At 43.6% G+C, this 112482-nt stretch overlaps 1 protein-coding gene across 1 annotated transcript; it reads left to right on the top strand.

Moving 5' to 3' along the window:
* Positions 1-12969: 12969 nt before the first annotated feature.
* Adtrp (androgen dependent TFPI regulating protein) lies at positions 12970-72908 on the top strand. The gene is made up of 6 exons (XM_055595198.1): positions 12970-13386; positions 27895-28029; positions 29752-29853; positions 58864-58979; positions 67657-67808; positions 72306-72908. Exons 1-6 carry the CDS (start codon positions 13231-13233, stop codon positions 72338-72340), a joined length of 696 nt encoding a protein of 231 aa, XP_055451173.1. The 5' UTR covers positions 12970-13230; the 3' UTR covers positions 72341-72908.
* The last annotated feature ends 39574 nt before the right edge of the window (positions 72909-112482 follow it).

Below are 112482 nucleotides of genomic sequence, written 5' to 3'. Positions count from 1 at the left end.
AAGAAGAAGAAGAAGAAGAAGAAGAAGAAGAAGAAGAAGAAGAAGAAAGAAAGAAAGAAAGGAAAAAGGACAAAATAAAGGCTGAAAGCTTCCCAAATTAAATGAAAAATGTAAACCTGTAGATTTAAGAAAAACAAAACAAATATGACTAGACCAGACAAATTCGTATCTTGGCATACCATCATTAAGTTTCTGAATGTTTATGACAATGTCTTTAAAAGCAGCCAAAGATAAAAGATAGACGAACCACAGGAGGATGCAAATTAAGTAAATGCGCATTTCTACCGGGAGCCACAGGTACCAAAAGGAAAGGGCACACGACCTTTCACATGTGGCCAAGGACGCCAACCTCAGACATGAACTATTCAGAAATAGTTCTGAGAACCCACTCCCGTGAGTTGACCTCTGACCTCTCCACATACCAAAAGGACACACACACACACACACACATGTAGTAAAGACTGTATTAAAAATGAAGTAACTCACGCTGAAAATGATAAAATAAGGGAATTTAAGGTATCAGGGGAGACAACAAATGAGATGTGTGAAAATCAGAAATAAGTGATAGGAGTACGAGGGGTGCTTGAGAATCCCATTCCGCTGAGGTTCCCGCTCACTGCCAGCTCCCTGGTGGGTGGAAAACTCAAGTCCTGAGGACAAGGAGCAGACTGCTTACAGCGTTTATTCAGCAGCAGCATCCAGAAAAAGGTTGAAGTTGGGATGGAGGCAGGAAGTTAGGGGATAACATGGGGGGTGACTAGGTTAACTGAAAGGACGGGTATACGAAACCTTTCAGCAATTACTAGTTTGCAAGCTAAACACTATAATATAGAATATAGAATATTGAGCAGAAGTACCCTCCAAGGGTAGACAGTGTTGCTCCCAGAGACTGAATGAAAATCTCCATGCCAGACACAGGGTGCCTCCTTAGGAGATATTGATCAGGGAGCCCCAGAGGAACCCCAAACAACACAGGCTGTCGCTCTTGATTCTTGGTTGCCCAACTTAACTAGACAGTGAGACCCTATTGCTGAAGATGTCACTAACCTTGGACGCAGGACATTGAGATTAACCTTGACTGATCAAGAAACCCTCCCTTGCTGGCTAGCTTACATGGTGCCAAAAGTTGCCACGCAGGACTTTGGGGCAGAAAATAGACAAATGACCTCGCTCAGCCCTGGACCCTGCAGGATACAAATACCAACTTGCTTCTCAAGACATGTTCACTGTTGCAATAGCGGCATAGAGGTTACAGGATTAACCAAGCGCTTTCTGATTGGAGATGAGGCCTGCTCCACAAGATGGATTTCAAACCTGGCTAAAAGCTCGTTACTGGGAAGGTCATAGACATCCAAGAACAGCCTACTGTTGTTATGTTAAAATGGGCATGCTGTCAGACTGCATTCCAAATATTTAAGCTGACACCCACGGGGTTGTGTAGCCCTCAACTTTGGTTAGAGAAACTTTTTTTTTTTTTTTGCAATGGGTAACAGTTAATGCAGAGGCACATTGATGGTCAAAATGCCAAGTATGTGTAAGTATAGCACTCCCATGTTGTTGAAATATTTGTATTAACCTCCCCCGCATCCAAGGCCTAGGAAACACTCCAGAAGAGTGGGCAGAAAGGGTGAGGAGAGCTGTGAAATGAAGATTTCTTGACATGACACAGCTGACGAACTTACCAATTCACAGTGTCCGTGAATTGACAGTTATTTGCACAGGAAGTAAACAAGACCAAACCAGTCAAGATTCTAACACATGTGGGGAGTGACCCCCGAGGTTCCACCCTTGGGGAACTGTTACCTCTGGACGATTCAGTGTCATGGTAGGTCGCCCAAGTCCCAGAGGTTAGCCCCATTCCCGTGTGCATGTGGACAGCACCAACTGATTTCAGGGGGTTATAATTAAAAAAAAAAAAAAAAAAAAAAAAGACATAAAGTTGAAACAGAGATAGTATGGTGGACATAGGGGAGGTGGATAGACATGATCAAAATACATTGTACAATGTATGAAAATTCTAAACAATAAGTGAGTGAAAAATACTACAGGGGTGGAGAGGCCATATTTCAACTGAAATTTAAGATTATCACAACAACCAGAAACTTCATCTGACAGTCTCATGGGCTTTCTCTAGTTGGCCACAGGTCTCACCTTATTTTTATGCCCACATTGGGCCAGGCATGACCCAGCGGGGTTATTTTTAGTAACTTTGGGCTGCCTAAGGCTTCAATACCAACCGCTCCTCCACTATTGGACTCAACAGAGGAGGATGATACAAAGACTGAGCCACCCCAGTGGTTGGTGACAAAAGTCAGTCCCTAGCCAACAGCCACTTCACTTATGCATTGGATAAGAGTAATTCTTCTCTTGTAAATCCTGCTTAGTAGTTAAAAGATGTAGCACCAAGTAATACAGGACAACAGTATTTAAAAATAGGAAAGATAAAGGAGTCAAAATGGAAGGATGGAAGGAGGCCATATTTCAACTAAGGTAAACACGTATGTTACAAGTAGAAAAGAATAGACTGTGTATATTGTCATGTCCAGACATTCAAATGGATACAATCAAAATACTATAAATAAATCAAGATAGAACCTTAAAACATATTCAAGTAAAGCCATGGAAGAAGGATCAGAGGAATAAGACATAGTAGAAACAGACTGAAACAAATAATTAAACCAGAGATTTGAATCCTGACAGGTAACAGCTACCTGAAAACCATTTACCAAATGGATAAATATTCCAACTATAAGGCATATCCTGGCATAACACTCAAAAAACAAGCTAAGAGCCAGCCTTGGTAGAGCTAATTTATACTTCTAGCATTTAGGAAGCTGAGACAGGAGGATCATGATTTGGAAGCCAGACTGGGCTACAGACCTTGTTTCCAACAAAGAAATAAACAAACCAAAATGTTGCCCAGCCATGCACTATCTACAAGAAAGTTACCTTAATTTCTGCAAGTAGGTAGATTGACAATACTAGGAATAAAAACCATATAAAATGTCTTGCCATTGTCCCTGAATTAATAGCTGTGTGGTGCTGGGCAAGCTTGGTCCCTCTCAGCTTTAATGTTCTTATCTGAAAGATAAAGCAGTTGGACCAGCTGATTGCAAAGGCTTTATTTCCTGCTCTGACACTTGTAATCAAGATAATGTCTTTGGATCTTCAGCTACAGAGTAACAGAGAGACCCTGGACAGAAATTCTATCTCTTCTCAGGGACTCTAGGAGCATGCAGAGCCCTGTATTTCATCCCAAAGCAAAGCTCATCTGAACCAGTGTCCTCAGGCTAGCAGGCAGAGGGGGAGTTGAAGAAAGTTGTTAACTTTAAAATAGAGAAGCAAACAAACGAACAGAAACAAACAAACAAACAAGAAACAAGCTCCTGCCTTTTAACACCAGCTTAATTTGGTGAGGAGAAACATACACATGTTCTCTTCAAAACAGTCTTTAGACGGTTATCAGAAGCCATAGATTTTTCAGAAATGGCCTTTACATTGACCACCCAGAGAAACAAGTACTCAGCTGTGGTAAAAACCCAGCTCAGTGGGCTAGCATACCATTCTAACTAATTTCTTAGCCACTGGAGAGAAAGCACTTAGAGTTGTGAAATTCCCCCTCCCTGGGAGATACTGGTCGCCTTTTGACTTCACCTACACACCACACCACACACACACACATACAGAGAGAGAGAGAGAGAGAGAGAGAGAGAGAGAGAGAGTTATTCTAGAATCCTCCCCCTTTTTCAAAGAGAGAGTTAACACAGAAGACTGACAAGGTCATAAGGTCATACAGGTCCAGAGACACCAGTGGACTGGGAGAGTATGTGAGACACTGAGTGATGACAGCGCACATAGCCGTCAGAAGCCCAGGGCCCCTTGGTGATTATCAGTAACACAGGATGCCTACCTTCACAGGAAACCCTTAGGGCCACTTAGAATTCGCCTGACACCTGCATAGACTAGGGGTGAAGGGGTGTGTCAGACACCACTAGACAATGCAGAAGTTCACTGTCTGTCTCAGGATGTTCCATCTTCCTTGGGGAGGCCACAGTCGCCCTGGGTGGACAGAGTTAATCTGCTCTTAAGGCCCTAGATCAACTTTCAAGGGAACCCTCCCTCTTAAAAGGGCTCTTGAAGCCAAGGCAACTGGCTAGTGAGTTAACTGAGTTAGGTAGCCAAGCTCCCACTGAAGTCTGGGATCCCTCCCTCCTTCCTCCTCCTTTTTCCCAGGGTGACTGGCCATGGGTCTTGTATTTGTTAGGAAGAACTGTTGCTCTTACTGTCATCTGTAACTTACCTGTTGCCTTGGGTCCTGCTGAGGATACCAGATGACTCAGGCCTCACCGCAGGAGCTCGCCATCCCATTGGCTGTACCAGTTGTGTCCCAGAGGCAGCCCCCGCCATGGGAAGGTTGAATGATGAGACTGATGAAGCTAGGGCAGAGAATGTTCTCATGTGGGTGGCCTTGAGGTGACTTTAATCTTTTTCGTCTCCTGTATAGTGACTGAGTTTCTGATGATTTCCTCAATGCGCTTAACCCTAGTTCAATCTTCGGCATATTTAAAATGACAGAATAATATGCAGGATAATTTAAACTCCATTACTATTTTATGTATATCCCCATTATAGCACTTATCACATCTTGCTGTAATTTTTTTGTTTACATATCTGTCTCCTCCATTTGGCTTTGAGCTCCTTCAGGACTTAGCCTACAATTTAGCTCATCTTAGACTCTGTCTCCTCTCTGTACACAGCAGCTTAAGGTTCTGAACATAGTAGGGTTATAATAAATGAGTCACCTTTGAGAGGCTCAATAACCAAATACTCCTGCTATTCATATTTACATTTATGTGAAAGCAACTTTTATTATCCTGATGTAATTGTCATCTTGGAGGTTTATTGTCTCCATCTGCTAACTTAGACCTGGTCCTCGAAGCTTCTAGCTTATATACAATCTATTCTAGTCCTAGAATGTTTTCAGCCTCTGAGACTTACTGCTTAATAAGTTTACCCTTTCTAGTTCTTTCTGAACTATGGTTGGCTAGTTTAACTCAGCTGTTCTGGCTCAAACTCCTCTCCAAGATTACTGATTCAATCTAGCTTCTCTCAGCTTCTGACTTTTTGCCCAGCTTTGCCTCAAACTAACTCTCAATCTGTTCTCATCTTTTGGCTCCTTCTTATTCTCTGGCTCATCTGTCTTTACCTGTGTCTAGCTAGGTTGAACTCTCTTCAACCTGTCTCTGTAAAACTCTCCCAGTGAAATCTGCCACTGAACAGCACTGACTAGAACTCAGAGATCTGCTTTGCCTCTGTCTCCTGAGTTGCTGGATACCACCACACCTGGACCTAAGCCTTTTTTTTTTTTTTTCTTTTTTTAACATGAAACTTATTCTATATCAGGCTGGCTTTGAACTCAGAGATCTGCTTGCCTCAGTCTTTTGGGATTAAAGGCATGTCTGTATTCCAGCTGGATCACATAGACCTAGAAGGTCTTTGGATGTAATCTCTTGCCAGAACAGCCATGTTCTGAATTAAAATTCCCCCACATTATACATAGACATTTTTTGAGAAAAAAAAAAAAAAACCTTGTAAACACTTATTGTACAAAGCATGAAGTTCTAAACTATGCAAATGTTTAGATAGTTAAATCAAGCTAATTAACATATGCATTATCTTATATAGCTTTTGTGGTGAGAACGCTTAAAATCTTTGGGAAATTTTCTTTTTATTGATTATATTTGTTCTTTGACAATATCACACACAAGTACATAATGCATTCTGTTTTACTCTTAACCCCCTCCCTCTCCTGTCTCCTTCTGACCATTGTCATCTACCCCCTCCTTCCTACCCATTCCTTTCCCACATTTATAACTCTTCGTTTTGATTTTAATTAGGACCATCTGTGTGGCCAAGTCTGGAACTATACATGAGAATATATATATTTATATAAATATATATATTCTCATGTTTATTATTTTCCCTATAATTATTATGACAGTATTATCTAACCCACTATCATTTTCAATAAAACACAGCTACCTGTTAGATTTTAGATTTGCCTTATTTCACCTTGGGCTGGGCAGATAATTCACGTTCCCTATTTCATATCTCCCATCCCTCATCTCATGCAATCAGCCTTAACCATTCCTACTTGGGCTACCTCCAACCCATAATCCAAATATTTGCTAATATTTGTTCTTCATCTGGGCCGACTATTTCTACAACATTCTTGGAGTCCTTTCTCCTGGCCCACTTTGTTCCTTTTCCATGCTAACCCATCATGGCTTCCTCCTTTCTTCTCTGTTCCAGTCTATCTCCTTCCCAAGACCCTCTCTACCCCAAGCCCTGGAACCTTAGCTCTCTGCCCACTTCACCTTTGCGCTGCCCAGGTCAGCTTTTTTTTAAAATTAAGCCATCAGAAATAATGTCTTAGGCAGGTTTACACAACAAGGATAGCTGTATCTGGGCAGTTATCAGATCTTGAGGGCCAGTAATTTAGCAGCATCAAAATACAAGCATCAGACCAACCCCCAAAGTATATATTCTTTGGTATATAGCTGAAGGCAATGACTGCCCATCCACCCAAATCCACCAAAAGCCAATAGTTCAGAGCATAGGTGTGAGGCCACATGAGCTCCTCCTCAATCCACAAGTGGCTGTTGACAGACCCTGCCTTGTGCAGGCAGCTGCAGTTACTGTGAGATCATGCTGGCAATGGCTGCCATTCACTGCAGACAGCACCTCTCATCTCTTCCTATCTTCAGTCCTTACAGTCTTTCCAATCTCTCTCTCCTGCCAGGCTTCCTCTTGAAAATCTCCAAGTATACAACACTGTTATTAACTGTAGTCACCACGATACGCAAGTAATTTCTTGAACTTATTTCCTTTGGAACTGAAATTTTATCTAGTAACAAACTATTTTCTACTCCCATCCTTGCTTCAATCCCTCCATAACCATCAATGCTCCTATAAACTTAATTATTTTTCATGTAAGTGAGATAAACTTAGAGACTGTTCATATAAGTGAGACCTTGCAGTATTTGTCTTTATGGACCTGTATCACCTTGTTTACCATAATATTACTAGGTTGAGCCATGATGCTAATGACAAGATCTTCTCTATGCAAAGGCTATAGCACAGAGTGTCCCTTAGATGCCACATGTTACGCATGCATGCCTTCATTTACTGCTGGACATTTAGAATGACCTCCCACCACAAGGGCTGACGGTAGTGCTGTAGTAACACATAAGTGTACATCTGTGGGCAGATGTATATTTGGCATCCTGACTTTATCTCCTGAAGGATGTACACCCAGTTTTGAGATTGTAGGATCATATGGTGCATACGGTGAAACCATTTTGATTTTTTATGGAATCTTCATAGTTCAGTAGTGGCTGGATCAATTTATAGCTCCATTCAGGGTCTACTAGGGTTCTGTTTTCTCTACAATCTCACCAATACTTTAACCATTGTGTGACAGAAGTAAGTTGATATCTCAGTTTTGCTTTTAATTTGCATTTACTGATTTGTACTAGTCAATATTTTGTTCATGTGTTTGCTATCTGTGTGTATACTTTGTTTTGAGGAATATTTCTTCAGGTCTTTTCCTTATCTTATTTTATAGATTTTATCTTATTGAAGCAAGTTCTCACTATGTAGTCTGGGCGGGCCTGAAACTCACTGTGTAGACTTAGATAGCCTTGAACTCTCTGAGGTTCCCCTGCCTCCACCCACCATACTCAGCTTCTTTATGTAAGTTAAGAGGGTTGTTCATTGTCTTATTGGACAACGATTTGTAAAGCACTTACTATGTGCTCAGCCCTCTGATAAGCTCTAGGAATGACAACAGCATCTCTGAATCGGAAGAAATCACAGCATATCTTTAACAAGTTGAGTTCCTGGTCATTATGTGAGTTTCAGAGATATATGGGGTATCAGGGAAGCTGTGCATGCCTGTTATGGAAAAGATTCCTATTAAAGAAGAGATGCCTGTTAAGGAAGAGGTGGAGACTCTTTTTCATTAATTTATTTTTTTATTAATTCAATTTATTCACTTTGTATCTCAGCTGTAGCCCCTCTCTCATCCTCCCAATAATGCCCTCCCTCCCTCTTTTCTTCCCCTGCCCCTCCCCCAGTCCACTGAGAGGGGAGATCTTCCTCCCCTTCCCTCTGACCCTAGCCTATATGTTTAATATCCACTTATAAGTGTATAAGTATGAGTGTATACCATGTGTCTCTTTCTGCCTCTGGGATACCCCACTCAAGATGATCTTTTCTATTTCCCACCATTTGCCTGCAAATTTCATGGTTTCCTTGTTTTTAATTGCTGAGTAATATTCCATTGTGTAAATGTACCACAATTTCTGTATCCATTCCTCAACTGAGGGACCTCTGGGTTGTTTCCAGCTTCTGAATATTACAAATAAAGTGGCCAAGAACATGGTTGAATATGCCTTGTTGTATACTTGGCCATATTTTGGATATATGGTTAAGAGTGGTATAGCTGGATCTTGAGGAAGCGCTATTCCTAATTGTCTGAGAAAGAGCCAGATTGATTTCCAAAGTGGCTGTACAAGTTTACATTCCCACCAGCAATGGAGGAGAGTTTCCCTTTCTCCACATCCTCTCCAGCATGTGTCGTCACTTGAGTTTTTGATCATAACCATTCTAACGAGTGTAAGGTGAAATCTCAGGGTTGTTTTGATTTGCATTTCCCTGATGACTAAGGATGTTGAGCCTTTCTTTAAGTGTTTCTCTGCCATTTAATATTCCTCTATTGAGAATTCTCTGTTTAGCTCTGTACCCCATTTTTTAATTGGATTACTTGATTTGTTGCTGTTTAATGTCTTGAGTTCTTTATATATTCTGGATATCAGCCCTCTGTTAGATATAGGGTTGGTGAAGATCCTTTCCCACTCTGTAGGCTGTCGTTTTGTTTTGATAACAGTGTCCTTTGCTTTACAGAAGCTTTTCAGTTTCATGAGGTTCCATTTATTGATTGTTGACCTTAGATCCTGTGTCATTGGTGTTCTGTTCAGGAAGTTGTCTCCTGTGCCAATGAGTTCAAGGCTCTTCCCCACTTTTTCTTCTAACAGACACATTAAATCTGTTAGAAAAAGTGGGGTGGCAGGGACTCTTTAATGTGCCTAGTTCAGGAGGAGGTCCGGGGGAATTTCAGAGCAGGCTAGGCTTCCTCTCAGAGGTTGATTTTGAGATAGCAAGTGAGACTTCAGGGAAAGGTTTTAAAGGGACGAGGGCACTTGTAACCAGGTGGATATAGGTGTGAAGTTCTATACGTGTTCTCACAGGAGGCTGCAGGAAAGAACCAAAGCCAGGTGATAGTGGGCAGGTCACCGAAGCTTGTAAAAGCAGATATCAAGTCATAAGTGAGGTTCACACAACAAAACAACTGTGGATGACTGTGGAAGCCGGGTGTGGTGACGCATGCCTGTGAACCTATGCATATCACCAAGTTTGAGAGAGGATTGAGTTCCAGGACAGCTAGGACTACACAGAGGAACCCTGTCTCAAGAGGGATGGGGGTGGGGTGGGGTAGGGTGAGAAAGGAATGAAATCAATGAAGAGACAGTTGTTGTCACCAGCAAGAAATGAAGACCTGAACTAGGTAGGGCAAAGTAGCATGGGAAGGGAGGGACTGCTTTAGAGGCCTGATTTAGGAGGTATTGGCTAGCTTTGTTCCTGTTTCATCTGTCTCTGCTTTTGAGAGTATATACTTCTTGAGATCAGGGATTGGATCTTATTTCTAAAGAAACCCTTGGATGAACAGCTTCAGGGGGTCAAGGTCTGCAAACAGGTGGAGAATCGGTCCCCTCCAGGGACTCACCCCCACATAGATTGGCCAATCTCAATGGGTCATCCCTGGAGACATGTGCAAACAAGCAAAGCTAAATGGACCCTCTAGGTCATACTTGTAACAACCATATATATATATTTTTAAAGATGATAAATTTGGGAAGGGGGACGCTAGGGGAGCTGGAAGGGTGAGGGGTGTGTAGATGCAGTGCTTATGTAAGAAGTGTTAGAAAAATTGTAAAACAAACAAACAAACAAAAAAGAAAGAAAGAAAGAAAGAACATCCATGGCCTAATCAGTTCCTAGCAAATAGTCATTGTTTGTTGTGCAAGTTGTTCAATGCCAGTATGAATTTAAGCAATTAAAAACTTACACCCCTGTCTCCTGAGAGCACAGGGCTATGAGACACTCTGTTGTGAATCACATTGTCTGTGCAATGTTTGAAGTATGAAACGTGTGTGTATAGTTATTAAAAATTAAAATTAAATTCTTAAAAATTAAATTCCCTCCAGTTTTTAAAAATAAGTTTGAATTCTTTCTCTTCTGTATAAAATGTAGCTTCTAATTCTCGAAGAAAGGGGTACTACAGGCAAAGAGCAGCTTAGGCCTGTGTTTGTTCAGAATCCATAGCTAAGTGGTGATATTTATTGCTTGTTAAAGTACTCCTGGATGCTGGGGATGTGGACTGGTTGTCAGAGTTCTTGCCTAGCCTGCATGAGGTCCTGATCCTTAATTTTGAAATGAAGCCTAGCACTTGGAAGGTAGAGAGAAAAGTCCAGATGTTCAAGGTCAGCCTGGGAGATGGCTCAGTTGGTAAAGTGCTTGCTCAAAAAGCACAAGGACCCGAGCTCAATCCCTAGCACCCACATACAGATGTTGAGAATGGTAGGACATGCCTGTGATCCTAGAACTGGAGATATGGATGTTAGCTCTCAAACCCGGGTGGACAGCTAAAGGAGATGCCTATTAACATATCTGATGCTGGCTGCCAGGTTCTCCCAGCATCCCTCAGTCCCTATCTGCTACAGGGTCTTCCTGGATGGCATGCCCCACACCCTACCCTTCCCCCAGCTACTCTTTCCTATATAACATCAGCCATTTTGGCCACCAGCCCTGTTTGGCCTCTTGGTGGTCGCCCTTGGTTCCTGCTCTTCTGGCCTTTTGGCTCCTGGCTCTGTCTTCTTTTCTCCCTCATCTTTTGATGGTCATGTTCACTCTGGACTCTCCCAAATGCCTCTTCCTTATATCCATAATAAAAACCTCAACCCCTCAGGAGCAGTCCTGTCCTCCTTTTATTTTTATTTTTTATTTTTTTCTCATTCAATGGAGACAAGAGGACTCTGGAGGTTCACTGACCACCCAGCCTCACAGATGAGTTCCAGGCCAACTGAGAAACCTTGACTCAAATCAGGTAGATATGTTTCTAAAGCAGTGTTTCCCAACCCTTCTAATGCCATGACTCTATGATACAGTTCCTCATGTTGTGCTGACCTCCAACCATAAAATTACTTTCATCGCTACTTCATAACTCTAATTTTGCTACTGTTATGAATCAGCATGTAAGCATCTGATATGTGATCCCTGAGGACCACTGTTGTAAAGGACGGCATTTAAGATTGTCCTCTGGTCTCCAACACACACGTGTACACAGTGGACCCCCCCAAACACACATTTTAAAAGTTCACCATCATCGTTAGTTACAGATAGTGCTCCTATATGTAGGCCAACCTGGGATCTGTCTTAGAAACAAGAACAAAAATCAGTTACCAGTGTGGGTCCACTCTACCTCCTCCTGCTTTCGGAGCACATCGTTTTAGTGCCAACATCATTATGGGTTTTAAAGCGCTCAGAGCCAGGCTTAGCCATCGGTGCTATAGAAGCAAGAGACACCAAAGTTATTTGCAGTTTTAGCCTTGGCCAGGGAGTTTGCAAAGCATTGTCCCGTGTCCTGGACTGCCCGTTCCGTGGTGAATGGTTTTTGGTTTTAAACATTTATGCCTTCGTCAAATTCATAGCGTGAGATCCTAACTCTCAGAGTTGATGGTATTAGTCACAGGCATGGTCATAGACAAGTCCTGAGGAGGTGAGGACAGAGTCTTCTCAGATAGGATTCCAGCCCCAATGATGCCCGAGGGAGATGTTTTGCCTTTTGTCCATGAGAAGTGAGAGTATTAAATATGTTGAGCAGAAAATGAACCCTTGCTACATACTAAACCTGCCAGCAGGTTCTTATCATTCTAGCCTCTAAAAATGGGATAAATAAATTTCTTGTTTATAAGCTGCAGCTTTGTGATGTTTTGTTATAGCATTTCCAACAGTCTAGGAAGGGGCTATCCTGCAGAGCTGCTGGCTCGGGGCCACTGTCCTCCTGCATATGAGTCTGAATGTTTGGTCTAGACTTTTTGTACATAGGCCTGTTAGGGATGTATTTGGGTTCCCATAGCCACTTGTGGTTCTTTTTCTCAGTTCTTATTAACCGTGGCGAGGTCATCAAAACATCAACTGTACACGTCCCTAGTGGCTCCAGGGCCATTTCTCAAGGAACTTGCTCAACCTCCAAGTGAGTTGCCCAGGGAAACAGACCAGTGATGTCACAAGGCATGACACTTGCAGTTCTCCTTAAGTCCCCTTCTGCACAGGCAGAGGTAGGGTCCTGTCTTTTGCTCTCCCAATCCAATTATGTCTTGTACTCCCCATGGAACTACGGAGGCTCTTGCTTCCACCACTCCCCCCAGCCATATCTACACTCAGGTATGCTGGTTTTCTGGCTACGGTTGTCTCACTATGCTCCTTCCTTCTGGGCACAGAAATGCTGTGGTAATGGAATGTCTGGACATCTTTAGTTTTCTAGTGTAAAGGCGGGGCAGTAGAGACTCCCTTGGGTCTGTTCCTAGAGGATCAAAGACTTTTTCAAACTTGATAATGCCTCAGACATTTCACAAGTAGAATGACTACACCCAGTTTCCTTATCTTTCTTGGGGCTATAAACACATCCAAGTCTTTACTTCCTGGTTTAAGAAGAACTTCTCATTCTTTGAAAATGGCACCATTGCTACCCGTGACCTTTGTGACCAGAAGAAAAGGAGGAACATTGGCATGACCTTTTACCAAGATGTCATTTGTAACAGGTCACTCAGCGGGCTTACGCCCTGTTTGAAGTACAGCTCCTGTTTGTTGCTCTCCTCAAAACCCTGTTTTGAAATGGGCACAAGCTGTCCAGTTATCTAAACGTAGCTATCTGAAAGCTTATAAGGAAAGGTACCTAAGGGAGAAGCAAACTCCCAGCCTGTGCTGAAGCTCATTCCCAGAGGGCTTTGTTTCCACAGCTCCGAAGCCTGGACAGAGTGCAGCAGCGGCTCCCAGGACTCCTCGGGAAAGCAGAGGACAGGCAGACTGCTCCAACCCTTGGCAGCCATGACCAAGACAACCACTTGTATATATCACTTCCTTGTTTTGAACTGGTACATCTTCCTCAATTATTACGTCCCAAACATTGGGAAGGATGATGAGAAGTTAAAGGAATTCCACGACGGTGGTGTACATTCAAAGTACTTGACAATCCTTAATCTGGTAAGTCTGGGTCTGGAACCAAGTTATCAGCAGTGACGTGAGTGCTTTTCCCTATGTCACTTTACTAAGCACGAGTCCCCTGTATGTCTTCCTTCTTCACGCTTGGTGAGTTTGGGGCTTCCCCTGTTATTTAGCAATTTGCTCTAAGGAACTCAGTTTGGAAACTGTAGCTACTGGGGTGTCTAATTGTTAAACACTCTTTCATAAAGATTCTTGGAGCCTAACTGAGGGACCACAGGCTTGTTGAGTACAAAACACAAGAGAGATTTTGAACCTTGCTTGGGAAAGTCTGTGAAAAGAAGGCAGAGTGTCGAATGTTGTGTAGGAAGTGTGACTTCCATGGAGGAATAATGTCATTTGACAGCACACACCGACTTACAGATTTATCCAAGAAAAGCAAACACTTTCTGGCACCTTCTCTCCCACTACAATTTTTTATAGGCTCAAGTTCCATCTGAAAGAAGAGATCACCGGAGCCAACAGCCAGTACACAGTTTTGACTATTTTAAAACCAAACTTTAACTTAATCACCTCCTGTCTTCCTAACCTGTGCTAGTGAACACAGTCTTAATGAATGGAAGAAAAAAAAAAAGTTAAAATGTAACTTCAGACATGGACTGACACTTGAGGATTTTGTTGTTGCTAAAATGCACAGTTCAGCTGGGTGGCGGTGGTCCCTGCCTTTAATCCCAGCACTTGGAAGGCAGAGGCAGGCGGATCTCTGAGTTTGGTGCCAGCCTCATCTACAGAGAAACAAGAGGACAGCCTCATCCAGGACAGACAAAGCAAACAAAACAACAACAGTAAAAACACATAATTCCATAAAAGTACCTGGTTTCAGGAAGCTGAAAAAAAATCGTATTTTCAGGATTAATTTTTATGTAATGGGTATGACAGTTCTCCTGCATGCCCACAAGTATGCACATGTGCCACGTATATGTCTGGTGCCTGTGGAAGCCAGACAGGGGCATCAGATCTCCTGAAAGTAGAGTTAGAGATGCTCGTGAGCTGCTGTGTGGGTACTGGAACTGACCCTGGGTTCTAGGAAGGGACAGCCAGTATCTTTACGAGCCGAGCTATCTCTCTGGCCCTGTGTTCAGAGTATGCTAATCAGAATATGCTAATCAGAATATGCTAATCTCTCAGAATCGTCAGAGTAATTTTCCTCATTTGCAACCAGAGCAGAAGCAGGGTCAGAAAGAATGGTGCGATGCGGAGTGGGCAGAAGTGTTGAGCTCAGGTTCAAGAGGCCCTTTTAGCACTGTCCCCTTCCCTCTTGGTCCTGGCCTGAAATATTTTGAGTTCTGGACACAGCTCTCTTGTGTCAGAAAGTGTCAAGTTGGCTGTTTCAGTCTTGAGATGTTATGAGGAAGAAAGTCAAATAATGAGGAAAGAAAGCAAAGACTGATTTTTGTGGCGCTCTAAGAACGTTGTAAGTATAAAACAATGAGATTTTTATCTGTGTTGGATAAACTGGGGGTTGGAATGGGGCAGGGGCATATGTCTATCCAGGTTTGATCTACTAATCAAACTCAGGCTCAGGTTTGAGCATTCTGTCACACGTTAACTGCAGAGCAGGACAGACTTACGCAGCTCCATGACCTTCTTCTGGCTTTCAATGCCATTTCCTCTCCTCATTTTCTGTCTACTGGCATATCATAGTTTGGGGTTTTCGCAAAAACAATTATAACACTTTTATTACATGTACATGTATGTACGAGTATGTGTGTTGGGGTCATATGTACCATGATGCGTGGGTAAGAGGTCAAAGGACAGCTTTGGGGAGTCACTTCTCTCCTCCCACCATTTGGGTCCTGGGGATTGAACTCAGGTAGTCAGGCTGAGCACTGAGCATCTCCTGTGAGTGTCTCACAGCCCAGATCACATTCTAGTTTAACTCCATTTCCTGCCTTTCCGGAGAATTAGCCACCAAACCAAATCCCGCTTGTTTTACTTTTCGCTGGGCCTACCTCCCCCTTCCCAAACTTCCTGCCTCCCTCATCCCATCGCATCAGAGGACCACATTAGCTCTGCTTTCCTAGACAAAGTGCCCGCCCCTACAACACTCAGACTCCAGGTTAATCTTCTACAGCTCTTTTTTATTTTTCTCGAATTCTTTTAAACATCATAGCATTTGTTTTAGGAAAAACAAAGGGAATAAAACAAAACAAACAAACAAAAAAATCCCCTTACCCTTCAGATCCCCTTCTTCCCGGGAAAGCTAGTATCCCTTAGAGAAAGGTTTTTCTCTCACTAGTTTAATCTTCAGGCTTCCTTCCTCATTTCTCTGCCCATATCCCCCAAAGAAAGGCCTGTTCTCCTCTAGTCACCATTTTGCTTCCTGCATAGGCTTCCATAGACCACTCGAAATCCCGTGAACAGAACTGCTTTCTAGACCTTTCCCTCACCTTTACGTGAATGTAAAAAACATTTGAACCAGAGTTCCAAACCATTTCTGCCTCATAGGCCCTTGTCATCCGAGTCACTTACAATTCTCCATTATGTCTGCCGTGAGAGCAGGGCACAGGACACTCACATGCTGGAACTCTGCTCACTCTGTAGTCGTGGCTAAGTTTCTACTTTCCTGAATGATAGTTTCTAAAGGCCGCTTCTGGCCCCAGCATGTAGCAAGGGAGTGCTTGCTACTCTCTGCTCTGAAGGCATGGCTTTACAGAATGTTCCCCAGCTGCAGACATGGGTTGAGGATATTTTAGGGAACCCATCCAAGGATAGTTTTCAAGTAGCTTGATAAATGGTTGAGCCTCAAAATCAATACCTCTTGAGGTCTTATGTGTTCATTTATGCCTATTAGTTTTTTAACTGTTTTATATTTTAATGGAATAGACTGATCAGATCATAGAGGCCTCCCAATATATCCTAACACTCATGTTTATTTTGCTTCAATGTGGTCCAACCTAACTTAGCAGGAATTGTAAATTTTAATATCTTTTATTTTACATGTATGAGGTTTTATTTTGCCTACATGTATGTATACGTACTGTGGGTACTGTGTATACTGTGCCTGCGGAGACTAGAAAGGGTATCAGATCTTCTAGAACTGGAATTATAGGCAATTTTGAACCATCATGTAGGTACTGGGAACAGAACCCGAGTCCTCTATAAGAGCAGCAAATGCTCTTCAACCACTAAGCCATGTCTGCAGCCCATCAATGTAGCAGGGATTGCATCTCTCTCTCTCTCTCTCTCTCTCTATATATATATATATATATATTAACCAAACATAGCTATTTTAATGCTTTGTTTTATATATATAGTTACATAGTTTATATATATATATGTATATATATATAATGCTTTGTAATATGCCTTGTTAGTCATGTTAATCTTCTATGTGGTTTTTTTTTTCATGTTTTAATACAAACAGAAATGGGTGTCATAGAAGTTTCATACAGATCTTGTGTTTGATGATTCCCACCTATACTTTCTTCGTCTGTCCTCCTATCCCTCACCCTGTTTGTTCTAGTAGCCCCATCCTCTCTTCAGGTCACAGGCACCATTTTACTTTCTTTTTTTCTTCTTCCTCCCAGGAGCTCTTTTTCCTCATTTCATAGTCCCCTTTCTAGTTTTGTGGCCTAGAGGCGCCAGCCCACACATAGAAACGGTAACATCTATCTAGAACCTATATGTGAAAGAAAATTCGTGTCATTTCCGAGTCTGGCACACCTTTCCTCCCAAATATCTCTAACTTCTTATTGGCTGAGTTCACTTCTGTGTCCATGTTGAATAACAAAAGCCTGTCTTATTACAAGTCAGCTTTCAGAGAATTGTGCCATTTTCCTCCTGAAACTGCCCCCAGGGAGTCCCAGAGGAATTCATGGAAGCTTCCGGAGGGTGGGTAGAGGGATGCTAGGTAAGAAAAGAAAGGTGAAAGGGGTGAGAGCAGGCTGACAGGACAGAGAGCTGGCCCAGGGAGAAGGAGTGTTTGTGTCTGTGGGATGGTTCCTCAGTCCTACTGCTCACCGCCTGTGACCCAGGGCTAAAGACTCTTATGTCGCTCATTCCCACATTTGTGAAGTAGACACAAAAATAAAAGCTAACAGCATGGCCATACTCTTAGAAGGCCATCAACACGGTGGAAGCAGAAAAGGAGAGAAGATGGAAGGGAGGTGTGGAGCTTGGAGTTATCCTGTGTTTGACAGAGATGGATAGTGTGGGACACTGGTCTCCTCAACAAGTTCCTGGTGGGTGATGGATCTGGATGAAAGTCAGCCACTACACACTACATGCATACTACATCCACAGTCCCTGCCTCTCCACACTACACTCTCTGTCATTCAGCTAGAAGAGGATGTCTGTTGAGACACTGGGGATTTGAGGGAGGTACAGCTTCAAATTCAAGCAGAGAATGGTGAGTCCTATATAAAAGGAACTTTTATTCACCTAACTGTCATCTGGAGGGTTATCGCCTCTATCTACTAACCGAGGCCTAGTCCTGGAAGCTTCTAGCCTCCGTATAATCTAACCTAGGCCTAGAATGTTTTCAGCCTGAGATTTACTGCTTAATAAGCTCACCCTTTATTGTTCTTACTGAGCTCTGGGCTGGCTGGTTCAACTCAGCTGTTCTGGCTCAAACTCCTTTCCCAGCTGACTGATTCAATCCGGCCTTTCTCTCGGCCCCTGAACTGCTCTGTTTGGCCTCAAACTAACTCCAGAAATCTTTTCTAATCTTCTGGCTCATTCTGTCTTCACCTCTGTCTAGCTTATTCTCTCTCTACAATTTGTCTCTCTATACAATTCTCCTAGTAAAACTGCCTCCTCCCTCTATTACTGCATTGCCCCTTAAGTAGCTTCCCTTTCCTCTCCTCATGAGAGTTGGGCATATCCTACTCTGTCAATTTTTTCTCTGATTCATCACCTTTTCTGCCACTCAATTAGGCATCACTTTCAAATAAGGGTGCTTCCTTCTACAAACTAACTTTACTTTCATTGTTTGAGATTAAAGGCATGTAACACTGTCCCTGGACCTAAGTTTGTCTTTATCTGAAACTTGGTCCAGACCAGGCTGGCCTTGAACTCAGATCTGCTTGCCTCTGTCTCCTGGATTAAAGGTGTGTTTGTATTCCAGTCGAATCACACAGATCTACAAGGATGTGATCTCTTGCCAGAACAGCCATGTTCTGAATTAAAATTCCTCTACAATCCTACCACATGAGGAAGCCCCCACAGCTGAGCATGGAGACTAAGCTATGCACAATTTTAATTTGCTTGTGCTAGCTCAGCCCACGAAGTACCCAAGTCCTCCACAAATGTGCTTCCTTGTCTCCATCACTCCCTTTTTATCCAAGAACTGTCCCTGGTTCTAAGGGACACTTACTGGTAAAGGCAGGGAGCTTCTTGTTGTGCAGGATCATTCTCCCACTTTTGGGAGCCACCAGCTGAGATTCTGAGTCTGCCCCGATCTTGCCCACATCTCCTTCCCTAACAGACACGTGCCTTTCCTCCCCTCCCATCTTGTAAAGCTGCCCAAACCTCATGATCCTTAAGCTCTCGGGATGACAGCAATGTGATGTCATTGCAAATGTCCTCAGAGAGGATGAGTCAGGGCTAGAGAAAAAGAAGTCCCTCTCCCTGCTGGCACAAAGTCCAAGGCAGCCTATAAACAGTAGAAAGGTGGTGTTCTATTTATATTACAGTACCCATTTTGATACCTGGAGGGAAACCCTTGATTTCCATCACTGAATTTAGATCTTAGTCTGTGAAGCTCTTTAGCTTTCCGGGATCCAAAAGACACAAGGCTTGATGTTGTTTGCAAGGACGATGAACATCTGCTGACACAGCTCTTGGACAGCTGAAGGGATTAGAGCTGATAGCACAGAGGGAATGGACATCACCAGCACCCAAACAAAGTACCTAGAATTTATTGAATAGCCAGCATTTTGATAAGTTCTTTAAACCCAGTGGAGAGATCTGCGGTGAGAAGCCTGGCTTCTGGGGCGAGAGCAATGGCTGTGTACTTACTGTGTGATTTCTGAGTGACCCAACTTTTCCACATCTCGGTTTGTTCCTGTGTGGTGCCGAGGAAAGCACGTCCTCCCACCTCCCCAGAGCTGAGAGATTCATTCCACAGCTCCCAGATGGTGTGTGGGCTTCTGATGGGTCACAGGTGATCTCTCCTTCCAGAAGCACCCTCAGCAGAAGGAGGCTGCCAACACTGGGCTTTAGCTCCTTCCCTGGGGCTGCCAAAGGACCCATCCAGGGAAGCTCTGCAGGGCTGCTCAGGAAAGCTCCTTAGCATCTGCTCTGCCCCCAGCCCTTCCCCCTCCCTGTCACAGATACTTCAAGAGTGTTATCCCAAAGAGTTCCCTCCAGGCACATCTCAGAGCTACACAGTCTCCCACTCATCCTGGCCTCCAATCCGCAAACACCAGTTTACAGAAAGGGTTCCTTCCTTCCTCCTCCCCCTCCTCCTCCTCTTCCTCTTTTTCTCTTTCCTCTTTCCTTATTCCCAGTTAAGGCAAACTGACATAGAGCCAGTCCTGGTCTGTATTATCTCTAACACAGTTCTGGGTCCCTAAGTGGCACTCCAGGAATGTTGGCTGAATGAATTGGTAACCAGAACATAGCTGTGAACCCGTCCACCTGCAGGCTGCTCTATCCCAGGAAATCCTACTGCTATACGAAAGCCATTGTCATCAGCTACACAGCCTTGGCCAAGGCTTCTTACACTTCTAACTGAACGTATCCTACAATACTCTTGGTTTCTCTGTTTTTCTCCTCATTATTCCAAATTGTCTTCTTTACATTATTTGCGCACCTGGTTTTGACTGTTAAACTCTCTTGTTTATCTCAAGGAAGTTTTGTTGTTGTTTTAAGTTGATCTTTTTTTCATTTAATTTTTTTAGGTTTTTTTGTTGTTTTGTTTTGGTTTTTTGTTTTGTTTTTTGTTTGTTTGTTTTCCAGACAGGGTTTCTCTGTGTAACAGAAGCCTGGCTGTCCTGGACTCACTTTGTAAATCCAGCTGGTTTTGTTTTGTTTTTTTATTTTTTTTTAACTTTTTAAAATTTTTTTATTAATTACACTTTATTCATTTTGTATCCCCCCATAAGGCCCTCCCTCCTCCCCTCCTGACCCCATCCTCCCTCCCTTTTCTGCATGCATGCCCCTCCCCAAGTCCACTGATAGGGGAGGTTCTCCTCTCCTTCTTTCTGATCTTAGTCTATCAGTTCTCATCAAAAGTGGCTGCATTGTCCTCTTCTGTGGCCTGGTAAGGCTGCTCTCCCCTCAGGGGGAGGTGATCAAAGAGTAGGCCAATCAGATTATGTCAGAGGCAGTCCCTCTTCCCATTACTATGTAACCCACTTGGACACTGAACTGCCATGGGCTACATCTGTGCAGGGGTTCTAGGTGATCTCCATGAATAGTCCTTGGTTGGAGTATGAGTCTCTCGGAAGTTCCCTGTGTTCAAATTTTCTTGTTCTGTTGTTCTCCTTGTGGAGTTCCTGTCCTCTCCAGCTCTTACTATTTCCCACTTCTTACTTAAATTCCATTCACTCTGCTGGACAGTTGGCCATCAGGCTCAGTATCTGTTTTGATAGTCTGCAGGGCAGAGGCTTTCAGAGGCCCTCTGTGGGAGGTTCCTAGTTTGTTTCCTGTTTTCTTCTTCTGGCTTTCAGAGGCCCTCTGTAGCAGGTTCCTAGGTTGTTTCCTGTTTTCTTCTTTTTCTGATGTCCATCCTTTTAGGATGGGGATTGAGCATTTTAGTTAGGGTCTTCTCTCTTGCTTAGTTTCTTTAGATGCACAGATTTTAGTGGGTTTGTCCTATGTTGTATGTCTATATGAGTGAGTATATACCGTGTTGTGTGTCTTTTTGCTTCTGGGACAACTCACTCAGGATGATCCTTTGCAGGTCCCACCATTTACCTGCAAATTTCATGATTTCCTTATTTTTCATTGCTGAGTAATACTCCATTGTATAGATGTACCACAATTTCTGCATCCATTCTTAAGTTGAGGGGCATCTGGGTTGTTTCCAGGTTCTGGCTATTACAAATAAAGCTGCTACAAACATGGTTGAACAGATGTCCTTTTTGTGTACTTGAGCCTCTTTTGGATATATGCCTAGGAGTGGTATGGCTGGATCTTGAGGAAGCACTATTCCTAGTTGTCTGAGAAAGTGCCAGATTGATTTCCAGAGTGGTTGTACAAGTTTACATTCCCACCAGCAGTGGAGAAGGGTTCCCCTTTCTCCACAACCTCTCCAGCATGTGTTGTCACTTGAGTTTTTCATCTTGGCCATTCTGATGGGTGTAAGGTGAAATCTCAGGGTTGTTTTTATTTGCATTTCCCTAATGGCTAATGAGTTTGAGCATTTCTTTAAGTGCTTCTCTACCATTTATTATTCCTCTATTGAGAATTCTCTGTTTAGCTCTGTTCCCCATTTTTTAATTGGCTTACTTGGTTTGCTGCTTTTCAGCTTGTTTAGTTCTTTATATATACTGGATATGAGTCCTCTGTCAGATAAAGGGTTGGTGAAGATTCTTTCCCAATCTGTAGGCAATCGCTTTGTTTTGATGACGGTGTCCTTTGCTTTACAGAAGCTTTTCAGTTTCTATGCCAGTACCATGCAGTTTTTAAAACTGTTGCTCTATAGTACAGCTTGAGATCAGGGATGGAGATACCTCCAGAAGATCTTTTATTGTAGAGGATTGTTTTAGCAATTCTGGGTTTCTTGTTATTCCATATGAAGTTGAGAATTTTTCTTTCCAGGTCTGTAAAGAATTGTGTTGGTAATTTGATGGAAATTGCATTGAATCTGTAGATTGCTTTTGGTAAGATGGCCATTTTTACTATGTTAATCCTGCCAAGCCATGAGCATGGGAGATCTTTCCATCTTCTCATATCTTCTTCTAATTCTTTCTTCAGAGTCTTGAAATTTTTTTCATACAAGTCTTTGACTTTCTTGGTTAGGGTTACTCCAAGGTACGTTATGTCATTTGTGGCTATTGTGAAGGGTGTTGTTTCCCTAATTTCTTTCTCAGCCCTTTTGTCTTTTGTATACAGGAGTGCTACTGATTTTTTTTGAGTTAATTTTGTATCCGGCCACTTTGCTGAAGGTGTCTATCAGCTGTAGGAGTTCCCTGGTAGAGTTTTTGGGGTCACTCACATATACTATCATATCATCTGCAAATAGTGATAATTTGACTTCTTCCTTTCCAATTTGGATCCCCTTGATCTCCTTCAACTGTCTTATTGCTCTAGCAAGGACTTGTTGAAAAGATATGGAGAGAGTGGGCAGCCTTGTCTTGTCCCTGATTTCAGTGGGATTGCTTTAAGTTTCTCTCCATTCTTTTTGATGTTGGCTATAGGCTTGCTGTATATCGCCTTTACTATGTTTAGATATGTGCCTTGCATCCCTGATCTCTCCAATACTTTAAACATGAATGGATGTTGGATTTTGTCAAATGCTTTTTCAGCATCTAGGGAGATTATCATGTGGTTTTTTTCTTTCAGTTTGTTAATATGGTGGATCACATTGATGGATTTCCGTATATTGAACCACCCCTGCATACCTGGGATGAAGTTGGTCATGATGGATGATATCTTTGATGTGTTCTTGTATTCAGTTTGCGAGTGTTTTGTTGAGTATTTTTGCGTCAATGTTCATAAGGGAGATTGGCCTGAAGTTCTCTTTTTTTTGTTGGGTTTTTGTGAGGTTTAGGTACCAAGGTGACTGTGGCTTCATAGAATGAGTTTGGTAATGTTCCTTCTGTTTCTATTTTGTGGAATAGTTTGAAGAGAACTGGAGAATCCAGCTGGTTTTGAACTCACAAAGATCCGCCTGCCTCTGCCTCCCGAGTGCTGGGATTAAAGGCATGTAATGCCACAGCCGGCTTTTTTTTGTGAGACTTTTAGATATGAGCACTGTATTGACATAAATTTACCACTCCTGCTCCCCTTCCCCCTCTCCCATGCCCACGGCCACTGCCTTTCAAATGCATGACATCTTCACTTATGACTGTTTTACAGCCACCGTCTACCAAGTCGGTAAATTCACGTGATCATCTGTTTACGGCTGACCACCTGGAATTGGATAACCAATCGGGGAGCTCATCCCTAGAGAAAACTGTTGTCCCCTCCCTCAACAGCCGGCCCCAGATAAAATGTCTGCCCCAGCTAGCCCCTGCGTTCTCTTTCACTTTGGAACTGTCTTTCTCTTTGAGGGTTGCATCAGGTTGATGGAAGGAAAGGAAAGTCCCAGTGTGGTGGGAGCCTTGAGCTTGGCGCTGGGTTGCTTGACTCATCCGGCAGGAGTCTTAATGTCTTGTTCGGGGAACTTGTGGAATCTCCCTCTCTGGAATTATTATTTTTTTTTTTAATGGAAGAAATTTTCATTTCCTGGGGTTGTTTAAAAGGGTTTTGGCTTTAGGGCAAGGAAAAAAACTTGATGACTTAGAGAGGGTAAGTTTCCATGACTTTAAGATCCTTGTGGATTTGTGAAGACTTGGAATGTATAAACTAAATATCCTTCAGTGACAGTTTTTTTTTCTTTTAAATCACTTTAGTTATTTAAAAAAAATGTAAATTCAGCTCTGTCACTGGTCATAAGTTTGTTAGCTAGCAACACAAACAAAAGACAGCTAACAAATTTAGAGCAGCAGAATTTCGTGGAAAGGCCCAGAACATTCCATTGCAGTAGAATCAGGGAAGAGCAATGAATCAGAAAGCATCGGCTATGAATAGATTTTGATCAACAGGACACCATAAAGCCTGCTTTCCTGGGAGCCAGGGTCCCAGGATACTCGGTGAATGGGTCATTACCCATCTGGATGATCGTTTGAGGTGATCCAGACGTGCCTTTGACAGCCCTCAATACGTGTGTGTGTGTGTGTGTGTGTGTGTGTGTGTGTGTGTGAACACTGTCTTATTTTTTTCCCTTGGTGGATGAGCAGATTACTCTCCATGACCTGAGTTGACTCAAGTGTGTCCTTGACAGCCCTCAAGACTCCCTAGAACTCCTGGCTTCTCACACTCTTTATCCTCCAGCTCTGATCCGCGTGGCCCCATTCCACCCTGCTCTAACCTGTGTCTCTGCCTTGCCAGCACCCTAGTGCCTTCCTCTTCTGGCACCACGTGTGGCCTCCCTCTGATGTGTCATGTCAGCAGTCAGATCAATGGCACCACTAAGTTGGAGCCTGGAGATGCCAGTGTGGCATATGCCTGCAAGATGATGTGTGAGCTGGGGGTGGAAGGGGAGAGGTGGCTGGCTCATTTACAGGAGCCAATTTGTTTTGATGAACTCGGAGGGGCTGAGTAATATGTTTTCCTCCTTAATCTGATTCCCACAATCCGTGGCTGAAAGCAGCAAGGAAAAGGGTGGGCTGGACTCCCTGTGACTTGAAGAAACTTTGACCAGAGGACGTTGGGTAGTACGGATTTCACTCTGTGGGTGGAGGCAACCTCTCAAAGAAGAGTGCCTCTGGGTGGAGGCAACCTCTCAAAGAAGTGGAACTGGGGCTGAGGGCTATGTGGGTGGGGGAAGGAGGAGGAGGAAGACATAACTTCTGATGCAAACAACTGCACACTCAAGAATTCTACAGCTCTTGGGCTCAGTGCCAAGGGCACTGCCAGTAGGGATAAACATTCTGGAAGGGACCTCTGCGTGGCATTTAGAACTGAGACCGACTCCCTCCTCCTCCCCTCCCCCACACCCTCTGCCTCTGGGAAGCCTTCTCTTCCTCAAGGAGCCCTGTGACTGACTCAGCCTGTGTTTTCTCCTGAATCTGCATCTGCTACCTTGCTTTAGAAGGCGGAAACTTCCTAGCATTTGCCCCCGACTCACGCCTCCCTTAGCAATTTCGTTCCGCCTCCCAGGACTGACTACCTGGGTTTTCTCCTCCCAGCCCTGTCTCTCTGAAACCACCTGCTCTGTATTTCCAAGAGGAGGGTTTCCTAGACAGGTGGGCTGCAGTCTCAGCTACATAGGGTAAGGATAACCCAGGAATTCGGCTAGGGAGAAGGTTTGGCTGGACCTTCTGAGGTGCCTAAGCATAAACATAAGGACCTAACTTTCTTTCCCAGCAAGTACACATGCCCTCCCCCTCTCTCCCCACCACCCACCACCACTCACCCCCGAAAAGAAAATAAAACAATCCTCAGAAGATTTATAACCTCCGATACTTGGGCTGCACCCCCAGGCCCGTTAACTGGGCATTGGTTTTAGTGTGTTTTCTCTTTGTTCGTTTTTCTGTTGTATTTTACTCTCTCAGTCATGTAGAATTGTTTCTCCTCTGACCTCTGACAGAATTTTGTCAAACCTGCTCAAGAAAGAAATCCGATGTTTCTCAAATCTGGCTCAAGAACCAGCCTTTAAAGCCTCGGGACTTGGAACAAGCTTGTTAATCTCTCTTTACCCCCTTTTCCTTTAAGATGGGGCTGAGAGGTTAATACTAGCACATCAGGAGGACTTTGGAGAATTAAAAGCGAGCCTCGAGTCTGACAAGTAACAGGCCATGACCAACAAAAGTCAGCTGTTGGAGTTCTGAGGCCTCAGAAAGATACATGGAGGAAGGATGTCTAATCCAGAGAGCTCTACACACATAAGGATCCCTTAGAATGCTTCTTTAACTTTTGTTTTGTCTTGTTTTTCAAGACAGGGTTTGTCTGTGTAGCCCTGGCTGTCCTAGACTCACTTTGTAGACCAGGCTGTTCTCGAACTCAGAGATCCAATTTCCTCTGCCTCCCTGAGTGCTGGGATTAAAGTCGTGTGACACCACACTTAGCAGATGCTTCTTGAAAAATCCCCACTTGTGCCATCTTTCAGGGCCTGTGATCCCAAAGTCTGAGCATGGCTTTCTGAGAAGCTCCAGGCAGTCCACTTGCCGGGAGTCTAAGGACACAGCTTCTACTCTCCTTTCCTCTCACTTCAGGCCTCAGCCCAGGGAGTGTCCTGAAGCCAACTTTAGATCTTTGACCAAGTCTAGACTTCAGACACGGTTTCCCAACAGCCAGTTTGGATCAATTATTAACCCAGCTCTCTCGGCTCCATAAATTTCCCATCTCATACTCTAGACTAGAATCCAACTGCCCTTCACATGCCAAAGCAGAATGTCTAAGAACTGAGATGACTCCTAAGGCAAATGTACTTCAAATTCAACCCCATCTCTGTATCATCAGCAACCCATCAGGCCTTAAATTAGCAGCCATGACATTGTACAAAACACACAAGGCCTGAATCTAAAGACCTGACACTTGGAAGGCTCTAAAATCCAAGCTTCTCAGTCATAAGTATGACATCGCAGATATAAAATTTCACACCATATAACCTGATTTCATGCACAAAATTACTGAATAGAGTATAAAGTCACCTTCAAGGTCTTTTAAAGAGGTGAACCTACCAATTAAGTGCATTTTTTGTGTGTGCCTGAGTCTTGTTTCTATTATGTGTCCATATTCTAAAATCTGGATAAGAAATCCTCCATCCAAAACACTTCTAGCACCAAGCATTTGGGAGAAGGTAAGAGGCCTTCAGTCTTGAGTGGAAAAGGCTCTGCTTCTCTCTTGCCTTGCCTTGGGGACCTCACAGAGCTCAGTGGTTGCCAGAACTCCAGGCCTTGCTTCCTGTATCCCATGATTTGAATCCCTCCAATTGTCAGATTGCCTCCCTAATAAGGCCTCCAGGCAGCCCCTTTAGGTAAGGCGACTGTACTGGCTTCTCACTCTGAGGAGTGTGGCATCATGACCTGCACTTTCCTGGAGCAGGACAGAGCTCTCTATCCCAGTGTCCATGACCTTCATTATGGCTTTCTTAGTGAGAGTTCAGTGTCTGAGTTTGTGTGTGTGTGCATGCATGCAATGTTTGTCTTTCTGATCTGCTCATTAGAGGTATGTCAACCTACACACACACACACACACACACACACACACACACACGCTCATATATGTATGTGAATGTGTATGTGCATGTTTATATGCGTGGAGGCCAGAGGTCAACTTCATTTTGGTTCCTCACTAAACCCAGAGCTCCCCACCGACTGGGCTAACCGGCAAGTGATTTCAGGGGTTCACGTGTATCTGCCCCACCCCACAGAGCTGGGGTTACAGAGCGTGCTGCTCCACTCCCTGCTTTCACATGAATGCTGATGATCTGCACACGTTTGAGGTAGCCATTCCATGACTGATCGTGCCCTCACTGCGCCTTGCCCTTCACCCTGAGCTGTAGATGTGGCCCTTACCTCTGCGCGGCCACGCTATACACCTCATTACACTCTCCCTTTAAACTCTATTTTGCTTCCATTTTAGCCGAAGACCATTAGACTAAGTACTGTACACATTATTATCTCCTGAATGAATTTCCCCAATCGTTTTTAGTGTGCAAGGTCAAAGCCCAATGAGCTGGAATCCCAGCCCTTGAATTGGCTCTCCACCCGAACAACCCTACCTCCCATCCTTCTCCAATCAGCATCGCTCCCTGGGGGCTGCAGTTTTACATCAGTGAAGGGCGTATTAATTAAAGCCAATGAAAATGCTCATTTGTTGTAATGAATTTAGCTCTTGCAGACCATTTTCTTTGGGGTCGCCTGCCTGGATGATGTGCTGAAAAGAGTCAAAGGAAGAAAAGACATCAAGTTCATCACGTCCTTCAGAGATCTCCTCTTTACCACGTTGGCTTTTCCTATCTCCACAGTAAGTGCCCAGATGGGTATCCAACATCATCATCGTCAGGTACAATGGTGGATCCTTCTCCTGGAACAGCAAGGTTGTCTGGGGACTAGGGACTGTAACCAGAGCATCTACATTTCCATATACTTCCTGTCTGGGACTGACCACACTGATCAGTATCACCAGGTCTAGGGTACACAGCGGAGAAGCCCATCATTAACTTTCTATCTGTATGAAGGTTTTGAGCCTGGTCCTTGTTGCTGCCTGGTGGGAAAGTTTAATCAAAATACAATCAGATCTCTATGTTTGTGGGTTTGGCACCCACAATTTCAACTAAATATGAATCAAAAATATTTGACAAATGATTAAAAAAATCAAGTTCAAATACTTAAAACAATGATGTAACATTTACATCATACTGGACATTATAAGCAGTCTCTAGCTAATTTAGTCCACACAGGGGAAGCAAATGTGTCTTGTGAAAATATGATTCCATTTCATATAGAAAACTTGAGCATCTGTGGGTTGTGGTATCCTTGGGAAGGCTGAGGGATGACCGTATGACTGGGACAGCCTGGCTTCCATCATGATGACGGGAAGGAGAGCCCTTGGTGGGAAAAATGATCTACTTCCCTTTTTATAAATCTGGAAAGCTATCAAATACAAAATTTGTTAAAAAAAAAAAATAAAAGACATAAGACCTCAAAGTTGGGCCACAGAAAACACAAATCAGGAGAGAATGGCAGCCCAGTGCCGAGCAGGGGGCAGGGGTTACACTCAGTGTGTCCCGGGTACAGAAGTCAGGCAAAGCAAGCAGTGTCTCAGCAGAGGCTTGTTTTCCAGTGCTGTCCACACTGCTATTCCATCGTTCATGCTTCCAGTCACTTAGCTCAGATTGACACAGACTGAGACCACACCTGCTGGCTGTGCAGCGGGGCTCGGGATTCCTCTTGTCAGTGTTTCTTATGGCTCTGAGACTTCAAAACTAAAGGCAGAGTGAAACTCTCCATCTCTGGTGAGAGCTCAGAGGAAGCAAGAGCTTAGCATCCCAGGTTTCTTTGTGGACACCTCCACCTCCACGCTCTGGAAATCTTCTAAAGTCCAAGGGTCTAAAAGGAACAATGGAGTCTGTCCATTTTTCTTGCTTATAAATAATCCAGTGCTTAGCTACACTGCAAACCTTCCTGTTGTTCTTTACCATGACTTCTTAAAGGCAGGAGGGGGTCAAGTATATATATGTAAACGTACATAATCACATACACACACACACTCAGTTGATAAAGAGATAGAGCATTGATAACAAGGAAGGACTTGTAGTCTAGGCATCTTTATTTGTGTCTTCTCTGCCTGCCATGATGGCCATCGTTGCTTCTCTTGGGGGGGGAGGGTTTCTAGACAGGGTTTCTCTGTGTAGTCTTGGCGGTTCTGGACTCACTCTGTAGACCAAGCTGGCCTCAAACTCACAGAGATCTACCTGCCTTTGCCTCCCAAGTGCTGGGATTAACAGTGTGAGCCATCACGCCCTGCTCCATCTTTGCTTTCTAACACATTGCACTCATTGAAGAATCCCCAGAGAACCAGGATACAGCTGTGTTACAGTGTTTCCTCCTTCATTTTATGTCTATGAAATATATATACGATATCCTTCAAACCACCATCATTTTTTATGTTCCCGTTTCCTTTGTTAGCCTAGAAACCTGTGATGAAAACAAACCCAATAATGGTATCTTTGTGTTTCCTTTCCAGTTTGTGTTTTTGGTATTCTGGGCCCTCTTTTTCTACGATCGGAATCTGGTTTATCCCAAAGGCCTTGATGAATTCTTTCCAGCATGGACTAATCACGCAATGGTGAGTGGAAGGAAGTGACTGAACACAGAAGTCAGTGGCTTCCATACTGAACACGAAAGGGTCCCGTCTGTGTGTGCTTCTAAACTGTCCTTCATCGCCCTCCTCCTCACTCCTGTCTCTCCATCGGGCCACTATTTAAAAAGGATCCTGAGGAGTGATAGAGAGATGGGTGGCCCTGTGGTTAAAAGCACTTGTTGATCTTCCAGAAGCCTGGGGTTCAATTCCCAGAACCCACACGGCGGCTTCCAGCTGCCTATATCTACCATTCCAGGGGGCTTGCTGCCATCATCTGACCCCCGTGGGCTCCAGGCCTGAGTGTGGTGCCCTTGCCTAAGGCAGGCAAATATTCATATACACAAAATAAAAATAAACAAATCCTTCCTTAAAAGCATACTGAGGATGCAAATGAACAAAATCTAGTATTTTTGGCTGGGGGGGTGTGTGTCTACTGACAACAGAGATGAAGAATGAAATGGTCATTACGTTGCTTAGGAAAACCAGTAAAAAGCCAGGCTGCCAGGAAAGGCAACCTTTGGCAGTTCTGAAAAAGAAGTGACTTTTGCCCATGACTAATAATGAAATTGATTTCCAGGAATGGAATAAAGAAGATTTAAACAAAATCTATCCCCGTGTCCAAATAATATGTTAACTCTAAAGGGCAAAGCAGTGACTACTCATCAAAACATTTTCTGGGACTGAGTATTACTAACAAGACTAGCATTTGAATGTTTCGGTGTGTTTTATCCAGTCATGTATTTTTTCGTTGGCACCGATGTTTTTGAGGAGTTAAGCGGCAAGCAGAACCTGTTCTGAGATGTTCAGGTCACTGGTGTCTGAAGAGTCAACTGTGACCTAGACAAGCAGGGCTCACAAGCTGTCCCGGTCTCCAGAACCGAGCCTGCGTCAATGGAGCCATGTGTATAAAGTCTCCCTCAGTACTTACAGATGTATTTCCACATTGCTGCTGGGCAGTTTAAATGGGAAGATCTCAGATTCCAGGAAACAAGACATGTAAAAATCAGGAGAACCCATTCGGGCTTAAAATTCCCAAGTTCACCCAAAGATTTTTTTCTGCCCTTGAAAGCTTCTGTTGTCTGACAAATCTATGACAATCAACTACCCCATGTACCACCCACACCCAGAAAAAAGAAATGATTATTTTGCTGAGAGAGACAACTGACTGTTGCCCGAGTATTGTTTTCTGGCTTCTGATCTAATTTGGTGTATAAGAGCCAAACATGCGAGTTAAGTTATTCCCTCCCTAGAGCAACTTGGCTTCGATAGTTTTCATTAGTATTCATCTGGGATGCCTTCACAGTGAATATTTCCAATATTGGTAGGTGGGTGGGGTGGGGTATGTGATCCTGTCTACATACGTGCATGTGTGAGCGTGTGCGCGTGCATGCGTGCATGCCTGTGTTCCTTATTTTTTTTTTTTTTTGAGACAGGGTCTCTGACAAAACCTGGAGCTCACTGATTTGGTTGGGCTGACTGGCCAATGAGTTTCCAGAGATGTCCCCCCAAAACACACACACACACACACACACACACACACACACACACACACACAGTCTCTCAGCACCCAGTGCTGAGGTTACAGACACAAGCCACTGTGTCCGGCCCTTATGTGGGTGCCTCGGAGCTGTGCTTAGATCAGCTTAGAGCAGCTCTTCACCAACTTAAGCCATCCCAGGCTTCTTTTTTTTTCCACTGTCACTTTTCACTATGTAAAACATGTTCCTTGAATATGAACTGATTTCATTCACACACCCTTCTTTAGATAAGTACCACCACTTTGGGTTTTACAAAGGAAAGAATGAAAAGAGATGAGAGGCTATGATGTCACCTGCCTGGGGCCAGCAAGCTGTTATCCACGGCTCCTCTAGGGTGGTAATCCCTTAATATAAGACTGACTAACTTTCACCAGTTAAATCTAGAACTTGTGCTCCTTGAGTGAGCTTTTCATTTCATCAGAAAAAAAAATCAAAAGGATTAATTAATGTGGCAAAGTGAGAATTTTCCACTTAGAAAAAAAATCCAGACTCTCTATCTGTATGCCAGTAAGCCAAAACTTGGAGCAAAGTGAGGGGTCAGGGAGCATGTGCCCATTGCAGGAATATGCTACTCCCACAGTTTAAAAAGCAGAGTCTTGAAAGTTCTTTTTATCCGGAGCCAAACGCACTTACCAAGCGCGCTCCCCAGGCTACGGGAGCCCAGCTGGTTTTCCTTCCTTGACTACCAGCTCCCTCCCTCTGTGAGTCCCACTTTCTGCTTGGAGTCCTTCCAGTTAGTTGAGATGGTGATGCCCCATCCTAGTGACCTTGATAAGTAAACAGCCATATGGATGGTTGATCATTTGGGAAGGGAAGATCTGGATAATACTGTACGTCGTGTCCACGAGCCAATTATTAATAGCAAGACAGATACTGTACTGTAGAGATGCTTAAGTATTTCTCTGCCTGCGCCACCTGGGAGGGGAATGTTAGAGATTCTGCCCCTTGTCCTTTCATTGTCCTTTCATCTCCGTTCCTTAGGGAGACCTGGCAAGAGTCAAAAGAGATGGACAGTTTGGATTAGGGAAGAAGAGGAGGAAGTAGCCTGCCCTGAGTTAGATACCAATGTTTCCATGTTTCTCTTCATTTAATTTGAAAAAAATCCCTGCAGAGTCATCTCATAAAAAAAAAAAAATCAGCGAACCTACTTGGAATTTCCTAATGGAACCATTTCCAAACATCCTGCTTCTCTTTGGTATTGGCTCCAAACTTAGTTGTCTGGTGGCTGCATCTTCATTCCTGTACTCAGACTGTTGTCTTCTCCGGTTATTTTCTGTGCTTACTATTAAATCTTTCTAATCTGATGCTTCAAGGATGCTCTTTGTCAAATTCTCACACAACGGTGGTTGGTTAAGGGCTATGGAGATATCTCAGTTGGTAAAGTTCTTGCTGGACAAGAATGAGGACCCGAGTTTCATTCCTCGCACTCACACAAAAGCTGGGCACAGCGGGTGTTCCTGTAATGCTAGCATTGGAGAGATAGAGTCAGGTAGGTTCTTGGAGCTCCTTGGCCAACCAGCCTAGCTGACCAGATGAGTTCCAGGTTCTGTGAGAGTTTGTATCTCAAAAAAAGTGAAGTAGTATGCTGGCTAGTTTTATATCAACTGAGCACAAGCTATAGACAGACACCTGAGAGGAGGGAACCTTGATTGAGAAAGCACTTCCACAGGCAAGCCTGCAGGTCATTTTCTTGATTAGTGATTGGGGTTGGTGGTCTTAGGTTTTATAAGAAAGTAAGCTGAGCAAGCCATGAGGAGCAAGTCAATAAGCAGCATCCCCCCATGGCTTCAGCATCAGCTCCCGCCTCCACGTTCCTGCTCTACCTGAGTTCCTGCCCTGCTTTCCTCCAATGATGAGCAATGGTGTAGGAGTATAAGCCAAGTAAGTTATTTCCTCCCCGGGTTGCTTTTGGTCATGGCGTTTCATCAGAGCAATGGTAACTCTAAGACAGATAGAGTACAAATGAGAAAGACACCTAACGTGGACCTCTGGCTTCCATGGGCATATGCACATGTGTGTGCTCGCATGTACACACCTGTAGGAACATGTACAGATACACTCTCCAGTCAAAACTTTCAAAAGTATCACATAGGGATGGAGAAAGAGCTTAGTGAGTAAAGCATTTGTCATACAAGCCTGAGGATCCAGTTGGAGCCCCAGACCCATGCAATGGAACATGGAAGCTGCAGCTGGGGAGATTCCTGGGGCCAGTCTAGCCAATCAATGAGCATTGGATTCACGGAGAGACCCTACCACAAAAAATAAAGTGGGGAAGAATTGAAAAAGGCAATCCTATAGTGACCTCCATGCACAAACACACAAAAGCTGGCACACACTCAGACATGCACACAGTTCATATATAGACTGGTCTTGAAAGACCTGAGTGTTAAAGCCTGGGTCTCTAGGGCCTTTCTGTTGGCAAAGGGTGGAACATAGAAGCAATCCAGGCTTCTGTCCTTTCTTGCAGACATGAAATAGCCAGAGATTTTTGTTTAGTTTAGTTTAGTTTTGTTTTGGTTTGGTTTGGTTTCCACTCTCCACATGCTCTCCAGCATGGTATGTGCTATGCTACTTTTCCACAGTGAAGAAAACCTCCAAAGCTGTGAGCCCGCAATAAGCCTTTCTCTCTTCCCAAGCTGCCGTCTCAGGCCTTTGTCGTCTCAGTGGGAAGCTGAGTAGATTCTGGGTCGGTTTATTATCACTTCCCTTCGGACCAGTGCTCTTCTAAGACAACCCAAAGAAGAAGATTCAGTACTGGGAAACTGGGACCAGAGGGATGACAGGTGGTCTCCTGGACATTTGGCCTAGGTGTTTCAGTGGGGGACCAAACTGCTCCCTGGAATGATTCCTTCCCTGTACTGTTCCACCTTTCTGCCTGCCATTTAACAACTGCGGTGTCACCAGCATTTCGTGGTCCTGAGAGATTCTTTTACTTTACAGTATCCATGTGCTGACTCAATTCTAGCTTTCTTTCTACAATGGTTTTCTTGTCCTTGTCTATGGTGTTGTCCCCAGTTTTGTGGCACTCCCCTCTGACCCTGTATATTCTAGGAACTTGTTAGCCTTGGAACTCATTGAGTTTTTGGTATCTTCCTGCCCAATGCCTCTGACTTACTGGAAATGTGTGGTTCATGTAGGACCATTTAGAGCTTACTGTTAGTGTTGTGTTCAAAAGACATTTTCCTGTCCCTGTTAACATTTTCAGTCCAAATAGTAATCCCAGAAGGATGTTTGCATCTACCGTGGACAGACCGCCTGAGCTGGTGATGGCCAGGTTGCCTCAGGTAAAGTATATCAACCAGACTGTGTTATTGCTGAGAAGTTCTCTGGCCTTCGTAAGAGAAGGAGAACAGCAAAGTCTTCCTTCAGGATTTGCCAGGAAAGCATTAATGCCTCAGTTCTTACCTAAATGCCTACTGAAGTTAGAACCAGAGCAGACAGATTTAAACAGCAGGAAGAAGATTCAGTAACTGAGAAATAATGACCCTATCCTGCATAGGAGGTGAGCTGGAGAAAATATTTCTCTGGAAATCAACCTGAATTTTTCAAGCTGGAAAGAGGAGTGGAATAGATCAGAGTTCCTCCTAAGCCCCGCTGCATTTGAAAACCATGCATAATTATCCAGACTGTGCCCAAGTACTTTAAAAACAGCCAAAGACAGCATAAATGGAAGTCATTATCATGCAAAATATGAGAATCCTAGCCAAGACCCATCACACTAATCTTTATCCACACCCACAGTCTGAGACCCAGAAGGCTCAGTAGGTATGAATGGGACTTTAGAAACAACCTTTCATTAAGAGAAAGCTGGTTCTTGGAATTAGAGAAAGGACAAAAAAAATGGCTTCTTAGTTACTGGCTATGTTGTCCTTTGTTCATCTGAAAATAATTACTAAGCACTGCTTTGTGTGTGGTGTTCATGAGGTTAAACTATCAAGTGTCCCTCTAGAGGACACATGTGCTGATGGACTAATGGACTGGCCTTCTGTTATACGCTGCTGAGGGGTGACTGAATCAAGAGATTCCCGAGGTCATGGCGATGGGCTGACTTAGAGAAAGTGGACCAGTGCAGAGAACATCTCTTGTCATGGATACCACTTTGGGTTTCCCTGCTCCCTGGCTGCTATGAGGAAAGCAGCTTTGTTCTGCTCCCCAGCTTTCTGCCATGATGTTCTGCTTCATCACTATGGACTAAAAACAGAAGCCCAAATCAATCTTCCATCCGCTATTGTTTATCTTCTCATATTTAGTGAAAGAAGTTGAGTATCACAGATGATGTGAGAAACATTTGACAAGAATTTTGGCATCGAGTGATTCTGAATCCTGATTGAGCCTACTACACACACACACACACACACACACACACACACAGAGAGAGAGAGAGAGAAAATAGCAGTGAACATTGTTAGTATACATTTAAAACTTATGCCATGCACACAACAGATATTAAATGAAAGAGATTTGTTGGATGGAGGTGGAGAGATAAAGAGGGAAAGGAGAGAGAGACATGGTGGGGCCCTCAGGAAAGAAAGTGAGACAGAGAGAAAAAGAGAGGAAACGAGAGAGACAAAGTGGTGGGTTGGTCCTTTTATAGCTTGCGCGTGTGCAGCTGAACTGCGTCTGCCACACACCTGGCAGGGGACACATGATGACATCATAGGTTACTAGGCAATGCAGAAGCAGGCTGCCTATACGCTAACAAACACTAACACAAAATACTGGTTTAGATGGTGACATAGTGTGTAATTCTTGACTGACGAGTGTGTCCTGGGCACCGGAAACACAGCAGGATAACCTAGAGACCTTTGTCTCATATTTCTCTCTTCTTCCCATAAGCTCTATAGGAGATGTTTGGGCTCCTAAATTACCAGTAAGTGAATCCTAAGAAGGAAAGGAGATCCATCATGAACAGGTGATGGCTGACCGTGGTTTCCAGGTTTTTTAAATTCCTCTCTCTCTCTTCTTGATTCCTCATTCACCCTCTTTGGATACAGGTCACCCACAGCCTAGACATTTCTTGATGTCTTATTTTTGAACTTTCAGGGACACCCCCTGTAAATCTGACTAAGTCTTCAAGCCATTTCTCAGGGATGCTGTAGATAGCTATTACATTAATGCATATATTTAAGAAGGCCTCAGACCTTCAACACTCCAGTGAGCCTTCATCTCAAAATAAGAATATCCAATGTAACCGAACATATGCTAGAAACGGAGGCTCGTGCGATATCCAACATATAGCTCAAAACACAAAGACAAAAATCAAGAGACATTCATTTTAAAAATATCAAAATTGTGTCTTTCTGAGATGGTGTGAGAAGTGTGAGGTAAAGTTGACAAATTTAAAATATAGACATTGCATTAAGCAACTCCATACCTTCTAGATCATAAATATAATGGGAGGCAAGACATTTTATTTTAATGTAAGGAGAGACTGGAACATGTCTGAGACGGGATGCTTTATAAGAAGGGGTTTGTTTAGCACACAGTTCGGGAGGCTGGAAGTCCCCACAGCATAGCAGAGAATCTGGGTGAAGGCTTCATGGAAAAGGATGGTGGTGTGTGGAGAAGCAGATTACATCACCTACCCGGAAGCCACAGAGAGTCAGCAGTCAGCTGAGGCTTTTATAGCCAGTTGCTCTGGAGAGATCTATCTTAATTTCTCCCCAAAGCAGAACCTTCAATAACAGGAACCCCTGCCTTCTATGCCCTACCTCTTAAAAGCCCGCCCATTTTCCACATCGCCATACATGGGACCAAACTTCCAACCTATGAAACTTCGAGGGACACATTCAAATAATACCCAACCCATAAAACTATCAGCGAAGCCCTTTGACCATGTAAAGTAACACCCCAGGGGTTCCAGGAAATAGGGTATAGACATCTTTGGAGACCATCATTCAGTTACTACTCTTCATGATCGTAACACACTTGCTGCAAATACTCTGTCCAGTCTGCAAAGCTTCTTCAAACACTGAAGAGGATGAGGGATTCTGTTCATTCAGCTGTGCAAAAGTATTGAAGCTTGCAGTTAGTGAGCTGTAGTCAAGTACTGTCTTTTCTAAAACACACACACTGCCCATATAGAGAAGATAAGCTACCATGTAATTCAACAATGATGCTATGGTACAGGTGAGAAAGCAGTGATAGAAGAAAAGGAAACTGGCCCGGGAAAGGAGAAAACTGAATCTTGAGGGATATTGATAAGGGTGAGGCGATATCTCACATGTTGATAATGTCAGTTCCTAGTTGGTTTGTTTTCCGGAAGCTTCTACTCTCCTTCAGCTTCCCAGCCAACCCCTGTTCACTAAAGGGAACTGTCATCAGTCTTCCAGAGGCCTAACAGAAACCTTTCATGTTAACCCCTGAAGTGACCTCCTGAAAGCTGCTCCTGAAGAAGCAGCCTTTGGTAAATGCTGAAGAGCTTTGATGCTAAGAACTTGTTTTTATTCTTTGGTTGGTTGGTTATCCTGTAGCCAAAGGAGATTGATAGCAGGTTTTGAGCTTGGAATTGTCCATGTCAATGAAGGAGGGAGTATTTAGGTGGTGTTGTCAACATATATGGTGAGCTGTGATAGTCACCTGAGCAGCTAGAAAACTCAGAAGCTCCCCACAAATCTCAGATTCCACATTTGTTTTCCTAGTGGGAATTCTGGGAAGAGACACTCCATTATTTTTGTCCCATTTTAGATCTTGTTAAATTCAGAGAAAAGAACAAGAGATTAAAAATCTATTTGTATGACGTTCTTAAAATAGCAAACTTGATTCTATTCTTAAACGAACACGGCGCTTGTGAACATTTGCTTATATTCTGCCGGTGACCTCACAGCAAGAGCTGCTACCACATAGTGATGACTCATCATACCTTGTGTTGCTTTCCGGAGATATAAATGTGGGTGTAGAATCAGAACTGAAATGCCTCCAACTCTCCTGGCTGACCACCTTTCGAAGGGGGAACAGAAGAGGAAGCTGAAGCTGAACTGTGACAGGCTAGGTCCAGCTCATGACCCTGAAGCATAAACATAAGTTTTCTCTGACACTTTTCTATTTAGAACATCTTTTCCACAAGGCACATCAATCCCTAGAAAGAGTTGTTTCCTTGTCCTGCACAATCTTTTATGGGCAAACATGCGACATCTACTCTATGCACATTTTTCATTTAGTTCTTGACTTGTTCTTAATTAAACTATTTTCAGATAGTTATAGATTGGCATACAAATGGAAGAAAATGCTACAAATCTTCAGTGCCCTTTGCCCAGTCCCACTGAGGGTACTGTTGCCTCTCTCTCTCTTTCTCTCTCTCGGTGTGTGTTTCTGTGAGACCCTGTGGACATGTGTGCTATGATGTGTGTGTGAAGGTCAGAGAACCACCTCTGGTGTCTACCTTGCTTGAGGTAGGCTCTTGTTGTTTAGCCCTACATGTCCAAGCTAGTCGTTTCTGAAGAGAGGGTTTTTTTTTTTTTATCTCTGTCTTCTATCTTCTCTGGGAAATGCTAGGATTACAGATGCCAAGTTTGAACGAGTCTTCTGGAGATGTAAACATTAGGTCCTCACCCCTGAGCAGTAGGCACTTACCATCTCTCCAGTCACCCCCTGCCCTCCCATGCATCTTTAACATGTTACCTATCAAAGGATGTAAAATATCTTTGAGTCATGAACTCAGAGGCAGCCATGTGACGTTGCCTGTGATCTCAATCTCTTGTATCTATTGTATCGTTACACTCTAAAATGTTTTCTGGACGTTTTCTACTACAATCAGTGTTTAAGTCCATTTTCCCTTGTTATAACAGAGTACTTGAGACTAAGCAATTTATAGAGAAAAGGGGTTTATTCAGCTCATGGTCTTAGAGACTGGGAAGTTCAAGATTAGGTGGCTGTTGCTGGCAAAGGTTTCAGGCTGTAATATGTAGATGGCATCAAGTGATGGACCTGCATGAGGAATTGGCAACCTCCAAATATGAAGGGGTATGTGGGATGGGGGTGGGGACCAGATGTTTTGTATGAATGTATGATGAATCCACTTGTTAAAAAGAGTGGACTCATCCACTCTTGAAAAAGCCAGCCAATCCTGTCACTTGAGAAAGACTGCTCTCAAAGGCCCCCAACACTGCTAGGTTGGCAACCAGGTTTCAGCAGGAATTTTGGCAAGAAGGAGGCATACTCAAAGCATAGTGACTGTGTATACATTGGGAAAAGAAATGTGACTTAAACTATGAGTAGAAGACAGTGCTAGGAAACAACCTCTTTTGTGGCTCCGTGGAGAATGGCCACTGGCGGAGGCTGTGAATGGACACTCCCGTGGCTACCCCATGGCGAAGAGCCTGAAACTGAGTGTTTAGGAAGCCCCAGCTCAGAGAAGTACAGCTGTTAACCATGCCCCAACAATTATTTGGATAGGATGTCAGGCCTAATCACAGGGGTGTGGTTATGGGTTGAACGTTGCTTAGAAACACTTTCCTTCATTTCATTTCTCTGACTTCCTAACCTTAAGGTGGGTTACTTGGTCCTCTGGCATTCACCCCAAAGACCTCAAGAAGGCAGATGAGCACTTAAAAACTGGCCAGTGGAACCAGAAACTAAATTTGGCTATGGCAATGGTTGCTTGCATGACATGAACCACGCCATACTTGCAAACTGAAGGGCATCTAACAATGACCCTCCTCAGGATTACTGTCCACTGCAGGCTTTTGTAACTAGAATTAACCAGGCATTCACTGGGCCTGTTTTCTTCATCACTGGAGAACAGAAACCAGGGTGGCATCAGTTTGTCTGGTTTTTTGTTTGTTTGTTTGTTTGTTTTTGTTTTTTGTTTTGTCTTTGTTCGTTTGTTTTCTTTTAATCGCAATTCAGAGATTGTCCAATTTGTGCCAGAGTGGCCTGCTTTCAAAGTCCCATTGATTGTCCACTGTTTATCAACAAGTCACAGGTTTTTAAGACTGCATCTCAATTTCTAAATCAAGGTCAGAGGTTTTCAAAAGTCATCAAAAGCATGTAGATGTCTTCTGAGAGGCTGCAGGAATCTAAGTAATTGAAATCATTCAGCTGCTTGAGGGCTTGCTGGTGGGCCCCCCTCCTGTGAGAATCAACCAGTCCTCACTTCCATGGCAACCATGTATAATACCCCAAAAGGAAGACTGACTTTGCTGCAGTCTACCAGGAGGCAGACACTTGAAACAGCAGATCCTGGACCTCTCTGAAATACCAAGAGACAAAAATAAAAAGCTAAGTAGGTAGGAGAGACCCAGAGTCCCATAATCTGAAAACAAGTGAAAATGCCCAAGAGCGGCAGCTTGGTGTGTGGGCTGGGTAGACTGCCCAGCCAGACTTGAATGGATGCCCAGCCCCCTTCCTGATAAGCAGCCAGTTCACTCTCAATGCTTAATAACCCCACAGGCAGCCACTCGGGGGTGGGGGTTGGGGGGCTGCTGCAGAGGCCCCGCCCTGAACGTAGTTGCTGTGCTGCTGCGGGTCCCTCACCCATCCCCCACAGCTCTCATCCCTTGCCTTGCTTCTGCCCTTGCCTCTCCTCTCCTTTGCCCAACCTCATACCACTTGTGTCTAATTGGGAATTCTACCTCCTCTCTTCCTACGGGTGGATTGCCAGCCAGTAGACTAATCCTGCTGGGTATTACCCAGTAGCCCTCTGGATGGTCTAATAAGATTGCCAGAGGATTCCAGCGCCTGTGCGGGTTCTCAGTTCTCCATGCTTTGTGACCCGGGTTTCTCAACTCCAATCTCATCCTTTATATCGGTTCTCCCAATCCATGACTCATACATCTCACATTTGCACAAAAGGCCTTAATTTGCCATCTCCTGCCCAAAACACATCAACGACTCAGTTGAAATCACTGCTGGCCCTCCCTCCACTGGTACTGTGGTTTGGATGTTCTCTCTAAGTCCCTAGTTGGAAACAATCCCCAGTGGGAAAGTATTGAGAGGTAGGATCTTAAGCGGTGAGTAGGTCACGAGAGTGCCATGCTTCATAAATACATCAGTTGGATTTATTAAGAGCACAGTTAAGTGAACTGTGAGGAGGGGTCCCTGATAAGATGGGTTTGACTGCCTCTGCCCTTATCGTGTTCCTTCACCCCCACTTCCATCTACTTTCCATAGCATGATATAACAAGAAGACCTTCAGCAGATGCAGAGCCTTCGATGCTGGACTCTCTCGACTCCAGCAACTATAAGAAATAAGCTTCTTTATCAGTTACGCAGACTCTGGCATTCTGTTACAAAGAATGCTACACAGGCTAAGCTATCTGGCTTCTTCCCTCACCCACTATCTTCACTGATTTGCTGGCTCCATCCACTTGTAACGCATTTTGTCCAAGCAAAGCTAAAGAGGACTAAAGAGAGGGTGTGGGCAAGAAGGTTCCCCAGGAAGCTTAAGCATGCTAAGCCATGGGAAAGACAGGAGCACGTGCCAGAGCTCAGGAGTGTGAAGAAGATCTGCTCCAGTTTGGGGTTGTCTTCTTGAGCTCAGGGACTCTATAGAGTGCCCTGTGTACAGCTGTAATCGTTTAACTGCCGAGGGCAGCAAGGAGGACTGTACGTAACATTAGCAAGTACCTCCATCAGTGCAAAACCCTCAGGTATGTGGTGAACCCTCCCCTCAATGGATCAGTTACCCGATTGTGGAGGTCTTAACACAAAGGAAATAGTAATGCTAACGGCCCCACCAGGTAATGTAGACAGGGACTTCTGATTGCAAATACCATAATTGCTTGTCATTCCCCCCCCTCCAGGTCACGTGCCTCTAGCAGCTGATCATATCCTGAGATTTTCCTTTTTTTTTTTTTTTTTAACCTATTTCATGCTCAACAATGAATATTCTTTGGTAGGAATGATTGGCAGAGATATTAAAACACTTAGCCTGTCAAACAGCATTTAATAAAGGCCTTTTGTCTCCAATCAGCACAGGGAGTCGAGTTCAAAGCTTATATGTGGGAACATTTTAATTAATATGCATAGTTATACTGACATATTTTAAAATAATACTTCATAATCTAGTGTCAGAGATGGTAGCATTAAATTGTCATTGTGAGCACAGAAGGTGTAAGCTTGGCAAGAAAAACTGCTTGAGAAATATTTGATGCCTGTAATACGGGGCTCTATGTCCGACTGAAGGTGGCTGGTGGTTTTAGGAACTTTTTTCTTTTTGAATCAGGGTGTTTGTTGGCTTCTAGAACATGAGGTAAATATAAGGGTCTCATTATACACAAGGTGCTAGGAATTGGGCTCCGTAGTAAATTGATTTCCATCTTCACAAATGTCCCTCCACCTGTTAAAGATGTGTTTGGGCTAAGAGATTGAAAAGGATAAATTACTAGGAATGAAAATATTGTAGCTCAGCCACCCCCTAAACCTTACGTCCAGGCCAATGACAGCAATCCTCCTATGTGTAAGCCAAAGAGAAATAAGCTGTCTCAAGCATGTACAAGTTTTTCTTTGTTTTCATGAGAAAATAAATTTGATAAGTGCTAGGAAACCTTGATTTTGATTTGTTTTAGTCATTTTCTCATGGCTGTAACCAAATACCTACCTGGAACCTATTTAAGGGAAGAAGTGTGTATTAGGGCATCATTGTGGGGAAGGCACAGTGGCCGAGCAGGAGGACAGCTGGTTACCTTGGACTGGCTGTCGGGAAGCAAAGAGTGAACAGGAAGTGGAGCTTCAGTATACAACCCCTAGGTTTGTCTTCTGTGGATCTTAAGCAAGGCTGCACCTCCTAAATGTTCCAGAACCTTTCCAAATAAGGTCACCACCTAAGGACCAAGTGTTCAAACACATGAGCCTTTGGGGGATAGATGACAGATAGATAGATAGATAGATAGATAGATAGATAGATAGATAGATAGATAAAGATGGAGAGTGATAGGGCAAGATGGCTGTTGTTGAGCCCTGAACCTCCAGGCCTATTTATAGACTTGGACTCCTTGAGTAGACTTTCATTTTTCTCAGTAAATGCTGATGCCACATTTCCTTCTAAATCATGTTCATGACGTTTTAAATTTTTTTTTACACTTTTCAAAAATCTGTATGTTTGTGCGTGCGCCACAACATGAGTATGGTTATATGTATGCCATGCTGTGTATGTTCATTTAATTGTAGGAGTGCAGGGACTGCAGACACTTGCTGCCATGTATCCCTTTGTGTGGGTCCTGGGGATAGACTCAGCTCTAAGCCAGGCACTTCTCTGCCAAACCACCTCTCCCTGCGATTAACGTGTTACATTTTTAAAGTTAACCTACGGAAAAATGGAGAAAGGTATCCACCGTCAAGGGACTCAGAACCCAAAGTGACTTTCATCTCTGCTGTATCACAGGTATAGAAAAGCAGCCCGGACAAGAAAAAACTCTCATTAAGAAAAAGATACCTCAAATGTTGAATAAAACACGAAAAAAAAAAAAAACTTTTTAAATGCTTGGCTTACATACAAGAAAGTAATGGAAATTTCCCAAAGAAAAGATAACAAAAAAAAGTAAGATAAAGGTAATATTTGAAGAGAAAATTACTGTTTTTTTGGAGTTTAAGAGCAATGAGTCATCAGGTTCAAGAAGTATGGGGCCGGGGAGTTCCACACAGGACTGAGAGACAGGCTAGAAACACCCCTCTCAGCCACCGGAGTGACAGGTGAAAGAAGATCCGGGCAGGCATTAGCAGGACACATTTTCAGCTGTAGTCCAGTTTTGGAATCTACAGATTCAACTAATGAATATTAGAAATAACTGGGAAAAGTTGCTTCCGGACCAAATATGTTCAGACTTTTTTTTTTTTTTTTCCCACTATTCTCCCCTACACAACCAGGATAGCAGCCACTTACATGGGCTTCACGCTGTGTTGGCTAGTGTGAATTCTGTAAGGGTGGCTTAAAGTGGGGAGGGTGGGTGTGTACAGGAACTAAGCAAATGTCGTGGGTTTTGAGCCAGCCAGATGGCTCTGAAGGAGGCCTGGTGACTGCCACCAGGCTGTATAACCTGAGTTCGGTCCTGGGTGCCACCTGCTAAAGGAGAGAACTGACCTCCACATGCACACCACGGCCTGTGTGCACACGCACGCCTCCTCCACACACAATAAGTAAACTGCAAGAAGAAAAGAAAAGGTTGCCATGGTTCAGGCTAGTGGTTCTCAACCTGTGGGTCCCAACCTCTTTGTGGGCCACCTGTAAGATATCCTACAGATCAGGTATTTACCTTACTATCCATAACAGTAGCCAAATTAGGGTTGTGAAGTGGTAAATAAAATAATTTCATGGTTGGGGGGAGGTCACTGCACTATGAGGGACGCTATTAAAGGGTTGCAGCATTAGGAAGGTTGAGAACCACAGTTTTAGGCAAAGGACCTCTATATCCAAATATTTTGGTATTCAGAGGGGTCCTGTAGCTAGGTTCTTTTTGGACACTGAGGGGCCAGCATACTGTCAGATTTGGGCATGGGTTTCAGCATCAAAGATGGAATACTAGCTTGCTGATCCTGAGAAGGGAAAGAAAGAAAAGAAAACAGAAGATTTGATTTAAGACAATGTGGTGCTGAGACGTTTGAGTTACCTGTTGTGGGCTCTTATATGACGCCAGTCTGTGCTTTTACATCAAGTAGAGTTTTCTGGGTAAAAAACCGTTGCATTATCGTTGCATGTATGCATGTTTTAGATTATAAAGCCTCTTGATAGATTGTTCCTATCATCAATATGAGGCAATTCTCTCATTTTGGTTTGAAATCTCTTTTGTTGCTGTGCTATTTACTTGCTTTCTATGGCATTTTCTTGGAGTACATTTTCCCAGCCTCCTCTTACTCTTGGGTTGTGTTTGTCTTTAAAATGGAGGATGTTTCTTGGAGGCAACAAATGGAGGCACCTATTTTTAAAACCAACCTGCTAGTCTGTGTCTTTCGATGGGAGAATTGAGATCATTAACTTTGGAGTTATTATTATACCCATCCATTCATTCCTGTCATTTGTTCTTTTTGTAATATTTAGGCGTTCCTGAGTCTCACTGTTGTGCTTACTGTTCTGGGCAGGTTTGGCTTTTCTGTGTCCTTACGGATGTTCATCTCTTTCTTCATTCTGTAGGGATCTTTGGGTGTCTTCTTCAATGCTGCCTTAATAGTCATGAGTCCCTTTCCTTTTCCCTTCAACATGTCCAGAACTGGTCATTTTATTTTCATAGCCAAGCCTATTTTGGGCCTTTCCAACTCAGGAATTGGAGCAATATTCTCCTAATTGCGTAGGACAGAATCCAGACTTGGAATTGTGGTTTCAAGGCTGTGTGGAGCTACCTTGTGAGACTGTCTTATAAAAACAAAACTAGGCTGGGTATTGAGGCTCATACCTGTAATCCCAGCACTCAGAAGGCTGAAGGGGCAGGGGTTATGAGTTCAAGACCAGTCTCAGCTATATATAGTGAGTTCCATGCAAACCAAGGCCATAGAATGGGATTCTATCTGGAGAATGGATTTGAATGGATCATCAAATGGCATCAGGTTTTGTGAAATAAGCCAGACTCAGAAAAACAGGTGTTGCACTTTTTTCCTTCATGGGTGGATTCTAGATTCTATATAAATAAAAGCTGTATACATACATGACATGAAAGCAGAAGGGGAGACTAGGGGAAGGAAGAAGACACATTGTGATGGGGGAGGGGAAGTACAGGGTGTAGGAGGAATGAGTGTGTTCAAAGCATGTGACATATTTAAAAGAAATTGTCTTTATAAAAGCCATACTAATGCTCAGTTAATAAAAACCAATAAAAATATCAAACAAAGCCAGATGTGGTGGCGCACACCTTTGATCTCAGCACTCAGGGAGGCAGAGGCAGGCAGATCGCTGTGAGTTCAAGGCCAGCCTGGTCTGCAAAGCAAGTTCAAGATAGCCAAGACTACACAGAAAAACCCTGCCTCACAAAAACATATATATGTGTGTATGATATATATATACATATTTTATATATCAATACATATATATATATATATATAACAAAAAAATCCAGTATTGACCTTGCCAATTCCTTAGATACATTATCTAGTCTACCCAAGTAGGTAGCATTTCTGATCACCTTCTAGAGCCACTGCTGATGTTCTAGGGGCTACAACCATATCCTATATGACCCATACCAGAGTTCTAAACTGCTCATAATTGTTGCCATTCTCAGCTTTTTCCTCATGACAGTAAAATAGATTAGAAAACAGCACCTCTCCTGGTCCTCCTCAATAGCTTCCTAGTCCATCTGAACTACGTTCATCAGGCTTACTGCTGCCAGCTCAGATGTGACCTCTTTTGTCTGGATATGCTGAGATCTATCTATCTATCTATCTATCTATCTATCTATCTATCTATCTATTTATCTATCTATCTATGTTAAGACAGGGTTTTACTATATAGCCCAGGCTGACCTAGAACTTCCCCTGTAGGTCATGCTGGCCTCAAACGCACAAAAACCTGCCTGCCTCTCCTCTAAGTGCTGGTGTGCATTACCAGTGTCTGGTGAGTTTTAGGTGTCCTTGCCATTTCTCTTTTCCTTTTGATCTTGAAGTCGTTCTTCCAACAGGACCTTTCCCCATGCAGTTCTCCTCACCTAGAATCATCCTCATCCACTTTTGCATGGATCTCTTCATGTTTCAAAACATTATTAAAGCTGACCTCTGAATGACCTGATTCTGTCTGTATGGCACCCTCCTGCCAGTGTTCCCAGGCATAGTTTCTCAGTCTTCCTTCACAACACACAGTATGTTGACATCTGCGTTTTCTTGATTATAGAAAATTTTGCCCATCAGTGAGGTCTGCAAGAGTAGAGACGTTTGCCTTTTTATCTTAAGCACCACACAGATCCTGTAGTATATAATAAGGTTAACCAATGAAGGTTATCACATGAAAGAATGACAGTGTCGCTGTTTAGTTTCATTGCTTCCTTGTAATCTTGACTGTCCCCAAGATTCTTCCTCTTTGGGGACTCGGTAGGATGTGATGAGGTCAAGAGGCACTGGAGGCAGAAAAGAAGTTGTACTGTGGAAGCAACTTTTGAAATTTGGGAGAGAGGTTGTTCTTTTCATACAGAAAGTTGTAATAAAATTCTACCAAATTCCCTAGTACCTTGGAATAGGTATGGGAGCTTTGATTCTACCTGAGTGACACCTGGTACATTTGAGGCTGGTTCATGTTGAAAATAAGCACAATGCCATGGTTACAGCATTCGTTTTGTTGAAGGAAGACTAACATCATGGTTTGGGTCATGCCTCAAAGGTAGATAGATCATTGAGTGGAGACTTTTGCTGACCTCCAATTTCCTTGCTTATCACCATTGCCAGGTATACATTAGGCACCAACATTCATGTAGCCTAGGAGAGTTCAAAGAGCCACTGAAGCAGGGAAATAGTGTGGCTGAGGATGAAAGTAAGAGGAGAAACAAATACACAATCATGGAGGTCACCAGATTAATGAGATGTGGTCAAAGGAAAGGAAAGAGACACAGTGAAAAATAGAAACATCCTTTCTCTGTGAGTGAACACGTGTGAAGGGCCTATTTCACTCCCTTGGGTCAGAACTGACATTAAGATGTATGCTCCATACATAAGCAATTGTTCTTACAGATGGATAACTCGTAGGAACATTTTATTGTATGGAGGAAGTGAACCCTTGAAATATGAAGCTTCACCAGGAAGAACCCGTTCTTTAGTGGCCTCCATGAAACATTCCTACTGCTGCCCTGGCACTCAAGGACTTCTTATTTTAAGAACAATTTAAGAAAAGCCTCAAAGGACTTTAGCCTTTCACTTCTCTTACAAGGAACAGATGCTAGAACTCGGACTTGAAAGCTAAACCACTGTGTGAACATGCAGCGGGCTGCAGGGGAGTTTTTGTTGTATTGTGTTTCCTGCAGATGGGAACCAAAAAGTGCAGAATCATTTCAGAGGGACATTCCAGACACCTTTATCAAATGTGTTTTGGGTATATCACCTCCAGCTACATAATCAGGCTCCTAAAAGCCCCATTTTACTGTTCTTTGTTGAGAAGATGTTTCATGACCTTTAGAGTATTTGGATTTTGTTTTCTCTAAGAAAACCAGGAGAAGGAAGTAAATCAACTTCCTGGTATCGGTGTCCCAGTCCTGCTATCTCAGGAATGTGGAAGCTTCTGAAAGAGAGATTGTCACCAATTTAACCTGCACATAGGTCCCTAGATTTTATACGGACAAGTGAGGAGGTGAAAGTCAGTCTCAGGGTTTGTGGGACAGCTGGACATGAGAGTGTGGCAGTGGTTAGGCCTAAGAATACCACAAACAGGAGGTTGACACCCAGTGGTTCTCTGGGTGAGGAGCGCAGGGCTCACCATGAAAGAATGATTAGTGTGGGAATGCAGGGAGGAACTTAGAAGAGTCTTCTTGCTTTTGTACCCATTCATTTTGGTGTTGTGTCTTTGCAGTGTGTGTGTGTGTGTGTGTGTGTGTGTTTATGTGCTCTTGTATGCGCACACTCAAGAGCACATAGGCATTTGAGTATACATATACAAATGTGTGCACGTGTGTGGAGACCACAGAGGTTTGTTTTGTTTTGTTTTTTAACTCAATCACTCTTCACATTATCTTTTGACATATGGTCTTGACTGAACCTACAGCTTTCTCATTTGGTTAGGCTGACTAGCTGGGAAGCTCCAGGGTTCCTCCTGTCTCAGCCCAGCCCTGGGATCAGGAACATACACTGCTGTACCCCACCTTTTGCCTGGAGGCTAAGTAAGGGTCTAAACCCAGGTCCTAACACTCCATCCAACCCTCATCTCCACAGAACTCTCAACTCGCAGGTTGTTTTGACTGTTGTCCAAGGAGGAGGGACTGTGCTGCTGACAGTCTGATGTTTTCCAACCAAGGATGGTACCTGACCTCCTGTGATGCACAGGACAGCCCCCGACACAAGGATGATCTTTCCTAAAATGTCAAAAGTGTGGAGCTTAAGAGCTGTTGACTCACCGTGGCTGTTCCCCATTCGAGACAGTTACTCATCTCTTCTCCATCTACTGTAGCTTTAAAGGATTTTCTTTTTTTATATTCTGACGACTCCCAGGTCTTTGTTCTTATCTAAGTATTCCTTGAGTACCCAACATCAGACTGGATAGCTTCGGTTTGATATTCTATACAAGGCCATTTTGTTTTGTTTTGAGCTATTTTTTTTTTTCAGAGAGAAAGGAGTTTATAATTTCAAAAGTAGTGTTAAGATAGGTAATTATCTAAAATAACCATTTCAAAACAAACAAACACCCCCCCCCCCCAATTTGGTAACCATTATGAATGGTTTCTGAAGATCTGGCTAGGAGGCCAAAGCTATTCAAGAAAGATCCCCAACCTTTTTAAGACAGAAACATTTTACCCCAGTGAGCCTCAAACAAGGAGCGTATGTGTTTGAATTAAACAGAGACATGTTCATTTGCTGTGGTCTCCAAGGACTCACACCCACGTTACCCACAACTGTCTAAAGTTTTCAGAGCTTCCACTACCTAATAGTTTAAAAGCAGCCTGGCCCTAGGGTAACAGGGCAGGTTTGAAAAAAAAAATACAAGTTTAAATCCATTAATATTATTTTTCAAGTTGCTTAAAGTGTGGACTCGGAACTGTGTCTTTTGAGGTAATAGGTGGATAGTGAATGAGGGCTTTCCTCAGCCCCCACTCCCAACCATCCCCTTCTCCACTGGCAAGACCTCAGTAGAGTGTGCATTGACAGGGACTAACCCTAAATCAACCGATTGTGTGCATTTAGGGAAATCACCAATGAGAACCAGCCATCCATGCAGAGCAGCTACTGAACTCTATCAGGATAGAATGATGGGTCAGCATAAGAAAGGGAGGAGAAAGAGAGAGAGTTGATCCCACATGGGATCGGCCCCGAGGAGGACTCAAAGCTGTGCTCCAAATACTGTGCTTACAGGGTGCTTTCTTGAATCACGGTTGTCTCCCAAGGAAGCCAGCTGTCTTCATGTCCTGAGTTCTTTGCTGATGTAGTAATGGGATACTGGAGAGGAAATGATGTCTCCTGGGGGACACAGTGCCTACAAAGCAAGCCAGACCCCGGTGCTTACTAAATCCCCCTCTGTGTTAAGAACGACCTCTTATCAAATTAGGGCAGCTGTCTAGAGAATTTCCCGCCTGTCTCTTTCTGTATCTGTGTGCCCTGTGGAGCCAGGCAAGTGATCATGGGGGAAGACCGACAAAGAGAAGGGGCAGGGAAAAACTATTCATCAATGCCAAAGGAGAGAGGCCTCCACCTGGCCCAGCCTCAGGGAGGAGATAGCCCAGGTAGTGCTAGGATGCTGTGGACACTGGCTTTGAGTCTTGCAACTTCCTGCGAGGATGTTGGTTCTAAATTCTAGGACAATTGGTGGAGCTTCTAGTGTAGTTGTCATGGGGGTGGGCACCTGTTGGTTGTTCCCAGGAGTCTCAATTGCTCACAGCCTTTCCTGCAATACCTGAGACCTAATTTTAAGACCTAGCATGCCATCGCCTCCAGCCAGGATGAACTTGTCACTTTCTGGTCGTGAGGTTGACTGTGCCACTCTTCGCTTGCACACACATCCTGACATGCCGGAGCTTTTGCCCGTGGATGCCACTCTGGGTTCCTTTCCAGGCTCTGCAGAAGAACTCTCCATCTGTCCCTTCACGGTTTCTTGGCCCCGCTCATTAATGCCATGGATATTAAGTGGCCTAAGCCTGCGTTGCTTCAGTCTCAGGGAGATGCTCTCCCCTTGTAGGATGGCTGTGATGGGAATGAGCACAGAGGCCTCCAGGTGGGCCATGAAGAATATCAACTGGAATGCTGGGATTCACACAGGAGTCACTGAGGCCCCCTATAATGGGAAGGAGATGAAAGGGTGAGGAAGTGGAGGGACAAATAGATGATGTATCAGTGCTAAAAAAAAAAAAAAAAAAAAAAAAAAGGGTTCCATGTAAAGACATGAGGACGCAGAGTAACCAAGAGAAGGTGGTGGGGAACTTGGCCATAGAAGGTAAGAAAAGATAGGTCACCAAGGTCACACTGAGAACTCTACTTTCCTCTGTAGCAAGATCAGTCAAATATTTATTTATCCAACTGGAGGGGAGTGCAGAAAAAAAGTTAATTAGACCTTTGCCCTCAAAGCACGTGTAATCTCATTGAGAATAAGAGTAGGAAAGACACCAGCACAACAAACTCTCAGTCTAGTGTTGAGGGGGGCTGGGGAAGCAAGCATTTCAGAAAGGGGTGTTTCCTGGGCAGGGGACACAGGGAAGGACAGAGGAGAAGCTCTTGGACACACTGTAACAGAGAAAGAAGGAGATTTATTTGTCTGGAAGATGTATTTGCAGTTCTAAGATATCCATATTATAACAGCTGAAAAAAAAAAATCCCTCCAAGTCTTTACATCTGAATCACCAACAGTAGATAATTCTTGTGCTTGTGCTTTATACAAAGAAGTTGACTGACACGTCCAATGTGAAGTTAAAATGAAATCATCCACGAGGAAAATGATACTTAGGGTCTGCTGCTCAGTCCAGAGATGCTGAAAATGATCTGCAGGGCAGAGTCTCCCTATACGTGCTTTGTTATGATGCTTTCCAATGATCTCGGTTCAGAGATTCAGGATCCCTGAACCATTTGCTATGGGGATGCTGTCAAATCCACTATATCACTTACGGCCCCCTAAATAAAGCGCAATGACAAAAAGTTCAGTGGTCTTACAAGAGGAGAACCTTTATTTTCTCCAAAAGAATCCCAAACAAGCCATGTCAATCCCTTCTCCTTCATATCAGCTGTTTGGAAACACACAGCTGAGTAACACGAGTCTTGGCAGTGAGTAGTGCAGTAAGCTTTCTGGCTGGCTTATTGTGTCTATTCTCCTGAGTTCTATCTTTCCTTGTGTCTTCCAATGCTCATCAGTGGAGTTGAGATGAAAGGTATCTCACGGGTGCATGGGGCTAGTTAAGAGAAGGAGAAAATTAAGAACAAATTTAAAACAAAAGGAAGTGAAGAATCGTAGGAAGGGAAATAGGAAGAAGCAAAATTACAGTGAGAAGCTGATTTGAGCATAAAGACAGCCAGCCAACACGCCTTGAAGAATAAGGGATGGGATATGAGTAGGGGGATACAGAGGGGAGAACCACAGAAGGTTGAAGGGCTTTGAGCAGGAAGTAGTCAGAGGAGACTTGATTCAGAAGTTCAGCCCCATTACAAGGCAGCAAAATATGCTCCTGATGGGAACGTTCCTTCCTTTTTGTTGCTATGATAAAATGCCATGACCAAAAGCAACTTAGATGAGAAAAAGGTTTGATTTAGTTTAGCTTACAGTTCCAGATGGCATAAAGTTCATCATCGTTGGATGGCATGTGAGCTCCATGCTTCCTAGCTGTTAGGCCAGTCTCCTTGCTCCTACTGTCTGTCATGCCATCCACACACTGGAAGCAGAGAGAGTGAGAGAGAATGAAAAAGCAAGGGTGGGACGAAGCAGGAAGCGAGGGCAGGCTGTAAAACCTCAAATCTCATGGGTAGTGACATACTTCCTCAGCAAGATTCTGCCTCCCAATGTTCCCCAACCTCTCTAGGAAGAACCACCAACTGGGGACCACATATTCAAATACATGAGTCTATGGGGAGCATTTCCTATTTGAACCACTGCAATAGGGAAAAAGCCAGCAAGTTGAAGCTTGGGATTTAAAAACTAAGCAGCTATGGGAAATAAAAAGTTTGGAATAAGGTCTAAAGAAATGAGTCAATGGTTACAAGAACCAGTGTTGCAGGCAGCCTAGAGGCCAGGACAGGAAAAGGAAGAATGCTCTGAGAATATAACACTAAGAGCTCACATGTCTGTTTTGTCTGACCCTAACCAGATAGACTCCATATCATCACTACTTTGCCTGGCCCAACTCTTCTAAAACCAACTAGCTTCCAGGTAGAAGAATGTTTGGGTTAACTATAGGTTAACCCAAAGGATAACAGTCCTGTGAGTGGAAGATGAAGTTGTCATTCAACTACCTGTGTAGTTAATGTAAGAACACATTCATAACAGACACTTGTACACTTCCTCCCTTGTCCCCTAGGACCATTTATTTCCAGATCAGTGAAGGCTGTTCAGTCCCCCTTAGTGTCTTACTATGAAAAATTTCCAGCATAACAATGAAGGGATTTCAGGGTGAACTGATGGTTCTGTACTTGTTGCTTCACTGGTTTGGTTTTAGCATCCGTCTGTCCATCTCTCCATGCATCAATTCATTGGTTCAGGTGTATTTCAGAGTAAAATGGAGTAACGGTGATGATCTTTTCCCATAAATGAGACTGTTAGCTTTTAACTTCTCTCTGCAGGTGAGGAACCTGTGTCAGCCTACCTAGGTAGATGGCAGAGATAAAACCAAAGCTTGTGGCTCTGTCTGTGGGTGGTCTATGTCCCTGTATCCTCCACCCCTTGCCCAAGGCAACTTCACATTTACTCTGTAATTACAGGGGAGTCTTGCCAGTGAGTTCCTAGAAAGTAAAAGAGAATTTTGGTTTACCAGTACAGTCTTCTTTTAAAACTGGAGAATAGTCTTACAGAGACACAAGAGTTAAAACCAAAAATCCTCTAGATGAAGAAAATGAAATGACCCGTGTGTACACTTCTGAATTACTCTATTATTAATTAGATTTTCTTCAAACAAAACTGCATCTTTTTTAACAACAGATGGGAGTCTACAGTGCAGATGGTTTCAGTTTGGGAATATAAAATACTTCTGGCTGCATGTCCAAGCCCTCCACCAGTATCTTGTGGGAGTTGAGGCAGAAAGTCAGCTGGGAAAGTTAGTTCAGGAAGGGCATCAAAGCTGTTAGCTGGGGAATGCATGGTGTTGACAAAAATGCACTAATAGAATTAACCAAAGAGCTCTCAGTGCTTGGAAAAGGACACGAGAGCAATCATGAGCCATGTGTAGAGCCTGGGAGAAACAATACTTCAGTAAGGTTTGCTTGGCCTTCATTCTTCCACTTCTTGCATTTATATTTAAAAGTATGGTTGGCATTTTTTGTCATGTTTGTCCCCAAGGAGCTTTTGTGCAGATTCCTTTTATTTGTTATGGCATATCTGGTTTATCCTGCTTCATCTTTATGTGTCCAGAACTGAGCCCTTATTAGCACACTAAAACTTATTTTAAAATATCCACCCATTAGGTCCATGAAAAAGTTATATTAGTCACTTTTCTCACTGTTACAACCAAATACCTGACAAAAACAATTTATGAAGGAAGGGTTGATTTGGCTCACAATTGAGGGGACAGCCACAGTTGCCAGGAAGCCATGGTGGCAAGGGCTTGAGTCATACTGTGTTCATAGTCAGGAAGCAGAGAGTGATAGTGTGAGCATTCAGCCCCACTTTCATTTTGAGTTCCTGTCCTGTGAGACCCCCGCCCATGGGATGGTGCCACCCACATTTAGAGGAGTCTTCCCCCTCCATCCTAATCCAGAAGCTCCCTCCCTCACTTAATGCTTCAATTTTGTTTGGGAAAAGTCAACACTAGGAGTCGATTGTTAGATACAAGCACTGTCTTGACAGAGGACATGGTAACAGTGCCAGGGCCCGATGAACCAGCAGTATGCCATCAGCTTGGGGTAGGAAAGGGCATCTAAAGGAGAAACTGCCTGATGGCTGCCCTAAGAGGCTAGAGGTTGGCTTGTTAATCTTGAGCGAGTCATTTCAACATAAGATTCTGGCAAGGAAACGAAATAGAGGAAAGAAGAAAAGACCAAACATTTTAAAGTTAGCACTGATTTGTAAACTATGTAGTCTCCGTATTATTTTTTTTTCCATTGGAGAAAATTAAGTGTTCTCTCCCACCCCACCCCACCCCCAGAGTCTTAGGTGACTGGTTGTCCTGTAGATATAGTCTTTGGAACCTCCATGACCATGAGCAGGCTACACTCCTGGACTGCAGGGTAAGACCAAAAACAAAAACAAAACAACCAGAAACCAAGAAGCCTGTGGACACTACTGGCTGCTTCACTGGCTAAGGATTGCTTCATGAAAGTCAAGCAGAGAAGGTATCCATTGTAGGCTTAGCTCCTGCACAGGGCCATTGCGACAGCTGCTGTTCTTCAAGTAGGAGGTGAATAGGAACACATGTGAAAATCATCATCATTATTCTTCCCGTCGCCACTCCTACACTCTTGTAAGAATGTTCTATGGGCCAGGACATTCTGGTCATTATTTACAACCCCAGAGAATCTAAGGTGCAATTATTGTACTAATACTTAAATTAATATTTCACAAGTATCATTCGTTCTCAAGGTATCCTGATGGAAGTTGGCATTATAGAAAGAAGAGGGAGAGGGAATAAGCAGGAGGGAATAGTAACTGGAAGACTGCAGCATTCTCCTTGCATTTGGAAAGACACATTGAAAGGAGAATCCACCTGAATGACAACCTCATTGACTAGGAGAGATAAGTTTGCTCCACCCACTCTGTTTACATATGCCATTGTTTCAGCCTGTGATGTTTTGTTTACTTCCGAAGGAAATATTTTACCCCCTCTGAGATAATTAATTTTTGTCAGCTTCGCTGTTTATAAGGGAAACTGAGAAACTGTTAATTGAAATACAGAATGAGTCACTGTTTTCGGTAATTTTTGGCAGCGTTCTAATTTGTGTCAATCCCAGCCTAATTATTAGATATTGTTGGAAGCAGAAAGCATATTTGATTTTTTTCTCTTATTGAATTCTTTTTCTTCCCCATTAAAAAAACAAAAACAAACAAACAAACAAAAAACACCCCCCCCCAAAAAAAAAACCTGTGAGCCCTGGGGTAAAAGTTATATAATTCATGTCAGTGTGAGGTGAAACATAGACACATCTGAAACAGTGAGAGGTCTACTGTGTCATGCTTGCTTGGCTCTACTCAGTGGCTCAGTATTTACAAAGTCTGTGGATTACAGTCTTTCTGCCTCACTCCTCCTTATCCGAAGTCCCTGTGAAAAAAGTGTGGTTCTTTTAAAGACCTTTTCACTGGTATGGAGCCGCCAGCTCTGGACCATCACTAATGGTATCAGAGAAGTGAATTTCCCAGAAGCCATCAGGGAGAGTTCATTTGGAAATCCAATTGAATGTCACTTGCAAAGGGCAGGAACATCGTAGAGGTGGCCAGCCATGCATCCCTGAGTTGTTGGTTATAAAAGCATTAATCACCATGAACTCATTTACTCCTAATGCAAACACACTGCATTATTCCACAGGAATTCTGTTTCCAATGATCATTAGTGCAGACAACAGGGAGCTCCTGGTTGTGGGCGAGGTTAATAAAATCTGTCAGCTCAATGGCGGGCATAATGGACCTGTTAATGATTCCTGATAGAAGCTGGATCCTCCCTGCTGCTGCAGAGCAAAGGCAGCAAGAGAGGCAGGTGTCGACTGTGCAGAGCAGACAGCCCTGTCCCTCAGCTTCCCATGGTGGCTTCTAGATGGAGACAGTACCTAGATCAGTCACTGAGTATGATCAGGAATCAGAGCCTGCTGTATCTGGGAGCTTTGGCACCTGTGGTGGACCAGGCCGGGAGTCCCCAGCATGACCCATGATGGCTCTGCTCCCATACTCTGGAATGCAAGCTGTAGCTGCTTGCAAAGCACAGGCCAGGACCATCCAAGCACCCCGAACCTCTTCTCAACCCTGAGCCCACCCATAAGTAAAATGGAATTCATAACAGTAATAGCCACAACCATGGCACATGGTCACCAGATGCAGTCAATGATCTAGGACTAAGAGACTCACATGCACTTACCAAAAGTGTTTGTGTGTCATCCCCATTTGACAAGAAAGCTCAAGGCCCGAGGTCCTCAGCTACTTCCCCAAGATGGAATCCAGATGGTGGTGCCTGTAAACACCATGGTTCTTCGCTGGAGGAACACACAAAAGCACCAAACTGTAATCAGACCCATAAAAAGTACAAGGCATGAGAGAGAACACAGAACTTTCTCCATGTGCATTTCCATCTAGCCAATCAGTACCTTCAGGACCAGGCACAAGCAAAGTGCCTAAAAGCTATGCTGTCTGCCTCCATGCCTTGTTAGGACAACACAGGATCCCAGGCCCTTAGGATACTGAGCTGTTCAGCGTCACCCAGTTGTGACCCCAGCTGGGACACATCAGCCAATGATGCCCCCACACCTATCCTCAATATTTGCTCCTTGTTACGACAGCCCCGCTTGTCACTAAACCTGTCATAATTTGTGTCATCTGAAGCTCATCCTGATCTCCTGCCTGGGCTCTAGCTACAAGGGACAAAAGAAGTTCCTACCTTCTGGGGACTCCTCCTGAGTACAAGCCTTGTGGGACTGACAGCCAGGAGTGCCCCTAGCCAGAGACCTGAGCTCCAGCTCCATAGACTGGGTAGGAGCACGCAGATGCTCTCAAACCCTGGGGATACTGACAGCCACCGGGACTCAGAATCAGGAGGCTTTGGAAGAAAGGAGCTGCAAAGAACTGTGTAAAGAAGAGTGCACAGTGACAGAAGGGCTTTGTAGTGCCTTCAGCAAATGAAGGGAGCACTGTGTGTGGACTGCCAGGGACCTATCCTACAGCAGTTTCCGAAATCCAGAAAGGAGCAGCCCCAGCACCCTTCACCAACAACCCCATCCCTTAAAGTTGGGCTTCCTGGTTTGCATTGTTTTGTTTTGTTGTTGTTGTTATTGTTTGTTTGCTTTTTGATGGAATTTTAAGTATTTGAAAGATATGACAAAGCAGATGGTTGTAAAGAGGGAACATGAGGGGAAGATGCGGGTTAAGAGAGTCTCGGAGGGAGCCTTATGATTACTCCACAGCCATCTACCATCGGGGTAGCACGGAGCTCAGTGCTGAGAGTAGTACAGCGGAGTGCAGAGAATGTGGGGTGTGTTTTCTGTCCCAGCCCCTGCTTAGGGATGCACTCTACAAGCGTGAGTCTACATGGTGCCAGATATAATGGCTGAAAACTGAGAGAAATAAGCAGAAGGGAAATTTTACAGATAGCACCACAGAAGGTTGCATCAGTTCTAAAGAGCATGGAGGATCTGCACACATGCAAAAGACACAGTCTAGGGATGGAGAGGAAACACCATGAGGCATCTGAATTGAGAACAGCAAAGCACACAGGAGAATGAGGGACACTGCCCTGTCCAAGTGTAAAAGAAGGTATTTGTAAGAGTGTACTCAGAGAAGAGTGTGTGTGTGTGTGTGTGCATGTGTGTTAAAAAGGCACAGCAGGCAGCAGGCAGAGCCAGAGAGGATGGCAGAACATTTCAAAGAGCCTTAGAACCCAGGCAGAGGAGTTTAGACCAACATAGCAGGTATGAGGAAGTCACAGGAGGACCTTGGGCATCCAAGGAGAATGATCTAACTCAAGTTGTAGAAGGATTAACCTGACAGCGTACAAGTGGATAGAGCGGAAGGGGACAAGGGGACTGTGGGCACTGTGAGCATCTGGGAGCCCTGCCTCACAGCTTGTCATATTTTCTCCTACAGCATACCACCATATTGCCCTTATTACTGGTTGAAACCATTCTCAGACCACACCACTACCCGTCGAAGAAGCTAGGACTTTCCTTGCTGTCTGCTTGTAATTTTGCCTACATTATCAGGTAAGAGCTGACAATGACCCAAATGAACAGTTCCTGCAAGTATACCATTGAATCAATCCTTTTGTTGGTTTAACTGGTGATCTAACCCATCTTTAGAGTTCCAGGGGAAAGGGGTTCTTATCGTTTTATTTTTAACCGTCATGATTTATGAGAGGCTCACATTCGGAAGACACATGAGCATGCCTGAATATACACACACACATACACGCAGCAAGCCACGACTTCCTTGCTACCCCTTTATGAAAAGCAGTTATTGCTAAGTAGCACTCAAGTATGTGTTCCCAAGAATATGTTGATTTCAGTGTCATTTGCAATTATATTTGAATGAATGAATGAATGAATGAATGAGTGGCTGAATGAATGATCTGAGGCATCCATCTGTACTCCATCTAAAAAGGCAGTTGGCAGGTGGAGCCAGATACTACTGTCCTGTATCAGCTTAGGCCTCAGGGGAGTTGCCAGAGACCTGCAGAACATGGGAAATGAATCAAGTAAATGGCCTTGATTTTGTCATTTAGTCATCTGATGACACTCACTCTTGGTAATGCTGCCCAGTGGTCTGCAATCAAGCACATGACCTTCTGCCTGGTGCTAATGATGACTGGTTCCCTTCTTTTCTTCTTTTCTTTCCTGGCTTGTTTGTTTTTTTCTGAGACAACATCTTATGTAGTTCATGATGGCCTAAACCTCTCTTGTGGCTGAGAATAACCCAACCATCTTCAGTTTTGATCCTCCTGTCTCCACTTCCCAAGTGATAGAATTACAGAGGCATGTTACTGTCTTAGGCTCTCTATTACTGTAAAGAGACACTATGACCACGGCAACTCTTGTAAAGAGAACATTTAATTGGGGCTGGCTTAGTCCATTATCATCATGGTGAAAAGCATGGTGGCACACGGGCAGAGATGGGGCTGGAGAAGGAACCTAGAGTTGTACCCTTCCTATTGTCAGGCAGCAAGAAGAGAGTGCCGTTGGGCCTGGCTCAAGCATCTGAAATCTCAAAGTCCACCCCCAGTGACACACTTACTCCAACAAGGCCACACCTCTCAATAGCACCACTCCCTAGGAGCCTGTGGTGGCCAATTTCATTCAAACCATCACAGTCACTTTGTTCAGTTTCATGGTGCTGGGATTGAAAGGAGGGCCTCATACACGGTAGGCAAGCGCTCTACCAAAGAGCTATATCCCCAGCCCTACCTTCCACAGCCTCTCCTATGACACCATTTCATGCCTTAAAGGGCCAATCCATCCAGCACAGGAATTGAACACTGAACACAGATGGCAACAATCACCCCAGTGTCTGTGTGGGAAGCCATTTGGTACTCAGTTAATGATAAGAAGTCATTTCAAAGGATGTGGGGAGGGAACACCCTAGGCTCTTGGCAACACATTTTTCACCAGCTTGGTACCCAGAACCCCATGAGACCTTTCTTTCCTTCCCATAATCTTCCTCTTCTCCCTAATCTTCCTCACTTCCCCCTAAGTGCTAAATAAGGTCTTTCTTGCTTTTTTTTCTTGAAGAATGCCCTTGTATAATATAATTTCCATGAGAATAAAGTGTTCTGCACTGCCCTCCACCCCTCGGGATCTTTGACTTTTAACAAAGGGACACTTTAAGACAACAAAGCTCTAGTGGGGACAACTTGTAGGATGATTGTTTTAAGAACCATCCTGAAGCCATCTTGTACGATTTAGACACTGAGGACCCAGGGTGGTACAGGAAGCCTGTGGCACTTACGGACTTCCTGAGAATGAGAAGGGACACAGGACAAGGAAGACACAGTAATGAAAACTGGTGATTTGGAGAGCAGGGTGCTGTGGGGTGATAGTCAGGGCTAGCTTTCTAAGGGGAGGAATCACGTTAAGTTGTGATCCAGAGAAAAAGCAGGATGAACTCAGAAGAAATAAGAGGCAAGAAAGATACCTCAGGCAGAAGGAACAAGAGCACTAAAGAACTAATAGAAGCAGAAGCTCAGAAGAACTGGAGGACAGGGAAAAGTTGGACCATGAATACATCTCAGCAAACTTGCACTTTCAGACTGAGTGCTTTTCTGCCTTAAAAAAGTTTCAGAGCCAAAGAGTCAGTAAGTTCTGTGAGTTAACCACAAAGGAAAGTATGGCGACCATGGCTGAAGTATGGACATTTGGATTGAGGAAGCAGAGAAGTGGAGACTCAGGGGAGTTGATGTCAGACAAATTCTCAAAAACTACAATTAATCTCAGAGCACGAATGGAGGACGGTGACTTAAATTTAAGCTGGCCTCTAAACACCGGGGTCATGAGGTCATCAGGCAGAGCGACCCAGTAGGAGAAGGAACAAAGTATAAGTACCGAGTTAGAAACAAAACCTAAAGAAAGATTTTAAGTGATGAGCAAGCTTTATTTATGCCCGCCTGCTCACTCACCCAGCCTCCAGCATGGTGGTTTTGTACACACTGGGAACTGAGCAGACTCTTGGCCATGTGTGCACAGTGGAGGAAGAACTAGGTTCGGAAACAGGAGACCCCCATCTACGGTGGCTTTAGACCTGGCTTTGTACTGGAATAAAGGGAATGTAAGTATACCTGAGGGCATTTTGTTACTGTCCCGGGGTGGACACTTCCATAGTTCAGTCCAGTCCAGATTAAGAGGGCATGCTAGCCCTCTTGGCTGCCTGCTAGCCCTGCCCAGTTAACCAAAGCACACCTCCAGACTCTCATGAGCACACAGGGCTAGAAGTTCCGCAGTGGCCGACACCCACGAAGAAGTGCGATAGGTCAGTTCTTGGGGTGTGCCAATTGAGATGGTCGAATGGGGAGGTAGCATAGCAAGAATGAGGTTCTGAACATGGGCTGGGCCATGGCAGGCATGAGAAACAGACTCGAGTCTGTGAGTTGCTGCTAGCTCAGCACCAGAGAGACATCATTCTAATAAAACCATACTACAGTGGTCTAAAAATACCCACACGGACCCCTGGGTGCTGTCTCCCCCGTGCTGTTCGCTTTCTGACACTTTTCAGATTGCAAAATTGGAGGTCTGTCTCTGCAGAGGAATGATGACTAAAAATCTTTCTTTTCTTTTTTTTTCTTTTTCTTTCTCTCTCTCTCTCTCTTTCTTTCTTTTTTTTTTTTTTTTTTGGAAAGCTTTAGTCACCTATAAACCTGGAGGCTTGCTCATTCCTTCCTGCTCTCTCACTGCCGAAACACCTTACCTTACTCTGTCTAAAGCGATGGTGAGGGGCAGGGGAAGGCATGTTCCTCATGCTAGTCTTATCAAGAGGGATTCAAACACACAGTTGTCCTGATAGAGAGCTGGTCCTGCTAGGAAAAACAAAGTCATATAAGGCCAGGCTCCAGCCGACAGGGGATTGATTCTAAGTGAAAATGAGCCACGTGAACAAACTACAGGAGTCTGGGCTGGAAAGTGATAAAATGTAAAAGAAAAAAAAAAGCGCAACAAGCTCCAAGAACACAGAGAAGGAAGGAGTGCTGTGGGAAGGCATCATGGAGCAAAGACAAAGCAGGTTTGGAATGCAGAGGGCATGCGCAGCCAGCAAGGGGAGGAACAATAAATGCTTCTGAGTCAGCCAACCGTCTCCTCTCTGTACAGTCTAGCATCCCAGACTAGTGAATGGTACTACTCACTGTTAGGGTAGGCTTTCCCACCTCAGTTAACCTAATCAAGAGAATCCCTCACAGGATGTGCTAACTGTGGTGATGTGACAGAAAATGGCCCCTAGGCTCACAGGGAGTGGCACTGTTAGGAGGTGTGGCCCACCCTGTTGGAGGAAATGTGTCACTGGAGGCAGGCTTTGAGGTCTCAGGTACTCAAGCCAGGCCCAGTGGCACTCTCCTCTCCTGCTGCCCGTGGATCTGGATGTAGAACCCTCAGCTACCTCTCCAGTACTATGTCTGCCTACATGCTGCCATGCTTCCGCCATGATGACAATGGGCTAAGCCTCTGAACTGTAAGCCAGCCTCAATTAAATGTTTTCCTTTACAAGAGGTTCTGTAGTCATGGCTTCTGTTCACAGCAATAAAATCTCAACTAAGGCACTAACCAAGTCAGAATAACCCACCACAGGTGTGTTCAAAGATTCCAGATCCTATAAGTTAATAGTCAACATTAACCATCACACCCCTCAAGAATAACAGTATTCCAACCATTCCTCACACAGGCACGCAACTATAAATCATACCCCAAGAATATATTACATGTTGCTAAGGGCTGAACTAAGCTGAGTTTAGACCAGTCGGCCATTCCTGCATTTACAGTCCTCTCCTTCTCCCATGTAAGATGTAACCTTCATCTAGAACCATCATGATCAAGAATGGTTTTTACACTTAAATCTTAGCAAGGATTAGAATCCCTGACCCACTTCCCATAGCCACACTCACCAGCCTTCATGCTGATGTGTGAAAATAGCTACCAAGATGCCACACAATGCACTAATATCAGCATTTAGGGGTGGGCCTCTGTGGGGGGCAAATTGAAAAGCAATTTCAATGCTTATAATAGAAACTGGAAAGAATCTACCAGAAATATATTGCTGAAAGAATCAGATATGTTTGTGACTTGATTGGCATGTAATGGGTAAATGTAACAGACACACGAAGGATACTTTTAAGAATTGCCACATAGGGGCTGGAGAGATGGCTCAGTGGTAAAGAGCACTGTCTGCCCTTTCAAAGGACCCGGGTTCAATTCCCAGCACCCACATGGCGGCTCACAACTGTCTGTAAGGCCAATTCCAAGGGATCTGACACCTTCGCACTAATGCACATAAAAGTTAAATAAATTATTTAAAATAGAAATATCATTAAAAAAAAAAAAAGAACTGTCACATAGTGGCCAGAAAAGACAGTGGTTTTAATAGCCAGTTTAAAAGCCCTTATTTAGGTTCTATTAGAATCTACTGCTGGCTCAGTTTCTTTGGGATCCATCCGGGCCTTAGGAAAGTAAAGCCCATCCCGCCCCAACACCCTACACACCGCACACAGCAGTTGCTCTCTACACCCAAAGGGACACCAACCCCCAAAGAAGAATCTCACTGGATACATGCTGAACGGACAGGCGCAGGTGGTTGGTCTTTCAGGATGAGATCTCTGGAGTCAGGGGGGAAGATAAGGAAAAGAACTGAGAAACAAATGCCGGGAAAATTCTCTTGTTTTAGTGATCAGATGAGGCAGGAGAGCAGCTGAGGGAGCAGACAGCTGAGGTCAGGCAGATGAGATTCCCCATGGTCTTTAAACAAGGACAATACGCCCAAAGAAGGTGTATCGGGACGACATGAGATGAGTACATTTCAAAATTCAGTCCACGCAGGAGACAGAGGTGAGGTGCAAGCAAAGTGTGCAATCACCCCCCCCCCCCACACACACACACACTTTCCATCTCTGTCTTTGTCTCTGTCTCTGACTCCTCTTCCCTATTTCCTTCCATTTCTCACTATATTTAAGCAAGCCACGGGAAAACGATTCCAGCTGCCACAGCGCCCCCACCCCCCACTCCCTGTTGAATGCCCTTTACCCGTCTACCTCAAGCTTGCCTTTGACTCCCCTTGGCTAACAGCTAACAGCTATCACTTCTTTGGCAACCTTCTCTGTGAAAACGCACAGTGGATTTACTAACCCTGGGATCAGTCCTTCATAAGCCTTATGCTGGAAAGAAACAAAAGCGAAACAAAGGAAACAAAACCTTTTCAGGTCCCTAGGGGAACATCCTTGTTAGTGGACCACCTTAGATGGGACATGGGAGTTAGGAAGCCCTAATTTCATGTATTTAAAGTAAACACTGTGAACAAATTAATACGAGTGTGATCATAGATCCATTTCTGCTTTGGGCTTATTTGATTTCTGCTCTCTGTTCCTACTCTGGTCTGTACTCAAGAAACAGCCACGCAGGCAAGAAGCACTTTACCAAAGCCTTCTGCATCTCTGCCACGTACAGTTCACTCTAGTATTTATTATAATGATGGTATTATTTTGTTACAGTCCATCACATTGTCCATGAGGCAGTGGGAGCAGCTGGACGGTGTAACAGAGTAATGATTCTAGCAGGGCAGAAGTAGGAACCCAGCATCCAAGCGATACTTGCATGACCCTAAGACTGATGCTGTCTATCTCAACTCTGACGTCACAATCTCACCGAGGAAAGTCAGGACAGGAAGTCAAACAGGGCAGGAACTTGATGGTAGGAAGTGAAGCAGAAGCTACTGGGGAATGCTGCTCACCAACTTGCTGGCCCGTGGTTTTCTCAGGCTGCTCCTTGTAGAATCAGGACCACCTGTGTAGGAGTAGCCCCGCCCACGATGGGCTGGGCTTGACCACATCAATCATCAATTAAGAAAACACACCACAGGCTTAACCATAGACTGTTTCAGTGAGGGCATTTTCTCTACTGAGGTTTCCTCTTCAAAAATGACTCTAGCTTGTGTCAAGCTGACATAAAACTATCACAGTGCCCTAACTTGATTTTAATTGTGAAAAAATAAACATAGCAGGAAATGGACCACTTTATTCGATTGAAGTGTGTATTTCAGCGGCATTAAGTATATTCACAGCCATCGGCAGTGTCTGCTCCCCCACCCCCAGAACTCTGAACCCAGTAGACTCCATCTCCCCATCCCTTCTCTACCAGCCCTCATACTTATCATCGACCTTTTCTCTTATGAATCTGACACCACGGCCTCATCCTACAAATGGGATTATATGTGTCTTTCTCTTACCGTAGCACCTTCAAAGTTCACACCTATGTAGTAGCCTACATTCAAATGCTCTTCTTAAAGTCATGTTTTGCTCCTCCATTCAGCCATCAAATGGACTCTTGGGCTCTTTCCACCTTTGGGCTATAACTCCTAATGGACAGAGATCTTTGGGTCCCTGATTTCAAGTCTGTGAGTGTATTACCAAGCGGTAGAGTTTGGGGGGTAGGTGGTAACCTGCCTTAACTCTCTGAAGAACTTCATAACAGTTTTCCTCTGCAGCGGTACAGAAGAGATTCAATTTCTCCATCTCCTCACAAACATGTGTGTTGTGTGGTTTGATTTGTTTGGGGTTTTGTTTTAATAGTAGCCATTCTGTGTAATGATGTGATAGCTCATGATTTTGATCTGCGTTCTCCAGATATTAGTGACACCTGACATCTCTTGATATGATCCTGTTACTTTTTTGTGTTTCTTTTTTTTTTTTTTCTGTGTGTGTGGGGGGGGGGGGGGGGGGGGAAGGATGTCTACCTGAGTCATTTGTCTGTTTCAAATTAGGTTGTTTGGGAGTATTTTTGATTTTGGCAAATTATGTATTCTAAATGTTAGCCTGTTAATATACATATGATTTGCACATATTTCCCGGCATAATGTAGACAGCGCCTCTGCACCGCTGACAGTATCCTTTGATGCATAGAGGAGAGCCTGTGAACTCCATACTCCAGAGCCCCCTTTGCCTCATCCTAGTCCTGGCCCCAAATATCAGCCGTTGTCCACAAAACACCAAACCAAATGTTTTTGAAACACAGGTTTCTGAAAGTTTAAATAAGCACAAAGCCTCATTTTTTCTGTCTGAATTCCTTCGACAGACAGCCACACTGGAATTCCATTTCTCAGGCCTGGCCTATCTTCCCTCCTACAAGAGAGCTCTGCTGTGCTGTCCCTCTGTGAACATGGCCACTTAGGAACTCCTGCCAAAGCCCCCCATGCCAGGCACTGTCTTATATATCTTCCACATGACGTTCGCGAGTAACGAACACACGTTTCACTCCAGTAGCTCTTACAGTACCCAGATGAGGTGGATGTGTTTGGATCCCCCCCTCTACACAGAGTTAATAAACAGCTGGACATAACGCAGCTTATAGGTGGCAGACTGAGCCTTTCGGTCCCAGAATCTTCTTCCAGATTCTACACATTTAACAATTGTAAGCTGCAGCTGAGGCAACATCATCCCTTCACACATATTCTGTGTCTCAAGTTATTCCAGACTTTGGCATCTTCGGCACAGTTGGCTCCCAGCAAACTGCATTTTTAAGGCTTCACTTAGACATCATGGCTTCTCTCCCAGCATTTCCTGTCTTTCCTTTGGCTCACAGAGACAACTTACATTCTATCCTCGTGTGAGTAAGTTCTGAGCCTCCCTACTAACTCTTCCTACCTAGTGCTCGGTCCCTAAGCATTCCTGTGAGCTGAAGTCCAGGGACAATACAGGCATCCTGGCTTCCACTGATGGTGTGCCCCCTCCCCCCTCCTGTGTCAACACGACTTGGAGAGCTGAGAAAAGCTGCACTGTCTGCTTAGGTACCAAAACCAACATCAACACACATTACTCCTTCCACTGCAGGCAGCAAGGTGGATCTCATCTTCCCAGGTCCAGTGTCTCAGCCAGCTGTTAATCTCAAAGAAAGCAGTAATTCGGTCATGTACTCATATGACGATGTGTTGTTGGTCTCTCCTATCCTTTCACCAAGATGGATCAGAAATAGGGAGAAGGCCCACTCAGTCCACGCAAACAAGATGTCTTATTACAAACAAGCAACAATGCCAAGAGATGACTGACTCTCTTATGTGAATCCTTGGGAACAGTTCAGGTGTTGACAAACGTTCTTCGCGGCTGCTTTTCACCTGCTGTCTTCCAGTGTCCCGCTGAGCCTGAGGTGAAAATAGCTTGCTGGCCTCTGTGATTTTAATCTTCTTGGCTTCTTATCCATGCAGGATCCTGTGGCGCTACGCTCAAACTGGAAACTGGGTGTACCCAGTGTTTGCTTTCCTCAGTCCACTGGGTATCATCATCTTCTTCTCTGCCAGTGCCATCCTGAGCGTCAGCATCTACCTGCTTGGAGAAAAGATCAACCAGTGGACATGGGGTCAGTGATTCCCTCTCATTCATAGTACATGGGGACACTTTTTCCTTACCTGTCCTCCACTCTTCCTCAAAAACAAAGGAAAACTTAGTCTGAACCAGAAGACCACACTGCTGGATGCTTTTATTCATAGGGCTCAAGTGGCTCCTAAAAAGCTGGCAGGACAAATGCAAGCTGGCATCCTCTCAGAGAACCCCAAATAACATCTCATTTAACCCAAAGAACAATGTGCTAGGCCCCCTCCCTCCAGCATGAGAAAGAAAATCCTATAAGGGTCTTCTCTCACCTCAGTGAGGCCTTGAGGGACATGAACTGTTAAAATGTGGTTCTCATCCTCAAGTATAAGACAGACTTTATTCTGTGTCAAATATAAATGAACCTGATCTCAGAAACATGGATTCAGGTTGCCCCGAATGAAAAAGTTACATGAAGCCTGGCATGGTGGTGCACACCTGTAATCTCAGCACTCTGGGAGGCAGAGGCAGGTGGTTCTCTGTGAATTCAAGGCCAGCCTGGTTTACAAAGTGAGTCCAGGACAGCCAAGGTTACACTCTGTGTCAAAAAACCAAACCAAACCAACCAAACAACCAACCAACCAACCAACCAAACAAACAAACAAAAATTACATGAGCTTACATAGTCACAGAACAAAGGACAGTCACACATCAATGCATTTAACCAAATACTGATGGACTGACTGATGGGGACAGCAGGTAGGGGAGTCCATGTAGGGGTGCTACAGCAGAATGGGGAAACTCTGCTATAGGTTTCAGATATTATCTGATGACACTTAGCTTTGGGGACAGTGAAAATCAATTGTCTGCCAAGTTAATCCATTTCAAAGGACAGTCAAAAGAGACAGTGATAGGCCAGATACAGAGGTAGGCAACAAACAGCTATCAAAGGGAGTGAAGATGTCCAGAATCATTTTGGTGCAACATTTCTGAAATTTGCGGGTGATGTTTTATGTTTTAATTCTGCAAGGAGACACAGAGAAACTCCGCCCTGGTTGGTTTACAAACACCTCCTTCCCATTCAGCCACTTTTCCATTAAACAAAAATAGCATTTCCTGGCCATTCTCTGAGTTCTTAAGAAGTATAAATTTGTGGGTACAAAGAGCAGGCAGTCCCCATGGGCCCGGAGTGAGTTACTTCTGAGGAGAGGCTGAGACCTCAGAGAAAGATGTTCAACTTGGATTTGTCACACTTAGTTCTCTTGGAAGATTTAGTTCATGAAAATCTTATGGGAGTGTTTCTGGGAAATTAAACGTTTAAATGAGATGCTATGCAAAGTAACTCAAATGCAAAACCAAAAAAATGAAAAACCAACCTCTTAAAACCAATATTTCAATCCAGGATTCCAATCCACAGGGAATTATGGGGGAGGGAGGGATTGGGATTTCAAATGTATAGCATCTAATTCTAATAAATTGGGGGCACTTGAATTTCTGAGTAAGGATTTTCTTTCTTTTTTTCTTTCTTTCTATCTATCTATGGTCTATCTATTTATTGGTTTTTCAAGACAGGGTTTCTTTGTGTAGCCCTGGTTATCCTGAAACTCTCTCTGTAGACCAGGCTGGCCTCAAATTTTCAGAGATCCACCTGCCTCTGCCTCCCCAGTACTGGGATTAAAGGCATGCTCTACCACACTAGATTAAGATTTCTGACTTTCAAAAAAATCTGTATTTTAAAAAAGAAAACAGGAGGGAGAAAGGGAAGGAAAGAGGGGCACTAATCTATTTGAAACAGGATGGGTAGAAGTGCAGATAAAGAAAACTAAATTACTAGGAGGTTATCAAGAACAGTGGATTTTTTAAATCTGTTGTATTGAGTTTGACAATGATTGATGTTTTAAATTGTTTCTTTACAAGACTGAATGTTAAAGATCTTGAATTAAAACATAAAGCATTACTCCCAAATTCTAGGGAATCCAACACCCTCTTGCCTCTGAGATCATCCACACACATGGTACGCATGGAGTCACAGGGATACACTGCGCATAAATACAAATAACAAATATATACAACAAATAAACTAAAATCTTGCTGTACTCATTATCTTCAAATCCCCACAGCAGCAAGCTCCCAGTATGCCCCACTGCTGCCCATTGTGTCCAGTTGTGTTCAAGTTGGGTCTCCGTGAGTAGGCAAGCTAACAAAGATACATGCTCTTGTTTGCCAAGAGTGTACACAGGATGAGCAGGATGGAGATTGGTACAGACATTGATGTGTCTCTCCTCCAGCTCTGCATCCGTAAGGAAAAAACCCAGATGAAAAGTCTCCCATACATCAGACTAGAAAAAGAGTTACATCCTGAACAAATTACCATTTGTTGCAAAGAACCAAATGATTAAGGGAGAAAATGCAGTGAGGACTGGCTGCAGTTGAAGCTCCTTCCTGCTTGAAAGGCTGAGGCAGGAAAATGAATCACAGGTTCAAGGGCCAACCCAGGCTACTTTCTCAAAGGAGGTGGAAAGTATTAGAAGAGAAACTAGATCCCTCAGAATTTCATTGGCACCTAATGCTTTTAAAAGACTAAAGCACAACAGAATCATCCGTGTGAACTCAGACCCTTCCTCTCCACTTATACTTTAAGGCCTCCCTAAGCTTACAGAAGATAGCCCCACCCATCAAAACACACAGAACCTTTCTGACTCAGTTCCTACCTTGGTGTTTTTTTTTTTGTTTTTTTGTTTTTTTGTTTTTTCATCTTCTTCTAAGCTTCCTTTTCCTCCCTCTGCATTAACATGGCTCCTAGCCTCCATGGCTTTATGCCCTCACCCTACTCCCAGCCTTTGTCTACCTCACATTTACTCATTTATTTCAACTTATCTCATCCAAGATGGCTGCCTTGAGCTGCCCACAGTGGGCTCAATGGGCTTTCCAAATGTTCCATGGCCTTCCTCTATCTTTTAACCACCAGACCTATCATTTTAGCATTACTGCTTTTGCTATAGTTTTAGGGAGTTGTCCTTGCAGCAGGCTTTGAGCTTCTTAAGGGTTAGGATGCCTACGCCATCTTTGCATTCTCATTCTGCTAGCTCTCCCAGTGACTATCAGAGAAGATGGTTTATTAAAAGGAGTAGGGTGGGGAGAGTTCTCTCTCTAGGTAGGAAGGGAGAGTTCTTACGAAGTGTTCTGAAAATAGCAATCAAGAAAGTAGCTCTCACGGTTGTAGATTATGACGCTGAACCAGGGACCAGAAGTTTGGTGTATAGGCAGGGTGGGGATATGGCATACCTGCTGAAGAACTGTGGAAGAAAGGGGTGCATGTTGGGACAAGCAACACATAAGGCAGTGAAGAACACTGAAATAGCCATCTGCCTTGTGCTTTTCCAAGGTGATCCATTGAAACTCAGGAAATATTCTTCACATTCCCAATTGAACATCTCAGATGAATGTAGTTGTAGATACACAACTGTCAGTATTTGGGAACACATTTTTAGTACTTTGTCTCCCGTTCTGACTCTGGGAGTCATAAAGATATGCATAGTATCTGCAGTCATACAGGTTAAAGCACTTTCCTCGCCACACCAGCCGATGAGCCGCATGTTGGTCTTAAACTCTCTCTAGCCTTTTACAGATATGAAAGAGGATGAAGAAGAGCCTAGAGTAAACCAGTGGTGGATCTATCCCTCTGGCTGCCAACCAGCCGACTTTCCACATTCCCTCCAACCAGAAAGTAGACATTGTTTCCCAGTTAGAGTTCGAAGCGACGTCATCTACATAAGATAGATGACCTATTAATAAATTGGCAGTTTCCATGAAGTAGAGCAACATGGTCAGAGAGAAATATTGAATACACAAGGGAGCCTGAAAATTGCTCAGCTCTGTAAGAATGCAATACTAAAGAGCTATCCCATGCCTCCATGTGCTAGAAGCAAAAAGAAAAACGCTATTTCTGAGCTATTCACAGCATCTAATTTTCTACAGAATAAAATCACTCTTGAATCTCCACACACAGAATTGTGTGGGAAGGTGCCTTCCCCATGTTGCTGAGGATTTTAGGTAGCTCTTCATTGCTGTCAGGAAACACCTAAGACAGTAAATGTTAAGAAGCAGAAAATTTTATATGTACCTCACAGATTTTGGAGGGGGGACTCTATTGATTTGGCTTCAGGTGAAGGTAGCATACAGTTACAGAGCCACAGACGGTGCTTTTTAAAGATCAAACAAATTAATACATCTCACACCATAGAGTAATTTATGGGAACAAAAGCCAAGGCAGCTACCAGCCGTACAAGAATTTCTCCATAACAACAATAATCTAAAAATCTCCCATGATGCTCCACCTCCCAAAAGTTTCTTAGCCTCCCAACATCATCACCTTGAGGCCAAGACTTTAATCATAGTGGATGACTGGAACTAACTCTGTAACAGTAGTGGTTGTTTAGCAGAGTTCTCTCCTTGAGAAACAGTGTTTTTTACTTCCCATTGCTCCAACAATCTCTACTCGCTAAAGAAAAACCTGTCTGAGGCATCTCTGTGTCTGTTTGTACAGGTGCCACAGTGAAGCCAGGGATGAAGAAGGAGTGATTACACACCATTTTCCAAGAGCCATGGAAGAAGGAGCATAGACCTGGTTATCTTTCTATTATTCTCATTATTATTTCTTTGTTTCAGTGGTGGGATAGCATGGGGGGACAGAAAGGGCAGAGATGATGCATAATTTTAATAAAGGAAACAAAGGGAGATTTGCTTGGGATCTCTTGGTTTTCTGAAAGGCTGACATATAATTCCTGGTATCTCAGAATCTGTTGCTTTTGTCTGACTCCGTGGAGGACTTTGTTTCTGACCAAAAGGGCTAAAGAAGCTTGTGTAAACCTGCTGCTGGACCATTTAGAGAATGGGTGTGGGGTCAGGAACTTAGAAACATGCAATCACTTAACCTTCAGGTGGCATGTTGCATACATCACAATAATTGTCGAGCTGGAGTAGCAGAGCAAGTGGGCATCCCAGCATGCTGGAGGCTAAATCAGGAAGGTCATGAATTCAAGGCCAGCCTGGGCTGCAGACAAAGAACCTGTCTTTAAATAAAGACAAAACATGGAAAAAAAAAGTTGCTGTCAAATGAAGACTACTCCCATATTCCCAATATCCAGGAACTGGGCCTTTTTTTTTTTTTTTTTTTTTAATAAATTCGACTTCTCTAAAAACTATTTTTAATAATCTAGTTGTTTTTAGTGATTTCTGACCTAGTCTCCCTTGATTTAGAAGCGTAAGGAAATAAAAGATACTGACATCTGTCTGCCTGTCTCATATAACAGCAAACTCACTGGGGCAATGAGAGTAACATACAACAAATGGTGAGAAGCCCGCCCCTTGTCAGAGCAAACATTTGGGGCAGCAGTTAACAGCTAACCCAGAACATAAGGAGCTGTGAAATGGCTCTTCCATTTGAATACAGATTTGAATGGAAGCACGGATAAGTTCTTGGGAAATCAAAGAAGTATCTAGCTGGAAAGAAGGGTAAATGTGAAGGGGCTGACTCACAAGAACTCATGGACCCTTTGACTTTCCGGGTCAATTTTAGGTCCATTTCATTGCTGTATACTCCTTTACATAGAACTGGGTTTTGTAAGAACAATTCATTTTAACTATATTTACTTCCCAAGAACCTTCCCTTTCCCCCCTTTGTGCAACTCCTGCTCCTTCCCCCCAGCTTACCTTCTGATTTCATCTTCCCCCTGTCTCTCATCTCTCATACACACACACACACACACACACACACACACACACAATTCCATGTATCTATACATAACCTAGGATCCACATATGAGGAGGAAAACACAGTTGTCTTTCTGAGTTTGGCTTATTTCCCTTAATTTGATGATCTCCAGGCACATCCATTTTCCGGAGAAGGAAATGAGGATAAAATTGTATTCTTTTTGAGTGAAGAAAGCTGCATTTATATAAAGATTTTTCATGTTTCCTGCATTTCTGTGTTAGGGCTTGCAGATCTGGGATTACGGCCCTTGGCTGGATTTGGTTTTAATCACCCATATTCTTTAAGGGGAAATGTTGATCATGCTCAAGTGGGTTCTATTTGAATCTCAGGGCTGTTTTTCTCACTAATGGTAGTAGTTAAGCCATCATTCCTGATTCCATCCTCAGCTGTGCTGGTTGTTTTTTGTCACCTTTCCCCCCCCCTTTTGACACAAACCTATATTATCTGCCAAGAGGGAATCTTAACTGAGAAAACACTTCCATGAGATTGGCCTGTAGGCCAGTCTATAGGGCATTTTCTTAATTAGAGAGGACACAATCCATTTTGGGTGGTGCCACCCCTGAATAGGTTATACTGGGCTGTATAAAAAAGTAGGTTGCCAGGCATGGTGGCCCACCTCCGTAATCCCAGCACTCAGGGAGGCAGAGGCAAGCAGATCTCTGTGAGTTCGAGACCAGCCTGGAGTCGACAAAGCGACTCCAAGACAGCCCAGGCTACACAGAGAAACCCTGTCTCAAAAACACAAAAACCAACCAACCAACCAAAAAAAAAAAAAAAAAGTAGGCTGAGCAAGCCAGTAAACAGCATTCCTCCATGGCCTTTGCTTGGCTTCCTACCTCCAGCTTCTTGTCCTTCCTTGAGTTCTACCCTGACCCTCTCAGTAATGGACTGTTGCCTGGAAGTGTAAGCAAAATAAACCCTTTCCTCCCCAAGTTGCTCTCGGTCATGGTGTTTTATCACAGCAATAGAAGCCCTAAGACACGGATAGAAGGGTATCAGATTCAGAAGCCGTAACTGATGGACAGACAAATTCATATAAAAATACAGCCATATCCAATCAAAAATGTGCCAAGCCCGTCTCTGTGCAACCCCTCAGCAGGCCAGGCAGTGAGTACTAAGCCTGCCTCCATGTTGTCTCTCATGGGTATGTGGGCGCAGGGCCCTTATGTAACTGGACTGAGGCTTGTTGCAATGAGACCACTCCAGTCTATGGCTAAGACAAGTCTTAGGCCTCATACTTCCTCAAGGCAGGTCGCAGTAGATCTGTGACACTTCCCATGTGAGTTGTGTAGTAGGTGGGGGACTGTCACCTCCAAGGCTGCCTAGGAACTCTTTCAAATGGCATTTTGCCTCAGCTCCTGTCTGGTGCCGAGGGCGCGCATGTACACGTTCGCTTGGGGCCTGGTCTCGAGTGCTCGAAAGTCAAGTCCCAGCAGACTGAGGCCTGAAGAGGACTTGGGCGCCTCTGGGTTACAGGTGGCTCTGAGCCACCTGACTTGAGGGCTGCAAACTGAACTTAAGTTCTCTGAAGGGCAAGCATATACTCTTAATCAACCACCATGCCATGTTCCCGGTCTCTTTGTTTAAGCCATGGCTACGACCCTGTGTGTTGCCCTCACACCGTGAGGAGAATCCTTTTGAACAGATGCTGGATTCTTTCCTTCCGTTCTGTTCCCTAAAGGTTTTTTTTTGTTTGTTTGTTTGTTTGTTTGTTTGTTTTTTCATTACTGAAATTTGGGGGAACCGATTCAGGCCAGTCAAAGGTATGGAGACAGGTTTGTTGAGAGGCAGCTCCCAGGCAAGTTCCCCTATCTCACAGGTGGAAGTCAGTGAAAACATGTGCCCAGCTAAAGCAAGGGTGTGGTTTTATGAGTTTGGGGCACAGAAGCTGGGATTATGTCCATTTAAGGCTAAAAAGCTGAGCCCCTGGGCAGGCCCTCACGGGTAGGTAGCCAGAAAGCAGGGGCAGGGAGAAATGACATGTTAGTCCCGAGATTTCTCCTTGTAGGTGGGGTTGGGGGGGGGGGGGGAAAGAGCAAATGGGAGTTTACTAGCTTGTGCAAGGCATGAGCAGGGGTTCCAACCAAACAGCTCTCACCGTTATGTCCAGATTAACTGCTGGAGTTTCTAGCCATGAACATTATCTGCCCTCATCCTCTGAGGGTCACCTTCTGAGAACAGAATGATCAGTGTCTGGTGGTGGGGAAAAGGCTCATGTGAGTTGGGATGTGGGCACCATGGTGGTCCCTTGGGGCCACACAGTAGAGGCTGGATAAAAGTGGACACCAAAAAGATCCGTAAGGGGTTATGGAAGTATAGAAGAGTGTGAAATAGTGTGATATTTTTAGCCCACATTGCAAGGAAAGACTACCAGAATAGGGCAGGTGCCAAATACCCTGTTTTGGTTTTGCTTTCTTACTGAGGTGGGAATATGAGCCTCCAGCATTTCTTTTTCCTCCTCCTCCTCCTCCTCCTTGAAATGGGAGCTCCAGCTCCTGCTCACACCTGCTGCTGTTCTTAAGTGCCTGGGGCACCTGGTCTCAGCAGAGGCCCAGGAGCAGTTGTCAGGGTGGAAACTCCCTCAATGTGAAGCTCACAGGGAGGAATCGCCCAAATTTTCCACACCCTGAAGATGACCTGTGCTGCATTCTTCTCACAGGCATCATACACTCCTGTCCCAGTTGAGTCCATTTCTATTTGTGGCTTTACTGTCCTGGCACCAAATTAAACCTTGATGGCAGCATGGCTGGCCACTGTGCAGTTCTGTTCTGACACCAGAAATACCTCAGCCGGGCGTCCCACTGGGCACATGCATAATAAGCAGACAGGTGCTTCTTGGAGCTGGTGTAGTTAAATTACAAGCAACAAGACACTTCTAATGAATGCTGATTAAACATTCATGAAAAGACATATAGCATTTGCTGCCTGCAATGCTATGTTGGAGCCTTAGTGGTTAGAATATGATAATAACAGAAGCCAAATGATGCCAGCAGTCATATTTGAATAGTGAAATTCCTAATCACTCCCATTTTAGCCTTTCACAATACTATGTATGTGTAAAATGTACTGGGTCCCATTTTACAATGAGTTAAACTGACCTGATAGTGGTGAGCTGGTAAATGTTTAATGACCAACAACAAATTAAGCTCCTGATTCATGATATTGGCCCCTTTCCATGGTGTAAACACTCCCTTCAGTGATCTTTTTGAAGCTACCAAGATGTTACCAGTGTTGGCAAGAGGTGTGCTCCACCCGTTGGTCCCAGAGAGACTGCTTCCAGAGGACTTCTGGATCCAGAGGAGGTTGGATGGGACAGAAGTAGCTTGTAGGTCCAAGTTCACATGGATAGCTGACTTCCCAGTCCACTTCCTTCCCTTCTTATTGCTGAGCAAAATGGCAATGCTATTAAAAAGAAAACGGATCCCACCTTGCAGTGCTAGACAGGAGGTATGTGTATGGGAGGGGGACACCCTCTCAGTCCCAACCCCACACCTGATTCTGATTGGCCCATACCCAAGCCATGTCTCCAGGTCACTCTCACAAGGGAAACCAGTTCTGAGTTTGAGTAAATACTTCCTGGCTGTCTAAAAGCAACACGCTCACCTCTTCCTTCCAAAGGGTCATACGTTCCACGAGCTATTTTAAGCAACTCTGCACCTACTCGCCTGAACTATTTGTCATAACAGGAAGCCAGTTTCATATGCAACCATCCTCAAACACATTGAGGGGCATGTGGGGAGAATGAGTGGGCTGAAGGAAAAGCTAGGATGCCAGGTCACCTCTGAATCCCTGAGACTTGAGCCTTGGTCCCATCCCAGCATACATCAGCTCTCTTCCCAGGCCAAGACTCAGAATCCCAATTTATTCCATGGCCAGGCAGCCTTGTTTTCCTCCCTCGTGTAGTTGGTGGTGCTTTCTTTTTCTTTTTTTTTTAATAAAGGATTTTGAGTAGGCAGCTAAGCCAGTCAGCTGTTTATTTATAGCTGCAGATTTTCAATGCTGTATAAATTAGAAATCATTGCTGAATGAGGCCCGCGCCCACTCACACACGCAGGGCCCCTATCTGTGAGTCCTTTTACAAGGTTTGGCTGTACACAGTCTAAAATGGGAGAAAATGACATGCTCCGAGTCAAATGACGGAGTCACAGCTAAACGGCAAAGCAGAAAACCAGCAATTATTTTTCCTCGGCACAATATGGGAGGTACGACAGGTGCAATTATCCAATATTATTTAACAGCACCGGTTTGTGGTGTACGGAGAAAATAAAGGTTTCCGTGTCTTGGAGGGAAAAGAGAGAAAGAGAGAGAGAGAGAGAGAAAGAACCTGCCTTGCGGCTCCTGTTTCTGTGGATTAAGCTGTGTTATATAAAATTGAAGCTGGCCAGGATTCTAAAACAAGGAAGCAAGAGCCACCTGGCTCCAGCGCCTCCTTCAGGCCCTAGAGGCCTGCAAGCCTTGGTGTTACTAGGGATTTCTGAGGAAAGACTCCAGCCCAGGGGCAAGGAGTGAACACCTACCCCTACTGAAGACTGAGGGTGGGGGCTGAGTTTACGTCTGTCCCTTTAAGGAGACCTGTCCAGAATTTGACTCCTTCTGACAATGAAACAGCGATGAAGTCCAAGAAAGCCCACAGGGACCCCTTCTGTTTGTTTTGCATGTGAAACGTCTCTATAAGGTCATGCTTTTGAGCTTGATCTCCAGCTGCTGATTCTGTTTTGGAAGGCTGTGAAACCTGTAAAGTGTGGGGGTGGGCTGGCTTACTGGAGGAGGAGGTGAGTCATTGGGGGTGGACCTTGGGGTTTGATGGCCTCCTCCCACTTCCTGTTGGGAATCAGTTTCCTGACTGCAGGTGCACCACTCTGCTCATGACCACTTACTTCCCTACCTCTTTATACTATGAGACAAAATAAAGGCTTCCTCCTTAAAGATGACTCTCGTCTGGTGTTTGGTTGTAGCCACCTCCTCTTCTTCATCCTCCGGTCCCCAGTTGTCTTTTCCTAGGCTTTCATTGCAGCTAATTTATCTGGAGCCACCATTGATCTCTCATAAACCATTTCCAAGCTCTCCTAAAAAGCGTTTTTTTGTTTGTTTGTTTGTTTGTTTGTTTGTTTTTATTTTGTATTAAGACTCCGGAGCGTCTGGTTCTCTGACTGACTATGGTCCCAATCAGTCACACACATTGTTCTGTGGCTTTCTCCACTTGTTGTCTGTTTCCAAAATAGGATAGGGTACTGTAAACAATGGCACCTCAGGCCCTGACGAGAACTAAATTTAAATTCTGACTTCGAAATCAGTTGAAGCTAAAGAAAATAGCAGGTAATCCCAGCACTCAGGGAGGCAGAGGCAGGTGGATCATCTCTGTGAGTCTGAGGCTAGCCTGGTCTACAAAGTGAGTCCAGGACATCCAAGGCTACACAGAGAAACCCTGTCTCAAAAATCCAAAAACGAAAAGAGTTTGCTTTCCTGAGCCTTTATACTTTGCCTGTGCAAATAATATTTTAATACTTTCCAAAATTAGATAAGATTATAATACCTTGCACGCAACTTTAATCCCAGCATTGGAGGCATAAATAGGTAGCTTTGAGTTTAAAGTCAACCTGGCCTATTTAGGGAGTTCTAGGCCAGCCATGGCTACATAATGAGACCTCCTCTTAAATATATATATATATATATATGTGTAAATATATATGTTTACATATATATATGTTTACATATATATATGTTTACACATACATGATTAGTAAGATTTATATGGTGGGTCCAAGTACCTGCTATCCAAGATCCCATCCTGCCCCAATGATTACAAATGTCTGAGGAACAGGTTCATGTTGACCTTTGTTCCCAACAAAGTCTAGTTGTATGCCAGTATAAAACATTGGACATATAAACAGATTGAGGATTACACAGAGTTCCCTAATCTCATTTTCTACTCCCCAAAAAGCTGAGACCACCTCCTGACATTACAGACAATTATCTCATGTAAGATATGGAAGATAATCCTCACCAGTGACCTTCCAGTATTCCTTTCAAATCAATGGTCAAATTACAATTTCTTGTGGCCTGACTTCAAATGGGAGAGGGGCAAGGGCAGGATGGGACACAAGATGGAGTTTTATTTTAAAAAGATGAAGGGCCTTCACCATAAAGATTTCGTGTATGACATTTTTCCCTTTTGGGAGACAGGAACAAATGTCCCCTCACTAAGACAGGGAGCCAAGAAACAACTCCACCAAAGTCTAACTTGTAGAGGAATTTTAATAGACAACATGGCTGCTCGGACAAGAGATCATATCCAAAGATGATCTAGGTTTGTGTGATCTGGTTGGAATGCTCACTGGGTAGTAGTGATGGAGGCACACATCTTTAATCCAGGTGACAGAGACAAACAGATCTGAGTTCAAGGTTAGTCTGGTATAGAGCAAGTTTCAGGTAAAGAAATGCTTAGGTCCAGGTGTGGTTGCATACACTTTTAATCCCAAACAATGTGGGTAAAGTTAGTTTGTAGAAGGAAGCACCTATGTTTGAAAGTGATGTCTAATTGAGTGGCAGACAATGTAATGAATCAGAGAAAGATTTGACAGAATAGAATATGACGAACTCTCACTGAGAAGAGAGGAAAGGGAAACTACTTAGGGGAGCAGCACAGAGAATGAGGAAGAGAGAAGGCAGTTTTACAGATATAGGTTGAAGAGAAAATAAGCTAGACACAGGTGAAGATAGAACAAGCCAGAGAATGAGAAGGAGCCAGAAGATTAGAACAGATTGCTGGAATTTGAGGCCAAGCAGAGCAATCCAGAATCTGAAAGAAAAGCCAGATTGAATAAGTCAGCTGGGAGAAGAGTTTGAGCCAGAACAGCTGAGTTGATCCAGCCAGCCCAGAGCTCAGTAAGAACAAGAAAGGGTGAGCTTATTAAGCAGTAAGTCCCAGAGGCTGAAAACATTCTATGCTTACATTAGATTGTACAGAGGCTAGAAGCTTCCAGGACTAGGCCTAGGTTAGCAGACGGAGGCAGTAAGCCTTTGAGGTGGCTACTAAATCAAGCAAATAAAAGATGCTTTTACACTAGCTTGGTGAACCAATGAATTTATTGGAGTTACTTGGCGACTCAAAGGCAGCAGCAGCACAGAAAAGCCCACCTCAGCAAGGACAAGAGCTCATGAAAGCTGAAACCCTGGAGCTCCCGCGACATGCGCAGAGCAAAAGGTTGGAGAGTCTGTCTCTCCGCAGCAGTTCTTACTGCTTATGTAACATTGAGGAAAGACATCATGGATCTTGTAAATTTCAGGCACTCCTTAGCTGTCTGGGTTTTCTTTACCTCCTCAGTCTTAATGAGCCTTCCTCAATTCAGAACTCCATAAGGTTTACATTCGGAGGAATGTGCTACACAACAGGATTGCTCGTAGGTGGGTGTTGTTACCCAGAGGTTACAAACGTGCCTGTAGAGTGCAAGATTTCTTAAAAAGAGATAGAAGGGAGCATCAAACACAAATATTGTTTACATAAGAATTGGGCTAGAGAAATGCCTCAGGTAAGTACTTGCCGTGCAAGCACAAGGACCTGAATTTCGATCCCTAATACCTACATAGAAAGTTGCGTGTGGTAGCCCAAGTCTGAAATCACAGCCAAGGGGACAGGGAAACAGGAGTATCCTGGAGCAGGTTGACCAGCCGGCTCCCAAATCCACAAGCTCCAAGTTCAGGGACAGACTGTCTCAAAAGAAGGAAAGTGGCTGAGAGAGAATCTTCATGTCAACCTCTGACCTCCCCTCACATTCACACACATACACACCCACAAGCACATTTCATTTAGGTGGCTGTTAGCTTCTATCGTTAAGGCCTTATGGTTTCCATCATGATCTAATCAGCCTGCCTCACGGTCTGATTCTACAGGAGTTGAGGCTAAAAGGCCTCTGTTCTTACTGCCAGACCATATATCTTGCTAATGTTAAGGGAAGAAGATAAAAACCTTTACCAAGGCTAAAAGCCTTCCATTCTCTTTGGAGAAACAACTTGAGTTTGTAACTATGTCCTATTGATTAAAATCTCACACCTGGCTAATTGTTAGGTGGTGTGCAAGTGAGTTGTAAGATGGGGCAGCAAAGCTTTAGAGAGTGAAAATGGCTGTTTGTGGGGGAGGGAGGGAAAGAGGGCACAAAAAAGAATAAGCTGCAAATTCCAAGAGCAAACCTTACAACTTTCCATCATAGAAATTGCCAATATATGGCAGCATATACACAACCGCCTCTCCCCAAAGAGTGACATTTAGAGTACCCAAAATGGAGCTGGCTAGTAGCCTTGGCAGTTGATGGGTCAACAGAATGTTGCATCCTTTTGGAAGTGTCAACAGAGAGGACAAAACTGTGTTAGGCTGTTGTAGTCCCCAGTCTTGATGATCTGGCTTAGATATAGAAATTTAACATCGCATCATGCCTGGAGAGAGAATTGTTGTTGGGTTATCAGCATCCTGAGGAAGAGGAGAGACAGACAAAAGGAAGCTGGGTTCCGTTGGCTCCTGTGAATCCTGAGGCAACAATGGACTTTTCCACGGTCCTTCTTCCCAAATATCCATCTTATTGATCAATTATTGATCGTTATTGATCCTTATGTGCTTGAAGGATGGACACTGTGTTTCTTGCGGGAACGGACAGCATGATGTCTTCTTTATCATCGCAATTCCCTTCAAAGCACAGCGCCTTGTGTGTGGCACATGTACAATGCATGCTTCTTACCCAGTCAGATTTAGGGTAGCATGCTCAGTGACTCATGGAGGCATCAAAATTCAGCTCCAGGTCCATCTGGCCTACGTGCTCCAGTAGTTTCCTCTCTACCAGCATTGTTCAATCTCTCCTGAAAGATATTCTCAGAAATACATACACATATATATATATATATTTTTTCCCCAATAAGGTCTCAGAAGAAATACACATACAATGAAAATCTATATGCTTGTGTGTACATGAAATAAAACTTTGATTTTATCTGAAATAAAACTTTCCTAAAATCATAGTCCCTGTAAAATATATGTGGGGCCCCTATATTTTCCATCAGTCTTTTATCCTCTGTTATTTAAACTCTATAGCTCTTATTGGTTTTCTAATCCAATCAGTGTCAGAGAAATAATGTCTTTTGTAAGCTAATAATGATAGGCTTCAACTTAGTTCAGTGTTGAGTCTCATGGTACTCTACTTCTCTCTCATGCCCTCGGTCATTCAACAAATAACTATGAGAAGCTTATTCTATATGTGGCCATGGTGGTCTGCATCTCGTGGTTCTTTAGGAACTTGGTGTACTCTCCCTGGGCCATCTGCATGAGGGTGGAAGGTTCACATCATTTCCTCTGGTGGCCCCGTAGGACAGGCGGAGCACAGCCTGGGTTTCCCACCTTGCGCGCGCAGCCGCTCCACCACTCCAGGACCTCTGAGATGTTGACAGACTCCCCGTGACTGCTTCCACACAAGAGCCTCTGGACTGTCCGCTGAGGCCTTAGCCCAGCCTGAGCAGACAGATTTCATTACACTTCAGGGATTTGCTCACACTCAGCACTAAATTTTGTTAAGAACTGAATGATGAAATTAGAGGATGTGGAGTTAAGAAAAGAAACCGCCTGAGGTTTACCTGGCTGGGGAATCTGCTAAGTGATCCTGAGTGGGGGTGGGGCATAATTGAGACATGCCTTTGCATGTAGAAACTTTAAGTACACCTAAAAGGCAATTATGCTGTCATTTTACGTACAGGGCTAACTTAACTCTGTCAGTTTACAGAATCACTTGGTTAAATCAAATTCTCTTTGTTGTACAAGAGATTGGGTTTCTGCCACTGTGGCCTTTGACTGTCCCCATATATCACCGGACTAAAATGGAGGAGGCCAAGAGAACCACAGGCCACCAAGACTGCCATACTCTTCTCTACTGAGATGTATGCATTTCGGTGTAATCATCAAGTCAAAAGAAAGAAAAGAAACATGGCAGAATGGCTTGAGAACGTACAGAGAAGTTCCTGTCACCCAGGAACCATCCAGGACCTGGGCATATAAGACAAGAGCTATTCATCCAACAGCACAGTCGTTCTTTCTTGGGAAACTCCTTTCCAGGCCTGTAGTGAGGATCTGAAACATTTGGGGTACTCGTAAATAATGTATACCCTATGTTTTCTCTCATGCATACACACCTGTGGTGAAGTTTAATAAATTAGACACAGTAAGTGATCAACCATCAGAAATAATAATAAAATAGGAGAGTTGTAGAAATGGACTATAATAAAAATTATTAAAAATTTACAGGCTAATATGGGGGAAGGGATCCCCTTTTCGGGGAGAAAAGGGAAAGGGGAGAAGCGTGGAAGGGGAGGGGCTGGAAGGAAAGAAGGGAAAGGGCACCCTTGGGATGTAAAGTAAATAAAAAAAGAAAAAAAAAACCTTACAGGTTAGGTTGTTTGTTTCTGGAACTTTCTGTTTCATGGTTTGGGATGATAGTTATAGCTAAATAAATGAAACTTTAGACATCAACAAAAGGTAAGAGAAGACCATGTTCTATGGTGAAAGGAGTTTACATGCTCAAGAGCTGAGCTAAATGGAAATGTCTCATACACACAAGCCGTGGTACTTCGGGTGCTTACTGATGAAGTGATTGAAAGTGTAACTCCAGGGAGGGAGGGCCCAACAGGAACTCTAAATTATTCACGGTGTGGTGTGTTACACGCAATCAAAGGACACCTCGCTTTCCTGTGGCTGACGGGCGGAGACGCGGAGGCTTTGCAGCTCTTAGGTGACTACCTTGCTGCGTCTCGCTTTGCCCGCATTCAACAGCTGTCCTCTCGCCGTGCTTCACACAGTCGCTCTTCAAAGACCCGCTAAGTGCCAGTGGCCTCATGGCTGTCATTACATCAGCATCGAACAGTCCCCATGAATATTTAGCTAAAATATTATCAGTACTAAATCTAATCACATTTGCAATATGAATTTCTTAGGGTTGCAATACCTTAGAAGAGCACGGCTGTTAATTGTTAACAGCTTACAAGCGTCTTCCCTCACAGTTGAGGAGGCTGGAGGTCTTATGTGGCAAGGATAGCAGCTCTGTGCCCCTGTCGAAGGTTGCAAGGAAGAACCTTCCTTCTGGTGGCCCGTGTTTAATAAGAGCAACACTGCAATCTCTGCTTCCACTTTCCTTCCTATTCATGGCTTTTTTTTTTTTTTTTCTTACCTTACAGAGAATCTAGACTCTAGGCCTAAATGTCCCTGTCTTTTCTCATAAAAACCCCAGTCAGCACTGGATAGATGTAGTGTCTACTCCTCGCCTGACATGATTCACTTCGTATGCCAAAGTCTCAGTTCCCTTTCTGATGGTCTAGGAGACTGTAAATATTGGAAGATGCTATTCAGCTCAATGTAATTAGACACTTTTTTTTCTTTTTCTTTCAAATCTTTTATGCCAATATGTGATAGATGCCAGTTTAGAGAAAATTGTATCATTATGGAAACATCTGCTTTTCTGAACCCGAGTAATTTTAACACACCAGTTAGGACCAGCAAGAGAAAAAGTGGGCTAAATGAACATCAAGGATAGCCACGAAAAGAAAGTACTGAGAGCTGCTGAGGGTGGCTGTGATTTGAATGTGTTCATGTGTTACAAAATTTACATGTTAACTGTAGTCCTTGGGGAGGTAATTAGGCTAGGTGAGGTCATGAAGGGAGGGAGGCCTTCATGGTATCTTTATAGAAAGGTGAAGACTGAAGATTCCATGCCTGTGAACTCATTCTCTGACGTACTCCACCATATTAAGATGTATAGCACAGGGCCCTCCCCAGAGGCTGACCAGGCACCAATGCCACGTTTCTAGACTCCCCAGACTCCAGGACTTTGAGCCAAATAAGGAACTCTCCTTTATAACTGACTCAGTCTGTTATCCTGTTATGGCAGCTATGTAGCACAGACTTCCATCCAGCCTTCCTTGCATACAAGGAGCTGACAGGAATGCAATTTCCCAGACACCCACCCCTACCCCCACGTTCAGAGATTCTGAATGTGCCTGCACTATGAATCCCACACTACGTGTTTTAAACCCCTATTAGATAGTTCTGCTATGCAGCCACGGTTGGGATCCCTCTTGATGTCTGAGAATCCTGCTTTAACTCTCCGTGATATGGTAGCAACTGAGTCTTCCAACTACTGCTCTCCTAGCTGCCTGGAGTAGCCAGTGGAAATTGAGGTGAGGGGTTGGGAGAGCCGGTGGCGGAACTGGCTACCTGCCTTCTTGGGGTACGTAGCAGAGGTGAGTTTGAGGCATGGTGTGAGGCCAAGCTCTGCCAGAGGTTTGGAAGCATCCACAGAGAGTCTTGGTCAAGACTTCTCAATCCTCTCTATAGACATGAACCAGTGTGTTCCTAGCAGTGAGCACCAGGCTCTGAGTGCCACGGTGGTGGCCTCTGTGGGAGTACTTCTAGCGCTCAACATCGGCACTTCCCTGGACCTCCAGCCTGCACATTTGAGATTAGCTAGACTCCGCCATCACATGAGCTATTTCTTGAATGAAATTGCCTCAGCGTGCACACAAATTGGATCCGTCCTGTCTCTCTGAGGAGCTCTGACTAACACGCTCCTGGAGCTATGCTCCTTGCCCTACCTCCTTCCGCACAATCTGCCTCCTGCCTGTTCTGTGCCCACACTCCCTCCCTCATCCCACTCACTATCATTCGCCTGCAGTCCCCGTGAGTCATAGGCCTATAATAATCCTCTAGCCTCCGCTTCCCAAGCCCTCTTCATTCAAGAGTCTCCCCAGATCCTACATCATCCAATCAAGGGAACAACAGTCTGTCCTTCTTAGAATGAACCCAATCAGTGGAAAAGAGTTAACAGGAAGAAAGTGAGCACATGAGTGCTATTTGAAAATTAATTTCTGAGACTGTTCCACTATGACCGTAAGAGAATTTTGAGTTCCAAGAAGCCATAGGGGCTGCGTGCTCACAGACACATTGTTTCTGCCCACAGCCTTGTGTGTCAATCTTCCTAAGTGGTTAAAATGGCACTCATAAGCCTATGGTCCTGGGCATGGCTTCCTGAACGGGTGTGAAAAGCCATTGTCCTGTATGATCATGGCCTGCAAAGACAAGCTTCTGCCACCACCCTACTCATAGGACTCTTTATCTTTGGGTGAGAGGGCCTGGGAGAATCAGGGGAATATTCCAGAGAAAGGCACATCCTTTTGATAGTGGGCCACCATCATGGCGGCTTCACCGTAGGATCCAGGGGTTATGATAAGCTCAGTGTGAGCACTTCCTGACATCCACAGTGAGGAGCACAATCATGTCTGGGGGTCCATGAATCCCACCTGTGTTTATAGTCAGGAAGCTCAGTTCAGAGGCCATTAATAGCTGGAGGGAAAAGAGAAGCTATGGGCCAAGCATAGTAGTTACTGCAAAAGATGGCCAAGCCTCTCACTGCCATTCACACACTGAACATGTGGCCTTGGGGCTCCTCTAAAAAGCTACTGTCCCAAACCTCCGAAATGGCTTGAGGAAAGTGTGATGTCCAAAAAGAACGAAAGCAGGATTGTTCATTTCACTTTATGTAGGCTTCTATAATGTCAAGGTGAAGGAATATAGACGCTCTAGGCACTCTGACTCCAATTAGTCCCATCCTACTCCACATACAGTCGTGGGTGACTCAGCCTTGCAGAGTCTGGTTCCTTCTTATGCAAACGGGAGTGTGATGCCTGCTTTCTGCCGGCTAGGTTCCTGGGAGGATAGATAACTAATAATAGGCCCACTATCAGCACTCACTCAATAACATTTATTTTCTGCTCTCCTCTCCTCATCCAAGGCTTCCATCATGCAATCGGGGATTTTAGTGGTTATAACTTGCAAGCCCGGTAGATTTGGTGTTAAAACCCAGCACACAAAAGAGCAGTGTTGACACCAGGAGTAACATGTGGGCGGGAGGAAAGCGTGTGCTCAGTGGGGAAGTAGCTCACTGCCACATCCTCCCTCTTCCCACCCAACACATGGACAAAGTTTCCAGGCAGCTCCTGCATCACAGTGCACCAGAAATAAACTCAAACAGCAATCAACAAAAGACGAGGAGGAGGCCTCCCTGCTCGACATTTGGAGATGGAGTATTTAGAGCACATTTGTTTAGCTTCAATCTCTCATTTTTATATTAAGACGGCTTGGCAGGACGTCTTTACAATGGTTGCATAAATTTAACAGGGAGGAGGGAAGCTGCCCCTCCACCCTCGTGTGTGTGTGTGTGTGTGTGTGTGTGTGTGTGTGTGTGTGTGTCCTTCTGGGCTTCAATTGTATTTTTCTTTTCTTTAGTTCTAAGCCTACCATTAAATGAGAAGATGAGAGCCCTCTGGTGGCTGAATTAACTCTTCATTCCTTAGTGGCATTGAAACACATTATCTTGAGTTGTGAAATCCCTATGCCTTGTTTTGACTAGCAAATCTGCTTTTAAACGCAGTGGTGTCACACCTTTGGTTTCCTCGAGCCCACTCTCTGCATTTAGGCAAATAGTCAAGGCACCTTCTGAGAAGACGCAAATACTGCTTTAGTAAGTAATTCCCAGATGTTTCTCTAACAATATTTATTGGGTATCTATAAAAAGCCTGATGCTGTACAAGTATAAGAAAACAAAACAAAACAAACAAATAAACAACAACAACAACAACAAAAACCGAGGAAATTTAAGTAACCTCTGACCATGAGAAGCTTATGTTAGAGGAAGACAGAAAAGAACGGTCTTGAAGTTCTTAAAGATGTGCTTTCCCTATTTCATCAAGTGAGTAAGTATTCTTATCAGAGGTGTGCTCTCAAGCTTTCTGCCTTTCATCATTTTCCTACTGTCCAATCTAATTATGTACAATTTACAACCAACTCTACTTCCTTGCATTCTGGTTGACACAAGCTTAATTAACTCAGGGCACCATCGTTTCAGATTCTTCAAATACATACCTTAAACTTTGACAATAGTTTTGAGTATCTGTAATGGACTGTTTCCCAGAGGTTCATGTTTGGAAACCTTCTTTGTCTAATGATACTGAAGTAATGGAAACCTAAAAATGCGGGGCCTGATGTGAAATGATGCCATGGTGGATAAAATGTTCAGCAATGGATTAGTATCCTCCTGCAGAGAATGGGTTAGTTCTCTCAGGAACTAGGGTAGTTCTTGTATGGAGATACTCAGCCTCCCTCTACTCTGTCTTGCAGGCATGCCTCCTCTTAGCTCAGGCTTGCTTGCCCTTCCACTCTTCTTCCACATTGTGACCCAGCAAATAGGCTGGCCAGAAGCTAAGCAGACCTGACAGCATGCTTCTGGAACTCCCTGGTCAGTACAGGCACATACTGTAGAACTCAGAATGTACACTAGCGACTACATTAGAAAAGCCTTTAAAATGAATGAATGAATGAATGAATGAATAAATAAATAAATAAATAAATAAATAAATAAATCTCTCTAAACCCTAGTCCACCCAGTTCCCTTCTTCCAAGCAACTATAAGTTCACACGCGTTGATTTTACTTAAAGAGATATGAGTAGGCTCTTTAAAAAGTGATAGCATGCGTTCTGATTGGCCTTTAATCTTATCAATGAACATTACTTAAAAGTCTGACTCAGAGAAAAGCAATCTATTTTGTCCCTTTTAAAGAACTACATAGAAGTCGGTTATATGCTATCATACTTTATTTAATCGGTTCCCTGTTGGTGGAAATTCAGACCATTGTGAATCACTTATTATTACAAATTGGCACTGTGGCATCTTCAGGTGGACACCACCTGTGTGCATGCCGGAGTATACTTAGAATAATTCCTAGAAGCGGGATTACTGGAGCAGAGGGATATGTGTATTTTTACTTTTGACAGTTACTGCCAAATTACCCTTCAGAGAGGATTTATCAGACACTAGCCTCCCCGACAGGGTGTGGGGTTCTGTTTTCCAAAATCTTCAGCAATATAGTGAGTTTGAACTCGGTGTTTTATCTTTACCAACCCCATGGGAGGAAATGGAATCTCAAGAGGCTTAACTTAAATTATTCTTATTTTGAGTGAAGTTAAACATCACATAAGAACATTTTAAAGTACTAAGCTGTATCTTCATATTCATTTCTAATCATTTTTTTTTTTTTTTTGCAGTGCTGGAAAATGATCCAGGGCATCACATATGTAAGGCGAGTGTATATCAAAAGCTCTGCCATGGGGTTACATACATGCCAGACACATATGAATTTTCTGTAAACAGGTTTTCTATGTATCTTATTCTCCCTCTCTCTCTCTTTCTTTCTCTCTACTCCCTTCCTCCTTTCCTCTCTCTACTCTAGCACATTAGTTTAAATGTCAACTTGACACAACTTAGGATCACCCGGAAAGAAAGTCTTACTGGGGAATTATCCTGATCAGACTGACTTGTGTGCACATCTGTGGGGGATTGTCTTGACTGTTAACTGATAAGAAAAGACCCACTCTGAATGGAATGCCGGCGACACTGTTCCATGGGCTGGGCTCTGGACTGTATGGGAGTATAAAGGGCTTGGTGAGAACTGAGCAGGCAAGAAAATATTCATGCACTAATTCTCTCTCTGCTCTTGACATGATACTTTAAACTCCTACTTGCATGTTCCCACAGTGGTGGACTATGGCCTAGAACTGTGAGCTGACTAAACCCTTTCCTCTCCGCAGTTACTTTCGACCAAGATGTTCTATTACAGCAACAGAAATGATTCTCTTTCATCCCCAAGAAGCTTCTAGCAGGTAGCTTCCAAGATGGGCCCAGATGACCCCCCAAATCCCAGTACTGACACATACATATGGCAGCCTCCCACATTGTAACACGATGTGTGACTGATAGAACATATCAAGAATGATGGTAGATAGCATTCAAGACTAGCTTTTAAAAAACGTTTGGCTTTTATCTTGGCAGCTATCTTGAAGCCACTGCTTTGGATACTCAGTAAGTCTGACATACACACACACACACATATATGTATGTGTGTGTGTGTGTATATATATATATACATATATATACATATATACATATATATATATAACACATATATGTATGTGTGTGTGTGTGTGTATATATATATATATATATATATATATATATATATATATATCAGTATAGTTCTCAATATAGTGAGAAAATGGTCCTTTAGCTTATGCTTCAGCTTACTGGTGAAACTTTGAAATACCTTTTTTGTTGAATGGCTATTGGTTTTCTTTGTACGTGTTTTATTATTTTTTTCTTTTTTCTTCTTTGCCTGCCCCAAAGATGTTTATTTACTTTTCACATAATAAAACACTAATTTGGAATTACTTTTCTACTTGGAAATGAAGAGAAAGATATTTGGAAAAAAATATTCCAAAATTCCCCCAATTCCAAGAATAAAGAAGGAGGTCAGTTGAGACAACCTTCCTGCTAAGATCAGCTACAAATAATACGAACAATAATTTTCTAAAATAAGACAAAATAGCATGTGTTCTAGTTTGCCTTTTGTTGCAGTGCTAACCCACTCACCAGCACCAAGTTGGAGTAGAAAAGGACTTGTTCATCTTAGAGGTTTTATAGTTCATGATGGAAGCCAAGGCAGGAGCTTGAAATACCAACCACAGAGGAACACTGCTTATACTCTGCCCAGGCCCATCTGCCCAGAGACTGAACCACCCATAGCAGACTGGACCTTCCTATTAGCAATCAAGAAAATGCCCATAGACCCAGCCACATGTCAGGCTGAGCTAGGCTATTCTTCTATTGACATTCCCTTTCCAAGGTGACTCTAAATTTGTGTTGAATTTATATCTGAAGCCAACTATGCGAGTAAGAGATTATCAAGGCAAGTTTTGATACTCTGAGACTCTGGGACCTCAGAAAGGCAAGAAAAGCAACAGGAGCCTTTGCCATTAGCATGCACGAATGGTCAACAGAATTAACAGTTTTAAAGATCCTTCAAGTAAGAGGAACAGAAGTTAAGTTCAGAGTCCATGCAGGTTGGAAGGCCAATGTTAGATTTCCCTTTGCATTAACATAGAACATAGAATCTCAAAAGAAAAACTACCAGTTCCCTGTAAGACATGTCCAAGATAGAGGTACTTTAATATTGACTAAAGGGGTAAAGTAAACACAGATACACACACACACACACACACACACACACACACACACACACCACAAAACTTGCCCCTGAATATTTTTACCTAGAGACTAGCCTTTCTGTAGAGTCTGAATTGAAAAAGCCAGAGGAGGTCCAGAAAACTCTAAGCCAAGAATTAAATTTAAATTGATTACAGAAAGGCAAGAACAGTTACCTAGATGTGGATACTTTCCCACAAAGCATCACCAAATGCATGTTTTAAACACACACACACAAACACATACATATCTGATATCTGTATATATACAGATATCAGATATGTATATATCTTTATATAGATCTATATATCAGCAAGGTCTTTTATTTCTTTTTACCATTCTCTGTTGATTTGAAACAGTTTTCAGTCTTTGTTTCCTGTTTGTTTGTTTGTTTGTTTTGAGACAGGGTTTCTCTGGGTAGCTCTGGCTGTCCTGGAATTTATTTTGTAGATCAGACCAATCTCAAAGTCACAGAGATCCACCTGCCTCTGCCTTCTGAGTGTGTGTGCCACCACGGTCTGTCCGGCCTGGTTTTCTTAAATGCAATTTCTAGATTAAAGTTTTGTGTATGTGTGTGTGTGTGTATACATATACGCACACATACATATGTTTATATATATATATATACATATGTATATATATATATATATATACACACACACACAGAAAATGCTAACACGTACACACACACACACAAACACATGCATGCACATACAGAGTGGGACTTCTAGAATCAGAACCAAAACAAACAAACAAACAAAAAAAAAACAGTTAAAAGCCCTGTAGTGATCAAAAGATTCCCTGCACTCTGCCCAAAGTTGGCTAGGAGTCTCAGCATCTGCCTTGATATCCTGCAGGGTAGTCTTTCAGAGGTCCTCCGTGGTAGGCTCCTGTCCTGTTCCCTCCTTTCTCCCTCATCTGGTATCCATCCTCTTTGCCTTTCTGAATGAGGATTGGGTTGCAGCCTTACCAGGCCACAGAGTAAGACAATGCAGCTGCTCCTGATGAGACCTGATAGGATAGGGTCAGATGGAAGGGGAGGAGGACCTCCTCAATCAGTGGACTGGGGGAGGGGCATGGATGGAGAAGAAGGAGGGAGGGTGGGATTGGGAGGGGAGGAGGGAGGGAGCTACGGGTGAGATACAAAGTGAATAAACTGTAATTAATAAAAATAAAAAGTAATAGTAATAATAACAATAAGAAAGCCCTGTAGGTGTTTGTAAAGGCAGAATGGACAAAAATCACTGTGGGCTGAAAGACCCAAAGAAATGATTCTAACTTCAGGACAGAGAGAGACAAAAGGTGGAAAATGTAGTTAAAATAAATAGCAGACTGAAGAACTGTGTGTGTCTGAGTGTGTGTCTGAGTGTGTGTCTCTCTGTGTGTGTGTTAGTGTGTAAACTACTAGAACTGATTAGAGAATCTATCAGTGTTAGAATAGACATGGTCAATATTTAAAATCAAATGTATCTTCATGTTAATATAAACACCTGGAAGATAAACTTATTAAAAACAGTCTATAATGATATACACAGAATACTTTAGAGAAGACATTTAGGGTGGTAGTTTACCCACAATGAGAGTCTAGATCCTAGCCGTCAGTTCGATGATCCTGGATAGATTACGTTCCGTCTGCATCCCTTCTTCCTAGTCAAGAGGTAAAATCTTTCACCATCTGCGTTACTCTGGACGGCCTCCTCAGATCTCTCCTGAGGTTCACCTCTAGCCCGAGGCGGCCTGAATTCTGATTCCCTCGCTGCAGATGAGGACAGACATGAGTTACATCACTGTCGAGGCACATGGGCTACCTGGCGTCTGTGTCTTGGCACAGGCCCGATGTTCCTGAGGCTCTCTCATCCGCATTTCATCATTTTTATTACTTTTCATACGTACAAGTACATCACAAACTGATTATGTTCTTGCTAGAAGTTCAGGTCAGTTTCAGTTCAAGCCATTATAAATGACGCTGCTGTGAACTTTTCTGTACAAGTCCTTTGGCAGATGGATGTTTTCTTCGCTTTCTTTTTTCTCTCCATGTACCTAGAGGTGAAACGACGGGTCAGATTGTACTCACCCCACTTCTGAATTATCCACATAAGTGGTAACCCCTTGGACTGTCAGCCTTTTGAAAATGGGGACCAGGTGTGGGTCATAGGCTGGTCTCTGATGTCTTGCACAGTAAAATGCACACAGAAAGTGACTGTACTTATGAATTAAGTCGATATAATTAGGATAACTTTTTAAAAGTCAAAAGCAAACTACATACTTAATTCAGGGTGTCCTTGGTTATATATGGCAATACTTTAAGAAGACATGCTAATTTTAAAAATATATAAAATTAAGAAAGACTCAAGAAAGGTCAGGCAGTGTGCTACACACTCTTATGAGTGTGAGGTCAGCCTGGGGTGCATAGTAAGAAGTTGTCTCAAAATAAAATAAAAGCAAGGAAATGCGTAAGAAAATGGGAACTCTTACAATAATAGCGGGATTGGCTGGTGTTTATAGAATCCTGATACTATGAGACTATTTTAATAATCATTGCATTCACTCCTTGTATCCTAAGTAATTAATATAAGAGGTCAAGTCTTCTGGCAGATAAGTACTTTGCAAGGCCACAGTACAGCCTTTTTGAATGCTTTGATGTACCCAGAAAGACAGCTCAGTGGCTAAAAGTGCTCATTGCTATCACAGAGTGCCAGTTCTCGGTTTCCATCCCTCAAACAACATCTCTTAAGTGCCTGTAGCTCCAGCGCCAGGAGCTCCAATGCCCTCCTCTGGCCCACAGGGGCTCCTGGACACACATGTAAAGATAATAAATAAGTAAAAGTTGGTGTGCCTTCAGCAGATATGAAGAAGGCATTTGGTTTTTTATTTTTATTTTATTTCATTTGTTTATTCTTTTAGTAAGTATTACTTCTGAAAGCAATTTTCAATCCAGGTTCCCCCTGACACCAAAAATGGAAGCAGTTAATAGCCGTACTTTTATACACTTCTTATATATGTAGTTAATGATCTTAACTTACTCTGTTGACAGAAAAGCTTGATGCATGGTGGTATCTCATGAGTATTGTCGACATCACCAGCTTTGGACACATAGGAGCTTTTAACCTTTAGCAAATGGTAGAACAGCAGCATTCCCCAAGTTCACTGCTCCCCCACTGAAGTTAGCAGTGAATCCAAGCTCAATACAGAGCTGCCGCTGCTGCTCTTTCGTTCCTGGCTGTCTGAGTTTCTTTTCCCATTGCTGTGATGAGGTGAAGTACTCTGGCAAAGGCATCTTAGGGGGAAAAGAGTTCATTCTGGCCCACAGTTCAAGAACACAGTCTCACATGGTGGGGGAGTCAACGTTTCAGGAGCCAGACACAGCTGGTCACATTGCCCCCACAATCAGGAAGCAGAGAGGCAGGAATGCACGCTGCTCCCCAGCTCTTTCTGGATCATGTGGTCCAGCATCACTGATAAGATAGGATCGCTGGGTCTTCCCACTTCACTCCCTAAAATCAAGATGGGTCCAGAGGCCCATCCCTTTGGTGTTTCAAGATGCTCTCAACCATCAGTAACATCACATTGGTGGAGTAGCAACTCCTGGATAGTTGCTACTGATTCTCCTTAATGAGACTTCACAATCTTATTCTCAACCACACATCAGGAAGTGACTGGAATGTCCATCAGAGAGCAATCAGTTGAGGTTTTAGCACCAAGTGAAACGCCAGTATCCTTTCCCCTCTTGGAACCTTAAGACTACAGTTTAGAAGTTATAGCCAAACTCTCAGATGGCTGAAGCAGTAAAATGTTTGCTGAGCAAACCAGAAGAGCTGAGTTCAGTCCCCAGAACAAGCTAGACATGTGGTGCATGCTTATAATCCCAGCACCAGGGAGGCAGAGACAAGTGGTTCTCAGAGATGATGGGCCAGCTATTAATTCTGTCACACCACCTTACGAACATACATAGGCTCAATTTGAAAACAAAACAACAACAACAACAACAACAAAAAGAACAGACTCACTGTCCCTTTTAAAACCTTGAACTTCGGAAGATTTCCTGAGCGTGGAGGTGGAGGTGTCCACAAAGAACCTCTTGCTTCCTCTGAGCTCTCACCAGAGGCTAGGTAAGCCCCTAGTTGTGGGCTCCATTCGGACCATTCCTGCTCTGTGCTATCCTAAAACTCCTTGAGAGCAACAGTTCATCTCGGTATGACCAGAGTAGCCAGCTCCTTTCTCCCTCTCAACCCTTCAGCTTCCCTTTCTGTTACAGAAGAATCAGAAGCATGTACCGAACTGGCCATGTTATTTCCTTGGTCACCGTTCTGTAAGGTTCCCAAGAAGTTTTGAAGAGTAAAATTCTCTGCCACCCCCACCCTACACCCTAGCTCCTTCCTCCTTGTATCCAGAGAGGTGCAAATACAGTGAGGGACAGCAGAGAAAGGCAGCAAAGCAAGCAGGTGGATCCCCCTCAGCAAGTAGCAAAATCAATTCCCGACATATAAGCAATGCCTGAGGGGAGGGATTCTGGTTCATCTCTCTCCTCCAAATCCCCAGAAGACTATGAAGATGGATCTTTTGATACTTTTAACTTATGTCTACCTCTGCTGCCCCTCCCCTGTCTCTGCGACACAGTCTTAAAGTAATAAATATGGGGCCTTGGTAACACAAAATTGCCTAGGACCCTGGCTGGCTTCCGCTGAATTTGCTTCTGGCATGGTGGAAAGATTCAAATTCTCGTCAAATGACTTCTCCCTTCCATCCGGAGACTCCCCAGGCAGCAATGCAATGAGACTAGAAGGTACATCCTGACATATGTTAAATAAATGAAGTTCATGGTATAAATGACTGGCCTCCCCGGGGGCTGCTTTGAAAAGGAAACCAATAATGTTCCCTTTGCTAGGGAGAAGTCCATGTTCTGCCCCTGTTCTTAATGACCATCCTGACTCGGATCACACGCTTAGAAACTCACTAAGTGAAAATGTGGCGAACACACACTCCCTGCTGCACTGTTAGTGAGCACGGAGTTAAGTTGGGCTCTCAGCTTCAAACCCATGCTTCCAAACTGCCTTTGTGAATGAGGGCAGGATGCAGGAATGGCTGCGTAGGCCTCATCGCTGCGCAGTCAACCTCTTCCAAGTCCGCCCCTTCCAGTAGGCGGTGATGAGTGAGAGGGGAGAGACAGACTCTAGCGAATGTCTTCTAGCTTGCTTGTCATTGCTGGCTCTGACCCATGGTGCCCTTCTCCACCTTGGCGGTGACAGTGGGTTAAGTAATAAAATGGACTCCTATTTGCGATTTTACACTTCCACCCCTCAGAACTACCAGCTGGCTGGTGTTCTTTTCTTGGGGGTGCACAACCCAGATCAGTGGGAAATTTTGGGCAAGTTCAAAGGCAACAGGGTTAGATCAAGGAAGCTCCATTGCCAAGGTCTGCATTTTACCTAGCCAGGGAACTTTCCCCAAACTCAGTTAAAAAGCTTTAAATACCCCTCCCTTATCCCTTGTTCTCAAAACGTTAGGAGACAGCTGCTTCCTGTAGTTGCTGTCCCTAGAACTCCATGTTCTTTAGTTAATAGCTAACTTATCGTGATGGCCTGTATTAAAGGAATCTCACAACACCCCCTCCTACCTCCTCATGAGTGTGTGGCAGGGGAGGGTGGTCTTTCCATGTGTGTGCTTGTGTGTTCTCTCTCTCTTTCTCCTCCACTGTGTGTGTGTGTGTGTGTGTGTGTGTGTGTGAATACACATGTATGTGGAAGCTTGTGGAAGACAGAGGTTAGCCTTGGGTGTCTTTTCTCAGGAGGCATTCACCTTGTCTATGGCAGCAGGATCTTTCACTGGTACCTGGGCCTCATTGATTAGGCTTATTGGCCATCAATCCCCAGGAATCTGCCTATCTCAGCCTTTCTGGGATTATGACTACAACTGTGTACTACGTGCCTGGCTTTTTCCATAGGTGGTTGGGCTCAAAGCAGGTCCTTGTTCTTGCACAGAAACCATTTTACCAATTGAGCTATGACCCAGTCCCTGTTTTCAGCCTTAATTAGATCCTGACTTACATAGCTATTCATACTGGAATTGTATCCAAGGAAACACATCATTCAATTCCTTTCACAAGGGATTCTGGGGATTGTTTGGGTGGCCTCTTAGCTTTGCAGAATATGGCTGAGCTTCCTGTCATTGGTCACCAGAGTTCTACTGACTAAGGGCATAGAGCAGCACAGTAAATGACAGTAACATCTCCAGTTGGATTTCATACTTCCTAAAACAAAAGCCTTGAGAGTACCATGGGCTCACTGCACTTTTCAGTAACATTAGAATAGATGACTGTACGGGGCTGGCTTCTCCCAAATGCTGAGAACACACACTGAAGACAAGTTCACATCTATAAAACTCTCAGCTCGAATCAGGGATTGAAAGTCAAGAAGCTTCCAAGTTTGTCCTAAGAGACTCTCTTCTTTTCTTGCTGAAAATAAGTCACCAAAGTTAAGCGTGCAGATTGCAGAATGAAAACTGAGGTCACATTCACAAATTCTCAGCTTTTACAAGTGATGGTTTCCAGCGTCAACTGGAAAAGATTAAAGTGCTTTAGGACTAGGATGAAGACATCTGGATAGGTTCAGATGAGGCCCAGGAGTCTCCCTTGCCAGCAAAATGTCTTATATTTCTAGAGATACTGGTCTCTGTGCTTTACTAAACTTTGATAATGGGGCAGAGCTTTTGCTATGAAATATCTCTTCCCCTTAAGGCCTTTCCAACTTGGTTCCTTTTGCTACACACCCATAATTAGGACCAGATCTGTATTAGTTACTTTTCTATTGCTGTGATAAAACATCATGACCAAGGTAACTTAGAAAGAATTTATTTGGGCCTATGGGTCAAGAGGATTAAAGTCTATGATGACCTAATAGAGGCAGCAGGCAGCACGCACGGTGGATGGATCAGGAAGCTTACGCATGACATCTTGAGCCACAAGCACATAGCAGAGAGAACAAACTTGAAATCGCACAAGTCTTTAAATTCTCAGAGTCTACCTCTAGTGACATGCTTCCTCCAATAGACTACATCTCCCAAACCTCCCAAACAGCATCGATTGGGACCAAATGTTAAAATGCCTGAGACTCTGAAGGGCATCACTTTCAAACCAAACTACCACAAGATCTGAGCACTTTCTATTATAGGCAAGTACTGAGCTGACCCAGAAGGAAATACTAAGATAATTGTACATACTAAGAACACACTAAGATAACCGTAAGTTTAAATTAAATGTACAGTGGCAGATCTAAAGGAATAAATGTGAGGGTCTCATCTAGAGATATCAGATCGAGGACACAACAAACAGAGAATAGCAGAGACTGGATTTTATTGAACGTAATGATATGGAATAAGTTAACGAAGTCTGGATTGGAAGCTATATCTCCTGCCACTAGATTTGTTTTTGGTGGTTTGCTGGTAGCTTTTAAACCATGGCTCACATTTGCTGAAACGGAGATGCCCCCGTTCATGCTAAAGCATGAGAAACCCGTCTAATTCTCCTTCGGAAGACAAGGCTGTTGGAGCATATTCACGACACGCTACCTGAATTTATTGCCCTACAGTCCACTTCCCAAGGAAGCTAGGGCATTCACTGGCAACGGAGGTAGCAGCATCCTCCAGCAGTTGTGTGATGGCTGGCCTCTGCAGACTAATGCTGCCATGGAGGACGCAGTGAGACTATGAGGACCTAGCATAGCACAGGCAATTTGGGGTCTTGATTCCTAACAGAACGGAATGCATGCATAGAAGAGCACACCAGAGGGGAGGCGGCCATTAGATAACCTCTGGCAATGTAGTATATGCCCATAAACATGCTGCTGGATCTTTGCCGGGGTTTGCCAAAGTTTTCCTGTAAAGATAGTTATAGGAATATGTTGCCTTCTGTATATCAAGAAGCAAAAAAAAAGAGAAGATTTTTTTCCAGAGGTACGTATGTAAAAGAGATAACACAATTTCAATGAGTGTTCACTGATTAAACAAAAGATTAAATTAAAAAGCATAGCACCATGAACTCAGTGTAATTTTCTTGTAATAAATATAATCTGGTGTAAGAGGTAGGGGAGAAGGAGAGTATAATATTACACTTAATCCAGGCACTGAGTTAGCACTTCCTGCCACCAAAATTGCTTGCCAATGTCATCTGTTAAAGCTGATTTTTAATAAGCTTTGTGAATGCAGCCTGATCTCTGAAGCTCTTTTCACACAGATAATTATTGGCAAATGTTAGCATCAAGCCCAGGAGTGTGCCATTTTGACCACAGTCATTACTTAGAAGCTATTCAGGTGCTTCTGTTATACAGCCAGCCATTCCCGGTGGAAAGCAAGGAAGGGCATATCCTGAGCAATGTGCTGTTAGAAAAGCTTGTAGTTGTGTAAATACAGAATGCACAGTACACGTTGGTGTGTACGCACCGATGTAGCCTTTCCAAGTAATCAAAGAGACACAGTGCACAGCAGCAAACAGGCAGCCACGAGCACGGCGCACTGTGTTATTTCACAGCAAATGGTTTTAATACATTCAATTCATCTGAAAAGGACATTTTACACCATTTATTGCCACAGCCACTAGTTAGGCGCTGTCCATGGCTGTGTGCGCTCTACTCTAATCCAGAAGCTTCAGCCACACCAGCCTCACCACAGATGCGCCAGGAATCTATTGTGTTGTGATTTCACCATGGCTACAGCTGGTTAGGCGCTGTCCACGGCTGTGTGCGCTCTGCTCTAATCCAGAAGCTTCAGCCACACCAGCCTCACCACAGATGCGCCAGGAATCTATTGTGTTGTGATTTCACCATGGCTACAGCAACACCAGCCTTTGCAGCTTCAGTATAATCCTGTGGGGCACTGTGGCTACCTCCGGAGTTTGACTATGCCTACCTGCCAATGATCACCACAGCTGGGTTTGGCTGCTGATATGGAAAGAGAAAGTGGGGAGGGACCCTCACCTGAGTTTCTAGCCACTCCTCCCAACCAATTGTATATAATTCTGCTCTGATTGCAAGTGGCTTCCGGGTCTTTGGGAAGGCGAAGAGGATGTAAGTGGAGATGGATTATGGGAAATGAGCACCTACTGCAGAGCCCTGGGGGCTCCCACGTTGGCTGGAGACCTTCTGGTTACAGCTGCTTTATAGTCACCCATGCTTCTGACCTTCATCCCTCACCCTTGCTCTGGAAGCAAGCCCAATAAACTCACGGGTTCCACAAAATGAATTTAGGTGGAATTGCACCTTGGTTTGTTGTTGGGCTCAGGGGAGGAGAGGTAGACATTGTTCGTATCTCCCAAAGGGCTGGACTTTGAGCAACAAAAATATTCACAGATATCTGTATTTTTGACCAAAAAATTATATGCAGTTTGTAGACTTTAGGTTTGATAGCGTACGATAAACTCGAATTTTCTGCAGAGTACCTGCTGAATAATAATTCAGCAAATAACTGTACAAGTTTTATGAGTTCGTGTATGTTGTAGATTTGTCTAAGGCTTTACCCTCTGTGTGTATTTTTACTATCCTCACCTGCAACACCCCACAGCAGGCTCTACTTCAAGTCCTATTAGTGATTTCTTATCGTCTTTGAGCATATACTGACCTACAATTGTTTCACATCGAACCACGCTGCTCAGAGACTGTATCTTTAGTCATTTCAAACCAGTCAAAAGATTGACTCCCTGAATAAACAATTGAACGGTATCATGAACATTTGTCAACTCATCCAGAGCCAAAGAAAACCACTCAAAACCACTCGCCTTGTTTTCAGATTGATTATTGATTTTGCTCTTGGTGTTCTAAACTCTTAAAAACAACTCTTCCTGCTAAAATGCTAACAAGCTTAAGTTTATTTCTCAGAACACACTTCTTTAGCTGCTAAGATCAAGCATGATTTAATTTATTCACCATCAGTACATGATCTTCTTGCTTGGCTGGCTGGCAAATGAGCTGCTTGGAAGCTACAGTATCCTTGCATAATTAATGGAATCTTGCATAATTTCATTTGATAAAAATATAATATATACTGTAATAAATAAAACCCAGTAGTTAATTTTCAGAATAAAAGCCCTTTGAGTCATCTGATGTCCAGCTACGGAAGAACAGAAAACACTGAAGCCAGGTGAGCCACCACTCCATCCCACTCCTAACCAGAAGATCAGAGCAGAAAATGACTAATGGCCAAGTTGGCCTAATGACCTGAAGGTATGACGAGGTCATGCACTTGAAGATCCTTTCTCATGCCTTAAAGATATACACAAATTTTACTCCTCTCACATTTTCTGTGTGTATTAAGTACCAATAAAAATACTTTAAAGTGTAGTAATACATATGGTACTAAAAACACTTGCATTGTAGATACAACACAGATGTAACCTAATAATATAAAGCATGCTCAGCATTACCTTGTAAGTACAAAACACTGTGTTTTTCTTCTCTGTTCATCCACTCATTCTACTCTGCGATGGTGTCATGAAATCACAGACAAAACATACCAACTCAACATGAAGTTCTCCAATAAAACTTTATGTATGTTGTAGTGGTTTGAATGAAAATGGCACCTATCGACTCAATGGGTAGCACTGTTAAGAGATGTGGTCTTGTTAGAGTAGGGGTGGTCTTGTTGGAGGAAGTGTGTCACTGAAGGCAGGCTTTGAGGTTTCAGAAGCTTAAGCCAGGCTCGGTGCCATTCTCTCTTCCTGGTACCTACCAATCCAGATGTAAAACTCTCCACTTCTTCTCCAGACCATGTCTGCCTGTGTGCCATGATAACAATGGACTAAACCTCTGAACTGTAAGCCAGCCCCAGTGAAATATTTTCCTTTATAGGAGTTGCCATGCTATTGGGGTCTCTTCACAGCAATAAAAACCCTAAGACAGATAATGTTCATAAAGTTTCATTTGCTACCTGATTTTCCTTTTCCTTTTCCCCAATCAATATATACAAGCCATACTTAGTTCATATCCCTAAAAAGGCAGGTAGTAGGTCAGAAATGGCCGTGGACCAGGATGTGCCCATCTTCCAATGGATGTTACAAACTCCAGGTCTGAAAGCTAGACCTAAGTTCTTATATAATGATGGCTCAACTAATTCATAGGTCCAGGCCCCTTTGTTGAAGGGAAGATTGGCATCCCCTGAGAAAAGGACCACACAGTACACACTGTAAGCCTTTCCAGGGGATTTCTAAAAATCCTCAGCCATTGATTTTTAGAAACTTCCTAATGGAACTGATAATATTGGACGTTTCAGAAATTAGCTAAAAGCAATATTCAGAAAATAAGCTAGTCGGTGAGAATGTTATGGAGTCTTGTGTTTTTATAGCCAGTCATTTAAAAGCCCAGCACAGGCCAATGTTTTCACAGTCTGCTTCTGTCCTTGTCCTGCAAGCAGCATGCTGGTAGGCTCTGCCCTCTTCCCATGTCATCAGTCAGACAGGTTTCTGGCCGCTCTTCTCTCCCCTTCTAGCACCCATGAAATCACAGCATAGTCCATTTATAGGACAATTGCTAAAATAGCAACGGAGGTGAGACAGAACACCAGCAGCCAGGAAATAAATGTTTTCGTCCATGTGCTTAAAAATAACCAGTATAGAATGACATCATGGGAAAAATCCAGAGAAGACTACGCTTGCTCAGTATGAGGTCATCCAGGCTTCTCTCCTGGATATATCTCTCCTTCCATGCCACAAGCCCTGAAAGCAAGACAATAATTTTGCATTTAGCGGCCAGTATTACCTACTCTTGACCCACAGTGCTCTCTTTGAATTTCCAAGAGAAAAACACCAAGGTGACAGCAGTTTATGCAACATCTTGACATTTTTCAACACAACCAAAAATCTTAAAGCTTCATTTATTTCTTGAAGAACATTATGCAAGCTTTCCCAGGGAAGGGAAATAACACAGAGAAAAAGAAGAGAATTAAGTTACTATTGTAGCTCCCACCACACCACCCACCCTCTCCCCTCTCCACCCATCTCACCCCACCCTACCCACCCATTTAGTAATGGGCATCCATAACGTGCTAAGCAAACTGTAAGATCAGAATGCAAACTGAAAGTTCACCAGGGGGAAACCGGAGACCCAAATTCTCAGCAGGAAGATACAAGAGACTAACTAGAACCTCTGGATCCAAACTAATATGCAGGAGGAATGAGATTTGACACATTTGATGAACACTGGCCATTTTTGCTGACTGAAGGTTCCAAGTAAAAGCTATGATTGCTATGAAATGACTGTCTATTTCTTCCCCCAAAGCTGTGTGTCAGGGAGCCTTTCTGTGGGCTTTGTCAGTGTCCTTGATTGAATCCTATTATGCTGGTCATCACAGTTTTCATATAGCAGTGTGACCCTGTACCCTCCTTCCTGCACTGGAAGCCTCTTGAGGGCAGAGACTGTTGGTTTTCTGTTTGTTTGGGGATTACTTTATTTTTCATTTTTTAATAAACAAGTCTTATAGAACCCACCACTGGAACTTAATGTCAGTGAACAAAGTGGTGTGTACCATAGGTTTTAGGTATAAAACTCAGTGCCATGTCCTATTGCATAAGCCCAAATGAAGTTTTTAAAAATTGCAGTTTGATTCATACTGTACTAAAATTAAGTTATATGAGACTATCTAGTAGTAAGCTTGAGTCTTGTACAATGAGATTAGGTTGAGATCCTGTCCTTGCTCTCCACTGCCTGAATAATCTTGACCAATTTTTTTTTAAAGTTTCTGGAGACCTCAGTTTTTTTTCTTTTGAAAACTGGGGATGTGATAAACACTGGATTAATAGAGCTATTATGAGAAATAAAGGGATTAGAGTGTATAAAATATCTAAAGGGTGCCTGCATAGTGTTACTATCTTAATTATGCTGCTATTGGTAGTGTAAAATAATGTAGTATTAGACAGTGATGACAGGTCTCTACACGAATTCATAAAGCAGGAATATAATAGTAAACAACCTCCACAGCATTTACAAGAGTAACATAGAACATAGAAATTACTTTAAATCTTAATTTCGTTTATTTGTTTTATGTGCACTGATGTTTTGCCTGTATATATGTCTATGTGGGGTGCCGGACCCATCTAGAACAGTTGTAAGCTCCCATGTGGGTGCTGGGAATTGAACCCCGGATCCTCTGGAATAGCAACCAGTGCTGCTAACCTCTGAGCCATCTTTCCAGCCCCTCAAATTTTAATTAAAAAACAAAACAAAACAAAAAATAAAAAATAAAACAAACAAACAAACAAACAAACAAAAAAAACACCAGAAATGGGAGAAAGATGCACAGGGCAATTCACAGAAGCAGAAACTCAGTCAGGGTGTATAAGCACATGTTTACAATCAGGTAATTTAAACAATACATTCCAGCCCTGCAAAAAGATGAAAAACACCAAGTGAAATTTAGGTAGTAAATTATTCGAGTAGTGACAAATTGGCACACATTTCCTGATGTGCTGCTGTCAAATATTCACACTGGTCAGGTAATGGGAACTTTCTACAGATGGTGGCGGTATGGACTGAGATCAGGCCCTATCTGGTAAGACTTGGGCACATGCCCGTCTGAGCATGAAGGGTCTCCATAGCCAGGTCCCGCAACAGGCTTTATGAGCAAAGACCATTTTTCAAGATGAACCTAAAGCCTTCTGTTCTGCCCAGTTCTCGAACCCCAAAAGACCAGGAATAAACAGACTCCGCTGTAAATACATGAAGTTCTTTTTATTATAAATTACAAGCTGCAGCTTGGGCCCACACACCCCCACCACCGAAGCAGTGGGAGCCAAGCACCCTAACGCCCAGGTTAATTGGGTGATATATAGATTCTGGTCCCTCCCAGCATGCCCAAGGCAGGGGCAATTCCTGCTTGGCAAGCATCTATTGGTCAAAATGCTACATTTTGAATTGATTGGCTATAGGAAGGTCCCCAGACCACAATGACCTGGTGTCCCTCCCTAGGGGGATGGGCCAGTTTCCTAGCAACTGTTATCTCTAGTGGGTGGGGAAAGAATGCAGTAAGGCGGTCCTTCCCCTCAGGGCATTACTAGACTTCTCCACCCACCTACTTCAGGTCTCAATAATCGCTGCTAATTTTTAATCTTTTTGGTCTCTCACCTTCCTATTTCACAGAATCCCTTTCCACACCCATCAACATTTTCTGCTGGTTCTGAGTTTGAAAACTCTTCAGCTAATGAAAGAAGCACCTCTTCAGCGAGGTTCAGGTTGTGGTAAGTCTGGGCAGCTCTTTCTTCCCAAGCTGCACAGCGGGTTTGGGCTGCTTTGTCAGGTGACAGGGGGTAGAGTTCATCAGAGCCAATCATGGGTTAGGCATTTGAGTATGTTGTGGATTTTGAAGGAACTTCTAGGTCACCTTCTCCAGGTCCCCTCCATAGTCCCTCCATGCGTGTCTGGACGGGGCCAGTGACTCTGAAAACTGGCAGTCTTCCTACACACCATTGGAAATGTGGCCAGAACTATCAGTTTCCTGAAATTTGACAAAATCCGAAGGGGAGACCCTTTCATAATTTCTCCCTAATGTGTGTCGCCCTCAATAAAATACTGCAAATGCTCATTGTAAAAGCATGTCGTGAATAATCTAATTGGAACTAGCCTTCATCTAATTTTATTTGTAAAACGGTCAATGCTTTTTATTTCTAGGAGCAACAACAACGAAAAACTACAAATAAAGTCACAGGCACTCACTCATTCATGGTGACCAATTTCAGCATTCCATAGTTTGCTCTCTCTCTTTAAACACCAGGGAACTTTTTTTTTTTTTTTACACCGAGGCTGAGACATTAGGATATTGTTGATGCTTGTTACACTTGGTTCTAGCTCATTTTTTTCTGTAAGGCAGAATATAATGAATACACATGCACACACACACACACTCCAAAGAAACTCCATGGTCTTCATCATTCATCTCATTTCCAATATAGCTTACAGTTTCAGCTAACCAGTTCCTCTGTTTTAAATTACATCTACAAATGGTCACATGACCCACTTTCTTCTTTTTATAGCTTCCTAAAAAGTGAATAATTAATTCTATTGGATATACATCATTTAAGTCTCTTTGCACTACACATTCTGACATCTATTTCTCAGTAGTTTTAGTAATGTTGGATATTTATTCAATATTAAATGCAAATTAAATTCAAGAGATACTTGATGACATTTCACAATCTTGTATTAACATATTTATCTGAATTAAAAATGAAGTTGGGCTATTTTTGTCCAAAAAAAAAAGGTTTTATCCCTGATCTATCTGACAAAGGCACGGGTTTTCTCCATAGAGCGAGGGTAGTGTTACAAATACGTGAAGAAAATCTGCAGCTCTGAAGTTTTAATGAAGATAGACCTCGTGACATGTGATGAGGTTAAAAATTATCAGTCGTAAAATTGACAAATACTGCTGGCTTCTGGGCTCCTGTCCCATGTTCTAGCGTCTCACCTACGGCCTCCCCCTGGCTTCTAGCTGTTTTTCTTCCTCAGGTCTTGGTGGTGGTGATAGTGTGTGAGCGTGTGTGGTGTGTGGATGTGTATGTTGTGGGGTGTACACTTGCCACAGCACTTAGGTAGAGTCAGAGGATAACCTCAGATGTTGGCCCCCACTTCCACCTTCTTTTAGACAGACTCCCTCTGTTTGCAGTTGTGCCCGCTGAGCTAGCTGGTCTGCAAGCATCAGGGTACCCGCCAGTCTCTGCCTCCCCACCTCTCGATAGCGGTGCAGGGATTGTAGATGTAGCTACCGCACCAGGCTTAAGGTGCATTTTGGGAATTAGAACTCATGTCTCTATGCTCACACTGTAAGTGCTTTGCCCAGTGAGCCATTTCTCTAGCCCTGTACCTCCTGATCTTGAAGAAGGACTTGAGCATTGTCTCTGGCCCTGTTCAGAGGAGCCTGAATGTTCCAGGGGCAAGTGGTGAGAGACAGGATTTCAGGGATAGTCTTCATTACCTTGTCCTTTCTGGGACAGTTTATTTTTGTTGTTATGCTTTCTTTTATTTATTTTTTCTTTCATTATTATTTATTACTTTTATTAATTTTTTTGCAATGTACTTACTTTGTATCCCAGTTTTAGGCCCCTCCCTCATCATCTCCTGGTCCTGCCCTCCCTCTCTCTTCCTCCCCTATTCCTCTCCCCTAGTCCACCAATAGGGAAAGTCTTCCTCCCCTACTGTCTGATCCTAGCCTATCAGGTCCCATCAGGACTGTCTGGATACTAGGTCGCCCCTCCAGGGAGAAGTGATCAAGGAGCAGGCAACTGAATTAATGTCAGAGGGAACCCACATGGAGACTGAACTGTCTTTGGGCTACATCTGATCAGGGGCTCTAGGTCCTCTCTATGCACGGTCTTTGGTTGATGGAGGCATCAACCAATGTCTCTGCAGTCCCTGCAGAGCCCAGGTTTTTCTTTTTCTTTTTTTTTTTTTTTTTTTTTGTGGCTCTGTTGGTCTCCTTGTGTGGCTCCTGTCTCCTCAGGGTCCTTTTATATCCTCTTTCTTCCATAAGACTCCCTGTGCTCTGTTCAAAGTTTGGCATCTGCTCTCATCCCCTGCTGGGTGGAGTCTTTCAGAGGACATCTGTGATAGGCTTCCATTCTTTTCCCTCTCTTCTACTTCTTCCAGTGTCTATCCTGTTTTCCCGTCTGATTAAGAATTAAGCATCTTCCCTAGGTCCTCCTTGTTGTTTAGCTTCTTTAGGTCTACAGATTTTAGTATGTTTATCCTATATTACTTGGCTAATATCCACTTCTGAGTTACCTCACTCAGGATGATCTTTTCTACTTCCATCCATTTGCCTGCAAATTTCACGATTTCCTTGTTTTTTTGTAGCTCAGTAGTATTCCATTGTGTAACTGTACCACAATTTCTGTATCCATTCTTCTTTCTTATTTGAAGTTTTGAGACAGGCTCTCATTCCATAGGATCAACTGGTCTAGAACTCGCTGTGTAGCCAGATTGGTCTCAGCTTGCACCAATCTTCCTGCCTCAATCTCCCAATTATGGTGATCGCAGGCACATGCCATCACATGTAGCTTGTGGGACAGTTCTGGGGTATGTTCCAAAGGACAGCGAGGCAGGATGCCACTGGATAACCCTCTTTGGGTACACTTTTTCAGCCTCACTTTCTCACAGTTTCCATTGTACTCTCAGGGGCAATTTGCTAAGAGAAGTGTTCCCACTGAAATTTTCTCATCTCTGTTTAATAAACTACCAACAGTTATTGTTTGATAACAGAGCATTGTTTTCCTGATGAACTGTGCAACAGTAACAGTGAATATTCAATCCAGAAGACAGTTGTCACAGTCACAGGAAATAAACTCTCAGATATATTTATTAATTCAACACTGAATCTTTCCACCTGTTTGGAGGGGAGCCAACGTGAACACTGGTTCATTCTACAAAAGTCACCTTAAGTGAAAGAAGAGCAGGTATCATTCGGAGCTACATGGGACATCTGAGAAAACACACCTGATAGAAAGTCTGAGACTTAAACCTATCAATAGGTGGTAGAATTTCTGCCTGTCGAGTAAGGTTCAACATTCATAGGCCTGAAGAAGCTAAGGAAATTTGTAGTAGATATGGTGCCAGAAATATTTTTGCAGGTGCTAAGTTGGCTCAGTGGTTAAGAGCTGGCTGCTCCTCTTGAGGACTCAGGTTCAAATCCCAGCATCCACATGGCAGTTCACAACTGTCTATAACTCTAGTTCCAGTGGATCTGATACCCTCTTCCCCATGAGCACCAGGCAAAGTAGCAGCACATACTCATAAACTTTTTAAAACTAAAATTAAAAAATGTCATCTTGTTGATTAATTACTAGGCAATGCTTGGCATAAAAGTTATATGAAACTGGCAGAATTTGGATAAAATTGTTGCCTCAGGTAGCCTTTATTCCAATTTGTCACCATTGCCTTGGTTCTTATTATTAACAGAAACATCGACAGTGACATATTACTTCTTTTGTTTAACAAACTGTAAAATAATTTGTTTTAAAGTATAGTTTGACTATCCTAATCAACTGTCTAATAACCATCACAATAATTCTATCCAGGAAGAAAGTTTTTAGCATGGTCTAGTGTCCTAGAAAATCAAAGCAATTTGGCAAAAGGAAGACAGCCAGGGTGCTTCTTCTAAGTGTTGCTGATTTGAAATATGGAAGGTGTTAGGGAAATTCTCAGCCTTATTTTTAAAGATGTCTTCTTTTCTTTTTCCTTTGTCTCCTCCTCAGAGAAAACACGTACACGCGCTGCTTGGAATTACAGAAAGCAAATTCTCTTCATTCTCCCCTGAGAATTTTGTTATCACCCAGTTACACTTAAATATTGTGTCTTCACGTCTTCTGTACTGTCTAAGCTGCCGTGAATCCCATGTCACGTGGTCGCATCTGAAACACTCAATTTACCCCCCAGTCCCGGCAGACGTAGCTCTTGAATACCTCCTGAGCTACACACGTGTTAGTTCCCCTTTGCTCACAAGCCATGATACGTGTGCACAGAGTGCTGCAATTGTTGTGTCCCAGGTACTTTCTTCTGGTAAGTGCTCCAGATCTATAAACTCATTGTATTCTTTTCAACAGCCCCACGAGATGGGATTCGTTATTATATTCCATTTCATGGGTGAAAAAAATGAGGTCCATGGAGGTCAAGGAACTTTTTAAGGTTAGCACTAAGAAGATGAAAACTGGCAGCCTGAACCAACCCCCACAGAAGCCCTGCCACCTCCTCTGATACACCTCTTCCTCCTTTCTTCTGGTTTCTCTGCACCACCTTGCTGGTTCTGTCTGCTATCATCCCTGGCCTGAATGGCGTGCTTACTTGACTCGCTTCGAAATACAAATCTGATTTCCTTTTCTTCTTTGCTGTGCTTAGAACTCACCAGTGGCATTCCCTGGAATGCACCAGCGGCATTTCCCCGGTCACTTTGCTTTCCATTCTACTTGTCTGTCTCTTGCATGAAGCTAGTGGCCTTTTTCCCCCTGCTCCTCTGCCTGATGACTCTTGGCCATTCGGTCCTTATGACCAGCATCATAAATCTTCGTGTTTTTCTACAAACTCCCTTTCTACTCTGAATCGCTATTAAAAAAAAAAAAAAATCCTGCATGTGACATCCTGCTAAGCTCTAAGAACACATCCCATTCATGGATAAATACACAAATGAGCAGGTAAATTGCCCGGGGAAGGCGATCCTGTAATTTATTGGGGGATTGAAGTCATGCTTCCACTCCCAGTTGAGAGTTTTCCTTTGGCGTGTGAATTAAAGCTAGAAGGAACTTCTGAAGGCCGATAGCTTGTGCTGCCTGTGTGGGTGTTCGTGATGGTCCTGGACTTCTGAGGAGTGAGCCACTCCCTGATGTCCCCTACCTCACTGCTCATTTGGCCCGTGGAGCCATTAAATGGTGAAGTTATTCACGGGTAACTCTAGTCAAGAAAATTTTTGTTCAGTCCTAGGAATAAGATGAACTTTTGATGGTTTAGGCCTGTTTCTGGTTAATTAACAATGACAGATGAGAAGGTCTGGCATTTTAGGCCCTGACATTTCTAGGTATGTGCTGTTTAGGGCTGTGTCTTAGATAATATGATACTTAAAAGTCCGTTGTGCTGTAAAACCATTCCGTGCAAGCAGAAGCATACACGTTGCATTAACCGCTTAATGGACATATTGTCATTCCAGGCATGGGGCAAGAAGCAGGTTTTCTTGTGTAAAGAAGTGTGCTTTGCAAAAAGAATACAGGCTGGTGGTGAATGCAGCTCCCAAATGCCCAAGATGCCGCGTTTTCGAGGGAAGAGGCGTGTAACCTGAACTCAGTCACGAGGAAACATAAGACAAATGCAAACGGAGGAGCAGATCTCAAAACTGTCTAGGCTGAGGAGAAGGAAGAGTGAGTTCCAGGTTGGATCACAGTTACATGTGAGCTCCAGCAGCGATTTGGATCCTAAGCCACAGACAGTACATCAGTGTTGCACCCGGCCGCATTTGAAGACAGTCTCTTGGTTATGAGTTGCTGTGTGTAAGCTGGAGAGTGGGCAGTGTGCTTGGGTCTGTTTAGAGTTTAATTAATAATGACAGAGGAGAAGAACGTAGGCCCTGACATTTCTAGGTATGCAGCAACTTAAGGTTGTCTCTTAGATAATATAATACTTAGAGCCCATTTATCCGGAAGGTCTCTAAACCACTTTTACGACTCAGTAAGGAATCTGGAAATATTTAAGAAATGTTTACAACATCTATATAAACAATAAGTAAACAGGAAATAGATAAGTCAATTAAAATAGGAGATGATTTATATTCCAAGAAGAAAATTGCATTGACTTGTTGACATATGAGTCCTCCTGGAACCCAGTTTCCCCTTCATATGATGAGCTAGAAACTGTCACCACTTGGTGGATGGTAGAGCAGCAAGCACAGAACATACAATTGCCCTGCAGAGGGGCTCAGAAGCCCTGGGGTCATGGGGCCAGTTAGGGGAAGAGCTACATCTGGATAGCCATACTGTGGCCTGCAGTGTCTGTGCCTGTGTGTGTCTGTGCTTGGCATGTGTACACATGAATGTGTAGACTCTGTGCCCAGGCAGATGCTGCTTTATTCTCTTGTGTCAGGGTATCTCACTGAACCTGGAACTCCGTTACCATATGCTTATATTTCTAACACAGCATTGGCGTTTCAACTAGCGTAATACAAGCAAGTTATTGCCTTGTTTCCATTCTAAGGCCTGTAACCTGTAGGCATACAGCCTCTCCTCTTCTCCTCTCTTGCCTCCTTCCCTCCCCTCCCCTCCCTTCCTCTCCTCTCCTTCCCTCTCCTCTCCCTCCCTTCCCCTCCCCTCTTCTCTTCTCCTCTTCTTCTCT

Source organism: Psammomys obesus, unplaced genomic scaffold, assembly GCF_907164565.1.
Source record: "Psammomys obesus unplaced genomic scaffold, mPsaObe1.curated_primary_1811, whole genome shotgun sequence".
In the NCBI taxonomy this organism is placed as follows: Eukaryota; Metazoa; Chordata; class Mammalia; order Rodentia; family Muridae; genus Psammomys; species Psammomys obesus.
This window is presented reverse-complemented; position numbering and strand designations above follow the sequence as displayed.

Coding starts and splice junctions, on each gene's coding strand:
- Adtrp (XM_055595198.1), top strand. CDS start 13,231: ATGACCAAGACAACCACTTGTATATATCACTTCCTTGTTTTGAACTGG. Junction 28,030..29,751: donor TGGCTTTTCCTATCTCCACA/GTAAGTGCCCAG, acceptor TTTCCTTTCCAG/TTTGTGTTTTTGGTATTCTG. Junction 29,854..58,863: donor CATGGACTAATCACGCAATG/GTGAGTGGAAGG, acceptor TTTCTCCTACAG/CATACCACCATATTGCCCTT.